Source organism: Lasioglossum baleicum, chromosome 7, assembly GCF_051020765.1.
Source record: "Lasioglossum baleicum chromosome 7, iyLasBale1, whole genome shotgun sequence".
Taxonomy (NCBI): Eukaryota; Metazoa; Arthropoda; class Insecta; order Hymenoptera; family Halictidae; genus Lasioglossum; species Lasioglossum baleicum.
In genome coordinates, this window is record NC_134935.1 from 17,876,588 (window position 1) to 18,012,651 (window position 136,064).

Consider the following 136,064-nt stretch of genomic DNA (forward strand, 5'->3'; position numbering starts at 1 on the left):
GCTCGCTCGCTCGTTCTCGCATTTTGACATTCTTCGGCGACAATGCGAAACCCTGGATGGCTGCGAGGGACGACGGAAATTGCCTAGATGCGAGTTTCGCGACGCACGTCGACGCCTCCATTCGCGGGCCTCTCCTCACTGTTTCACAATGGTGACGCGTCCGCGGTTAGTCGAAAATTGCATTGTCCACTTTCTTCCCGTTGCCTCGCGTTTCCAACGCGATTTTTCTCCGGTCTCCCTTTCCCGCCTCTTTTTTTCTTGCCTCCGCGCTCCTCGCGTTCCTCGACGTCTCCCGGCTGGGGTGTCGCGAGGAAAACAACGACGTCGTTGTTGCACTTCGTTTACTCACTGGCGGTGTTTACCTCGTTGCTCGAGGGGAATATTGGGAGAGATTCGCAAACACGGAAGGAACGCGTATTATCATTCGGCGAGCGGGAGGGTATTTTTTTTCTAAAAAAAAGAAGAAAAAAAAGGACGTCGAGGAAACGTCTATGAGCCTCGCTTCTTGCCGAGTGCTGGATTCACTCGAGGCCGTCATTTCCGTCACGGAATATATTGTATCTGGCTGCTGCCAGGGAACTATCGTACTCGAGAATACTCTAAACGAGAGTTTAATTGCAAAGAGAAAACCCGTATCCATGCGCGCCGCGATGCATTTGGCATTTAGGCTTCCTCGACAAATGTCTAGCCACCTTTTAGGCCTGTTGACGCTGTTATTTCCTGCTAGACATATTTTCTAATGCAGCTTTAAGTGGCTTGATAAATTCTGTAATTAATACAGGATCAAATTGCAAAGTTCTTCAGGGATCTGAATAAAACATCTTTCATGTCAATTAAACAGAATAAAATATTTTTCACAAAGGTGAATTTAAAATTGGAAATATTACATCGTAGGGAAAATGCACAACGAAGAAATCCACAGGTTTCCAAATACTTCGTCCAATTAATTAGACAAAATTGCTAATATAAGTTAATTTAATCCGACAACTTATATATTCAATATCGGACAGAATTCAACTACATTCTTTCATTGTCTCTTTGTTGTTGGAAGATTGAATTTGTATTAATAGATCAATGATACTTTGATAATAGTTGACGACGTTTCATAATTTCGTAGGCTCCAGTGTCTCGCCGGCGAAAATTTTTAATTCTTTTCCCTCCCGCTAGGAAATATGGGTTTCTTCGATTTCATTTTTCCCGGCGTGCGTTGCATCCGCGCTTTAACTTGACCGACGACGAGACGACGCTTTGATGTTTGAACTGGGAAATGCAACGCGGAAAGTTCTGTCACTTACGTATCGTCTACACGCCCGCGGACTTTCAGCCGACTCCCTTTGATATGCGCCGACGAGGCTGCAGAAAATTGCATTTGATTAGAAGAACGTTGTACGGGTGAAATATTGTTGATACGCGCGGACTCAGCCCTCTCCGAGTCGAGACAAAAAATCTCTCAATTTTATTTTCTTTGGTTGTTGATCTAGTTTTTAATATCACGAATAATAGTCGAGAAGTCATTGTTGCATTGTGGATTTTATGCATTTATGAGAAAAAATGAGTAGGTGTAATTTAAAGCAGTAGACAGGTTAAAAGAATTTAAGAATGTCAATGTACTGTTTTGTAATTTGAAAACTGGAATTAAAAGAGGCAGTAAGTGCCATTTTTCAAAAATTGTTTTCTCCACAAAAAAGAATGTAAGTTCCAACGCCAATGCAATCAAATAAGTCTGAAAGTTCCCTGACGATTGGTTACAAGTTTTGAGTTGGTTACAAGATTGGTTACAAGGCGATCTTACAAGTTTTACATGGACTTTCCTCGGAATATTCATTTTGGCACTTACAGCCTTTTTAAATTCCAGTCTTCACTTATGCAGAACATTTTTATTTTGTATAAAGATCCTCAGTCTAGTTATTATTAGATATGCGATATATCAGATTGCGATTTAATCCATTTAATTCATTTCCATGTTTAGACATGCATCAGATTGTGTACTGTTAGTTTTGGAGGCAGTTGCGCAGAGTAAAACTAGAGTCACGATAGATTCTGTTTCCATCATAGTCATGATATACTACATTGCCGATACAAGGAGCAATCGTAAGCTATGTGTGACTAGTTCGTACACAATAACTAGCGATTGGGGAACAATCTGCGTAAGACGAAGTGGCTCAGGCTTTGAAACCAATGGAAACTACGTTTCTACTTGCGTCAACATTCCACGGTTCGCTTCTACGTACTCCGAAACTAATCTACAAACTCGTGTAGAAGTTTGCGCACAGGATCTAGCGAATACGATGGGAATAAAAGTCAAAGCTGGAGTAACGTGAAGTTACAGCCAGTTACAACAAGCGAGTTTGACTAGTGTACTCGCCACGCGACAATCAATATCACTGCGAACGAATTAGGTGTCGAGAACGGACCAGAGTGATTTCGCCACTATCCCGCAATAGGATGCTCTTACGGTTTGTTTCCCCTAAACCGTGCTAAAGACCACCTATCCCTAACCATCGTCTATCCGTCTATCCGGAGGCAGGCCCACCCCCCACGCGATCCTTCTTGGCTGGCATCCTGTGCTGTTGTAGTGTCACGGCTATCAACAATCAACACCCTGGAGAGTAAACGGTGTGGCCGTGCGAGGAGTGAGAAAGGAGAACAGAGACAGAGGGAAAGAGGGCGAGAAGAAAGAAAGAAGAGAGTGTGAGGGAGGGTAAGAGAGGGAGGGAGAGGGAAAGAGTGAGGTTGGGAAAAGGGAGAAAGAAAATCAGAGGAAGGGAGAGATGAAGGGGGTGGTTTGGTCGTCGTCCACCCCCGCGGAGGAAGGAGCGATGGTGATGGTAACGGTGACGGTGGATACGGCGCGGAAAAATGTGTGTGCCGGGGCTATTCCGGCAGCTCGTGGGAGAGCTCGTTCGATTCTCAGTGTCTGGAAATAATTAGAGGCCGAGGTGGCCCGGGTGTTGCCACGGCAACCGCCAATCAGAGGGCAAAGAAAAATTTTTCCCTTTATATCGCGCATTTTTCTGTGCTCGCCCCGCGAAAAAGGGGCTCGCGGCGGTGCGGAGCGGGCGCGAGCGGGCGCGAGCTGCTACGACCGGGTGGAACAAGGATGAACGGAGGGTGCGGGGGTGGCAAACCCCGCTCGCTCTGCGGATCGCTGCCGAGGGGGGTTGCCGAGCTGTTCCGTCACCCCCGCAGAAGATAATGTATGCAGAGACACGTTGAAACATGTGGATATATACACCGTCGACGGCAGATGTGCGGCTGTGCTGGTGTACACACCCGCGAACACACGAAACACCCTGGAATCTCGATTGCACGTTACCACTCCGTGCGCACTCTTGTCTTCACGGTTCGCTGTGAACGTCGCAGCCTCGACTACGTCCTAAGAGCTCCTGCGAATTTTCTTCGCCGACGGACACGGGGCCGAGAGTCGAGCTCTTCCTCCTCCTCCTCCTCCTCCTCCTCCTCCTACTTCTCCTTGCTTTCGCGATGATTGTTGTTGTCGTCTAACGTGGCTGCTTACTGGACTGATACGCGCGATAGGGACTACACCCGGTTTTAGGAACGACTACGATTTCATACTCCCGGGTGCAGAACTCGTGGGAACCTTATACGAGGTTCGTTTAATACTCGCTGGAAACTTATTTGTCTATTCTAGGTGCAAGGCGTTTCTTCGTTATTTGTCGTAGCGTCGTTATCGAGGGAGACTTGTTAGTTCACAATGAAAATTGCTGTTGCTATTTAAGGTTCCATTAAAAAGTGTTTAGCCACGTGCCATAGATTTTTCAAAATTATGCAATAATCACCGGTCGGTAATTTGTTAACTGTCGTAGCATTCGAACAGATTAATAAGCCAATAAGTTCCACGTATCGATGACTAGGGTTATAGGATGCTGCCTTTTCTCGAGACTCTGCCTCAATTTTTCGTGCTTAAGGGTTGAGATCTTGTGGAGGCCTGGCGAGGTTCGCTTGATGATCACAGGAAATTTATTTGTCATTTCTAGCTGCCCGTCTACTCGTCATTTGGTTGTCGCAACAGTCAGATAGATTTGGAAAATCTTAATGAAAGATGATTATGTTAAAAGGATAGTCCCTGCGATAAATCATCATTCGTTAATTTATTTTCCATTTAGCACGTTCGCTGTCAGCGTTTGTTTTGATTATAGCATTCATAGTTATAACTAGAATATGGGTCTTAAACATTTTCGTTTTTAAAATTATTTTAGCAAGGTGAATACATACAATAATGTATCTAAATTCTTTTAATCTTTCGATGATTTTCGATTTTACCTACTCAATTCTGTCAGAATTGTACAAGATCTTCAATCCAGCTATAACACTCTATTAAATGCAACATAATCTGCAAATGTTGTGCGTGTCGTGTTACATGTTGCAATTCTAAATAACCAGGAAAATTAACGTGATTTTTAAACATGAGCGTCACAGTTGCATGACACTGGCACATTCATTTCCTGGAGGTTTGTTTGTTGTTCCAGATTCACAGTCTCAATACAATATGGACTTGTGAGTAGTTCAGTATAAAATTTGTACACATGTGCATTTTTTGAATAGGTTCTACCATCTATTGCTTCACAATATGTACGTAATTATGCGTGTATTAAACACAAAATTACATCAACAAAATAGTCAATATTTCTCGATCGCACAATAATGAAATAATTGACAATAATTAAATCAAACCTAGTAGAAAATCTTCGTCACAGCAAACGTTGATGAACTTCGACCTTCACAGTGAAATACTTGCTTGTACCTCTAACAAAAGTTCTCCAAGTCAATCTAATTCAAACCTTTTAAGAAGATACTTTCAGAAATACAAGAACAATGTATCAATTGCTTAACGAAAGAAACACGAACCTTCTTAACACTCTCAAGAACATCGAACAAACCTCCGCGGAATGGTGGGTTCGAGGTAAAATTAATTTCGAGTAGCAGAATATTAATTCCGTCTGAAAGAACACAGAGTACAATAGATGGAGGTGATATTGTAATTTTTCGTGGTGGATTAGAAACGAATTGGCCCGTCTTTGGAGGTGCAATCACATGTTTGATCTTCGAGTGGACCGCGCCATTGTTCTGCAGTAGCTTTTACAATTACTTGCATTGCAACTGCAAATCCCGTTGCGTATAGCCATAAAAGGAGTTTCTAGCGGCGAAGAATCTTTGACGACGTGGCAACCAGCCATCCCATTAGAAACGGGAACGAGATGTTGTTTATTATTTCGTTTGCGCGATGCCACGGTGCGACGAAAACATTCTCTTTGATGTGCCACCGCGTCTCGTGGCATCGGCTTTTTCAATTAATGCCAAAAGGAGTGTCTTAGCACGACACCCCATGGAACACTTCACGTCGCTTTCAAAAATGGCGTGCGTGTGCCAGAAGAGACATGTGTCCTATTGAAGGCACGCCGAGAATCCCGCTCGCGCTCTGATCACGATGATGACTCGGGAAACGCGGGAATCACTAGTTTCGTTCGGGCAATTGCTATTTCAGCGTCTCCGCACCTTCTCGCCTTTCGCAAACTATCGGTTGTTCGGCTAATTTATGGAAATACCATCATTAGCGACTGGACTCTTCGTTTTTTCTTCAGTGAATCTTCTTCTCTGAAGCGAATCCTCTTTTTATCTGGCGAATTACTTAGTGGACCGAGTGATTCGAAAAATATCATTTTAAGGAGGGTATAGATCCATCAACTATTAACCCCTAGCCGTACCATTTTCTTTACAGTAACAAAAATGTCGTAGCAGGGAAAAGAAAATTGATATTTTTTGTATGGCTACGTTTATTTTAATGCTTAAAATATTGATTACAAACGAATCAAATTTTATTTCATCTAAAAAGAACCGTGTAACATGAATGTATTTGTTAGACTTTGTTTTAGACTTTGTTTAGACTATTTTTTATTTTGCATAAAGATCCTCAGTCTAGTTATAGGAAATAGATACTGTATTGAAATAAAATAATAGCTTGGCTGTACATTATGATTTTTTCAAAACGTAATGTAATATTATTAGTTTTACAGAATCATCTTTATAATATACAATATCGCACAATATCTCACAATAACGATTTAAAAAAAATTATAAAATTTCCATCGGAATGGTACAGACATCTTGAATTTTTCAGAAAATTATTTTTAGAAGCAAATTCGATTAGACCCTATAAAATGATATTATGGAGGTTTCAATAATTTCTTGTTGCTATTGTAACTATTCTTGCCACTACAAATATGAACTAGCTCAAAAAGAAAACTGACATAACTGCCCTCTAGCGGTCCAATTAGGAGTTTTTCTAGCACCTAGAGGGCGATCACTATTCTAACTTTAAAATCGTTATTTTTGAATTGTGTCATTGTTCTTGCCGGAGTGCGTATGTGTATCATTGTAGTCGTTACAGAAACAAGAAATAAATAATGTTATTATCAAATTAATCAACGTACCCTAATTGCTATCGAGCTATCAAAAATGGGGGATAAAGATGAAGAAAATGTAATTTTCTACCACATCGTGGAAATGAAATTCTCCGAGACAAATCTAAAAGAAGACGAAGGAAGGCGTCGTGGAGAATTTGTAATCTGTGGTACACGGTGGATTTTTATTGCAAAACCGAGCTCGTCCCACGAGAGCGCGTCGAACTCTGTAAGCCCGGCAACACGATTTTTCTTCCCATTATTAGAAACCACCGATACCCCGAACAATGGTGTCCCCGAAAAATCGTCGAAAGAACGTCCTTGCGCGTGTCAAGTTCGATGATTGTGCTCGAAGAGAAATAATAAATGTCGACACGGACTGGCAAAAAGAGGCTCCTTCCGTCGAAACGAAGTGTGGGTGTTACGAACCAAGCACGGCCGGCTGAATGGTTCTTATTTTGGTTCGGTTTGACAGCAGCGGCTTTGTTTTCGGGCAAACTGAAAGCCGTACCTGTCTTAATTAACTTATTCAAACGATACCTGGCCGGATATGTAATGTCACCGGCGTGGAACATGCGAGGGACGTTTAAATGGACCGGTTCAGATACATGGCAGGTCGCACGACCATCGTGAGCCGTATCGGGACACACCAAGTGTCACTATCGCGTTTTATTGGCTCCGCTGCTGGACACCATTGTGATGTCGGTTCGAAGGTGAACACGTATCCCGTGACAACGGCCGAGGAAACCCGCTGCAATAACCTCCGAACCTTCCGAACTCTTCCAAATTCTCTCGACGAACAAATCATCGATCAACAAATAACATTTTCCGAATTTTCTATGGACTCCCGGTACTCGGAGTTCTTCCGGAGTCTGCAGAGTGTCCTCTCTTTCGAACAGCCATCGACGAGTCACCGGTGGTTGATCGACGCGTTTTGATCGGCGATGACACCGATCCCAAGATCGGGGATCAAAGATCCATCGAAGTCTCGGGTTTCCGCCGGTCAAAATTTCTTCCGGTGGCCGGGGTTCGCGCAACAGAATGCCGGGGTAACACGACACGTATATCCCTTCTTGGGCAAGCACGTGGGAAGAAACCTTCTCCTAAATACGCTCATAGAAACCGTGAAAGGGGTGTGTTTCAAAACATGTCACCTTCAATATCGGCGCTGGCCATCGATCCGATACTGGACCGAGGAGCTGGCCCGGTGTTCCGTTTCTCGGATCCGATCTCGCCACGAATCCTCAGCTTTTCTCCTCGATTCGTTCCTCTGTCTTGGTAAATCAGAGAATTCAGGCACGGATTCATCTCGATCGATTCCGGTCGCTTCGTTCAATCGATCCGTCCGGACAGCTTAACATTGTTGGGCCTGATCTCCTTCGTCCTTCCGGTTTCGATGTTGAACCGCTGCCACGCAGGAAATGGCTCTCGCGATGCCAACGGGATCGATTTATTGGCTCCCATCGGCCGGGAATTAATACTTGGTTCCTGACGGTGATCCGATTTCGTCAGCCTCGCGTGCTCTTCCGGTATCTGGACGTTTCAATTTTCGGAATCTCCGCCCATCGAATCAATGTTTGTTCGGTTCGTCGCGAGACCTGATTCTCATTCTTTGTTTTAACATTGACGTACTACCGCTGGCGTAACGATGCTTTATCAACGCTTTATCAACTCGAGCGTATGTCACAATACAGGTGTACCGTTCACTTTTAATGTTCGAATGAAATGTAATACAACTGCAAACAATTTGAGATATTGAGACTCATTTATACATTTAGTTGATTTATACTGTTAAGAGTTGGTAAAGAGCAGTGTGAAATACATAATACATATTTTGTGATGATTCGCATTGTATTTGTTGTATTTCTTGTTAAAAAAACCGATGGGTATTGTGATCCGCGTCAGTTGTACGACAGTGTTTTTTAACGTTTTACTTTCCTTAAAGTGTGCTTGCTATTCTAACAACCCAGGTATGTTAAAAAATATAGTTTGACAACTTCCGTCGAAATTGTTGTTTAAATAAAAATTGTTAAATATCTTTTAGAATTAGCATAGCGATTAGAAAGGTTATTAGAGGCTTCGTCCAGTGCACAGTATGCACTTTTATGTAAACAACATATTAAAATACGATTTTCCATCACTTCTACCAGTAAGTAGAACACCTGCTGAATGTGTCAAACATGTTGAACACTAATTTTAATATACGTTATATTTCTTACAATAATATTAGCTGTACTGTACCCAAAGAACATTGAGAACGAAACGTATTTTTCTTCAAGAAATGCAATCTTTTGAACAAAAATATTAATTTTCTCCCGGTTCCTATAATTACAAATCTCTTCGCGAATGCAAGGATTGCTAAAATTTTTAACAATTTGCCATTTTATTCGATAGTTAACAGCCTCCTCTTTCTCTTTCTAATATCAACAACGGTTAATGTAACCAGCAGTCAGATACGTGTTGAACAATTAATCTTCCTAATTTGCCACCGATGGACGTTAATGGAATACCATTTGAGCGAGGAATGCAAGCACACCCGCATCAGAATGGTGAACATAGTGTCCAGTATGAAGAAAAAAAGTTAGGACTTCGGTGCTATTGCCAATGGTTCAGTTTCCCGCTATCGAATTAGCATTTGACCGGCCATGTCGTGTTAATAGATTACTGTGATTCGATTTAGTCTTTGCTGTTCCGATTCCGTGACGCGCGGACACTATAATCCACTATCAATTGCGGCCGGACCAATTCCCGCTTCGATTGATGTTCCACGCGATTAACGAGACGTTACAAGCCCGATACACGTGCGTCCATGCGTTTCCGCAGCTATGGACATATGTTGATCTTGTGATCGCAGTGCAAATCCTGCGAACGCGTGGACAAGTCCCTGCGCATACACAGATTAGGCGCGCTCCCGCGGAAAATGTCAGCCTCGACGACCCTAGAAAATTCACCGAAATCGAAGTAATTTAGTTTGATCGAATCAAAACTGCAGAGATAAAATTTATTATAGCTGTCATTCCTATAATCCTCCCCTCTCCTAATGAAAATTAATTTTCTCTGACACTCGACAGAAAAATCAAAGGATTTTTGGCCGAATTTCGGGTGTTAACACTAAAATGACCGTTTCCAGATTCTTTATTTCACAATTATTGAAATAATAAAAATTATTTCATAAGAAATGAGTGTACAGATAACTCTAGTAGAACACGTATTACAATAGGAGCCGTACAAAGTCTAAATAAAATCAAGCTTGTCATTTATATAAGAGAACCAGTTACTTTTAAGGATTAGTGTTAAACTTTGCATATTTTCGGTGTCACGCACATGCCCTGAGATTTAGAATACTACAGCTATGGGATGCTTAATGTTAAAAATTAGCATATGGTATCATAAAGTAGAGACTTCAAGCTTTAATTTAAAAAAAGAATCAAGATTTTAAGACAGCTTTTAACGATATTACAGCTGTTCAAAGATTCAAGTTCAAGTCAGTTCATAACACATCATGAGAACAACTTCCGAAGTTAGTGATCGAGAAGCTGAAATGATCTGAAAGAATGAAACTGAAGACTCGTAATCTTAAAAAATCCACAAAGCAAACAAATTCGTTATTTATAACACGCACATCATCTGTGCGGTTGATACGATATCACGAAAGGAGGAAAAAGTAATCCAAAGCAACGCGTCTCCGAGGAGGTTCGTATTCCCAGTTCACTTTGCATCGTATCGGATTAATGATGACCGTGTGCGCACAACTTCCATTACTTTCAACCAGGCACGTACACGTCCACACTCTCGCGCGTTTAACTTCCACGAGACTTCCGAAATTGATTCTGCCAGCAATTGGATGAAATCACGGAATTAAGCTGGGAAGTTGCAGACAGTGTATCTTGGAGCACATGCTCAAAAATTCTAGTTTTTCATTTTCAAAACGTCGCATTCTCTTTAAGCACAAGCGTTGTAAAGTACACGTGTAAAATGATTTGTTTGGATTAGTCTTCAGGACACATCCTGCACCATTATGCGAACAAAAATTATAAAAATCTGTTAACTTTTTCTCATTTTGTTCTCGTGCTAAAGGCCGAAAAATATTTAAAAGATCTTAATTCAAGATCTCAAAGTTATCAATCGAGATTTTCCATTTCATTTAGCGTGGACCATAACTACATTCATGCTGATTTCATTTTTACATGTCTATTTTCTTTTGTTTCCGATCAGTAGAAAGACTCTATAAAAACATCACACATGTACTGACAATACCAATAACTATATGTGCAAAATTCGAATGCAAAAGGTTTAATAGATTTTCCGAAACAATTCACAAAACAATTTTCCAGTTTGTCGTAATTTCTGTAAAAGCAAGTCACCCATTGGTTCGCGTCGCTTATTCATTCCCACGACAGATCCTGCTTATTAGTATATTAATATATATTATGCAATTAATACAGTGAAACAACTAATAAACAATACTACCAAGAGTCTCGCCACTTGCAGCTCGAATTCATAATTTCTCTAAAAGAAAGTTTGGATTGTTTATCCATACCCGCGGTATATCCTGCGATCGAATTCCGCGCGCGATCAGTATAAATAAATAAATTCAATCAACCAATAAGCGCACATAAATCAAGCCAAAATCCCCGGAAAAAGTAACCACTCTTTCCGTGCATCTTAAATTTGTCGCGTGGAAGAAAACCGTTCGCATTGTTTGCGATCGTTTATCGATTCCAGCGATCGAATCCTACGATCGATGAAATTAATAAATCCCCGTTCCAGCGGACGCGGTGCTCGCACGGTGCACACACGCGTGCACCCATCACCGGAGGCAGTAGGACTGCAACACGCGACTGCACACATAATGCGTTTCTGTGTTCCGCGCGGCAGGCTCGAGTGTGCGTGGGGGTGGGCTATGGGCTAGGGGTGGGACCCCCTCGGTCTCTGCCGCTTTTAAACAGTAAATACATTTTAGCTGTGTAGCGGGTAATGTGTAATATTTTTAATTGGATCTCTCCGTCTCTGTCGCGCCAGCGCGTTTCCTCGCCGCAGCGTCGGCCGCGTTCCCTTCGGCTGCTTCTTCCTGGCAGCAAGAAAACCGCTCGAAACCGTCGGTCTCTTTCCCTCCGAGGAGGACCCCCACTCCCCCTGGCCCCCTCCGTTTGCCACCCTCACGGTCGTCACTGACGGAACTTGCAATTATTTTCTCGTACCTTGTGGATTGTCGCGCTGTAAAAATTCTTCCCGCTGCCCCCTCGCTCGCGTTCCTCCTACTTCCTTCACCGCGGAGAGCTGCTGTCGGAGAGCTCGCACACGTTCGGCGATTCGCGGCCCTTGACGTATGCGTGCGCGTGTGTGTTGCGAATCCTATGCGTAGCTGTGTGCACGTCCGCGTCTATCTGCGAGTGGGTGTTCGCGAATGGGTGAGCCGCGATGTATTTTTTCGCGAACGCGTCCACGTTTCGCCTTCGTTCCACCCTCCGCCCCCTATATTTTTCTTCCTCCCCCTGCTCGCGCATTATGCATCCTGGCTTTGACAGCCGCGCGTAGCCTCCAGGTGTGGCATTAGACCCCGCAGAAAAGAACACTGAGCGGAATTAGTGACAGTGTGGCGGACGGCCACGATTCTCCACGAGGGGGTGGAAAGGGGTTGGCTGCTGGCGCGCATTGCGGCCTGAAAATTGAAAAGCAAAATGGCGCTTAAAGGCTAGACCGACTCTCCGTTCTCGTCCGATGATACGCTGCTAATGGGTTTCCTGCCTGCTCGTCCTGTCAGCTCCCCGCCAGGACTCTTCTCTGTTCTCCGGCTCGATCTTCTTCTTCTTCTTCTTCTTCTTCCTCCTCTTCTTTTGTGTCCATTGCCGCACTCTTATATCGTCGGCGCCGCTCGCACCTGACGCAATTGCCGCCGCGGTCGCCTATCTCGGTCTTCTCGCGTTAAAATGGGCTCCTTCGACAGAATTATTAACGATAGAGCTCGGGAAACTGTGAAGTCGCCTGGCAAAAAGTTGCGAGGGATCGCTGGGGGACCATTTAAATGAGAACGGGATTATTCGAAGTTGAGACGTTTAGCCCTCCGTCGAGTTAGTATTCGAGCCTGGAAATTATAACCGGCGAAGTAAATTTAGCGACGCTCTTCCCAGCCGCTTTTCAACCTACAGGCACTTGCAACTTTCTCCCGCAACCAGTCGAGCACTTTTGCAACATGGGCGTGCTCGCGCACTGTTTCTGCAGCTTCCTTGTTCATCTCAACCAGCACTATCAACGTATTTCCCTTTCTTAGCTCTTCGTTGCTCGATCGGGCTGTGCCCACTAGTTTTGCTAGCTTCCAGGAAATGTGTAATTCAAGATAGATCTTACATTACTAACAGCTTCAGTATCCGTGTAATATTTTTAGTTTTATCTTTAATTTGAAATTAGACATTTCTTCCTAGCTAGAATAATTCCATTTTATGGATTCAGTATCCGTGTAATATTTTTCTTTTTACTTTTAATTTGAAATTAAACATTTCTTCCTAGCTAGAATAATTCCATACTGTATGATTTTTGTCATTTTATGCATATGAAATTTTTGTAATATCTTATACAATACTTGAATGTTTAATAATTGGTGAGATCCCAACATATTTAATAATGTAAACAATATTTTGAATAATGGTACAGCAATTTTTTTTTAAGACTAACAAGTCACCAGTTAATCAACCCTCGAACAGCGGACTATTCTTATAACTGCGGATTTTTATGCAAAATAAAAACTGTAACCCGTTGTAATAAGCAGGACATGAGTTGACATGAATTTCCTTTCTTAATACATATAATGGGCTGATATAGTTGTGAAATTAAAAATCTGGAATCACTCTTGTTATTTGATCTTGTGTTTCTAGTACCGAAGATCTCAATTTAGAAAATTTACTGTGTTAAATTTACCATAGTGACGTTCAGTTTCTAATTTAAAAATAGTGAAAACGATTACAAAATTTCTACCCGAGTTGCAACAACCTGGAATAATCAAAAAATTTATTTTTCCTCTTAATATGTTTAATAGGTTGAAAATAATATGACAGTGTATTTAAATTCTTCTAACTTGTTTACTATCTTAAATCACACCTATTCATTTGTGTCACACATGCATAAAATCTGCAGTCTACTCATGAACTCCAAAAATTTATTTAAATTGATTTCCTGTATCGACTTGCTGTATCCCAACATAACAAATGCTGTTATTGCTAGCGAACAACAAATTATGACCGTCGCCATAGAGGCGCCAAAACGAAAAAGAGGTGCGACGGGTTAATATTGTCTTTCACAAATACACAAAAATAATTACCACAATGATTCGACAAACTTTTCGCGCAACCATGCAAACTTCCTAACGAAGAACAACTAAAGTTTGACTGCACGCAACATTACGATTCAAACATTGCGATGCATCATTAAGTGACAACAATTTCGAGTTATCTGATGACAATCGGATGGCGAGTCAAACACAACAGGCGGATAGTGATCTCGATTATGGTCCGAATGTGAGAAACGGACATCTGTTACCAGCTGCTCGGTGGATCTCGGATAAACATCTCGACCGGATGACGAAGAATTGCGTTATTATTCCGAACCGTGAAAACTGTCGTCGCCCGATAACCATCAGCGTGTCCGATCAATGGATTTGCAAATACAGCATTTTTTCCGTCGCTTTTCACACGGGCCAGAAAGCTCGACGACGACGATGCGATGGAGCGAACGGCGAAACGATAACTTGCCAAAGAATATTCTTGCGCTCGCCGCACCTCGAAATGAAATTCAGCGTAAACCAGCCGACACTTGATTTCATTTAACGCCGGGATTTTGCCCCGGCTGCGACTCGGAAACGGCGGATTATTAGAATAATCTAATATATTCTGAAGAGTTACTCGGAAACGAAGCTAAAAACGAGATTCCGGAAAACGGGGGAATTATTAGAGCCATTCAAGTTACGCTTTAATTTTCTATGAAACGCGTTCTTGATAACGCCGGGAACGTTAATCAATTTTCTTCTCGTGCTAACTGGTTCTTATGTTCTCCCGGTGATAACTACACAGCGGATTTTATGCATTTATATTTCGAATAGGTGTAATTCGAAACAGTGAAAACGTTAGAAAAATTTCAAAATACATTATTTTTCAACCCGATAAACATATTAACAAAGAAAACAAATTTTTATTTCGTTCCAGTTTCTTGTAAGTCAAGTAGAAAGTTTTGATACTAGTTTTGGACTGGGGATAACGAATTACGTGGCAAGATACAATATTATGAACAGACTGCGAATTGTTATGCGAAATAAAAATTGTTTGGATCGACTATAAGCAGGATCTTGATGCAATTTCCTATTTTTGTAGTTCATTTTCGAAAACTTGAATTGAGAGAAACATTCCTGTTGTTGGTTGAAAGATTCACTGCAGGAGGACTAAACTGAAAATGTTATTATATTTTAATGATATATAAATGTTTTCTTGCATTTCATAAAGTTACACGTGCCATAAATGCAGAAATATCCGCAGTGTAATTATAGGAAACAGAAACAAAATGGATATGCGAATCTTCCTTTAAACATTTTCATAAGCTGAAACTAATTGTATGAATATTCTTAAATTTCTTTAAGTCATGCATGTGTAGATTTACTATTTGAGTTTTTCTTTTTGTGAGTACTAAGAATATTTTTACAATAGCACTTATTTTATATCGAATCTACAGAAAAATCTACATTATTTAAAATTTACAACTTGCAACTAAGCGTGTAACGTCACGACATTCTGAGAATGTGATCTCACATTTGTTTGGAGGAAATAACTTACGATTTCTTGTAAGTTGTTGATTTTATTTCCTTGTTTTCCTTCGTCATTACTGTTTTATTAATAGAAAGAAAAAGGGGAACGAATTATAAAAATATGTTTCAAGGTATCTGCAGAATTTATTACAGCTTCGTTTCGCTCGACGCCATGTACCTACAATTTTTATTTGCGTCGCGTGAAAAAGAAATTAATATGTAACTAGGACAATGTACATCATTATGCAGCCATGAAGTGTCTTTCGCGAGGAAATAGTGACGGAAAACGCTTGCCGTCGCAATGGCGTACATTGTCGATACTTTTAGGCCTTCCGTTAATCGCCCACGCACGAGTTTTCATTGGATTTCCCGATATTTTTGACAGTAAAAATTGCTGAAATTGTAATGAAAAATTTCACCGCGTAATAACCAAATGGGGGGAAAAAATGTGCCCGAAGTAGTCGCGGCTTTTGCGATTCCATCGTGTAATCGAAAAACGTTCGCTTTTTATTTCGCGTCGAAATGATGAAACTTCTCGAAAAGAAACGAAAGTAGTAAATAAATTTTAACAGCAGAAAATTTATTAGTGCGTATACACGATATTCAAAGTTTGTGAGAACTGCGACTAACATTCTCCATCTTCCATCGTTGCACGAACTGTATGAAACAGATTCAGAAGAAAAACAAACTTCAGATAGAACATTTCAGCATCTATGACGCGTTGGATCAAATAAAATTCTCGAGACAACGATAAGACTATCGGGCGACTAGAAACTTTGTCTGCTTTTACACTTTTTTTATACTAATCAAATGAGACCGGTTTCACACTTTTCATTTGATGATTATTGAAGCTGTTCTATTCGAAATCATGAAATGAACCGGAAGCACACATTGTTATGGAAACTAATAGATTCGGTGCTGTCATTTTTATAAAACAACGTGAACCAGTGACGTTTTGTGCTCGGTACGGTTAATGTTAAAAATTGGACCATCCGATCGGAAGATGATGAAGGTTGTTGCAGCAGGGATTACAGAGTTCATCGACTCCGAATTATCTCGGCTTTCGACAAATGAGTCAGCGGGGTTAGGCTGCAATCGGCCATTGCCGAGGAAGATTGCAGTCGGCTAAACGTCACTCCTTTTGTGCTTTTCTTCGATCTGAATCCGCGCGTCGGTCCACCATTTTGAGGGACGCGGACGTTGGCCCAATTTTTAGGGGTTGGTCTTTTGTAGATCGGCTGCCCAGCCCCGAGCGACCCTCCTGCTGTGACATTTATTTAACAAGGTAACGACATTATGCTGTTAGGTCAGATTAGGGGATCCCCCGGCGCGAGTTCGAGGGTCTAACGACCAATAGAATTTATTGTTCCGGGCTGGGTACGTGATTTTTCGGTTGTTACGTTCTCCCATGATGGCTACGTAACGGATTTTTGGTGCCTTCGACAAGCTTCTGGTTTCATTGTGCATCACTTTTTTTTTGGCTACACACACGAAGAGCTGATTCACTGCTAAACGATCATTCTGTTATACTGTTTGCTCTCGGCGGCGAGAAGAACCGAGACAATATCCCGTGAAAAGAATATTTGAATGACATCGTATTGAAATGTTCGTTTGAATTATATATTGTCGATTTTATGGATACCGATTAGGGGAGTACGCTTGCATGCATAAATTAATGTAGTTTCGATATTAAGAATTGCACAGAATTTTTGTAATTATCTTTTGGGATAGTCAGTTATGATTAGACTGCGGACCTTCATGCATTTATAGCAAAATTGAGTGTATGAAATTGAAAATTGTTGAAAAATTTTTAAAATTCAACATACCCTTTAGACATAGCCAAACATAGTCAATGTAGACTTTAATCTAAGGTATTTTTATTAGACTTTATTGTAAGGTGTAATATAAGGTATTTACCCAAGCGAATTTGTAATTCTTTTTTTCAGAAACGTGCCTGGCATACTGAAGTAATAGCAAAATTCGAATAGAAGGGATGTAAAAATTGTAGGGTAAATGTGTCTCATTTCAACCCCTACCCAATATTCAGGCTTCCTGAAAACAAATTACTTAAAAATAAATATCTACTAACATCAATCTATTCCTCACTTCCAATGTGTACCCTGTTCCCTCCATGTTGCAAGACATTTATCGTAGAAAATAGTATATTCACCCTTTCCACATCAAGCCAGACTCGTGACAAAAATTTCGAACAGGACGTACTAAATATGCACATATGTTATTAATTTCCTACAATCCGAAATAAAATTCTATTTTGTTGTTGTCGGTGTATAGCCATTACGGAATACATAGGGCATTCAATACATATGAGTTTTATTTTTCTTCTAAGCAACTATTCTTCTTCTTCTAATCACTGTGACTGTAGAACAAGTTGGAGAGCAAGAAGTTAATAATAACAACGGTTAAGATGGCTGACTGTTGCCATTAAATGGCTGACTACTGGATCAATTACCCTGTATCTGATGCTGATGAATCTCTCTGAATATTTTGTTTGAAAAGTTGAAAATTAAACTTCTATTACCCTCTTAAATATTTGTTTTTTCCTTATTTCGTCATCATTTCGAAATATTTGAAGATTTTAGTATTCGCAAAAAATTTTCTTTGATCCAAACGACTAGTTTGGTCCAGACGACTTTGCCATTACAAGTTCTATATAACACCGATTTGTATTAATTATCATTTCTTCATAACGAGTATATTCGTCGTTTACAGCTAAGAAGTTATTTCATCCTTTGAGGACGAATGTATTAGATGCATTTAGTATATCTCTTAACAAAAGATCGCTATACATTGTTCATTTTTCTCATCATGGAAGACTTCCATACCTAATTTAGTTCTCCGAGAAAAATATTCCGAGTACTTTAAAAAATCCTCGTGGGCGAAGGATTAAAAATTCACTATGAAAATTTCGACAACCTAGAACGGAGTTTGCATGCTTAGGGTCACGAATAACCCCGGTACACGAGCCAAGAGTTCAGGCATAAAAAGACAGGACTGTGAGATGTTCCTTCAAAGCGTGGTCTGGCTTTTCGCGATTAACTAATTTTCCTATACTATTCGTGATACTCGGGGGAATATGTATAATCATCAGATCTAGATGAGTTTATAGCTGAAAACACTTGATTCCGACGAGTGCCAGAGGTTTCCCCGGGGCACAGCGGTGGTCTAGAATCGAAGAAAGCTGGAAAACTGCATGCCCCCGTTGTTTATGCGTTATTAATTACAAACAACGGTTTTAGGGACTTTTAGGGTTATAGAATTTAATTCTGGTATTACTTATTTGCTTGAAGGAGAAATTCTTTTTATAAAACTACCCTTACAGAAGTACTGTTCCAGTCTGAAAAATAGAAAGTTTACTAGTTGATTTCGGATGTGATTTTATGCAATTAATGTCTTATGGACATACCTTTGGACGTAAATAGTCAAAGAGTTAATGTAAACGAGAGGTACGATTTTTACCGATCGTGAATTTGACACGCCTAAACGAATTTTATACGAATAGAGACTGAGAATGACCCAAAAATACGTAATTTGAACAAAAGTTAGCATCGAAATTGCTGTTATTAACTATTGTATGTATATGTTATAATTGATTCTTCTCTCAACTCGTTGAACAACTCTCTTCTACTGGTTACGAAACTTCCTGAAATACAAAATTGTTCCACGGTACAGTTAACCGTTGCAATTGCAAGTTGCTGCAGAGCTAAATTTTGAAATAATCTCAAGAGTAGCGTTTGGACACGAAACGTAACGGACAAATGTTTACATACCTAATCATACCAAGAAGGTTACAACATTTCTATCCTAGTACAGTATAAAGAATAGCGAATATTATAATATTTCATAGTGCAATAGTGAATTATATTTTTTATAGATTAGATTTCAGTAGTTTTTAGTAGAACCAGATAAATGCCTGTACTGTAGACTCGTTTTTCCAGGATTGTAAGCGCACCTTCACATTTCTCGAAAATGCAAAAATCGGGGATTTCAGTACTCAAAAGCGCTAGATAAAAGATAACTGTAGGCCGCGATCACTCTCGAAAGTTCTACTTTTACGTTTACAAGGCGTAATTTGCATCATTCGGCAACTTGCATTATTCTAGCTACTATCTTCATAAAGCTGCGACAGCTACATGCTGCCGAATAATGCAAGTTACGCCGCGTAAATGTAAAAATAGTACTTTTGAGGGCGATCGCGGCCTAGATTGACCTTTCATCTAGCGCTTTTGACTACTGAAATACACCATCTTTGCATCCCGCACCCTTGCAATCCTAGAAACGAATCTACCCCCTTGAGAACATCCATAAAGCTTCAGAAATGGAAGTTCCTAGGACGACCGAAATTTAAATCTGACGAACGTCCAAAATGAACGTAGGACGTTCGACCATACACTGAACACGAACATAAACGTCATAAAATGTGCATCCACAAAGACGTATGGTGCTAACATTATAAGTAGTAAGATGCGAAGAAAACTAGCCGATACATTACTCCAAGAGACTTATTTAGCAAATAAGATCAGATATAAGTCTATGTCGTGTTCAGTGTATCTCATTGAAGTATTAGCTTCTGAAACGACTTACTTTCAACCAAGTTCATGACATGAAAACATATGATTTAATTCCATCGATTAGATAGAAACGATCAACTGTGCGGCGCTCGCCGGATGTTTCAGCCATTTTGTCCGTGGCCGGGTGTAATCCGCGTCGGCGGGCGCCGCGCCGTTCGTTCGCTTCGGCCTGTATCACGGAAGCCCGTCAATTAAGGTGTCATCGGCGATAGTTCCCGCGTGTTCGAGGGTTGATTGAGCTTGCGATTCGCCGGGAACAACGAGGAAGAATAATAAGTGGAGCGCCATTAGCCCGCGCTCGGTCACCGAGCCACCTCTAACGATTTATTTAGCTGCCGGGGAAAAAGAGTGGAAAGCCGGCGCGGCGCCCGGCACGGCTCCGTATAATACGCGGGGAATCGTGATTCGAGTTAACGAGGATTTTTACAGAACAAAAAACGCACGGTTCCCTCGAAACGGAACGATGACGGGGGAACAGAAAGAGAGAGAGGGAAACGGTTCGAGAAAGACGGAAGAGCACGGCGAAAAATCCCGAGAGATCGAGACGGAGAAGGAAATAAATGTTCCGGGCTCGAAGGCCGCAAGTATTTCGCGGGGGCGTCGGCGTAGGATATCATTATCATTTAATTTTCGCGTTCGACGAAACGGCTCCCGGGATCCTGGCGTCGTTAACGTTAACACCGTTATTCAGCGGCCCCCCCATCGTTGTTTTCTATAGAACGGGAAAATTTAAATGTCCCAATCGATGCCCGATCATTATTCCAGACGTGTATCGGTGGGATCGCGACCGGTAACTAGTACCGCGCCCCACAGTCGAGATCTTGTAAATACGAATCCTCCGGCGAGCTGTTTTCCCCGGCGTCTTTCGAACCAACCGCGTCGATAGCACTCGTAAGGATCTGCGGAAACGATCCGCGCCTTGCAAAAATTCACGATTGTGTTGCTCCCATTTTACTCCGCTGCGGAGCAACCGAACCGATCCCGATATATTTTGCTAACGATACGAGCCCGAGAACGCGTTTCCTATTGGACAATAAATCATTGAATCAATCTTTTTCGGAAAAAAGGTATATACATTGGTTTTTCGAACACCTACACTTTGTTAGAGAGATCTTTTTGTTATTTAATTCCTGGAGAATTTCTGAGCTAGGTGAGAACTGATTGTATATTATTCTCTAATCAGTGTACAGTAGTACCTTAGCTCTATGAATGCATACATCCTCCCTTGGTTTACAGTTTACAGAAGAGTTAGAACGTGTTCATGGAACGAACAATAAAATATATTGTACAAGGAATTCTTTTTAATGATTAACATTATATGTTAATATAATTTAAACAACCCTGTTTATCATGCGCGACACCTTTTAGATTATAGCGCGCTCGATCACATCGATCGATAAATCGATTCCCTCACTATGCAGACCACAGAGTTCATTTATAACAAAAAACAAAATTTTTAAGCGCAGCTTATCCTCCATCCTTCATAGTAATTACACGTTAAACTACTATTAAAGAACGTAATACCGCGTAAACAGGTCATTGAATAATATTTAGAGGGGATTTAGTAAATTTGAATGACTGAAACATAAATGAAATAATCATCTATATTTACGTTGAACGTTCAGAGTTATACATATGTATAACGCTCTCCTCTGCATATATTATTGTGCCAGAATATTAACATTTATTTTCGTTATTATATCGCCAGTGGGAAAGCATCTGCATTCATAGAAACTAATTTACTTAGCGCATTGCAAAATACTTTAGCAATTTCCGTGATGCACAAAATAAACGCGAGTAATTGAACGCTTTAAAATTTATTGAATGAAGGTGATTACTGGGCACAGTAATCTATGTCGTTTCTACATTTAGCAATAAAATCATTTCACCGGGGTGCCAGTAGTTTATTGCAAACGAGATTAACCTCGTAAATGATTATGCACATGTTGGCGCCATCTCTGCTGGGGATGGGCAAATGTATGGACAACATTTTCAGAGTTCTTGTACTGTGATGTGCGTGACGTGTGAACGTTCGTGTAGAATATTTATTGCAAAATAACTTTGGTACAGTTTTCTTGTTGAATTAGATCATTTTTCTAGCATGTTCTGCAAAAAGTAGTTCTTTTTCATCCTCCGATAGGAAGTTTCCCTAGAACCGTCGATAATATAGGAAGCTGCAGTCTCTTCCCTAGAATGTCACTGTATCACCGACGAGATTTAAATTCTCAGAAAGATTAAGGAATAATAAAAAAGCATAAGAAGAAATCTAGAATAATAAAAAATGTTCGACATTCTTTATTTCGATTTTCTTTAAAGAATAGATCCCTTCCTTGACGGCAGATGGTAACGTGTACATAAAAACTGCAAAAAGTTACGAATTTTCAATATGCGAATATGAAATGTATATAAAAATATGTAGGTATCCATAATTTTCATCTTAGTGATAGATAGTTTTTACGTTACGATAAAAACATTACTGTGACCGTTAGTCAATACGCCATCGTTAAAAACTGTCGTGTTATAACGATCGATTGAATTCGCAGGGTTACAATGGTGCACTATTCATTTGTTATAAATATGCATTACTGTTACATTTTACATAGAAGATGCAAATACACCCGGTACTACGACAAATACAACGTGACAAGACAACAGCACCGCCAAAAGAGAAAGTCGCAGACCGGTCGTAATAATAGAATAACAATTACATTACATTTAAAGATAATAACAGGAGAAAGAAAACATTACACGTGGCTTTTTATCGAACTTACATAGAATATTAATTAATTCCAAACTGACGTAGAATATTAAATAATTGAACCCTACGGAATCCGGCTACGCGTCTTTTATCTTTCGTATTTAACATTCCATCACGTACACATCCCCTACATAATATTATAAATCAAAATCAGTGAAACACGATAACATTACCTGAAACCATTCAAATAAAGCATAATTCAAAAATACTCGAGATGTCGCTTTAGCGACTACATCGTACACCCTTTCAATCTTGATCGTCCCAATGAAACTTAGAAGCGATGTGAAGCAATTCGTAGTGATTAGGAGTATTAATTGCTTTTAATCTGTAAAACAACATACTCTTCTTCGTTGACATTTTCTTCTGATAACTCGCATTTTAGAACTACACCTAGTGAGACAAGGGTTCATTGAGGAATTACAAGATAATTTCAAGAAACGTTGAAACAGTAGAAATTCAATTCCTGGATCTTACAGACCCAACCGTGCACAGGAGGGGTTAAACGCAGGACTGGACGTAGTTTGGGGGATTGTGTGTCTAGCGTTCCTAAAGCCCAGTCCTTTCTAGCAAAAAAACCACCCCCGTGGTGTCCCGCAGCCGTGATCAATGGAAACACGGAAGCAAAGTTCCCGGGAAAATGTGTAGCGATCCGGGGTGTAGTTATTTTGCTTGAGCAAGGCGGTGTGTAGCGCTTGCCAGTCTCTCGATTAATCGATAAGACAGTTGCCGGCGGCAGTGCCGCTCGTTTTCCTTATCATTGGCCTAGTTCGGGGTCAGGCTACCGGGGGCGCTGCTCGTCTCCCTCGCTCCGTCTCTTTCTGTCTTTTCTCTTTCCGCCGCCTACGTTCAAGTCGAATTCAACATTGACCGTCGTCGGACGGGCCTCGTCGCTGGGGCGAAACTCTCTCGCGTGCACGCGCCGCCGTGACGGACTATGACGGGCAACGGCCCATGCGACGCTATCATGTGTTGGCACATTATGGTGAAGCGCGTTATGTGAACGTCCTGCGACCGGGACCCGGCTGTTCCTCGTACGAGCTAGTATGAGCATTTCCCAGGACAGCGCCGCCACGATCGTCTGCAGGGAGGTCTTTGACGAGACGTCGCATCCGTCGAACGAAGGTACGTCCCCTGAAAACCGCGAGTCCTTTAGGCCCAAGGACCCCTAGAGTCCTTTTGGCGGTGTGAGGGAGGGAGAGGGGGCGAGACACACCATCCTGTCCCCGCTCCTCCCACACGATCGATGTAGCACAGGGTGGTTTTCTTGGCTCCTACCGAGCTTCCGGCTTCCTTCCTCTCTTAATTCTTTTACACCAACGCCCGGGGTCGCGGCCTTGACCATCTCCTCTTTACGCCTCTGATCCTTTCCGCGATGGGTAACCCTTCTTCCGGCTGAAGCGCGTCGTCCGCTACCTCCACGCTCCTCTTAATTGGAAACTAATTGCATCGCGTGGCAAGGATAGCCGGGTTTCCGGCGGGCTTGACACAGTTCGCAGAAGGAAAAGGCGTCATATTGCGAAACACACTCGGTTGCGCAATGAAAACTGACGCAAACGTGCAACCAGCCGGACTGGCGCTTTATGGCGGGGGTGGTTTCACCAGTTGTCTCGCGATCCCATCGACCATGGGAATATTTATGTTACTCGAACGCGAGCGGTTCCGTTTATTTTGTTTGTCTGGAGCGTGTTCGAATATGGTCCACGAACGTAGAATTTAAGGCAGTAATCGTTTCCTGAATTTTGGAGCAGTGTCAGAAATAAGAGCACGAGGCTCTACCGAATAGAAATAAAATCTAACAAGCAGCTCCTGAAACTAGTCGCCTCATCTACGCCCCGTAAAACTCGGCGTAACGGCAACATGCTCCGTTCAGAATGTTAATTAAAGATCGAGGAAGGGGCGGTTCGGTGCGGCAATTAAACGGCGCAGGGTAAGACGCGAAAGGTCGCAAATAAAACGCCAGAGGGTTGAACGGTTTCGGTAGTCAGTTTCCTTGTTTATTTACACCACGGCCGGACGGGAGCAGTGAGCTCGTAGCCGAGCGTTCCGTGAAAAATCAATAGGATCCGCAGTGCGGCGAAAGTTTTGTCATAAGCCTCGGGAACCCACCCCCCTGGGCGGTCGTGCCAGTGACTGACTTCCGCAGGATACGCGTTTGTCCGAACGAAAATCTCGATTCGCTAATAAATCCCCTTCGGGAATTCCTGGCAGAAATTCGATTCGATTCCGAGCAATTCGAAATCGTAGCTGTCCGAACGGCTACAAAAATTTCACCACCGCCCGTTGCCGCGCTGCCGGGAAGACAGATGTTGTGGCGGGTTACCCCCATGCACACCGGGGTAGCCACCTGTCAAAGACTTCCATGATGGAATTTTTAACCGGGCCGTGTTTGCAGCGCTGTCGTCGCGGCTGTCGTATCGCCTCCTCCCGCAAAAGGCAACGTTAACTATTCAGAGAACCTAGCCGCAGCCGCCGCCGCGCCGCGAAGCGATGAATGAGGATCCGCTGCGCGGTGATCTTCGCGGCTAATTATATGTTTAAACGTGAACGTTGCCAACGCATCCGGCGACGCGTTATCGCCTGGGGATTTTCGAACACGATTCTGGAATTAATTTCCCTGTGAAATCGTGGCCCGGCCCGGATTGTTATGATAATCATCGACAGAGGAGTTCCCAGGAAGCCAGGCAGCCCGTTCCTTTTCCTCTCTCTGTCTTTCTCTCTCTCTCTCTCTTCTTTTTTCGAATGGATAGCCGGGTAAACAGAAGCAACGCTCCACGGACAAAGTACACGGTTGAACCCGAGCCCGATGAATTATTTATAACGAGCGCGCGAAACGTCAACCGGAGCGACACCGCGTAACAAGTTCTCGGGCTCTCGTTAATCATGTTCGACGGTATTTAGCCGAATAGAGCGGGAAGATTAACGGCTCGTGATAGATTGACAGTTTATCTACCATCGGCGCGCGCGCGCGCTTGCCTTCCGTGACTCTTAAAGCCGGTTCATTTTCAGATATTTGTCTCGAAAGCACGCCCAAGTGGCAGGCTACTGAAGAATTAATTAAGCGCGAAAGGAGGTCGATGAACGTTGTATCGAATTAAACCGGCCGAATATAATGGACGGCCGTTACCGGCCGTGAATTTCGCAGCTTTCACGAGCTGGAGAATCAGGGGTTGGGTCTTTCATAGTAGCAATTCTCCGTCCAGCAGGTTGTTCCAAATGTTCGTTACGTTATTGATTAGTACGCTCAATGCAAATTCAGAGTAGCATTTCAACACTAAATCTAACGTCCATCAAAAGTCACTAATGTGTATGGTATTATATAAAAATTACAATTTTTACTACTATAATATATACTGGAGTCAAAAAATGTATTTAGTCAATTCCCATGAAAACACCTTTGCAATCTCAACAATTGTCAAATAGAAAATCGGAAATGGGTCAATAATTTATTTCTTCCTTTAATGATTTTCTTCAGTCGTAATAAATGTATTGATATTCCTAAATGTTTTCCATCTTTTCACTCTTTGGAATTATACTCTTTTAAACTAATTCTTCTAGCCTTACAGAGAAATTGAAGTCGTTTGGTCCATTCATAAAAAAGAAATTCTGTATAATCCTTACTGTATGGTCACCGTAACTTTTCCACAGTTTCTATCTATTCGATAAATATTCTAAATAAAACCATCGAAGCAATTACAGCAAGTTATTAAATTTTCGCACCGTAATGTAATAAATTTTCGTTTCCCGTTTTCCCGCAAGTTTCGCGCTAGTTCTTCGGCAAGTAACGATGTGCGTAAACCCACGAAGATATCTTGACGTCCCCTTTCTTCCGGAAGAACAGTTCCGCATTGCCACGTGGTACGCTTCACCTGGACTATAATCGATAGGCGTCGTTATAACACACGGTCGACCCGGGAACCTTGAAATCACTTGTTCGAAGGTTTATTAATACTTTCTCACGTTACTTATTGACACTGGTATTTATAGCAGCCGGGCAATTTAAGATTCCCACCCTTATCCGAGTCACGGTGAACTCTCCATCTCGTTCGTTTTTCATGGAAGGAAGATTCCAGGGATTCCGAACAATGCTGCCGTGACACGTCGAGAATTTCTTTATTCCACGGACATCCTTGACCTCTTTCGAAGCTTTATAAAGCTCACAGGGCGCACGCATATCCAGCGAAAGCTGTCTGTTTCCAGGCAAATGAATTTTCGCGACGATGATTCGCGTGCAGAATCTGTCCCCACGGAATTGCGAAAAAAGATAATTGTTTGCGCTTTCACGTTCTGGGTCGTTATCGTACCCGTATTGTCAATCTAATGAGCTGTCAGTTTAACGTTCCTTTGGACCCACTTTACGGCGATGTAATTTTTATGTTAGTCGCTGTAATTACTTCTGCGCGTTATCTTAACACTTAACACCAATGCAATCCACCTTATTGATCCGTTCAGAGTACATCGGAGAGTTATCTAAAAATTATTGCATCGCTGTTGATACTCTTTCAAAGGAATGCTAAAAGAAGTGGATTGAATTGCAAATTTATTTAGATTTGATAACATTCGAAGAAACAATACCGAAGGCGCATTTCAAGATTCCGTTAAATCTATTGTGAAGTTGCAACAGCGATAAGGAAAATCTTTTTGTTAATGCTTGACGAATAGACGGCGGACTTTTATGCAAAATAAACATTGTCTGCATCAATTCCAAGAGACGGGAGCCAAATAGATGTTTCGTACTTCGTTTAGCGATTTTAGTAAGTTGCAAATAATACGTTGATATTCTAAAAATTCTCTGAACTTTTTAACTGTTGTTACAATTTTACAATTTCTCAGTTTTGTCGGAAATGCATAAAATCCGCTGTCTATTGATGAAGATTCGTTTTAATTAAGGAAGAACCGAGACGGAAGGATTTGTTTTGTACGCATGCAATTACGTGTCCTATATACTTTATTTCTTGGAGAAATCGGACGCTCCTAGTAAAATAAGAATTCTAAAATAATTTTAAAAGAAATGGAAACAATACAAATTTAATTGGCGTATTTCACATCGCCAACTGGTGGGTCATGGTGGGTTAAACGCAAAGAAAACATTTTTTGACTGAAGCCTTACAGTCGGGGCCTGGGGGTGGGAAGTCTACAAAATCTCATTTGGTCGCTTAGAGCTGTTTAAATTTCGTCGATGATACGCCTCTCTACCAGGTCTCCTTGATGCCGGGTAGAGTAGCTAGGTGGTAATTAACTAATGGAGCGTGCGATTGCTTTTTCAGAGGTGCTCGACTATGCGAGGCGCTTGGGAATTGACCCCGATGCTGAGCCGCACCTCATGGACTTGGCCCGGGAGGGCCTCATGGCGGCCCTTCCGAAAGGCTGGCAGCCATGCTACCAGGAGTCGACGGGCGCTTGGTATTACTACCAAGCTTCCACCGGAACAACCACCTGGGAGCACCCTTTGGATGCCGTGTACAGAGAGCTGGTCGAGCAGGCCAGGGCTGGCAACACCAGGCAAATGAGCGTCGGTACGGATTGCCTCGTCATTTCGGCTGAATGGAAAATATAGGATTAACCCTTTGCACTTGGGCCGAATCCTCGATACACCCCCGCGCCCGGTAGAGAACGTGACAGAGACAGAAACTAGGCGCACGGCTTTCCGCGTTGCTTCTCGCGTTGATCCGTAGTGGACGAACCAAAACGGTGACACTAATTCTCGCTTGGACCCCCGCGAACGTGATACAAACTGATACGAACATGTAACCATATAGATCGAATATTTTCTTATTGCTGATGTAGCGGTTTGTCGAATCACAGAGTCGCATCCCAGCATGTAACATATTGTACATGAATAAAGTGTCAAGTGAATCCTTGGCTCGTGATGGCAAAATTTTTGTTTCAACTTTTTCTTTTCTCTTTATATTCTCTTTCTCGGTACGCGACCACTTCGTGCAAAGGGTTAAATGTGTTGGTCAAATGTCTGTGACACGTCTTTGCACTCCAGTCCAGTTTGCACGTTCGCTTGTTTCCGTGACAAAATTGTTTTTCATCTCTGCCATCTTTTATCAGGTCGTTAATAAGATTCTATATTTAGGAACTCTGACGAGGTAGATAAGCGTACCGTAACGGTTTCAATTATACAGTTGCGTCATTCCTTAGTAAATTCTCCCCTGGCATGAATGACATTGTCCGAAGCTCAGTTTTGGAAACAGCTGACTGTCTACCAGGTTACGTTCTTTTCAACGAATCATGAGCAAGTCGAATGTTAGTCATATATGGGTGATATTAGTCCTTGACCTAGACTAATGAATCAATCTTCATTGTGATACATTCGAGTAAATCAAATTACTGGAGGATATAGATGAATTCAAGGGCTAACCCCGTCGATACATTTTTTCAGTTTCGGCTTCATTGATTAAATTATCAGATTGTGAACTGTATTACTACTTTTTTAAATGAATTGGGAAAAAGTTGAATGATATGTTAGTCACAGTGACGCTATTTTTTGATATGGTCTAATAAATTCATTTTTATTGTGTTACATTCGGGTCGAAGGATTAACGAGTTTAGGTTTCAATAATGGAATTATTTAGATTTGTTGGAGGTGTTTTACAACCCGTTGCGCCAACGCTATTTGCTTCCTATTGTGATACATTCGGTTAAATGAAATTGGAATTTGAAGGACGTAAAAGGATTCAAGGGGTAACCAGTACGATATTTCCAGTTGCGGTGTGATTGATTAAATTATTCCAAACTCGTAGAAGGCTTTCGTTTCGTGATGCTATCGAAAAGAAAAAAAAAAGCAATCGACACGTTCACCGATCGTCGCAGCTACATTTTCCCGCAAGCCAATACTCCAACGCCATTTGCTTGCTTACACAAATCCAATATCATTGCACGCGCGCGACACTAATCCACGAGAATCGGATCCGATGAACGTTAGCTGGCGTGTCGACAAGAAAACTCGTTTCCTCGATTCCCACAGTCATCTCGCGTATCGACCAGTCACGCGGGACACGGTCTCATCTCGTTTCTATCGAACTTTCTCCCGATACCCGTCCTTTCATATTAAACTCGTGACTGTTGGTAAACAAGATAAGATAATCCCCGCGAGTAATCAGTAATCATCGTTTCCTGCGCGCGTCTTATCTGTTCCCCCACTGATACAGCGTTCATTAGGCAAACAATCATGCTCGGAATTCCCATCGGCCGTCTAAAAACACCTGTTACACGCGGATCCCGGCTGTCAAAACCGTTCGCCGCGTTCCCCTTCCCCTCGTTAACGCGTTGTTGCCGCGTTCTCGCGATTCCCGCGCCAAGGACTCGGTTTGGCAGTCGATTGCCCGGGAGCTGGCCGGTCGTCAAACGAGGAATTGATATTTTTAGTCGTTCCGCGGACTTTTTGGCCGTCGCGGCCGCCGATTTCTCGTGTCCTCTTCCTCCGTCTCGTTCGATCTCGAGCCCGGTATCGTCGGACGATAACCGTTGCGTAACGCGGAAACATTCTCCCTCTCTGGCGCGCTTGACCTTGCTGCAGCGGGTTCGCACAATTGCACGCGCGTTTCGTTTTCTTTCCCGGCGACCGCAGATCACCGGCTACGGGACGGACGCTACTTACTCACAAGGTTTCTTTCTCTCGCTCTCTCTCTCTCGCGAGCTGGTTTTTTTGTTCTTTTCGCTCTTTTTACGTAACGCGCGACGTTACCAGAGACGTTTCGGTTTTATGTAACCTTCCGATTCGCCGATGGAACCCGCAATCGAAACCTCCGCTCTCAATTATTTACCGGGACCGCGAGACGATTACGATAACGAGCACCTTATCGCCGGGTACGTTCGATTGCGCGCAACCAGCTGCGATTGTTTGTCGCTAAACGTTTCGGGAAACGATCCCCGCTCGCCGCAGAGTTGGGCAGGAATTAATTACATGAGTAATTCATTACATCTTCAATTGCATGTGCAATAGTGGACTATAATTACAATAAGAAAATGATAGTCCCTTTCGTTACGAATTCGGAGACTATAATTACTCGAGCTCATTCAAGGTCACGAACAGGAAAAAACGTATAAAATTAAATTATGGAAGCAGAATACGTTTATCTTATCACCCTGTATAGAAGTTTATAGACGTTTAAATACTGTTCAACTTTTGTTCGAAACATTTCTTCGTCGGACTATCGGCAACCCGTAAGGCAAAGGGTTAATGCGACAGAGGGAATCAATCTTTATCTGATTTTGACTGTTGTCCAGAAAGTCGACAAGCATAGAAATCCTCCGCGCAATTGTAACGTGAAATGGCAGAGCGTGGTGGCAGCAGCGAGGTTCGCCATTCTTTATGCGAAACACGAGATCGCGGTCGTCACACGTGTGTGACTTCGGTGTCGAGCGTATTGAGAATCATGGAGAGACACTCTTGCAGCCGGAGATACTTGAAATCGAGCACAATAACAAGGAAAACCGTGGTAGGTCGCACAAGTTTTCCTGTTTGCTGGGTCCGGAGGCAAACATATGTAGACGCCGGTCGAAAAATGCGGCAAGCGAGCCGAATGAAGGGACCAGACCATGTGTTCATTCCGCGCGGTTCGAGTGGAATAAGGTTACAGACGAGCGGATTTGTTGCGCGATCCTCCTCGATCGGATAGGCCGACTCGAGCGGACGACGTCGTCGCTCGTCGGAGAGCCCTTGAAACTCTTTTCGAGCGGCTGGCGGCCGTGCGACACATTCGTTAAGGCACTCACGTGCCGGCGCACTCGCTCGTGAAAGTACGTAATAGCCGCTTGAAACGTAGATCCGTCCAATTATCGCGCCGCCGCGTATCGGACGCGAATTGTTGCCGGGATGACGCTTTTTTCACCGGCGCAGCGACCCACCCGAGGCTGATGCGACGCGAGCTGCATTCAAAGGGGCACACGTACACGTACTGGCTGTCCCGCGCAACTGGGACAACCTCTACTAGATAGTCTCGAACCCTTCGGCGCCACGTTCTAATTTTTGTTACACTCGCACGGGTCAATCTGCCTCGACAACGAAATCGCGTATTGCACCGTCCGACGGTAGTTGCAAATGTTGCAGTGCTGTGATATGTTTTTTGTTATTTGGCTTTCTTTTCCATCGAGACATAAGAGTCGTCTTCAGTTTCTCAAATGGAATGCCGAATATTTTTTTCGCGAACTCGGACGAAGCACCATATTGTAGGCTTAAAATTAAACTGCAAGCATGACTTGCCGTCGTAAACGAAGTCGTATTAATAATCGCGGTGACTAAGCATATGAAACATTTCTTGATAGAAGATTATTAATTTGAGAATATCTCAGCAATTATTCATTTTCAGCCCTATTTGGGGTAATACCTTTTGTACAGAATTTGCCGTTTTATCCGAATTCGTGGAAAAATTCCATTCCATTTCAAAAACTGAAGGTGAGCTTTATATATAGAGAAAGAAGCAAAACAATAAAAAACACTCTACAGCACTCTGTATGTTCTCCTGGAAACCGTGCAGCATTTGTTTGAAAAACTTTTTCGTACAGTAAATAACTTCTTAGTTACGAGACTCACTCTATACATATACAGGGTGTCATCTAGCGTTTGCACCTCAAATGTCGTTGTTGTTTTCAAAGTTACATTAAACGTCTTGAGGACTAAATTGAATGGTAATTCAACTACAAATGTATAACGTTCCACAGAGTCTAGTTATAAATCTCTATAAGGCATGAAACGACGCCCGAAATGTCAGCTGTCAAAATAAACAATGATATTATGATTTAGAATAATGCTTAGTAGCAACGAGCACCTCATATTTTTCCACCTGCCTTTCTAAATCTGTAATTTGGCTTCGATGCGCGTGACACTCTACAACACGTGTAGTCGTCAACGGAATCGTGACCAGGTTAAATTCTTGGTAAGAGCAGACAGAAAATATTCGACCGCTCATACTGCTGCGCATCAAATCTACAACGCCAAAAAACGCTTCGATATATGTATATCTAAAATTCTTGCTGGTGAATGTCAGTATGTTATGTACATTCAAATCTATATTTCCGAGTTAATGTTTAGTTTCCACAGTTTCAAATCATCTGTTCGCATCTCACAGTCAAGAAAATTGGAAGTAATCAAAGACAAATATAGATTTGCTGTATTAGCATCATCTGTTTCATCGGCTAGAAAGGTGCTGAGAGTTAAACAAAGTTACAGCTTTGTTGCGAAGTGTGCTTACGATAAATATTGGAATTGGCAAGGAAAACGACGCGTCATTTTGCAGTAATGATTAACACGGATTAGGAACTGTCGCGTGGTCGACGGTTTTCTTTAAAACCCCGGATGCGGTTGACTCAGCTAAAACAAAATTGCACGACCACGAGGAGTCAATATTTGTTGGCATTTCTCACCCTCGAGGTCTTTCGGTTTTGCTGGGTGAATAGCAGAAGATTGAAGGCTCGTTCTTTGGATTGAAAGTTCGCCAGCGTCGATGATTTTGTGAATCTGTATCTTCAATATGTCCTCGTTCATTTCCAAATGGTTTAACGCCAGAACAACATTTGAAGTTGCAAGTTTGTACTACCTTTCAAACACGATAAAACTCGTTTTACAAAACACGGAGTGTCCGAAAAATATTGTATCCCCTTCAGTGAGTGATTTGTCACTTGAAATAATTTTTCCTTTACGAAAATGTTCTCCGCAGCATGGTTAAGGAGTTATTGACGAAAAACGGGGATCAATCAGAGCGCGGCTAGAGTTTTCCGTTAATAAGTCGAAGAACATTTTCGCAAAGGGAAAAGTTACTTCCAATTAAAATAGAAATCGCCCCTTTCGAGGAATTACATTTTTGAGACACCCTGTATAGTAAGGAGAGATGGAAAATATGGTTGATGAAAATAATCAATGTTCATTCAAAAGAGAAGCTTCGAGTCACCCCTCGACTGCTAAGGGTTAACAATTTTTCGAGAATCGGAAATTTTAAATGTTTCTCGATCATTGCTCCCTATTTAGTTGCGAACGCGGGTTAAAAAGAGCGAAAGAGAGGCGAGTGCGCTGGGCGGCAGTAAAAAGCGTTTGAAAACCCGGGAAAAAGTGAGCACGCGGTTCTAGACGTGTCGAGAGCACTCCTCGTTGATATATAATAATCGCTTCCGCGCTGTTCCAGGCTTTTAGGCGTATTTTCTTATCCATTTCATTGCTGTCCCTGTTATCTCTACGGTGAAAAAAAAGAGAAATAGAGACACAAAACACAGTCGTTGACATGCACTCGAGGGAACGTTGACACTGTCGCCTCTTTCCCTCGAGAGGGCCATCGTGATCGAGGAAAGGTTGCGTTTCTCTGATCCATGAAGTATCGGTTCCCATCTCTTTCGAGTTTTCTCCCCTCTGCGGTATCGAAACAGCTCCAGGGGGAGTATTTTTAGCGCAAAATATTTTAATATTCACCCACAAAGAGACAATTCGAATACAGAAAATCCTTTTACAGTCTCTATCCTCTATTTTTGGTGCGTCTGACGGAACCATTTCACGACAGTCCTCTTTCTCGTTCAGCGAATAGAATCATCCGTTCAAGCTGAAACCGGTCAGGTTATAAATATTGATTTTTTAATCAGCAGAGGAGGATTCGAAGACGACAGCCAAGGACTTGGAGTCGCACGAAGAGGCGACATTACCCAAGGAACCATCCTCCTCGAAGGATCTAGTCAAATCCTCCAGCAAGACCAGTTTACCACCGACAAGGATCCCCACGAAGTTGACACCGCTGAAGAAACCAGACAAATTGGATGGAACAAGAAGAAAGGAAAGTCCGAGCCAGGAGATACCGACCAAGTATCAAAATGAAAAGCCGGAAACCCCGCTGGCGACAGACAGAGCTGCCAGGGACTACACCAACCTGAAGTTCCAAGATCCTAAGTTCTACGAGTGCCCGAAACTTCTGGAAAACGTTGTATCCCCGTCGACGTCGATGGCGACATCGACCATGGTTGTTCCCGCGAAAGAGCTCGACTTGAAGGAAGTATTGAAGAGGTCCGAGTCCCTTAGTCCCAGGAATGAAAAGTGGGGACAGCTGTCCTGCAAGTTCAGCTCCGAGGAGAGTATCATCGACATTGATAAACTCAGCGCTTCCACGTTGTTCAAGTCGGAGAAGACTGATAAATTCGACAAAGAGAAACACCCTAGCCAGTTCGGCCAGCCGAAGGAGCTAACTTTAAGTGGCGGGGGGACTATGTTTCTGAAGAGTAACAGAAGCCGGGATAATACGCCTAGTCAAGAGGCTGCTAAGCTCGATGACTTCCGGACCATTGCGATTACCGACGAGATCGCCACCGTTGGCGGAGACAGGCTCAAGTCCATTCTCAGGGAGAAGCAGTCCGAAGATGGTAATAGCACTATTTTAACTGTTTTTCGCCTCCTAGAAGTTAGCCCCCCACTTGATGAATTAAATAATTTCAATAGTGCCAAGTTTTTCCAGCACAACGACATTCAGGGCTCTTTACTCTTGTTCGAGGCCCTTTGCGCTTGCATAACATACATAACTGGACTTTCTGATCATCCGACAAAGACAGTATTGCATATCTATAGGTTGTGCTAGCCTGGCAGAAGTTAGATATGTATAATTATATGCTGTTTGGATAACTGTTAATAACTTAAACGTTAATTGAATATCCAAAACTATTATCACTTTTTTAAAGCAATATTTACACAGATTTTTTGAAAGTAATACACAATCTTAGCACAACCTAGCACAACAGAAAAAATTTTTTAAAAATGAAAAGTTGAGGGCTACTCAAAAAATCGTTTTTCTCAATTTTTCGTCTTATTTTTTGTATCATAGTTTTAATGTTCGAGCACAATGTAGCACAAACTTAGCGCAACCCACCACAACTGTTGAAATTATTTAATTCAGCGATTGAAGGGCTAACTTTTAGGATGCCGTTTTTCCATTTATTAATTTCTAACGATGTATTTTGAACTTTGCCAGATGACAGACCAGTGGACGAAGAGCGCAAGAGCGTCCGCTTCGACATCGAGAGGGAGGTGGACATCAAGTTCACGTATTCGGAGGACGACTGGGACTCGGAATCGGAAGAGCAGAACGTCCGGATATCCGCGGTGGTCATGAACAAAGTCACCGGCTCGATACTGTCCTCTCAACGATCCAGTAGTCAGAGCTTCGATGACAAAGAGGAGCCCGAGAACAAAGAAGACTCTGAGAGCAAGCTCGACGAGGACACCAGGAAGAGTTCGTCGTCGGACAAGGCGGAGTCCTCAACGAAGAATGCGAAAATCGTCGGCAGGAGGTTCGTCGTTCAGAACGTCTCCGAGAACGAGCACCGCAATCAAATGGCCAAAGAAAGTCTTTCCAGAGAGAGTATGTCCAGAGAAAGCAGCCTGGACTATGTGCCGAGCAAGTTCGATAAGGTGAAGAACATCGATCTGGTCTCGAAGAGCGAAACCGACTGCAGCGTGGCGAGGAGCACCGACTCTGACGAGTTCAGGAAGAGCAAACTGAAGTCGGAGAAGCCGAAGAAGTCAGCGATTAAATTCTCGAAGCAGACCGACGACGACGATACGTCCGACTTGTCCAGAGTGAATCAAGAGGTGGACCTTCCGCGGCAAGACAGTGGCGAGCTGAAGAGCTTCGAAGAGACGAAGGCGCAGCTGAGGATGGATCACCAGAATGAGATCGAATCGCTGAAGAAGGAGTACGAGGAGAAACTGGAGAAGACAAGGTGGGACCTGGAGCAGAGTTTCGTAGCGGAGAAGACGCTCTTGGAGAAGAATATGGACGACAAGCTGGAGGAGCTGAGACGCGTGATGTCTGAGAGGGTAGGTCGTTGCTAGTATTATTGGGGGCTGAAAAGAAGTCTTCTTTTCAAGAGGAACTCTTGGTACTGTGGCCGCTTAGCCAATACAGTTTTATTTCGATATAACACGGTGGCTTGGGACGACTTCTTCGTATTTATGCGTAACATTGTTCTTGAGCGGGCCGTGAGTTTATGGGTCCCATAAAGTTGTCCGGCAGACCATAAAGTCACAGACGGAGATGTGTCGTCTCATATCGAAAGATCCTTCCAAGAGACTTCTTTACAGCTCTGAATAATACTGTTATCGATTTACGTTGTCGTTGCTACTTGATTGATTTTACAGGAGGAACGAGAGATTCAGCAACTGATCGCTGAAATGGACGAGGCGAGGCTGGAGAACCTGAAGAAAGTGAAGGCCGAGCTGGAAGTCTGCTACGAGAAAGAGAGACAAGAGATTCTGACGAACTTGAAGATCGAATTGGACGAGAGGAAGCGGGAGCTGTTGGAATTGAGAAATCAGGAGATGGGGAAGCTGGAGGATGAGCACGAGCGTGATCTCGGCGAGGAGAAGCTCGCCAAGCTCAGCGAGATGGAACTGACGAAACAGCACAACGAAAAGATCGAAGCGCTGAAGAAGGAACTGGAGAAAGAGTTCGACGAGCTGCGTGCCGAGCTCTGGACACGACAGAGGGAGAAAATAACGAAAATTACGGAGGATCACGAGAAGTGCCTAGAGGACATTCTGCGTAATTTCCGGATCGACGTGAGTACCTGACGATGCCTATTATTCTAAGTACCTGAGAACCGTGTGCACGCGACCCTGTTGCGCAAACCTTGTCCGATTCTCCCATTGCGCCGCGCGATGCGACTCCGGTTGAAATGCTACCTCGAACCCATCCTTCTTTAAGGAAATTAGGTTATTTATGGGCGATAGAAACGATTGCCGTTATGCAACCAGGCTAGTTGACTCTCGGAGCTCGAGGCGTTCGTACGGCGAGACCTCGTTAGCCGACTAGTTCTTTCTGCGAACGCAATGAAATCGCTCGCGCCGAGCTCCTTCGGTGCTAATAGATTCGTCATTCGGTCACCACGGTTTCGCCCATGATTGTGTAACCACGTCCCCGGAATGCCTTGGTTTAGCCTTAAGACAGTTTCTCCACGAATTATGTATTCGGAAGGACTCGAGTTTAAGGGGGTATTCTGCTCTAGAGGCCTCGTCTCGAAATTTTTCCAAGGAAATCGGACGATTCAATTAAAAAATTTGGGCAACTTTTCAGCCACCCTGTATAGAAATTTTCTCAAGTGGATATACTTGAAATTGTAGGAGTTGCAGTTCCTTGAACAGAGGCGTATAAAGAAGTGCCTTAATTGACTGACACGATTCCAGCCGTTCTAATGGTCTGAAATGAAAAAGTGAAGCATTTTAATTGGTACGAATTTTAGGTCTTTCCTTCACATCTTGCATGGTAAAAAGAATAGAAATATATCAATATTTATATCAACAAACAACATTTATATCAATATTGTTGAGATTTTTGATTCACGCGATAGCGGCAGGTTTTTCTGTCAATTCTCTCAAAGTTCTCTCTTTGAAGTTGATCGCACAACTATACATATACAAGATCGTGAGATACCCTGTCAGTCGTGTCAGAAAATAAGGAAACAAGAAATAAGAAAACTAATGTTTTCAGTATCAGTGCTATATAGTGAGAGCTATGTTCTTCGAACATCCATAACATCATTGTACTTACGAATTTAAACAAATCCTTTTAAAGATACGCGCTTGATGACACAATGCATCTAGATCAGAAGATCCCCTTAAGAAACAACGAAGTATATCGCGTGCCTGAAAACGCACCGGCAGATTCAACATATCTAGTAAATATTGAACACTATTTTACTAGAGCAGCATATTAGATGAATTTAATTATTTTTTTAATATTATCAGATTTTTATGATGGTGAGGCTTGAGGAGTTATGCTCGGTTAGGAATTTTTTTCAAGAACTTTATAGAAAATCTTTCTATATCTGAGAGACTGTATGCTCGAACAAGTTGTATTATTATGTAATTAGAAACTGCTGACAATTGTCAAAAATTTGAGCGTGAACAACAGTTCTCAATAATAAAATCGTTAGATTAATTAATAATTTTTATGATTTACTATTTGGTTAGATAATCTTTCAAAACTTCGAACCGAGCATAACCCCTTAGGAAAATAGAAATACTATCTGGCCAGTTTTATACACTATGAGTAGCTACGAAAGGCGTGCCAAATCTCTTAGAAACACTATATCAAGTTTTCCAAGAATCAATGTATTTATGTATATCAAGGTTCAAGTAAGCTTAACAACGTTTGTCATATCATTAACTGCATGAATAAATATGTAACTTAAATCCGGAACAACTACTTCAGGCAATTTTCGTAAAAATAGCAGAGAACGACAACACACTATTGTGAACTTCTCTAGTATTAAGTATCGAGTGAATCGAAATACATCGACTACTGATTATGGCTTAACAATTGACGCTGGCTCCGATATAAGATAATAAAAGTAATACGAAATATGCAGTCTCTGTGTCCTCACACTAACATTCCCGCTCATAAATCTTAGGATATCTGTTGTGCCAAACGAAATAGAAAATGTTCTAAACATAATAACGAAACGAACATAGTCGACCACAGCAGTTGGACCTGTTGCCAAATCTGCTGCACATCAATACCTAGTATTTACGAACGGGTGTGTACCTATAATATACATATACGTGAAATCTATGTGACCCGATAGGCAAGCGATGAGTCTCAGCAGGATTGCGACATCCCACGTTCGAATCCTAGCAAGTAATTGCTCCTGCCTCCGTGGATCACGATGGATGATGCTGGAGGAGGATTAACGGGCCGACCGGTGTTTGTCGTTCGGTGTTTGTCAACGTTTTCACGAATGGGAGTCCCGTTTCTGGCTCGGAGCTGAGTCTGAAGGGAGTTTGTCTGCTGCCGTTTCAGGAGACCGTAGCCCAGCAGCAAATCTACAAGCAGCGTTTAGGGGATATGTGGCCAGGCAGATCCGTGGAGATCAAGGCGAGGAAGCTGGCGGAGCAACGGTCCTACCAACAGGAGAGCGTCGACATCGAGAAGATGAGGTCCGAGAACCGTCTGATGCAGGACAAGTATACCGCGCTCAGGGAAAAGTACAAGAAGCTGAAGAACGACGTTCGTCTGGCTGTCGAAAGGAGAAGCTGGAGGAAGGCGGAGTACAACACGGCCTCCGAAACGGAAAGGTCGACGTCCACCAGGACGAGGACCGATATTACCGAGTCGTCGGAACAAAAGTGAGTCGAACTTTACGCTTGCTAATCATAGCGAATCCGCTCAGTCAGCCACTTGCTGTTCCCGGAACGACCAGATCGCAATGATCAAATCCGAGGTCGAACGGGACCTAATGCGAGGATATGCTCCTTTTCTAACTGGTTGTCGCTCACAGTTTGGGGTGGCTGAACTATTCTTGTATCTGAACAATTCCTTAATCTTGAAAATGAATGGACTCGAGGGGTTAGACTACTGTAACCACCTGAGAAGTTATACCGGAATGTAGCGGTTTCCAACCTTTTTTCTTTTTTTTAATTTTCGTGGCGGTGGGGAAATGCTTTTACGCACACCCTCTCAACCGGACAGAGAGGGTAGTGTGGGACTCGGCTCCCCCTAAGTTGACATTTGGGGAAAACGGGACTAACTCCCTGCCCCTATCCACTAAAACCCCACCACCAAAGGGACTTCAAACCCTTTCAACGCCTTACTCCCGGCAATAATAGATGTAGGGGCCTACTATACGCATTTCTACCTATATCTATTCCGACTAGTCGTACCAGGTCAATTCTGTCATTATAGACTTATCCAATTCCGAAGTAGCGGTTTCCAACGAACGTTTTTTAACGTTAAGAAAATTCATTAAACATCTAGAATTTCAAGAAAATGTGGTTTTGTGCAGTACCACGCGCGGAAAACATTTTTTTTTAACATGCTATATATCATTTCCCGTAGATTTTTTCACGTTGATTTCAAATCTGGTGTCAAAATTTGTCTACGACCGCAGGATTTTGCAAGAAATCGATTTTTGTGAACAAAACTAATGCAATAATTTTTTCGTTGAACAGCCTTACAGTAATCTAACTCCCTAAGTAGTCAGATCAAGATGATGGAAACAGAAAATATAAATGATTTTATTCTGACCAAACGTTTAACGGCAAATGGTTGACACGTTGTACAGTATCGTAGAGCATTGGTAGATGTAATAGCTGTTTGTAACAAGCATGCTTCCCGTCTACACTCGAGTACACAGGGTACTTTCGTCGCTCGTAAAAGTGTCCCAGATCTCATAAAGCGCAAAGCTTTCGGAATGGACACTCTTCGAGTTTGTACCTTGTGTATTCCCTCAAGTGTCTCGATCGTGTTAAATGTACTAACGCTAAGTTCTTGCACATACATTTATCTCTCATCACTGCCTCAGTACCTTCACAGTCAGTGTCACTTACCGTACCCCAATTAACTATACGGACTCTGTAACATACATATGTCTAGCGTGTCCCAAAGTGCCTTCGACAAGGTGCACCACTAAATATCGAGTACGCCTAAACGAGATTCTTTGTAACCCTTGCAGCTAAATGTGAATCAGAGATTAGCACTGTCAATGAATATTCAAATGTACATATCGACTAACAAGCTTGAAACTGCGCCTGTGGTGGACCCATTTGATTAACAAATTCGCCGCTATCTCAGTCAGTGATAACTAGACTGCGGATTTCATGCATTTACGACAAAAAATGGACAAGTACCATTTAAAGCAGTGGACACGTGAAAAATATTCAAGGACATCAATGTATTAGTTTCACTTTAATAGGATAATTAAAAGAAGAATACCATTTTTATCTGGCTCCTGTGTTCTGCAATCAATGCGAACATTTTTTATTTTCCATAAAGATCCGCTGTCTAGTGATAACCTAACGTGCATTTCCATAACGAGGGCAAAACTGAAGGGACTAACAGTACTGAATGGGTTGCGGATTTTATGCATTTATAATATAAAAGTTATTCAGCGAAAAAACAGCAGGGAGATTAAGAAGATTTATGTATATCGAGATATTATTCTCAACTAATTGAAGAAAGAAAGAAACATGTGGTTCTCGTTACTTGCAATTAAAGCTGGCAATTTTTATTTCGCATAAAAATCCGCGGTCTATTACTTAACGATAATTAATAAATGCTAGATTGAATAATGGGTCCGTTCGCGTTTCTTCAACGGGAATGTTGCTTTGTGCCATTGTTTGCCAATGAAATGTTCGTGTTTTGGTTTTATTAAGAAACACGTGTTTTACGCGAGACACGACCGAATTGATTACTCTGCCTTAATAGTTGTTACGAATAGCCGAACGTGTTTTGTGATTAGGGACGATAGCGAGGACGTGTTTGCATCTTGACGCTGCTGAGGTAGCCGTGAAAAGTCGCTGCGACGGCGAACGTGTTAGCCACTCGCAGCCGTGATTGAGGCCTGCACTTGTACGATTATTGTCACATCACGTCACGTCACACACACACACACACAGACCCTACGATCTCGCCGGGAGAATAAACTGTGAAGGTACTCTCTCACGTTCATGCGAATCGTCCTAATGTCTGGCTATAGGCCTTAAATCGTGCTCGCAGTACCCCGGTGAGGAACACGCGGTCTAGCTCTGCGGCGAGAAACGGAAAGCCGCAGGAGGCTCAGTCCGCGGCCGATCGGTCCGATCAGCAGGATCAGCAGGATCAGCAGGAAGCGGACGCCTCGTGCTCGCAGAAGACAGCTTCAGGTTGCCAGAAGATGGCCGCCGCGGGCAACTCGAAAACCGCCGCGAAATTCGAGTCCGACGACACGACCACCGCCAGCGAGACGAACGCGAACATGATGATGATGAAGAAGAAGAAGAACTTCAGCAAGAGAACGTCCAGCGCAGTACGGGCCAGCTCGAACACCGCTGCCAACAACAGCAACAACAATAACAACAACAACAACAACCCCGATAATCCGGTCGAGAATATCAGGAAGCAGCTAGAGAAGCTGGAAGACCTCGGTGACCAGCTTCCTAGCACCGAAACGGCCTACACCTTGCGATATCCTTTCCAAGACAAAGGTGAATGTTGAAGAATGCCGTCGAGCACTCCTCTTCGTCCTGTTCAGTTCTCTCCGCTAGTGTTAATACTGTGTATGACGCATGAATTACTTTTGTAGTCGTTAACATCGTAGTACTTTAGCTTTACATACCAATCTACTATTTTACGGCTTTCAAGTGCTTGAATCTTTCAACTCGAAAGCTTTTTTTTTCGTGCTTGTCCGTTTCTTATCGATCAAGTTCTTTTCTTGTTACAGCCCAGTGAGATTGCTCGTTGATTTTTTACGTTTATCAATATGGTACTTCTTTATTCCCCCAGGCGTCTATAGACTTTACTTTGGCTAACAGCTTACATTCCTTCGACTCGCTCGTAAGTGCACCTTTACAAATTCTTTTTCTTTTTTCACCATAGAGCACCGTGTTCGCTTCTCTCTCTCTCTCTCTTCTTCCTTTCTGTTATCTCGTTCTTTTTTCTCGCACGCCGCGCCGTTTTCGCGAGCTGTTCGAATAGGAGCTCGTCTAGACGACATCGAAAAGGGTTCTGCTCGATTTTCTAGCACCGGCGAACGCCTCTTCGGAGCTGGAATTCTTCCGGCACCGTATCCACGTCGAGAGGGACTCCGTGAGGAGGGCACAGGAGGCGCTCCGAGACCAGGAGACCGCTTTTCAGGGACGGCAGAGGGCTTGGAAGCAAAGCAGCGCACGGGCGACCCTAGAACAATTAGTTCAGGTACATCTTCACAGAGAACATGTCGACATTTTCGGATATTCCCCTGCGAGCGAGATCCGGTGACCCCCGGTGACTTCGTTCTTCATTCGGAGGGGATAAGGACCTAGAGTCTCTGCCCACCGACCGAAGAAAGGGGTCGCTACATACGGTAAGAGGGGGTCATCGCAGATCCCCTGCGGTCACCCAACAAATAAAATTATAAAAAATGAACGAAACAAAAAGAAATGGGTGATCAGGTGTGGCTGCATCCGGGGCAGGGCATTGCCAAGCCCTGCCTATACAGCCAGCCCGCCGCATTATGGGCCAAATCGACGAAATCTGTGTCAAAATCAAAGAACTTTCGATAGAAATGAGATAGAGCGATGAAATTTTTTTTAAATGGAAGCTGAAACTTTGCAGAATATGGGATAATTATGGAGATTGTGGTACGAACGTTTTTTAACCTTGAAAGAATTCGTTAAACTTGCACAATTTCAAGAAAATGTGGTTTCTCCGTTACCACGCGCGGAAAATTTTTTTTTTGACATGCTATATATCATTTCCCGTAGACATTTTGACGCTGATTTCAAGTAAACGTTCAAATACTTCATTATGATTATTTTTAATGTGTTTTATGTATGAGAATACAATATTCCTTCAAACTAGTGGGTTACCAAATCATTTAAACGAAAAAATGATTTCATGGCGGAATATGGATCCACATTCCATCGAAATTCTAATTTTTAGGTAGTTAATTTGTATCATTAGTTATTAGTATTATGTCCAACAAGAAGATCAATATTGATTTTAGAAAAATAAGTTAAGAAGTATTATCGGCCAGGATTTAAATGGGTCTAGCTGTGCCTGCCACGAAATTTAAAATTGGGTCACACGATTTGACTTCTTTTGAAGTTAGGAGAGTCAGTTTGCCAGATAACGTGGGAAAGACACTGATGTAATGAAGAAGGTCGTGTGTAACAAATATATTCTAGATCCGACGAAAAATCTCGAAATTCTGAAGTCAAAATAGTTTCGAGTGCAAATGGTTAATTTACTGTTAGACAAGCCGGTGTTCGTCGACAGATGATTCGCGAATGCACGAATGATTTTCCGAGGACAACGTATTTAACGAATTTATTGGTGAATTGCAGGAAGAACGCGAGCTTTCAGATGTGGAAGTGAGTTTGCACCGTACGAAAAGTCTCCTCGGGGAGAAGGTGATACATTTGAGACACTTAGAGCAAACGCTGGAGAGAGTTGCCAGCGCAAGACGGAACGAGAACGACGCGACTTCTACAAGAAACGACGAATTAACTTTGAGCGATATGTCTAGCGCAAGCAGCGGTTTCAGCTCCACTGATCTGGGAACGGACACGTTTATAGGTGAGCGAACGACCGCGAGAACCTAAATCATGAAAATCCGCTCTGTCACTGCGTCCTTTTTTTCTTTTCTCGTCATCGTTGAAACGTCTTTTGGTTCGATTCTGTTCTTTAAATCATCGTCGAAAGGCTTTCACTCGTCTGGCTTCAACGGCAGACAAGACCGTTCCGGTTAACGTTCCATCCGCACACAAATTTATTTTTCGGTTTTGTGTCATGATCCCCCGTATTCAGACAAACCGGATCACTACCAGGAGTCGACGGAAATCATCGCAAGCCTGGAAAATCTAAACTCGGAAATACGTGAGATCTGGGGCGTCCTGAATAAACGACACGACAGTAACGTGCCGCCGCCCCCAACTTTGATGTATTCTTATTTACGATGGCTACGATTTCATCATCTCGCTGCGCAGCCGAACAATGTACAAGGTTAGTGATCATACTCATCTACCTTTGTCCCTCTCTGTTCATACACCATTCTCTCTCTATTCGTATACTATTCTGCATGTCCTTATTGTATGTGTGTATGACATAAGCAGCGTTGCCGCGAAAACTACCTCCAAGAGGTCACGCGACGTCACATCACGTCGCATTCTGAGAATTGCCCCAGCAACGTATCGATAGGAGCGGCGGGGGTAGCTAGTAGCAACGTCACAATTTGGGATAGGCTACGGCTACACTAAACTTATTAGTTATTAGTATATAATTAGGTATAGAGATTTAATAGAAAATCTCAAAGGTACCTTTTGGTACTTTCTTTAATACTAAATTGAAAGATTGTATATGTTTACACAATCTTAATACAAAATATACATATATAATTTATAAGAATAATATTGAACACACACACACACACACACACACATAAGTACTTATGAAATGGCATGTTAAACAAAGATTATATGGTACAAACGTGGATTTACAACAAGTGTTTGTTATTTTGCTGTTTATTAATACGTAGGTCTCTTTTTTCTTCACGCATCTCTGCCCACTTGTCCATTAATCTCCTTCCACACCCACACCTCTCGTTCTATGTATACTAATAATATACTCTTCTCCATCGGATAACCATCATTGATTTCTTCCTTTTAACTACTCAACATTAATTATTAAACTCTTTATTAAAGGTTCAATGCCAAATGGAACCATTCAAGTAATATGTTTCTAAACACAGTGAGGTATGCTAGAACGAAATATATTTATATATTTAGCATTTCTGTTCTAGCATGTATCAAAGTATAATATGTAGTTATAGTTAATCAGTTTCAAAGCTACACTTTAGAGCAAACTTGCCACCCAGTACAACAACTTAAACGAGACAAATTTAAAGTAAGTCGTTAAACACAAAGGCATGACGAACGTAACTGTAAAAACTATCCCCTTAATAGAAATCCTAAACAATCGTACAAAAATGGAGGAAGAGATATTACAGTTGTCTCCGAAGGACAGAAACATTGTTATATTATATTTATTCGAGTGTAGAATTCTAATTTTATTGGCAAGAAATTAAGTAACTATATGTTAACCCTTTGAGGACAAGTGTAAAAATAATATGAACATAAGTCTATGTACACGATTACTGAAACAAACAATTTCAAAGATCAGTACATATTTGTTCTTGTTTTCCAGGTGTTTAATACCTTCTTTATAAGATTCAGATTTCTAAGAGAAATATGTATTTTCACAGCGTTTTAAGAAATTCTTGTCTGCGAAGGGTTAAGTCGATCGACGAACCCTTTGTTCGAGAGTGCAGTATTAACGTAGTTTCTATTTTTGCAGGAACGTTTGGTACTCCGAATATACAGTCAAACATCCTGTCCCAATTGACAGCTGCGCAACCACCGACCACCGCCACGCAAAACATAATCGCCCAATACGGTCCTAACAGTGGTTTCACGACCAGTGTCGGCACCGTTGAGAAAACCACCTCGAACCTAATGGAACGAACGTGGAATTTGAGGGACTGGTTACGACAAGCCCGTGTCGAGAATACTGACCTGATCACTCCAGGGCAGGCGACCCTCTGAAGAAGAGCCACTCGTATACTATAGAGCAAAAATTCGTTTCCAAATGTCGACCGCTGACAGAACGATGTCCTACACATCGGTGATGCGAACTAAAAACCCCATCGAGCTGTTTCGTGTATACCAGATAGTCTGTGTGAGTTCGTCGCAAAATTTAGATCACTTTGGAGGTTCTTTAACACGATGTTATTCAATATAGAATTTGAATACATTAGGCCAGGCTTGGCCAACTGATTGTTCGCGAGCCGCCGACGCTCGAGCCTCTACCCCCCACTACCGCGCTCCGACTCGAAAGGAATACGAATTCACTTAGTAATGTTATTATTACGTTGTTGCATGTGAAATGTCCGATTTTAAAATCAAATCTTATGAAGCGTTTTGATCAAGAAATACTATTACAACTTGTAGGTTTATAATAATTCAATTAACCCATTGTATGACTTAGTCGACTTTCTTATTAGACTTAACAGCTAATAATTTGGATGGACTACTAGCAAAATTGGAATTTAGATGACTCTGGCTGAAAGGGTTAGTAGAGGTACAATGTTGATCTCTAAGCTTCAATTTGTGTATTTAGATATTCAGTTTTTCTTTTATGTTAAGTCGTGTATGATTTTATATGAGTGTGAAAGTGAACATATTGACGATTATATTATTGTTATTCTATGTTTGATCAAAAGATGGTGATAAATGACGCACTATTCTTAAATGATAGAACACTCAAACACTCAAAAAAACGAAGCTGACAATTTCCTCAATGAAGGACACGTACGAACGAAAAATTTCATTGTGAGTTATTGACAGAATATGTTGACTACAGTCGTGCTTACTTTGATCAGCAAGTTTGATTCGGAAAAAGTTATATTTGTTTAACGTTACTGTTAAAAATCGGACATTTCGTACCCCACAACCTAATACTTTTGTTAGTATTAATAACAACGACGCTCCCGCGTCGGTAACCCGTGAGCAATCAGTTGCCCAGGCCTGCATTAGACTTTAAGAGAGACGGAACGCCTATCGTTACAGCAGGTCGGGATTCGTGCAAGGATTTCGTTCCTGATGACTGTCAATCGCGACATTCCCATCGCTGTTCCGAATTAGTTTTAACCAAGTATAATCGTTTCGTTGAAAACTGCGAGGAGATTTAGGTACCCGTTGTGTTACTGTAGATTTCTGTGCACGTTCTCGAAACTAGATGCACACCCTCTTAAAGTGAACTGTTAAATTGAATTGTGTAGAGCATTTAATGAGCAGTAAGGTGTTTCTATAAGGTATTTGTCGTTTTGAGTCGATCAATTTTATCTACGAATTATAGAATTTAGCGACTTCCCGAAAGGATGCAGTGAAATTTCTATAAATACGAGTCGTTGTTATATATGAGTTTTCGAATCATCTGCCACCCATGACCATCTTTTCAATCAGTAAATTAGAAGACTTTCTTTCACACTTCGTTTGACTCGTAAACGTAAGTGTAAAATTTTATAAGAATTGTACGTGGATTTACAAGAAAACTCTCGCTGCTTATTAAACTCCGGCAGCGTGTTTTGTATATTCCTACCGATAAGTTAGTTATTTATTTCTCGGGCGAATTACTGACCAAAAGTCCGCATCAAGTCATTTGGAAGCGAGTTTCCTGTCGATCGTCGTTAGAATAAGTCTCGGAATCGTGCTCGTTCCGGCCTAGGCCGGTCAGAAAAAAGCCTCATCTCCGCTTGTTCCTAACGAGTTCTGTTCATCTCTTCGCTGAACCAGCAATCAAGACTGCAACACGTGCATATATATGCATAAATATCGTCATTGAGAAAGGTAGCCTTCGTGTTACACGACATTCAGAGTTCCGTGTGTCCACGTTGACACTTCTAAACCTCGGTTAACGTAGCGTACCTTGAAACAATCTCTGTACGAGCGTCCTGCTCGACGCACGCCGCGAAAATTGCGTTTCGTTGCGTTCGTTTCGCCCAGAATAACAAAAGTGTCTCAATGGAGAATGATGAATGAAACTTCACTGGATTCGCCAAGTTTGAATGTGGATAAGGGAACAGGACGTGTGTGCGAATGATTTCCGCGTGAAATGTATAGTCTGATCGACCGAGTCGAGAGCCTCGATGCGCCTGCGCTGTCACGTGACGCAGAGAGGAGGAGCCTGAGCCGCGTGCTCCTCCTCCTTGCCACGTCGCGCTGCGCTATTGGCTGCAGTTATGCTTTCTAGCAGTGGTTTATATGTAGTTCCTTCTCAAATTCTATTTAAATTTTATCGTAAATGAACCACTTATGTTCGGATTCTTCTGAATCAATTTTTAACGAATTTTTAACCAATTTGTTCCGAACCGAATCAATTTCTCGTGAACGAGAACTGAAAGTAAATCATTGTCGAGTTTCAAAATGTGTTTTGCGTTGATCTAACTTCAACAATAATTACACCCTTCATTTAATATCAGGAGGGAAAAAGAACAAAATTATTTAGAAACTAGAAGTGATTGTCTATTACATCGTCTAGGCTTTTTTTATTAAAATCCTGCTTCTCCATTTGTTTATTAAGCACAATAAGGAATAAGTGGATTTACAAATAAAATTCCCGTAGAAGTATCTACTTTTCGGGTTGTTACAGAGTTTCCTGCGTAAATCGTGGAGCTTCTTGTCGACAATCACAGTTTCATAGAGTGTTTAATGACATCTTGACTCGGTCGGCTAGACTACAGGAACTTTCGGGCGCGTTCTCTTGTAAATAAGAATTCCTCGGTGCCCGTACACGTCTTGGTACGGTTCGCTGCCGTTCCTCCTCCCGACAGTCTGTTGATCCTTTATATATATTTTCGAGAACGATTTTTCCGCGAGCGAGCAAGAGGAGACTGTAATTGTACGTATCTCTATATTCTATACACTTACTACGATACACGTGCATATATCCGACACTTCGAATTCGTTTCGCGTAAAACATTGACCGCGTTCGTCGCGGTAAAAGAAACGCGGGATCTTCGTAGTTCGAGAAGCGTCGCCGAGGCTCGTCCCTCTCGCCTCCTATGTTTCCCAAACGCAGAATGTGATGCAGCTAATCAAAATTATTTGTAAAGAGACTTATAAGACTTTTTGGGATCGACACGATCCTCTTGGGCAGCTTCTCGAGCTTCGAAGCTCGGCCGCGTGATGAGATATTGCTCCGTTTCGCCACGACACGTCTCTCGATTGCCAAAGTTTCGTCATTATCGACACTCTTAATCATAATCTCACGATGCGCGTACTACGAGTATATTTACAGGGATAGTAGAGGCCGGTGTAATGCCAAAACGTTTCTGGACCGACCCGACGACCCAGATACGCGATTCAATTACTCCATCGTGTACCGATCGCGGATGTTTTTAGTGGTTTCTAGCAATCTTCGGACCCTGAAGCATGTATCTTGCAATAATCCTGATCTCGTTAGATGTATAGTGTAGCGCGACCGATCATTCTCTATGCTGGAACGTGGGAGAGTATTCGTTGGATTCACGGCCGCGACCCTTGAGAATCACCGATGATCTCCTCGCGTGACATCTCGTTTTTCACGTAGTTGTTATTTGAAACAAATGTTCTTTGTTGTTACGGTCGTTGATATATTCCGTTCGATCTTGTTCCGTTTGAGGATCGCCCGCGACCGTCGATCGACGGCCACGATTCTGGCTATGTCGATCGAGGCAGCAGGCCGCGATTTTGTTTCGGTAAAGGGTAATAAGCATAGACAATTTTTTCGGAATGATCGATATTCCAGATTGTAGAGATTTTCTATTAGCACCGTCCTTGCGAATCGTACAAGTATCTTCCTCGTAAACGAATGATATTACGTCCGACTGTTTTGCGTTTGTTCGATCGTCCACTCGGAACGCTATAGTGCGAAGCTCCCTCTCTTGTATAGCAACGCCGTTCGCGACCGGCGATGAATACAGAGCAGATCTCGGCAAACTGATCGCTCACGAGCTGCCGACGCTCGAGCGCTGCCCCCACTACCCAAGTAAAGGGAAGCTCATATTGTCCTCTCGCGCTCGTGGGGACTGGTAGTGGGGATAGCGGCTCGAGTGCCGGCAGCTCGCGAGCAATAAGTTGGCGAAGCCTGTTTATGGAGGATCATGAACGCGATTTTGTTCCGGTCGTAATGCGACGGGGAGTAAAAAGGGGACGAAGAGGGAGTACCATACTTTACAGATAATATATTTTATAACTTAGTTACGTTTTCATGTTACGTCACTGCATGTTAAGCTCCTCGCACAACAAATCTCGCGGAAGCGAACGCGCTTTTGTCATCGATAAAACGATTTTTCACCGATGACGGTTCACGCTGATAGACAATGCGATGTTTGTAAGGATCGAGCGAGTCGATGTAATTGTTGTTTTAGCTGCGAGGGACTTGTCCATCCTGGTGATGGCTGGATCTGTGATTAGTGTCGCCAATAATTCATTATTCGGTCACCGGAGAATTTTGTTTAAATAATAAACGACGAGCGTACTCGGAGAGGAGTTGACTGAAATTCGATCGTTTCTTTTCGCGTTTCGTTCGACGACAAGTGCATGTGTATGATACGGGAGGCATTACGACGTACAAGATTCGGTAAATTAATTTTTGGACTACCTTGTATATTCTGTAATATAGTATATATTTGTATGGACGCAAATATATATGGTCTATAAATGATTACTTTACTCGCAGACGACTTATTATCTAACCCATTATCGTTCTGTACAGAGTACTGCGCCTGCCAAAGAATCGTGCGAAAGATTGATTTGATATTTTAAAAAAGTATTTGAAACATGATCAATACTGTTGTACTTTTACCAAAAATAAAATAATACAATGCAGAACGGTGCGCGGAAATTACGAAAGACTTTAATTAACTTTGATGAAGACAGAGGGATTGAACCATTTCAGAAAATTTTTTCTTCGAACTGAAATTTTTCGAATATCATTTTTCCACCAGGTTTCACAATTTAGGGGTATACGACCTATGAAATTCTTTTTTAAATTCTGACCACCCTAGTGGACACGGCTTAACACGACACGAATAAGTTACACTTTTGGTTTCAGCTTCGTGTAAGTCGAAAATGATCGAGATGAAAAGCGGTTCAGCTTCGGATAAGAAATTCTTCTGAAATTCCACGAGACTTATTGACCCCTTTCTTCGCCGACTTTTCAGCAGATAAAGTTAAATAAACTGTAGTGCGCCTCGATAACCGCTGCTAAGAAAATAAACTGCAGTCTGCGTGCGTGTTTTCGCACTGGTCGCTGTTTTCCTCGAATTTATCCTTGCTGGGCAGCCACGCAGTCATCCGACGAGACTCGTCTTGAACATTGTTCTTCAGATAATACTGAGCAGCCCTTATCACCGGCGAGGTTTTGCACAGTAATAATCTCACGCACGCGGCATCCACGCCATCTATTCTTTCCATCAACTGGTTCGGCAGATCTTCATTGTGTGCTTGCTCGATCAGTTTCTGAATCTTAAAAGTAGACCGTATAAAATTGACCTCTAATAAAACAATATTGCAAGTTGAGAGGATATTATTCACTCACTCTTTCGTTTTTGCTTTCCATGATCATGTTGGCCGGATTCCAGTTTGAAGTATCGTCCTCGTCGTTCAAATCCCTTCCAATATTTTCCTTTGGCGGTTTCAATTCGAACAGCGAACTAATCTGGAAGAGTAGATGCGGCGTACCTTGACACTCAAATATTTGTTATTTGGCACCTTTTGATATTTACCATTTGCGCAAGAAATATGACGCTGTTCACCACGATCGCTGTGACTTTCTGCGAGTCCAGACCGATCATCCGAAAAAACGCTGACATCACATTCGAGGGCACGAAACCTCCCTTCTCGTTTTGCTCATCCTCCCCTCGTCTTTCTTTTTGCTTTTTACCCAAACTTCTGGCCACCAAATCGGCAATATCTTTTGCTGTTTCTAGGTAATTCGTTGCGTACTCCAGACCTGCTTTAATTTTGTCCAGCACTCCTAAAATGCATGGGGAACACGTATATGTTTTCTCGTTATTGGAAAAATAATAAGACATCGCACGAAACGGGACCGAAAATGCGATTAAATAAAATATTTTGATTTTGTGGAATCTTTGAAGTTGCTGAATTGGCAGCTAATCAACTAGTTTAAACTTGCCATTCTTCTGTTGCAAGGAGTCCGCGACAAAGATTCCCAGCACACAGATCAAGACACAGAGAAACTTGTGCATGATGTCTCGGCGGGGCTTCCAACTGAACTGAAAATCATTCTTGAGGTGTTCCTAACGGGTGTTAATTACTCATTTCCACCCGTTGAGCACTAACGTTACCCTTCACGCCACGGTGACCGACGATTGGCACTCTTCTCGCTTTGTCGGCCAACCACGGGAACCTAGATCTCGCGATTCAGAGGACAGTTGTGTCCCGAAGTAGTACGAAAACTGTCCTGGCCAAGATAGGAAGGATTCAAGAGCAACACTAACAGCGTTGATACTCGGAATAGACTTTAATATGGCAACGGGGTAAGAATTTGCATAGCATAATTTCGGCGCGCGTGTTGATTGTTTATGAGACGCTCTCGATCCCGTCGGTTTCAGAAGCAGCAGCAGCCGATCACTTATTTCTGCGGCATTCATTTTATTCGTGTTTTCTTGTTTGAAAGTCGCGTCTGCGAATCGGACGACTTTATACGTGGACGAGGTTCGCGGCCTGAGCGAGTTGCCGATGAGCGAGCTGATTCACATCAGATCTTCGCTCGTGGATGAGGAAGGTAAGTCGAAATGTCCCAGTAATTAGTCAAATCTAGCGTCAGACTTTCGAACTGCCCTCCCCTCACAGCTATGGCACGTAAGGGACTGTCGTTGGGACACGTTTCATGTTTTAGCTATAAAATTTCATAGGATGAGAATTACGCAGAAAAATTTATACCGTTGCAAAGCTATAGCTGCCAGCTACATTTTCGCTGTAGAAATTGTAGAACCCCGCCTTCCATCTACGCCTACGCATTAATTTATTGGTTTGGCAAGAAAGTAATTTCGGTATTTTAAGGTGAAATAAAACCGCATTTCTTTATTCAAACGATGAACTTTAATTAATAAAATATCTTATTTATTCCTTTTTGCAAAGCATCATCGAGCAAAAGGGAAAATATCTTGTTCATTAAAGTTTATTGCATGAATTAAAAAATTGGACTCTGTTTCACCTTAAAATACCGAAATTAATAAAATAAATTTCTATGTACTTCGTCGTTTACTCCCGCATTTGCAGACATCTTCGAGGACGACGATGACGGCGAAGCATCGAGCAGAACGTTATCCGTCTCGCTGCCAATGGCGCTTCCCTTGAAGAGGTACGCAAAGAAGCACAATGAAAGGCCCCTGAGACGATACGGCGAGCACTACGAAGAGAAAGGAAAAGGAGACACGAAAATCTCGAAAATATTCCAGCTGGCCGTCACCGCGCTCTCGTTCCTCGCTTTCGGCGGCTATTTGCTCACGCTCATAATAATGGCAATTCGCCGAAACTCCGGGGGCGGGAACAACGGGAACGTGATCGTTCTATCGGTAAGATCTGTATATTATTTCTCGAAGCGTTCGTGGTACTCATTTTCTCACTTTCAATCCATAATTTACCGTATAATCGACATTTCCTAAAACTGGATTCAAAATTCCCCACGCACTAAATGAAATCTATCGAAACGAAACATCGGAAACCTCCTGAAATTAATCAAATCTACAGACGCATGGGACGAAGAGTAAATACTGATATACAGGGTGTCCCAAAAATGTTGCACTTCCCTGAAAGGGGTGATTCCAGAGGTGATTTGTTCAATTTACATTATGACTAAACGTCTCGCCTTGATTGTTTCGTACGCTCGTATAATTTCGAATTCTAATCCGCAGTAATTGGTACATGGCACTTTTTAGTCCGCAATAATACGTACAAAATGTTGTCGATTTTATTTTCTATAATACTTTTCCTTATAACTTATTAGATTTCGAGGGCCACCAATTTTTTGTGTATTCAGAACACATCATCCTTCCATAAAATGCTTACAAATATTATTGTTTCATGATAAATTAGGAATAAAATTAACACATTACCGACCGGTGATTATTGCATAATTTTGAAAAATCTATGTTACATGGCTAAACACTTTTTAATGGAACCTTCGATAGAAACAGCAATTTTTATTGTGAACTAACAAGTCGCCCTCAATAACGTCATCTAATAGTTTCTTTTGGTGCAGCACAATTATTGAAAATCCTATTAATAGGCTTACGAATTAGTCACGTGACATTGTGCCGCAAGCACGACAGAGATCGCGTCACGTGATCTGGCCGTAGCGGAAGGGTGGGGGGAGTAGCGTCGTAGAATAGAATGGTAGAGTGGGGAGACAGTGATCCAAGTTTCTTGTTGTATTCTAAACAAAGTCATCACAATTTATTTGTCGACAATTTTGCGAGAACGGGAAATTCAAATACTTTTCGTTACGTTAAATCCGCAGTCCATTTCTAGGAATATTGACATTCTTCGTGGTGCAACTGAAAGCTCAGATTTTTCTTTATAAGAGTTTAATGGAGGTTCATAACAGCTTTTCGTCGAAATCGAACGATCCCGGTCTTTCTTGATACGGTCTCGGAAAACATGCACCGCTGTTGGAAAACAAACTTCGCGGCGCCGCCGCTGAGGATTGCGTGAAAAATTACGTCATTTTCCTGAAACGCGGAAAACGTTCGAATTCGAAGTAACAGCGGCGCGGCTTGATTCGAGCGACTTCTGCGTTTCAGAATCTGCAGGGACTGCAGAGCTACATACGGCCGAAGCGGAGCATCTTCGATCCTGCGGAAAATAACTTCGAGATCGAGAAACTTTATCAGGGAATGATCATGTTGTCGCGATCTTATGCGATGTATGAAACCAAAAAATGAATATTTACTGTAAAATTGTCGCATACAAATATTTAAAAGAATAATGTATACGGTTGAAGGGGATCCATGAAATTGCGGTAGTCTTCGTTTACAGAGAAAACAGCGAGTGAAGTAATCGATTTCTTAATATTTTCATCTCGAGACTGCATGGTAAAATAATTTTAACACGCGTACTCGACGTAACATAAAAAGAACGCAATAACTTTTACGATATAATATTTACTACAGATTATAAAAGCACAGATTGTACGAATGACAATATACTTTTTCATTTAATTATGTGTCGATAAATGCGCTCCTACATATTGTCCTAAGCGTGTCCACAAAAATTCGAATGCGCTGCGTCGAGATGCATTGAGACGTAAAATTGGCTTAGCATAGGATAATCTATTAGCTAGAATATACTTTAATCTTTTCAATTGTTTTCGTCTGTTAGATGTATCGATGCGAAATGCCATCGTGATCGGGACCAAGACTCCGCGATCTCGATCGACTCAATTAAAGGTTCGATTATCACGATTCGGCGGACTCTCGAAAATCCTAAAACCTAATAAAATCGAATAGAGGATCGCGGTGTGTACATATCCCGAAGAATATTCTTGGCGTGTGGGTAGAGAGGCTGCTTCAAACATGGCTCTTCAAATAAACACCTAAGTGACTGTATACTCCCGAAAGTCTGCATGCAAAGATAACCATATGGCTTCCAGAGATATCATCAGCCATACGTCTCTATGCTATTATTCCACGGATATGTATAGCCCGAGTAGCATTTTTCAAAACTTCATCGTTACCATACTTTTTGCCACGCTCGATTTCCGATCTTCGATCGTCGTGGCATGACACCATAATCCACGAGAAACACGTACTCGGATCAAGAAAATATACTCTTGTACCTACCGCAAGGATTCATGAAATTAGGGAAAAAAGAGAGCGTATATTTTTTTTTTTTAATTTATATTTACTTTTCCTTCAAAAATATTTAGCAAATTTGATTGTGCAATAAGCAAAGTATTGTAATACGAAGTTCCAGACCCAATAAATCAATTTTTTAGTGAGATTGGTGTTCCTTAGAACCAGACATTTTTATCGATATCACGCGTATACAAAGAATTAGAAAGGAGCATGCCTCCGCTTTTAGAACATCGATTTAGAATGCTTCCAATATTACAGTTTCCAATTGATTGAAATGAGACGTCCCAGCTCCTTTCGATCGGCAACGAGACTTTTCAAATCGTTTGACATCTTAGTTTGACATCTCCGTTTGATAGCTAGACAGATTTTATGCATTTCTGATAAAAAAGAGTAGGTGTAATTCAAAATACTAAAACCTTTAGGATTAAAGAGTATTGTTATATTATTTCAATCAATATGAATTGATATATTATCAAACAGAAATTCGATGGGATAAGTAGTTTAGAAGATATTCGAGCAAAATGAGTTTAAAATCAACGTTTTCTTAATTTTCATGAAAACCGTTGGTTATACGAGGAAAAGTAATATGACAAGTACGCATTTTTTAATGTCGATAATGCAAACAGACGTCGATAATGTAAATTATATATTGATTAAATAAATATTAATTAGCGGTTGTAGCGGTTGTAGGAAATATTTATTAAAAGCTAGGACGTTCGTTTTTTGTTGTATTGAAATATGATTCTAAAAGCACTTTTAGTTTTTCCCGAATTTTCCATTTTTCCGTGATACTTCTCCAATTTTTATTATCCTATAACTCAGTTCGGACTAATACGAACATTTTAAAAAAAGAATTAGCCAAATCGGTCAAGCCGTTCTCAAATGATGCGCTTACCAACGAACAGCATTTGATTTTTATTTATATACATAGATAATTTCCTAAGAAATGATTGTTGTAGATATCTTTGGCGGAGCACATATTATAATAGGAGCTGTACAAAGTCTAAATGAAATCAATCTTGTCATTTTTATAAGGGAACACGTACCAGTTACTTTTAAGGCTCGGTAGGTTTAGTGTCAAACACATTAAGAAAGAAAATAAATTTCTATTTCACTCCAGTTTGTCGCAATCCAGGTAGAAAATATTCTTTTGCACGAAGATCAGCTGTCTACTTGTAGCACATACAACCGTACATTAATAAAGAATTCAAGAATTCAATTATTAATTATTTTAGTTATTTGAATACATCATGACACTGCTTATAGTAACTTTAACATTTTTCATTAGTAAGATAAAGTCACCGTTTACGTCGCCTACGTCTTTATCAAAGTATGATCTTAACAATAAATGGTGCAGGAACGGAGTCACAGCGTTTACATTTGTGGTTTCGGTAACATCTGTCCGCATTCCGTCCAAAGTTTTACTTTTCAAGGGTTATTTATTATTTTGTATAATGATTCCCGAAAGGAGTTAGTTTAGGTTGATATTTACCCACGGTTTTTGTAACATTTACTCGGTAATCATCTCGAGGAGCGGAATTGTTGCCAGCGACGCACCATGGAGTCTCGCAACCCTGGCCTCGGACTCATCATTCTTCAGGGACCAATCTTCTGTGAGACACGCCTACAGCATCCGCGTGGACCAATCCCCACAGCCGAAATTACGGCGAGCTCCGATCATTTCTTTTTTTTTCGTAGACGAAAATCTCCTCTGAACATGGCAGGAATACGCGCGCGCTCATTCATTCTTATGCACTTCCGTGATAGTCGTTCTATCGTCTCGAGTCCCTTCTAATTATCTCCGACCTCCTAACGACGATCAGCTATTAAAATCGCGGCAGTCGGACGCTATTAGAAATCACATGCTCGGGTACGAGAATAAAGCGTTGCTTCCGGTCACGGGAAAATGTGTGAAAACTGACGCGCTTCAATTTCGAACGATTATCGTAGCGTAAATGTTCGAAGTGTGTGAAGTGAGATCGTTCTTGGACAACGGATTTTATGACAAAAGTGAAAGAGATCGTATTATCGTCAACTGATTAAAACTGTTGAAATGGGAAACAAATATTTATACGGTTACAGTGTTTCGTAATTGATCCAGAAACTTTCTAGGGATAATTAACGCAAGGCTTTGAGAACTTGAAGATGAACGAAGTAAAAACCCGCGTCGTGGATGCAACGAACTGTTCGAGGCAGTTGAAGTTCGGTGTGGAACGCATACTATCGGACGACATATCGGCGAAGAAGACAGGTGAGAACAGTGCTCGATTCCGCGGCCGATGTTAATTGTAGTTTAAGTATTGTTGTCATTGTTATCGGTGCGAACGTCTTCTGAGTAAGCTTGCGCAATTTTGAAAGATGTACTCAGGCCACTTCCGGTGCAATTCTCGACGGTGCGGTGCCCTTGCCCTGGAAGCTGTGTCAGGTGCGAGGCGCTTCGAATCTGCCCTCCATTTTCCTACGGGCAAACCACGATCCCCGGAACCTATGGCAACTCGAACCACGCAATCATCGAAAATTATGGGAATATTTATCGACCGGCTCCGCTTCGACCTGTTCCTCGACGTAAGTTCCTCTTTTCATTTATTTGACGATTGCAAAGTTTGTGTTCAATTTGAAAATAAAATGCATACAAGCGGCTGCATCTTAAAAATAAAAATTGTAAGGAAATATAGCTATTTCAAGAAACAGAAGCCGCATTGAAGTTTCTTTCTTACTTTAATGGTATTAGTCAGTTCAGAACTTTTAAATTGCATCAACCTATTTTTACCACAAATTAATCAAATCTCCAGTCTACTGATAATAGAATGGTTCCAATAAGAATTAATATTAAATCAAATCGAAACGATACATTCGTATTCTAAGGTGTGGTGACAACATCTTTGGCTAGAACGTGTTTAAAATTAAAGAAAACCTTCATCGACGTCTGTCAAAGTATTTAATTGGTGTACGAATTAATTCGTGACCCTTGCAATCACTCAGTATTGTGTAGTAATCTTATTTTAGATTCAAATTGAAAGAATCTTCGAATTGGAGATTCAGTAATTATTTAAAAGACAAAGTAACTACACAGAAAGTAATAAAGATTATTTTCGATAATGGTTCTTGATTGTTTGTAGATAATCGATAAATTCAAGAAGGGAGAGTTTCGAATCAAATCAGTCTGTAGTAACTGTATTTTAGATCCACATCTTTTATACATCATATTGGAGATCCAGTAATTATTTACAAGACGAAGTAAATCTACAGAAACTGGTGGAGCTTATTGTCGATATAGTAGAAGTTGTTAGATGGCAATTAATCGTCGGACGGACAGATTGTTTCATCGAGGAGACTAATCGATAATTCGAAGACCCCCCAGTTCGCAGCCGTGTAGATCATCTTAGCGGAAATGATGCCCTAAACGCTCGTGAAACGAATGTTGCGTCATTAACAAATGCGACCATATGGGCTGCTGGTCTTGTCTCTTGAATACGCGGCAGCAAGTAGGGCAAAATATTTACGCGCCAGTGTATTCTCGTGTTTCCTGTCCGTGTTTAAACGACATCTTAAGTGCCACCGTTGGTTTACACGCCGTATAAACAGCGGTTTCGTCGTGACCCTTCCACGGTTAGTTAAAACTCGGAAACCACTGTACTTAATCAGAGACACTCGAATATATCCAAGGCTTGAATAATTTTACACGTTTCGATCGGATATGAACTCATTCCGCCCATGCTTTCGACGTTATTCAATCGATCTAGTATTCGGAAAATGATTATTATCATTTTGTACAACTAAATTGCATTTTAAAATAATTATACGTTAGTTTGTTCGCGTATAAAAAATGATTTCTTGTTTGATTGTTTCATTCTATGACTAAACAATTCTTTATCATATTGTTTACCTCGGGTGCGAATTTATTGAAATAATTTTTTAAATACTTCGTTAAAGAGAGAGAGGGAGAGATAAGAATGAATATTTATTTAAAATGGTTCATGTTCTCGATGAAAACAATTTGTTGCGTCTGTAAATTCTCCACCTAATGCCAAATATTCTTTGTTAAACAATCAGAAAATGCCCCCATCGTGCGCTTCTCGTTCTCTTTTCAAAGTAACTAGGTTACGAAGAATTTTTATGAACATGCTGTTCGATATACAGTGTTCTGCATACTGTACGGATATACGTATGGGGAGATCGCAAAACACGAGCTCTGAGCAGTCGAAAGTGGGGGAAACCGCAGTTTTTCACAACTTCTGCTTAAAATCCACAGACTCTTACATGTTTCCTTGTGTTACGTTTTGTTTTTCTTTCTTTTTGCTGTGAACCGATGTCGATAAAGTTCTCGGCACGTCTATAACTAACATAGATCCGCAAAATACGTATTTTAAATTTTCATTACGGGCTCAAATAAAATGTCTTTAGTATGTTTAGTATATTCTCATGTAATTCCTACTACAATTGGAGTTTTTCAAAATCTTTTTTGCACATTATTTACAACTACATCTAATATTAACCCTTAGCACCCGAACGGCCACTCTGAGGCGCTACTAAAAGGTGCTACAGCATTATTAAAAACATTCTTCCCATTATACAATATTTTCGTATTGAATAAACTATTAAACATTTGAATACTGTAGGAATAAATCGTATCAGTGCTTTCATCTACACAACAAAAAAGATCATGGAAATATTCTAGGTCGGAAGAAATGGTAGTAGTTAACCCTTTGCACTCGAATGGCGACTCTGAGGCGCCAGTAAAAATTGTCACGCCATTATACAAAACAGTTTTAATATTATTAAATTCGTCTGTTTTCTATAAATTGTGAAAAGCTCAATTGTTACATGAGAAAACTGGTTAAATTTGTAAAAAAGATGACATAGAATAAAAATAATCTGGTTTGAAAGGAATTATTTTGATTTTCGAATTAAAGTTGCTTCGAGTGCAAGGGTTAATTACGAATACAGTGTTTTATAGCAATTTTTTCTTAGCGTCTCTATCTTAACCTTCCCCATTCATTGTTTATCAATATCCACACGATTCCACGGTACCGGTGTCGAATGGATCCGATTAATGGAGCGGCAGGGATTCGTCAATCGCAGTTGCACCTACGGAAAGCGCAGGCTAAGCGGCTCCCGAAATAACTATGATCTCGCCCATCCAATTCATTGGGAGGACCGTACCAACCGGAGAGGGAACCGCACTGTTTAAATTCGTACACATGTTGTATACATTCTGTAGGGCTGTAAATCAGCCAGAAGTACCCAATCGCGGGGGCCTCTTGTTCGGGGCTAAGATCTGTTGAAACAGACACCCGTCCAGCTTAGGCTACCGTTTACATCGCGTCACATCTCCGTCTAATTTGTGATCTTCGGTCTGTGCATCGCACAGTGGAGTATTTCAGCCGCATCAGTAAAACCCGCCATAGTTTTAAATAATTAACAGAGCGACATATTCAAATGTAGTTCAATCGGAAAGTGTTACTTTTCGAGTGTTGCACAGTGGTCTGGATCAAATTAATAGCAACGTAATTAATATGAAGGGTATTAGTCTCCGAAAATATTGAGGAAGGTGTAAACAATCACGGCATGATAATTGTTGCAATGTACATATGTATGTGTACGCTGATATTTGTACGTTAAACATTACGCAGATCGGAAAATTGACGATTCTTTAAACGAGTTTAGCTTTCTAACAAATTAGAATAAGTTTTTCAATATAAAACATCAAGAAATAAATAAAATAGGAATCCGGTTCCGTCAGTTCTACACTAGTTAATGTTTATGGTAACCAATTTATACAGTCTCTTACCTTTAAGAGATGTACGATGACAGAAATTACTTTCATTCACAGCTCCAATAACTTCCACTACGACGCCGAACAATCAACCAGAGGCTAGTACCAGAAGAAAAAGATCGTGGTCCAGAGCAGTGTTCAGCTCCTTACAGCGGAAAGGATTAGAAAGAAGATTCACCTTACAAAAGTACATAACAAAACCTGACAGGAGGCAACTCGCAGCGACATTGGGGCTCACAGATGCTCAGGTAAAATGATTAACCCCTTATTTTTTAATTTTCTAAAATTTTCTACGATAAAAATCACTAATACAAAGTAGATTATTATACTTTTTCGTTACAAATAACAAATAGTGTCCAAAACATTGGATCCTGCTCGATAACTGTTATCGATGAAGAAAAACTGATTCGATTCGAAACACTTGCGGTTCGAATATTGGAATTCAGAAAATAATCACGCGTTTTTAGGTGAAAGTCTGGTTCCAAAATCGACGAATGAAATGGCGACACACGAAGGAAAGCGAGAACGCTTGTCTGTCGAATCCTGACTCGCAAAAGGACACGACTAGGAAATTAACGAAGGATCCCACAAAAAGTTCAACGCAAAAGACTGTTTCCGAGGACGAGGAGGACGTCGAGATCGAAGTCGACGTGTGAAAATCGAAATGTACATTAAATAGAGTATGGTAGATTGTAATTTGTAACGATAAATTTGTAATAGGAATAAAGTTCGTATAAAATCGACGACTTGTTCTTCGTTGCAACACGGTTTAGTGTGAAATTGTACCGAATAGACAGAGAAATAGAGCTTGTATAAAATCGTCGACTGCTTGTTCATCGTTTTCACTTGAAAAAGGAGTTATCTTCACAAAGCTGTACTCGCTGCCGAGGCAACTGATTCGTTGTTTCTCGCAACGTCAGCTGTCACACAACTGAAACACAAAAAGTTTCCAAGAAGAGATATTTGTTCTATTAATTACGGGACACTGGTGAGCAATATTTGTCATTTTATTTATGTATTTAGACTTCGAAATGTTACTATTATTATTAGATTGCAGATTTTGTGCATTTTATAACAGAAATTAATGGCTGAATTATTTCCAGTTTCGTAAAATTATTATAAATTTTTCTGCAATGGCTATTCTTGCAATTATTGCAGGAAATATTCATTTTGCATACAATTTTTAAATATCCATCCTTAAAACAAGTTATAACTCAAGACAATTGTCATATAGAACAGACGAAATTTAAGAATTTGTCAGTATGGGAAAGTTGTATAATAAAATTGATAACGAATAAGCGTCGATCCCTCTTGCTGTTACTGATTTTATATTTATATATTATTATAATCAAATAGAAATGTCTGTCTATCTTCAATAATTTCAGTCAGCTGAAAATACGATATAAATGATCATAAATTCTTCTAGTGTCTTCTCTGTCTAACAGTTCACCTACTAATTTTTATCATAAAGCCATAAAATCTGCAATCTACTGATCACTCTTATTGTTTATTACAGAATCAGTAAACTACCGCCACGATGCAACGGATTTTCCCAACAATCGCGACCTTGTCGCGAAAGTGTTCAGTAATGAAGATGGCGAAGCCGTTGACAGCGAACGATAACCAGAAATGCCTGAATCTGAATACCTCTGACATAATCTGTGAGTGAACATCAAACTCTAAAATATATACAATTGGGTTGTTGCATATGAAATGTCCGATATTTAGTATGTTAATATTTATATAATTATACAGGAAAGGATACACTTTACCGATTGTGATAATGTTGAAAGATATTGTCAAGTTTGAGACCGCTCGGCCTCAGATTTTTAGATATTCGCAAAAAACTCATAGGATGACTATACCCAACTTCGCCTTTTTCCAATTCGTCTTTTAGGGCGGGGTAGGGGCTCTACCCCTCTCCCTGCACCTCGCCCAGAAGAAATCGCATTTCTTCGTGCGAAATTCATTTAAAAGCTGTACAAACTTAACTCTCCGTGGGATAACAATCTGGAAACGGAGTTCCCTACCGATTTTGATGAGCTCCGAATATATTATCTGGGCTTTTACCTTATAATTGTCGAGATAATTGTAAAAAAAATTGTTAGATCCTCTACAGCCAACTCCGACATTTTAAACGAATCTTGATTAGGTCTGGGTTAAGTTTTTTGGGGTAGGGGTTCAGGGGACAACATATTTCAAGATCATCAAAATCGGTGTGGTGTACCCTTTTCTATTGTATAATTGCTCATTTCTTTATCAAAACACGTTATACTAGCATTTACATTCTAAAGTCGGACATTTCATATGCGACAACCTAATAAACAATTCGATCCGGACAGCTTCTTTCATTTGGAGTGACTAATAAAGATGTTTCAGCTGCATCGATGGCACAAAGTCAAGCAGCAGTCGTCACAGACACCTTGAATCGCACAGACGCGATTCCATTATTGGATCCGATCGACGATTCATCATCCTCCTTCGAGGTATCTACTCAAAGAATTGATCCACCGTTTGTCGTGGATAAATCCCCGTTGCCATTCGAGGAAATTCCTGGCCCGGCGATCCTGAAGCTTTGGGAGAAGTATTGGAAATACGTGCCGCTCCTTGGTACGCAACTGTTTTCCAGTCTGCTAATCAACAGATTCACCCAGGGTACGATCTGTTGAAGTACCGATAGGTCGAAACCCGAAGATCGCAATGTCACATGCAAAAATCATATGCCACGGAAAATCTGCGATTACTGCGAAATTCATCATTCGTGATATACAGTCGATCTGAAGAGGTATTTAAACACTAAATACCCGATTCTCGAAAAAATTGCGATTGCATTCAAGCCATTTGCTTTGTTCTATACTGCATTTTTTTATAATACCTCATTCCTCAATTGGTGGGAATATATTCGACAGTCTTAAACTTGTTATAAAATATAGTTTTTGAGCGCATTAAATCAATATGTCAGTATGTACTACCAGTGGTTTACGCGGTCCGAGGTTGTCTGTGGTTGTACAACAATAAATTCCGACTAATTTTGAAGCAAGAAGCCTCTTGTTTCATAATCCATCATTCATTTTATTCTAAGATTTCTTTTCACAAACATCCGTGAAAATTTTTAAAAACTGTTGCGACTGAAACTACCACAGATTTAGTTACAGGCTTATAGTTCTACTGTTTGTTTCTACGGAATTATCATAATTTGAATATCGACAATTTTTTTGGGAATCTGAAATGCAGTGTTTAAATACTGTTTGGATTCACTGTAGATAGAGGATTGAAATAGATTGGTTCATCGGGTTTCTTTGCAGGCTTAATTTCGAATTGATATCTACTGAAAATCATGTACGAAATACAATGATTGTCCAATGAAAGCTGTTGAATTTATTGGTTCGAATTCTAGTTCGAATTCTTAAAAGGAAAAACGAATTTATATTTGTTCTATACCTTCGCTTGCTTTAATGTTTAAATATTGTTTAGAAAAGAATTAGGTAAAGAATTTCTTCTAGAACAAAATGAAACTCATATTCAGTAGATTCTGCGAAGTTTCAGATTCATTGAAATTTTTATTTATACATAATTAATGGGAGGATACTTGTCTACTTTTGAATAATTATCTGTCTGATAATTCGCTACCACTTGTTTCGACCAAAGCAAACGTTCTAATAGGCTTCAAATGTACGATTTTCAGGACGCCTATCGTGGAATCGCAACGTCACGCCAATGAAGTACCTTTTCAACGAATATGGATGCATCGTGAGAATCAATGGACCTCTTTCAGGAGATATTGTCATGATCCACAGGTAATATTCAAGGACTCATTTTTTTAACCCTTAGCACCCGAATGGTGACTCCGAGGCGCCACTAAAAATTGCTGTACCATTATTCAAAATATTGTCTACATTATTAAATACATGATACGTTTATTTTGAAAGTGGCCCAAGTCCATTTAAGTTTTACAATTACATGTAATTGTAATTGTATCTCTGCAATTTCAAATTACAGTAATTGGTAAGTAATTCTAATTGTAATTGAAATTACATTTTGCCCAACTCTGCTGCACGTTATAATTTGATAATTTCAGACCGGAACACATAGCCGAAGTATTCAGACAGGAAGGAGACACCCCGATCCGCAGCGGCATCGATATATTACAGCACTATCATTTACATCATCGGAAGTATCGTTTAGCTGGACCGTTTTCGCTGTTAGTGCACGTTATGGCATAGTAAACCAAGTACTTGGTGGTTAATCTTGCCTTTCGAAAAACAGATTATACTATACTTATTTAGGCAGTCGTCAGAGTGGCTGGATATAAGAGAGAAAGTCGAAAGGGATTTCAAGACTATAGCGTCTAGCTTCTTTGGCAGGATCGATTTGGTCTGCGACGAATTCATTTCCAGGATATACAAGACGCGCAACAAACAAGACGAAGTGTGTAATCAATTATTAACTGGCTTGTGCAAGAAACCGAAATCTCGGGCATACGAAGTTTGATAACCGATTACACTAAAAATACAAAAATCATTCTGGACCTGTCGGTGAAAAAGAATGTACTGAAAAATCATAAAACAGCATTATACTTATATAAATACAACTTCAATTTCGAGTATCCGAATACTGCAAACTTTCGGGGCCCGAAATTTCGGAAATCTACATGAATATAGAAAGGAAAATGAATAATTTCTGATTTCCTTAGTTCAATCCAACCCAGACAGTTAAATTTTTGATCTTGAATTGGCAGGTGCCCCGCAATTTCCACGAAGACACGATGCGTTGGGCCATGGAATGCTTCTCAACCATCGTCTTCAACAAACACATAGGTTTCTTGGACACGGCCGGTTACAACACCACGTCCGAGCCCTCGCAGATCATCAACGCTGTAATGACCGCTCACAAATACATGAATCGCTGCGAGACAGGCTTCCAGGTCTGGCGGTTCTTTTTGACGCCGTTCGCCAAGAATCTCTTCGGAGCTTGCGACGTTATCGACGGGTATGCAACTATCTAGAAAAAGTTCCACTAAGAATTCGAATTCTAACAAAATTTCGAACTCTTTATTGTCAGGATGGTCGGGAAGTACGTTCGCCAGGCGCAAAGCAAACTTCGAAGTCGATCTCTCACAGGAGATAAATCGAAAGGGGCGGAAGAAGACTTGGCGGTTCTTGAGAAACTTCTTGTAACCGATGGCGTAAACTCGGACGATATCTGCACAATACTGCTGGATATGATCATTCTAGGAGTGCAAGCGGTAATGGTTGCCCCGCGGATCTTTATGCATTTACAAGGTTCACCAGTAAAATCCTTGCTCGAGTCGCACGAGGATTTTGTTGCGACTTTTTACTATGAAATCTGAAATGGGATAATTACATTGCCGTGTAGTCTCTGTTATTTGAAATTACTCTGCAGCTGGACAGATTCCGGTTCGAACGACAGGTCCCGCTGAGCGTAGCACTGGCATTGGCCGAGCCGGAATCCGTCCCCTGCAGCCGCCCTCTGATTGGTCCGTTGATAACTTCGTAACAAAGCCGCGCAGAACATTTTCGCAAAGGAATAAATTACTTCGAATGTCCTCGGGAATTACCTTTCAAGGAAGTACAACGTTTTTAGGACATCCTGTATGTACATGTATATTAGGGTGGGTCTTATTTACTCTTGTCGAAATTTTCTTTCCAAATTTCTTTTACGGTATCCCTCAAAATATTGTTCCACATAATTGAAAAAAAATCTAGGTTAAGAGGTGGATTTTCCTTGCGCGCTCACATCTGCGTGCCGTTCCGGCAGCCGGCATCTTCCGACCACGTTGGTCGGTGCCGAAACAATGTGTATTTTTGTAAAACTTGCAGAACTTACTTTTTTTTATTGTAGATTATTTTGCAGGAAATTTTCGTTCCACTTTATCATGGGTAAATCGGCCGGACAACGTCCGAATCCAGAAGATATTCGAGAAAACCGACTTGATGAGAGCATTTAATTAATTATCTTAATGTTTAAGGGTCTTGGACACGTTTCCCCATTGTCCGCTCGAGCTCAAACTTTGCACAGATTTTTTTTTAATAATTTGGAGGAATCCTGGGAGGTGCCGTAAAAGAAATTCAAAAGTCGAAAATAAGAGACACCCTAATGAGTGTGTATATGTACTCTCGTTTTAGATGGCGAACTGCGAGGCATTCCTTTTGTATCATTTGGCGAGAAATCCAAGGACCCAGAGGAAATTGTACGATGAGATTATGAACGTTTTACCAACCAATGATTCCCCGTTGACCGAAAGCGCGTTAAGGGAAATGCCATATTTAAAAGCGTGTCTTCAGGAGAGTCTCAGGTAGCATTTGCATTAAGAGCTTCTTTGCGATTGTACTATTTACTGTCATGAATAAAAACGTAAATATTAGCAATCTTATAAACATTTCAAAAGATTGATAATTTCATTTCGCTTATAGGTTGCGTCCAGCATTTCCATATTTCACCAGACTATTACCGAGGACCATATCTCTTCATGGATACACGATACCAAAAGGAGTAAGCAACGTTACAGTGAAATGAATTAATATTCGTACGCTCTAAAAAGGACGATAACTTCTTTAATATTGTACTATACGATTTGAACTTTTTTTCGGAAGCTAGAGCAATTAGTTTATTACAGAATGTGAAAGAAATTTTTTATTTGAATTGTAAAAAAAGTCCTAAAAGTTGCATTTTACAACTTTTTTATGTGGGTCTATATTGAATATTTAAAAAATACGTTTTGTAGATCTGTGTTTAGACTTAACCATTGAATTTTATTTTCATTTCGGGCTCTAACTTATGCAATCGTCTAATATAATGGTCAATTATTTTAGCTATTGAATTATTATGTCTATAAGCTAGAGAGAGAGAGTTCCCTTCAGCTAATTATCTTTGATAAAGTATTCGAGAGATTTCTAAACGTTTCGTAGACGTTCGTAATAATGGCGAATCAAATATCATCGCAACGAGAAGAAAACTACGAAGATCCTGAAAAGTTCCGACCGGAAAGATGGATAAACAGCTCCTCTGAACAGAACCCGGATTTCAGCTGTCTACCTTTCGGTTATGGCACGCGGGCGTGTTTAGGAAAGAATATGGCTGAGACGACCATGATGTTGCAAACTGCAAAGGTATCGAAATCAATATGGAGTCACGTAATTCTTTCAACTAACGATCATCTGGCCTTCTTAGATTGTGCGACAGTTCAGAATCGAGTACGATTACGCTGACATCAAGAGCAGATTTATGATGATGAATGTACCGAACAAACCACTTCGTTTCCGTTTCGTCGATAGGATTTGAGCTACAATGAAAATGATCGATAACTCTGAAACATTTTGCTATTGTGGTCTACAATAGCCAGCAGTGTTGTGTTCGTTGTTAAGTTTTTGTATAGAAAAGGGTAAAACACCCCATCAGAAACAGGAAGACTGTGTGGGTAATCGATAATCGTAATTTAATATAGGAGTGTATTCTCTGTTACACATTTATTACTATATGTCTGTAGGAGAACAATAAAATTTGTTCAAAATATATTTATGCGACGTCGTACATTATAAATAGATTCATTCAATAAGTAGATTCAACCGTGCAGTATCGCTCTAATCGTCCAAAACGTGGAGAAAATTGTGTAATAGACCTGTAGGATAAGAACTGTTAGTATGTATTTGATATTCTTTTGATGTTCCAACTCACTTGACCGCAGAAATGCAACGACCAAGCAGTTAGAAATCTGCCTGCATTTATCGTGACGGGTCTCTGGCACATTTGAATAATAATTATCCTCTCCTTGCGCGATACTGGAGCCAAGTGTGTCCAAGGAGTAGCATAAACCGTCCAACCAATATCCTGTGCCTGTTCAATGAGTTCAAAAATTAATTTCCGGCGATTTTCTTTTTTGTTTCCATAGTATCTTTGAGTTCCAGAATATATAAAAATATCCGATTTTTCCAGATTCGAAAATATTCAATTCGGGTTTTCAATGTGTTCCCGATGGAATTTCCAATCGTTTTTTATGGCTATGGTTGACTATACATATACTCATACGACATGCCTTCGTGAACTGTACTTGAAGCTTTGGCGAAACATTAGCCAGTTGGCGGATTTGAACAACCTCTCTGTTATGATTTACATGAAAAACGGAAATATTAACCCTTTGCACACGGTGCTATTTTAATTTGACAATTAAACATTTCTTTCGATCTAGAATAATTCCACTCCATATTAATCTTTTTCTTCGTATGAATATGAAATTGACATAATACCTCATAGAATACTTAAATGTTGAGTAATTGATTAGCTACCAACGTGTTCAATAATGTACATAATATTTTAAATAATGGTACAGCAAAATAGGCTGGAGAAGCAGAGTCGCCAGATTAAGACTTGTGTGTGTGTGTCCACTCCTACCTTCCCCTTCCACGACGCTATTCCCCATGCTTACGTCACGTGACGTGTTTAGTCTCTATCGTGCATGTGTCCGGTACTGGCGAAGAGACTTTTCCCCCACAATTCGTGCTCCCTTCCCTCATATGGCGACTCTGAAGTGGTAATTTCGGACAAGGAAGAGGAATTCTTACGTTTTTGGTCATCGTGTCGGCCGCCCAGCTACAAGCCAGAAATCTGAGCATCGAGAACGCGGTCACTATAAAGAATTTCGACAGTTCAAGCAGAAGTAGGTCCTGGAAAGATTAGATAATGAATAGATGGGTATATAAAATAGAGGATCTTATAAATTTATGATCAAAGTGAGTAGATAAAATACAGGACAGTGAAGGTATTCAAAGAATTTAGGAACATTGTCGTATTATTCCCAATCTATTAAAATCGTTACAGAAAGAACTAAATATCTGTGCAGCTCCTGTATCTTGTAATGCAGAATATTAATTGTTGAGAAATTTGCGAAATTAATACGAAAATACTCACGTGCGTGAGCAGAAGGCAGGATACGATCACATACAACGCTACAGCAATTGTTGATTTAATTGCGAGCGGTGCTATAACATGGTTGACATCATTCGCATAACTATCACAGAAATGAAAGCGTTTTACATTAAACGATTATTTATATATGCGACGCTGTGAAATTAGAAAACAATGATTAGAATATAAAATATAAATGATTATATTAAATAGTTTGAATTAATGCGAAATTTAAGTAAAAATTTTAAAGTGTCCAGAAGTCCACATCATTTATTGAGGTGTATTCGTTGAAGTCTATTTATGCATTGATCGGCGTTTACCTGATTGCATCCTGGTGCTCTCTAATCCATTTCTTCATTTCCACACGTCTCTTTTGATTGATGTTTCCGAATGCCTCGCCCAGTAATACGAATTTGCAAGCAGCGTGCCATATTAAACAAATGATTAAGAGATCGAGGAAGAGCACCGAAGCCGCGTTCACAATGTGGAGTATATTGAGCGCATAGGTAACGCAAAATCCCCAAAACTCCTCTCTTGGTATCGCGAAGTATGCCGTGTTCACTGGGGTTACATTGCTCTCTGCGACAAGCGGTGAAAAAATGAAAAGCAGTCCACCGATTGCGAACGTACCGATCAGGCTGTAGTGTGCAACTTTTGTACGGTTTAAATACTTTTGTCTAATTATTCTGTCTCGTGGATCAGACGGCCGGAAAAACTCTTCCATTTTGATAATCAAACGCTGAAATCATCGTGAGAATTTTTATCAAATCACCAACCTCGTAACTGATACGCGACACTCATCACAGGACGACTGCTAGATTAATATCTACAAAGACTCATTGAAGCTTCAAACATTGGTCTCTTAATTTTATGAATTTATAGTAGAACTATTTTTATTCCAATCAGAAAAATTGTTGGTAAAATACGAAGCCAACTAAATCGGTCATTCATTTTTCACAATAAGTAGCAGTCGTAATAACTTTCACTGTTTTCAATTTCACCAACTCATTTTTCCCATCGACTAAAATCTGAGATAACAATGTAATAACATAAACAATGTATAGGCTACATGTACAATATAACAACCTCAAATTGCGAAGATCGCCTTCGACAATAAATTAAATTAAACATTGTTTCTAACATGAACACGATTTCCACGAACGATTTTACGATTCCTCCGACACTCGCGAAGCAACAATGAAGACCATTCACAATGGCTAATGCTCCGAAAAGTTCATTTAGAAAGTGTATCCAATAAGTCACTTCCGGAACAATCACCCGCCATTTTGGAGAGTTCGGACTCGAAGGCCAATTGCCGAATAATCGACAGCATATTCTCAAAAAACCGAGTAAACCATTATTTACAGAATTACGCATACTGCAACTTTGTTATTCACTTTAAGACAATCGTGTTTACTGATTAGCCAAATCCACAGTCCTCTCACGTGCCATGTTGTCTCGAGGATATCTTGAAACTGACTTCCCAGACGTTTTCGGCAACGACAAAAGCAGGGACGGAAGAATCGATTGATATAATTAAATGAGCCATCGTTAGTGAAGGTAGTTACGAGCACAAATGGGAAACGTTGTAAGCCATTTGGTAATACTGGATAAATAATTAAGTTATGATGCTAATGTAGACGTATGTCTCGATTGTTGGTACTTTATAAAACGAACAGAAGAGCATTCAACACCGCAGCATTTTTATTCCAGAATATAAACTTTCTAATTTTAATTAATCAACGCAACATGTACTATTAGTTGATTTGGATGACAGAAAATCGGCATCATCGCCTAACACCATTCGCAGAGCAGTAAATGAGGAGACAGCGTGTGAAAGGTACTGCAACAGCATAACCGATTTTCAAATATTATCAAGACAATATATATACAGTGGCCCGAGAAAGTATCCGAACGCCATTTAATACAGTATAACATTTTTCAAATCCTACCAAACGATCTGACTTTTTTTAACAATTAGAATCATTGGTTTACTAAATGATGTGCAAAAACGAGTGAGTTACATATGAGAAATAATAAAGGAAATTTAGGAAGGATAGGAAATCTAAAATATTATTCAAGAGATGATATGAGAAATAAGAAAATTAATGTAACGTAAGAAATAAGAAAATTAATGTAAGATAAGAAATAAGAAAATATAATACTAAGAAAATTTAATTTACCAATTGCAATTATTTCAAAATCTTTTTTGCACGTCCTTTAGAAAACCAATGCCTCTATCACCGACGAGGTACTATTAAAGACTGCCAGCCTTATGGGAGTTCGTGTCACCCGAATATTTCGGTGTTCTCTTACGCTCTCTAGGATATATTCTGACTGGAGTGAGAAACAGATGGCCATCGACATGATCTCGTCGGTGCAGAAGGCTACTGAGGAGATTCTCGTCGGTGAGAAGGCAAATCGTCACGGAACCATCGAACAGCCTTCTGCTGTGTCGGACCTTGCTTGTATGTACCAGACCGGTTGGAGCTGGTATTCGGCGTCGATACATTGAGAGGGGTGGTTCATTGAGACCTGTTCACTCGTATTGCCATTCTCTCCGTTCGTAATCCTACCCACGTTACCTCAATGCATTGCGTTGCCTGGTGGTAGGTAGTTGGCAGAGAAATTCTCTGTTCGTCATCCTACCCACGTCATCTCAACGCATTGCGTTGCCTGGTGGCAGGTAGTTGGCAGAGAGATGGTATTATGTTTGAACACTTCTCACTGTCCATTTCTATTGGTGAGGACACGTCTGGTATTGGCTCTGACCGGAGCTGCACTGCAAGCATTGTACGCGCCGCGTCACCTTCGAACTAGAGCCTTCTGCTCTGGTTCGCTCTTGTTTCTCACTTTGAAAGAATCAGAGCCTTCTGCCTGATTTGCCTTTAATCCCCCGTGGATCGGAGACTTCTTCTCCGATTCACACCTTTTGGTCCGCGATAATTACTCGACATACTTGCGTAATTTAGTATAAGTTCTTCGTTGTGTAAGAAAGGGAGCCAGAAGGAATATCGCATTCGTTCTGACTCCCTTTCGGGTCTCTTGTGCACCAACCTCCTCGTGGTGAGACCTGGGCAATCGGTATTATCCTCCATTTGTAAGAACTTTTAGTGTCTTATGAATAAAGGATAATATCGAGCTAATAGCTGCACATTTAATAAATATGTTGATTTTTCAATAAATTCTATTTCTATACCTATTGTCTTCCATAACATTTTGCAATTTCACCTTCCTTCAAATCAAAATATATGTTTTATTCAAGCTGATTTGCCCCGGGCGTAAACAATGTCATATATCGTCTGGTTCTATTTAGGTAAAGCGACGAGATAGTATTTCGTCGGTGATAGTATTATAAGGCAATTACAGACTACTTGACGAGTATCTCGTCGGTGGTAGAACTTTTAGCGATGTGGAATTTCAGATCACTGGGCTGGCAGTCTTTATTAGTATCTCGTCGGTGCCTCTATTTGCTAAAAAAGATCGTTTGGCCCAATTTTAACAGTATTTACAGTTTTCAATGGGATCTGAAAACCTTCATGGGCCATTGTAGATAAAATGAGTTTGCATATAAATTAGATAGATACCGAGCAGTAATATTCCAAAGACAGTGCAGGGATAAAGATCTTAACGCTGATGGCCATAGGCTCCTGAGGTACTAAAATGTGAAGTACAGTTTTTTGCACGCTCAGTACTTGATCGTACCATGTCGATTCATATACACTTCGAACAGCGTTTGTACTCTAATGGCGACGCGTAGATGAGACCGATCCAGAAACGAATAAAGGTAAATTAATCTTGAGAAATGAAGAGCTCTTAAATCTAACCGTTACGTGAACAATCTCGTTTGAAAATCATAACTCACCACACTTATTAAAGCGTCGGCTGGCAAAGCACACATGAGAACCTCCATCAAGGCAGTCCAAGATAAGAAAATAAATTGCAGTTTTACGACGATGGATGTCCGCTGTTTATAAAAATACTGAGTAAATATGTGGAATAAGGACGACCTCACTGGTTTCAATGACCTTAAAATATTTGTCGTCAAGGTGATCATTCTGAATAACTTTTATACATATATTAATAATATTATAATTTCGGAGATATAAAATATTTAACTTATATTTTCTTACTAAATTGAGGTCTACCCTAGTGGAGTCCTCCCCTTGTAACCCCTTCCCAAAAAATCTAAACCAGACCTAATCCAAAATTCGTTTAAAATGGCCGAGTTTCTTGTAGTGGACCTAACAGTTTTTGGAAAAATGTTAGGAGAAAGGTGTTTAGTCCGAATAATCACCAAACACTCTGCCATACATAGTTGCTTCAAGTAGGTACTCACTCCTATAATATTCAGACCACAAAGTACAATCTTCATGCTGCTAAGTAGTACCGTAACGACAGCTATGTACTGAGCGCCGTTGATAACATCTTTAGCGAATCTAAGTAAAACCGACACAATTTCACACAGTAACATGATTATTATTATATATTAGCAATTATTTATAATATATATACAGTAGCGGACAAAAGTTTAAGACCGCCACTGTATATATATAGCGATTTCTTGAAAATTATCTAAATTAAGATCGAACCGTTGAAATGTGGTAATTTACAAAATTGCTTTTAAATATCGAAAAATTAACTCGAAAATGAAACGTTTCTTCCGACCTAGAATATTTGTATTCCCTATGATTTTTGAAATTTTATGTATATGAACTTCGTACAATACCTAAATGTTTAATACGTTAGCACCGTTTGGCTGTATGCGTCGACATCCACGATAAAACTGTGGCCTTACCTGGTCACTGCGTGATACTTTTTCACGCACGCGATCAACGCGTCGACGCTGTTAGCCTCTCTCAGATCTATCATCAACATCTCGTATCTCGCTGCAGCGGCCAGAAGCAACAATGCTGCGAACATGTTCAGGCTGACCGCTGCTGAGCACTGGAAGCCAACAATGGCTTGGTGCATAAAGATCACAATCCTCACGGGTTCGTAATCAACATCGAACGGGTATTCGGAGATTGTTGGGAACGGCTGTGGCAGAAAAATACTTCCAACGATGACGACCGTTGCGCTCATGTAATACCACATCACAGTCAGCCCATAAAACTTGTAGTACGTGTCGACGTATCGTTGATAGACGTTTCTCTCGTAGGACTTCGCGTCTTTTATGGAGACTGTTATGTTCTCGACTAAACGCTGTAATACGCACTTTGTTTATTAAAAAGTTATAGACACAAAAGAAGTTCTGAAAATATAGCAGTTACTTTAAGTAATGAAGGCTAGAACGATATACTGTATTGACCTATGTTATCAAGGTCACTTTTCTAGGTAACCTCCAAGAGGTTTTAGCCGTGCCCGTTTATTTATTAAAAAGTTATCAACAAAAGAAGTTTTGGCAATTATTCAGAGAGAGGCACTCCTCTCCGATTTTGATCAAATTGAAATATGTCATAGATTTCGACATTTGAACAACCTTTTTCCTTTTACAATAAAGAGGAGGACTGCCCCCACCCCTCCGCCACCTAATTCAAACTCATTCTCTCTGATCGCATGACTTTTCCATTACTAGTTCAAATTCTGTATGACGGCTACAGTCGGTGTACAAAGTATTTCGTAAATCAATGCTTCTAATTGATTATAAAAAATCAGGTCGTTTGGTACAATTATAAAGAAGTTATTAGTACTTAAAGGGTGTCCGAATAGGGGACGGCAGACGCCCCCTTTTTTCGCGAATATCTCGGAAACCAAGGTCGACGGATAATGTATAAAGCGAAGTTGTCCAGAATAGTGTCCTTGACAACATACGTCAAGGTCATCGGGGATGCCTCTCCTAAAGTAAACATTTACCTGGAATATTCCTATTTTGCACAAAGATCCGCAGCCTAGCGATAAACGATGATGAATAAAAATGTTGACAGCCGCCAAAGCAAACTGTAAAATGAACGTCACATACCTTACCTGAAAGCGATCATGTTGAATGGCGGTGAGGAGTGAGTATATAAAAGCCTGTCCCGTAGCAATCGCCATGAAGGCAGCTTTTGAGAAGACGTTTGCATCGCCGGAGTGAAGTATCGTTGCACTTAATACTGGAAGGAATAATGCAAGCGAGCTAATAACAGCCAACACTTTCGAAATTCTGAAAAACAAAACCTGAGCTTTCGTGGACACAGATGGCTGCGGCCAGCCGCAGATCAAAGCTATGCTAAGTCGAACGAAGGTGATCGCGTTCTCTGGCGTCACGGTTCCGAACATAGTACCGCGAGAAGAAAAGTCGAATTGAATATCTTGAGTAACAAAGATCCCCTGCGATTCGATTTCTTCGGGAGGTTACGTTAATAGTAAAGTAATAGATGATACATTCCACGTTATCAAGCTGGAAAAGGAAACCGCGCTCGGTGGTGGAAACATTTGTGTTTGATTCAAGGCATAGCAAATAGACTCTAAGATAGAAGTTTTATTTAAAATCGGTTGGCAAAGAAAAGAATTAATAATGAACGCACCGCTTTCAAGAAAGTATACACGACAGCTTGCGGAAGTAACTCATCCAGACGTGGTGAACGCAATATGGGCGGGTCAATACATATTATATATGATATGGCGACTGTAATGATAGCTTATATGTCTTCGTTTTTACTAGAAGGGAACGGTTTTCTTTTTCACTGTGATTTAGTACCACTGTATCGATCAGTGCTGCTACATCCGATTACGTTGTTCTACGCACACTTGTACTGCCACCTTCCGAGACCCTTTCTTCTACGTTCCGGCGAGTTGTGAGAATTGTGAAGAAAAACGTAATGTGCACTGTAATAGCTACGCACTCTTATGTGTGATTTATACAGCACAGGACCCTTTGGTCATGTGGTCACCCTTAACAGTAAGTAGGAAAAAATACTTCAAATGCTTTAATTTCTGTGGATGATTTTCCGCACATTTTAAAAATTGTTGGAAAAATTCTTTATCTATTTTGAATAATAAATTTATTACCAAGAAATAATATAATGAAATATAATATAAAGATTTATTTTTATAATGGAGCTTTTGAAAATATCTTCTTAATACTTAAATAATTAATATTTAAATAATGTTCAAGGACTAGAGGAACTTCATCCGGTTTTTGCAGATACTTATTTATTGCTATTTCCACATAGCATTTTCCATCACAGATATGTCTGGATTTTCTTCTTCGTCACTTTTTTTAACATCGCGGTCATCTTCTACAGAATAATCTTTATACAATCTTGATAAAATCTGTCTGCATAACTTAATAATGTCAGTTTTTATAGCTGATGAAATAAATTTACTATAGATAACAATGTTGCCAGACCTTTCTCCGATATATACAACTTGCTGTGTACTTTGTGCTTACATTAAAAACATTGTAGCGGATTAATATACAATAGGTGTTATGTATAAAATTAAAACCGCGTTTTTTCAGTAAAAAACGAATTGCATAATTTTCTTTTAAAAACCGACACACCCTAGCTGTATTCCTTAATTCTTGATGAATAATTAAATCATTATGCTAATTTTGACGTATCTCCATTACGTACTTCATTCGAGGAATAAATAAACTCGCATAGACATCAAAATTTATACAAAATGACCCATTTCACATTCACTACTTCGTAAATGCTAAATAAATTGTGACTTTGATGCTCGGTACGGTTAGTATGAATAAACCAAAAGAATTTATAAATTTCTGTAAAACGTGGGATAAAAGGAAATTATAAGTTATCGCTTGCGGAAACAGGTGTTGAAACAGTACAGGAGGTGAGGCTTTTCCATTCAACTGAATAATAAAAAAAGGGAATAGCGGCGAGAGAGAAAAGGCAATGTTGCGTGTAGAAACCACCCCTCGACAACTGTGTATACCGAGTACAATCGAAATGAAACAACGGAACGTCAAAACACTGTCCAACAGTCAATGATTTAATGTTTCCCCTAGACGCACAGTTTTTGAGAAATTTGAATTTGAAATAAAGACATTGAAAGATTTTGAATCGTTAAAGAACAATTTACAGCAAACAATTCTGTAGACTTTCCCGGATACAGTGGTATCCAATATTAGTACATTATGAATCTTTAAACATGTTTAAACAATAATGAAAGATGGAGAGATACCACTTCTACACCAATATTTGAGAATGTTTTTCAGTTTATCTTAAAAAATAAGGGTTCAGCGTAAAATCGAACTATATCACGCGACATTGCAGACTTTAATCTTGAGAAACCCTTTATTCAAGTTTGCAACGTCCACGTTCTTCTCGAGCCAGAATGCAAAATATCTTCGGTCCGACATGAGTTGCCGCTAGTGGCGCTCACCACTTGCGCGGTCGTTCGCTGCGCCGCAGCTCCGTTTCCCGTCGAACAACCGCGCTAGTAGGTTTCTCAAGAATAAAGTGTGCTCTATCGCGTGATATAGTTCGATTCAACGCCTTATTTTTTAAGATAAACTGAAAAATATCCTCAAAAATTGGTGCAAAAGTGGTGTCTCTCCAACGTATTCGGGAAAGTCTTACAGAATCTTTTCCTGTAAGAACAATTCAAAATCTTTTATCACAATATTTGTTTAAACTTGTAAAAAATGTCTTTTTTCAAAATCAAACTCAAAAACTGTGCGTCTAGGAGAAAGATTACCGGCAGATTCGAAATTAGCGCAAAAAACTATATAAGAATCACGTAGTAAAAATCGAAACGTCAAAAAAGTTGAAATTTATTGGACAGTGTTATCATTCGCGGGTGAGAGAGAAATTTCGATAGATCTCTCCTAATACCATAAGTGAATTTTATATTTAATAGGTAATTTTTCCGTAAACAATTTTATGGTCAAAAAATTAACATAGAGGGGTAAATTGTTCCGTACATTTTTTCCAAAAAAAGGAGAAGAATGCGCGATTCGTTTTCAGTTATTTTTGTTACAAAAGTGAGTAAAGAGACTCTGTCGCCCACTTTTGTGGCGTCAGCGGTAGTGTAGCGTGTGTTTCTAACGAAGGCTTAGTTACGTACCAGGTAAGTAAATATTATTCGATCCTTACTTTTTGGTCTATTTCGATTATTTAATATCGATGTCACTGATTCGTTTATCCTTATCGATCAAATGCCATTTAAAAACATGTTGTAATAGGTTTTATTAGTTATCTCATACCTAGAACTAAAATGTTGTAGATTTCCACATGTATCAATGCGGCAAGTTGTTACTGTGACTTGGGGCACATTATTTTCGTACTGAAAAAAGACTAAATTTATTTAAAGCTACAAGAAGTTTAAATTCCGGACAATTGTGTTTCAAATAAGTAAAACAAAAAGAAGAATCTGTAACGCAACAATATCTTTAGTCCAAAATACAAGCTCTCAAGTATGTTTCTATGACGGTGTATTTTCAACTGAGTGCAATCAACCAATGGAACGTGTACTATTAGTTGATTTTGATGAAGGTAGATCCTCGTCTTCGTCGAGCAACACAACACGCAAAGCAGTAAACAACGACACTGTGTTTGAAATGTACTGAAATAGCATAGGTAACATTCAACTATTACGATGACAATAGATACATGGAAAATAAGTTTGCGTATAACTTAGATAGATACCGAGCAGTAATATTCCAAGCAAACTACAGGGATGAAGCACTTGATGCTGATGGCCATAGGCTCCTGAGGAACTAAAATACGAAGTACAGTTTTTTGCACATCCAGCACTTGATCGTACCATGTCGATTCGTATACACTTCGAACAGCGTTTGCACTCTAATTGCGACGAGTAGATCAGACCGATATAGAAACAAAGGAAAGAAGTACATTAACCTCTCGAGTCGGTAATATTACTCCGATTAAGAGGGTAAACTCTCGTTTCCAGGATTACAAGGGTGCGGGATGCGCCTTCTCATTTCTTGAGAATGCAGGAAGGTGGGGTTTTTTCGGAAATCAAAAGCACTAGATAAAAGATCAATCAAGGCCGCAATCGCCCTCCAAAGTTATTCTTGAAAAATAATAATCTCTTAAAATAATCTTTGAATCAATGAACTCATTAAATTCATAACTCACCACATTTATTAATCTGTCAGCCGGCAGCGCACACATAAAAACCTCCGTCAATCCAGTCCAACACAAGACCACGAACTGCAGTTTTACTATGAACGGTTGCCGCTGTTTATGAAGATACCGTTTACGCTAGTATTCATTTCACTACTAGAACGTGTCATAGTTTTTTTTCAAATACTCACTCCTATAATATTGAAACCACAAAGTATAATGTTCGTACTGCAACAGATTATCGTCATGCAAACGATATACTGAGTGATTGTGATGACATCCTTTGCAAATCTAAATAAACACAATTTTCTAATAATTATACGCTTATGAATACAATGAAACTTGAAGTAACAAGGTTATTATTATTGTAGCAATTATGTTAACAACAATGTCGAAGAGCTGCTGACAACGAATTATGCTGTCAGGGACATAGTAATGCTCAGGCAGGAGGTCAACAAATATAATTTTTCGGATCTCTTACCCTTAAAACTGTAAAACATTATGAACCTTTTCGATATGTAGTACGTACACCAGTGCTGAATATATCTAATCGTAATTTTTTGTGCAAATCTCATTTTATGAAATTAATATAGCTGAAGAACAAAACGTGTCCCAACCGTTACGCCACCCCTATACATATAATAAAATGCAATCTAAATAATACGGAAGATACGTATTTTCTGTTATATATTGTTTCATTTTAATAAGCAGCAAAACTGTTAAAGAAATTTATAAAATTATTTCACAGATTTTGGGGGAAAAACTTCTAAAAAAACATTTTTTTTCTGCCTCCTGACTAAGGATAAATCCCGAAGATGTTAGCTTCCTTTATCCCTATACAATGTACAACGACATCCTGGACAGAGTCGCCAGATGAGGAAAAAATGGCCCGCTTTCTCTGCCAGCATCTGATTAGTCACGTCACACTGTGACACATAAATAACAGAGACGAATCGCATCACGTGACCGAGTCGCGGCGGAAACGTGGGGAACGAGAAGGGGAAGGTAGTGTGTAGACACAAGTTTTAATCTAGCGACTCTGATCCAGGATAACTGTGGCCGTACTAACCTGTTCACTGCGTCATACTTTTTCACGCACGCGATCAACGCATCGACGCTGGTAGCCCTCCTCATATCTATCATCAGTATCTCGTACTTCGCTGCGGTGTACAGAAGCAACAATGCTGCGAACATGTTCAGGCTGACCGCTGCTGAGCACTGGAAGCCGGCAATGGCTTGGTGCACAAAGATCACAATCCTCACGGGTTTGTATTCGACGTCGAACGGATATTCGGAGATTGTTGGGAACGGCTGAGGTAGAAAAATACTTCCGACGACGATGACCATTGGGCTCGCGTAATACCACATCACAGTTAGCCCATAAAACTTGTAGTACGTGTCCACGTATCGTTGATAGACGTTTCGTTCGTAGGATTTCACGTTTTTTAAGGAAGCTTTTATCTCTTCGATCAAACGCTGTAATACGTCGCCAAGATTATATTGCATCTCCGATAACGAGTCCTTCTTTCCCAAAGAAGGAACCACTACCAATTATTGTTATCGAGCTATATCCCAAATTATTCACCAATATTTTTAAAACATTGTGTTGTAAATTTCGGTTTTGTTCGATATGTCTTTTCACTAACCAGTCGTCTATTCGTCTAAGGCGACTTTTCATTATCGAAACGATGTACGCCGCTTTCTGATTTGTTAATTGTTATTAGTTTCACTTGCCCGAAGTCATAAACAATCTTTCGAAATTATTAGACGTGTAACACGTACAATTTACAGTTTAAATGAGATTACTTACGTGTTCGTCTTGAGAACAAATCGTAAAATGAACGGCACATACCCTACCTGAAAGTCATCATGCTTTATGGTGCAAAGCAAGGTGAAATAGAAAACCTGAACGGCAGCAACCACCATGACGACTGCCTTTGAAAATGCAGGAAAATCGTCGACGTAAAGAATCGCCGCGTTTAATACTGGAAAGAATAATGCAAGCGCGCTAAGAGCACTAAACACTTTCAAAATTCTGTAACACAAAACCTGAGTTTTGGTGGCCACCGATGGCAAAGGCCAGCCGCAGATCATAGTTATGCTAACTCGCACAAAGGCCATTGCCTTGTCCGGCGTGACCCTTTCGAACATAGCAGCGCGAGAAGGAAGGATAAATTAGATATCTTGATTCACGGAAACACGGGTTAGATTTCTATGAGAAATTACGTTAGTAGTACGGCAAACGAAACATTCCACACTATCAGCTGCACAGAGAAAACGCGCCCCGTGACGAAAACATTTGCTTGACTCAGCGCACAGTAAATATTGAGACTATGAGGAGGAGCTTTCTTAGAAATCTCTTGGGCGAAGAAAAGGATTAATAATAAATGCAACGCTTAAATGAACTATACACTATCGCTCGCGGAACTTGCTTATCCGCACGTGGTGAACGTAGACAGGCGGATTAATATATGATATGGCTGTAATGATAACGTACAAGTCTTCGCTTTTGCTAGACCGTGCGGAGGAAACGTTTTGTAACTCCGATTTACTACCGCAACAGAATGAAAATTGTACATACAGCAATTGGTATCGATCAGTGCCGGAACTTTCAATTACATTGGTTAACACATGCATGTACTGGATAATTTTAGAGAACGTTTCTTACATGGCAAGTTGTGAACGTCAATTTGTAAAGTAACTCTTTTTTGAAGGACAGTGTTCTTAACGGTCTTGTTGAAGGAAAATATTGAAACGATTGTCTCAGTCTGACATAATATGCTGCTCACGCACAATCTTATTCAAGTAAGTCCGAATAAATTTAGAAAGACAGGTGATCTGAATTCTCAACGACTGTATTTCGGAAAACGAAAAAAATGAATATGAAACGCAACTGTACCTTTATTCCTAAAAATTAACTCTCAAATACATTGGCACGACTTCTAAACTACGTGCATTTACTCAATGCAACATGAACTATTAGTTGATTTGGATGACAGAAATTCTGCGTCTTCGCCAACCACCATTCGCAAAGCAGTGAATAACGAGACTGAGTTCGAAATGTACTGAAATAACATAATTGATATTTAAATAGTACAGTGACTGTGGATACGTACAAAATGAGTTTGAATATAAAGTGAACTCATACGGAGCAGTAGTATTCCAGGGAAAGTCTAGGCATGAAGCACTTTAAACTGATGATGACAGGTGCCTGAGGTACCAAAATTCGAAGTATAGTTTTCTGCACTCCCAGTACTTGATCGTACCATGTCGATTCGTATACACTTCCAACGGCGTTTGTACTCTAATTGCGACGAGTAATTGAAACATATATGCGGCAACGAATATACAATGTAACTTTGACAAACGAAGAGCTTTTAAATTAACTTCTATGTCAACAAATTCGTTTAAAATTCAGAACTTACCATGTTTATCAAAACGTCAGCTGGCAAAGCGCACATAAAAACCTCCATCATTGCGGTCCAAGACAAGGTCATAAACTGCAGTTTTACCACGAAGGGTTGCCGCTATTTATGAAAATACCATTTATGCTGGCATTCATTGCACTACTGGAACGTGTCATAGTTGTTTCAAGTACTCACTCCTATAATATTCAGACCACAAAGTACAAGATCTACACTGCTAATCAGTATCGTGTACCAAACTATGTACTGAGTAGCATCGGTAACATCCTTTGCGAATCTAAATAAAACCGACAGAATTTCGTGAAAGTCATCTGATCTTGGAAAAAAAGAAACTTATTAACAAGAATAATTATGCTGAAAGTGATCAGCCAGTTCGAGTGCGATTCATTTGGAAAGACAGTGAATGTAAAATGTATTCGTACGCCCTTTTAAACAGAATAACTTTTTTATTATTGTACCAAACCCCCCGATTTTTTATAATCAATTAGAAGCATTGGTTTACGAAATGATATGCAAAATAACATTTCCATAAATTATAATTTACGAGGTTACATGCATTAATAAAAAAGGCATTTTTTAAATCTCTTTCATTTGGACCCTTAATGACAATTTAAAATATATGTTTTGTAGGTCCATGATAGTTATACACATACTGAAAATTTCATCGAAATCGGTTGACACAGTAAAAAAACGACATGCATGGAAAGATTCTGTGGATTTTAAGCAGAAACTGATCAAAAGTCGTGTAAAAATATGATTTTCACTATTTTTAACCGCTTGTAGCTCGTGTGTATGTTAATCGAACGGGGGAATACGTTTTTATTTCATTTACAAATTAGGAAATTTGTATTTTGCATAAATATCCACAATGTGGTCACAATTCATGAATGCACGATTGACATTATTTTTGATCTTGCTGCGTTGGTCAGATTTCTTTAATACTATTATGCTTCAGTGTCGCCAAATCAGGGGAATGGACTCGAATTGAGGGGAACACAGTTGTCCTCTCTCTGCCAGTACCGAAATAGTCACGTGGAATTGTGACACATGTGCGACATAGACGACCGGGTGGAAGGGAAGTCTTGATCTGGCGACACAGTTTTGATTGTGCCAAAGTCTTTGAGACAGCCTTACCTGGTCACTGAGTAATACTTCTTCACGCACATGGTCAAAGCATCGATGCTGGTAGACTCTCTCAGATCTATCATCACTATCTCGTACCTCGCTGCGGCGAACAGAAGTAACAATGCTGCGAACATATTCACGCTGACCGTTGCCGAGCATTGGAAACCAACAAAAGCTTGATGCAGAAAGATTATAGTCCTCACGGGTTCGTTATCGACATCGAACGGATATTTGGAGATTGTTGGGAACGGCTGTGGCAGAAAAACACTTCCCACGATGACAACCATTGCGCTCATGTAATACCACATCACGGTCAACCCGTAAAATCTGCAGTACGTGTTGACGTATCGTTGATAGACGTTTTTCTCGTAGGACTTTGCGTTCTTTAAGGATGCTGTTATGTGTTCAATCAGACGCTGTAATACATCCATCGAAGTTATATTAAATCTGAAATACTATGTGCCTCTTCTTTCACAAAGAAAGAAATTCTACATTTTAAATTATGGAACAATATCTCACAACATTGTTGTGTAAAACAAAAATAATTTTGGCTGTGTTCAATATATCTTTTTACTAACTACTTATTCGTTTCTTTATACAGGGTGACTCAAAAATGTTGTTTGTAACCGCGAGTCCTTTGGTAGCCTACTGGAAGACTAGTGATGTATGTATTGTTATTTCTATTAATCTGTGTGTGTAAACATGGTGCTGATCTAGAAAGAAAATTAACCTTCCGTCGGGTGCAATATCTGGACCGCCGAGTTCGGGCACAATGTGCTTGATGGGCCCACATTCAAGAAACATGATAAATACCTAATTAAGTTCATTTATACAACTGCTGTTAGGAAAATAGTGCACTTGGTGAGATCTATACTCGTAGGGCCGGCCTTTTGGACCCTCCCCAAGGATAGGGAGTGACTGTTTTTGAGGTACCTAAGATATACCCCTAAATGATCGCGCTGTGCCCCTCAGATCGGTTGCGCCCGACGGAAGGTTAAGTAGATATTATGCTTCTTGAATTTGTCTTGAAGTCACCGACAATCTCGTAAAAAAAGAATATACAGTCCTAATTACATTCATCAATGCGACCTTGGTTTCACCATGTAAACAAACAATATACCATTCAAAGTATGATTCAAAACATTTTCTATCATATGTCTGCAAATTGCCGAAAAATATTGAATCTTCTAAGTCCATGCAGATAGTTTTTGACACAGCAACGTGAATTTATTGGGTGAATTTTAAGATGAAAATGTGTGTAAAATGTTAGCATATAAATGGAATCTTGCAATTTATAGTTTAAATATTTAAAAATAGGTAGACTGCGAAAGTTCACACAGAACTCGTATGCAAAGTAATACTGGTTACGGCATAACCAAACTCTTTACGTGTAAGAAATACGTTTTTAATTTGCTTCAATCAACTTCTGTCAATATACTTCTGTCAAAATCTGGTTCATTTAAACTATTCCTACAAAAAGCTGTATTTGCATAAACTTCCGCAGTCTACTTATGCAATTACCTAATACGTCTGTCTTCAACGCACACCGTAACACGAACGTCATATCCCTTACCTGCCAGCGATCATGTTGGATACTGCTAATTAGTATTTGTATTAAACCGTGGACACACGCCATTGCAATGATGATCGCCTTCGAGAAATTGGCTGCGTCGCCAAAGTGAAAAATCGCTGCGTTTAGTACTGGCAACAATAGTGCAAGCACGCTAGAAGCACTCAACACTTTCAGAATTCTGTAACACAAGACCTGTGCTTTCGTAGTCGTCGACAGTAGTGGCCAGCCGCAGATCAAAACTATGCTAAGTCGAACGAAGGCCATTGCCTTCTCTGGCATCACGTTTTCGAACATAGTTGTACGTTCGAAACGCTCAATTTGAAATCTTGAATTGCGGAAACGCCGTGTAATAGAATTTCTCCGAGAAACTACGTTAATACTATAGTAACGGTAACGTTTGCTTGATACAGTGCACAGTGAACATACACTGAGGAAGAAGCTTTCTTTCGAGTCTCTTGCCGAAGGAAAGGATTAATCATTTACTCACCACTTCAGGATGGTATACACGACCGTTCGCGGAAGTAATTCAGACTCACATGGTGAACGCAGATGGGCGGATTAATACATGGCGGCTATAATGATAGGTTACGAGTCTTGCTTTTGCATTAGACAGCGAGGGGTCTTGTACCATGCAATTAATAGTGTTTTGTAATTCTGAGTTTCTACCACACCAGAATGTACGTAAGTGATCTTACCGCGTTTGTATTTTGTTATACTTTCTCACTTACAACTTTTCCAAGTCGTGCTCGATGGCAGTCGTTTGCAAGTGCAGCATCAATCTATCGAATCTTGCTACAGCGAGCAGAAGTAGCAGCGCTGTTAGCATTTTCAAGTTACGTTCCAAATGTGTTTCAAGTACATACATGATCGATATACATACTCTTATTCAAGTAAGTCCGAATACATTTTAAACGACAAGTGATCTAAATTCTCAACGATTGTAGTTCAGAAAACGAAAAAAATGGATATGTAATGCAACTATATATTTATTTCTGAAAATTAACTCTCGACTACATTGGCATGACTTCATGCCTTTTAAACTATGTGCACATTTAATCAGTGCACCATTGAACTATTAGTTGATTCGGATGCCTGAAAATCTGCGTTTTCGCCAACTATCAGTCGCATAACAGCGAATAACGAGACTGAGTTTGAAATGTACTGAAATAACATAAGTAATATTTAAATATTATAATGACAGTGTGGATACGTAGAAAATGAGTTTGAATATAAAGTGAACACATACGGAGCAGTAGTATTCCAAGGAAAGACTAGACATGAAGCACGGTATACTGATGATAATAGGCGCCTGTGGTACCAAAATGCGAAGTACGGTCTTCTGCACTCCCAGTACTTGATCGTACCATGTCGATTCGTATACACCTCGAACGGCGTTTGTACTCTAATTGCGAAGAGTAATTGAAACACATGCGGCAACGAATAAACGAAGCAACTTTGACAAACAAAGAGCTCTTAAATTAACTCTTTTGTCAACGAATACGTTTGAAATTCAGAACTTACCGTATTTAATAAAACGTCAGCTGACAAAGCGCAAATGAAAACCTGCAGCAGTATGGTCCCAGCCAAGAACATAAACTGCAGTTTTATCGTGAAGGGTCTCCGCTATGTATGAAAATACCATTTATGCTGGCATTCATTGCACTACTGGAACGTGTCATAGTTGTTTCAAGTACTCACTCCTATAATATTCAGACCACAAAGTACAAGATCTAGACTGCTATACAGTATCGTGAAGCAAACTATGTACTGCGTAGCATCGATGACATCCTTTGCTAATCTAAATAAAACCGACACAATCTCGTGATAGTCATCTGATCTCTGAAGGAGAAAAACTTATTGCTAACGAAATTAACATGATTATTAATACATATCCGCAATCTAGTCACAAGTCATGAATGCACGATTGACATGGTTTTTGATCTTGCTGCGTTGGTCAGATCTTTCTTCTTCCATTCACATTTTTTTTTTCTTTAACACTATTATGATTCAGTGTCGCCAAATCTGGGGAATGGGCTCGAATTAAGGGGAATACAGTTGTCCTCTCTCTGCCAGTGCCAAATTATTCATGTGGCATTGTGACGCATGCGCGACGGAGACGACACACGTCACGTGGTTGGGCCATTGTAGAAGCGTGGGGGAATATTGTTATAGAAGGGGAATGGTAGGGTGGAAGGGAAGTCCTGATCTGGTGACACTGTTTTTAACCGACTTCGAAAAAGGACGAGGTTAGTCAATTCGATCTGTATGTGCCTTGTTTTTTTCGCTTTTTTTTCTATGTATGTTCACCGATTACGCCGAGATGGATTTACCAATCGGAACGAAACCTTTTGCATCTTGTCGAGTATGTTCCCGGGATGGTCCCGTGCAAAAAAATTTTACATTTTATTATTAATTACGATTTTATTTGCGAAAATGTAGGGTGGTGATTAGGAACGGTAACGACGCGACGTCTTTGCTGACAGAGATAAAAAAAAAATTGTATAAAAAATAATTAAACCCACTTCGAAGAAACGCACTAAAAAGTATAAAATAATTTCCATTTAAAATTGATGTGAATACACACGAACTTAAATACAATACAATCTTTTCGGAGGCGGCGCAAAAATTAAAAATTTTCCAAATGCTAGATGTTGCTGATTATGATTTCATTGGAATATGGTCGGCTTGGAAATCAGTAGGTGGGAAGAGAAGATACATTAATATGTGAAAGCATGTAGAAGAATTTAAGGATTTTCGTAATTTCCAGTGTCGAAAATGTTCAATTTTGCGCCGCCTCCGAAAAGATTGTATTGTATTTAAGTTCGTGTGTATTCACATCAATTAAATGGAAATTATTTTATACTTTTTAGTGCGTTTCTTCGAAGTCGGTTTTGGTTGTGTGTCAAATTCTTTGGCCCAGCCTTACCTGGTCACTGAGTGATACTTCTTCACGCACATGGTCAAAGTATCGATGCTGGTAGATTCTCTCAAATCTATCATCACTATCTCGTACCTCGCTGCGGTGTACATAAGTAACAATCCTGCGAACATGTTCAGGCTGACCGATGCCGCGCATTGGTAATGGATACAGGAGTGATGCAGGAAGATTATAGTCCTCACGGGTTCGTAATCGAGAGTGAACGGTAATTCGGAGAATATTGTGGACGGCTGCTGTAGAAAAATACTTGTCACGGTGTTGACCGTTGCGCACACGTAATTCCACGTTATATTCAATCCGTAAAATCTGCAGTACTTGTTGACGTATCGTTGATAGACGTCTCTTTCGTAGGACTTCGCGTTCTTTAAGGATGCTGTGATGTGTTCAATCAGACGCTGTAATACATCATCGAAGTTTATATTACATCTCAAATACTATGTGCCTCTTCTTTCACAAAGAAAGATATTCTACAGTTATCAAACTATACCCCACATTATGGACCAAAATCTCACAACATTGTGGTGTAAAACAAAAATAATTTTGGTTGTGTAACAATATATCTTTTTACCAACTACTTATTCGTTTCTTCATACTGGGTGTCTCGAAAATGTTGTTTGTGACCGCGAGTCCTTTGGAAACCTACTGGAAGTCTAGTGATATACAAGGTGGTCCACGCAACTTGCACACCTATACAGGGTGAGGCGCCAGAAACAGGCCACCTGAATTTACACAGAAGTTACACGGTCTGAAGGGGTACATTATGTAGTGTATTTATTTTTTTTACAGGTGAAAGTGACTTTGTTTGTTAAATGAAATACTATGTTTTTTATACCAAAATATGGAAGAATGTCGAATGTTGAGTAAAAAAGTATTGACCTTCATTAGCCCTGAACCTAATAATTAACGAGTACAATTTTCGGGAAATAAAGTGAAATTACTCGTCAATTATTAGGTTTAGGGCTAATGAGGGTCAATACTTTTTTACTCGCCATTCGACATCCTTCCATATTTTGGTGTAAAAAATATAATATTCCATTTAAAAAAACAAAGGCGACCTTCAAATCTCCGAAACGCTTCCACCTGTAAAAATAATAAATATACTACATAATGTACCCCTTCAGTCCATGCAACTTCTGTATACAAAACTTTTTCGTGCAACGCATACTTTGGAAGTTATATAGGTGTGTGCAAGTTGCGTGGACCACCCTGTACTATTATTTCAACTAATCGTTATTTTCATGGATTATTACTATTAATCAGCAATACTTCTGTCAAAATCTCGATCATTTAAACTTCCTCAGTCTGGAACAGACTGTGACAGTCGAACGTCATATCCCTTACCTGCCAGCAATCATGTTGAAAACTGCCAATCAGTATTTGTGTTACAAGGTGGGCAGAAGCAAATGTCATGATAGACGCCAACGAGAAGTGGGTTGGCTCGCCATAGTAATGAATGGCTGCATTTAGTACTGGCAATAGTACTACAATCGCGCTTATACCACACAACACTTTCAGAATTCTGTAAGACAAGACCTGTGCTTTCGTAGCCGTCGACGGCAGTGGCCAGCAGCAGATCAAAGCTATGCTAAGTCGAACGACGGCCATTGCCTTCTCTGGCATCACGTTTTCGAACATAGTTGCACGTTCGAAACGCTCAATTTGAATATCTTGAATTGCGGAAACACCGTGTAATAGAATTTTCCCGAGGAACTACGTTAATACTATGGTAACGGTAACGTTTGCTTGATTCAGTGCACAGTGAACATACACTGTGGAAGAAGCATTCTTTCGATTCTCTTGGCGAAGAGAAAAGAATTAATAATTTACTCACCACTTCAAGAAAGTATACACGGCCGTTTGCGGAAGTAATTCAGACACACGTGGTGAACGCAGATGGGCGTTGTAATGCAAGGTGGCTATAATGACAGGTTACAAGCCTTGCTGTTGCACTAGAGAGTGAAGGGTCTCGTACTATGCAATTAATAGTGTTGTTTTGTAATTCTGAGTTTCTACCATACAAGAACATACACGTGTAATTATTCGGGTCGATCGGCCTTGATTTTGCCTTAGTCTTCTCCAAGTCGGGCACGATGGCAGTCGTTTGCAAGTGCAGCATCAATCTATCGAATCTTGCTACAGCGAACAGAAGCAGCAACGCTGTTAGCATTTTCACTTTTCAAATGTGTGCATTTTCACGTTTCAAATGTGTTTCAAGTACATACATGATCGAGATGGAATCTAACCTCGTGTATCTGAGACTTCATACTTCATACTCTCAGGTTTGTAGAAATCGTTTGATTTACTATCTCATGATTAATCTTCTGCAAACAGAAACATATTCGACGATCCTAAAATAAGATGTTAAAATCGACTTTCCAACTAAGATATCGGAGTAAGCAATGTTATTTGTACCCTTTTCAGTAGTATTTTGCAATTATAATAATTCAAGACACAATAATTAGCTGGTGTAATTTGAAACTGTAGAAACATTTCAAAATAGTATTTAAAATGTACACTGGGCCATTTAAAAAATACTGTTATATTAGTTTGAATCTATTAAACTTATTCAGAAAGAAAAGAAAATTTCACCCCAGTTTATTGCATATCAGGTAGAAGATTTTTATTTTGCATAAAGATCCGCTGTCTACTTATGAGTTTACGAATAACATAGCTAACTCTATTGAAATATTTATTCTAAAATGTTTATACAGGGTGTGGCCGGACGAGTGGTACACCCTAGCAGGTGGTGATACTACATGTAAAAATAAGTCGACAAAAAAGGAATGACATTTTTTCGTTTGACGTTTCGTTTTCGAGAAGATCGAGTTTAAAGGTTGGCGCACACTAAGTAGAATTGATCGATCATGGTCAGACAATAGCACGTGTATTCGCTGCGTTTTCAAACTCGATCATCTTGAAAACGAAGCGCCTGCCCCGCGGCAAATGTATGCGTTATGTATATAGAGAGAGGGTAACTTTTTCCCCTCAATTAGCGTCATCAATTCGCCCCTGATCCGGCGACTCTGCGTATCAACGCATATTCGTACTGAAAAAAGACTAAATTCATTTAAAGCTGCACGAAGTCTAAACTCTGGAGGATTGTGTTTCGAATAAATAAAACAAAAACAAGAATTTGTAACGCAACAATATCTTTATTCCAAAATATAAGCTCTCAAGTATGTTTCTATGACGGTGTATTTTCAACTGTGTGCAATCAACCAATGGAACGTGTACTATTAGTTGATTTTGATGACGGTAGATCGTCGTCTTCTTCGATCAACACGACACGCAAAGCAGTAAACAACGAGACTGCGTTTGAAATGTACTGAAATAGCATAGCTAACATTCAAATATTACGATGACAATAGATACATGGAAAATAAGTGTGCATGTAACTTAGATAGATACCGAGCAGTAATATTCCAAGCAAACAACAGGGATGAAGCACTTGATGCTGATGGCCATAGCCTTCTGACGAACTAAAATACGGAGCACAGTTTTTTGCACATCCAGCACTTGATCGTACCATGTCGATTCGTATACACTTCGAACAGCGTTTGTACTCTAATTGCGACGAGTAGATCAGACCGATACAGAAACAAAGGAAAGAAGTACATTAACCTCTCGAGTCGGTAATATTATTCCGATTAAGAGGGTAGATTCTCGTTTCCAGGATTACAAGGGTGCGGGATGCGCCTTCTCATTTCTTGAGAATGCAGAAAGGTGGGGTTTTTTCGGAAATGAAAAGCACTAGATAAAAGATCAATCTAGGCCGCAATCGCCCTCAAAAGTCCTATTTTTACATGCGAGGCGTAATTTGCATTATTCGGAAGCATACAGCTGCGCATGTAGCTATATTCATAAAGCTGCGGGCAGCTACATATCGCCGAATAATGCAAATTACGCCTCGAAAAGTAAAAATAGGACATTTGAGGGTGATCGCAGCGTAGGGTGATCTTTTATCTAGCGCTTTTGACTACTGAAAAATCCCATCTTTGCATTATCGAGAAATGAGAAGGCGTATCCCGCACTCTAGCAATCTTAGAAACGAGTCTACCCCCATAACCACTGGTTCAGGCGATACTTAATTTGGGGGAATTCAGTGCTTTCTGTTGAGATGTCTTTAAAATTATATAAAACGAAAACTACATAGCCGATTAACTTCAAATTTTGAAAGTCTATTAATGAAAACAGAAATATCGATTTAACCATTTGACAGACAATAAGTCGAACCAGTTTCTTTGAAAAGTTATTCTTGAAAAATAATAATCTCTTAAATTAACCTTTGAATCAATGAACTCACTAAATTCATATAACTCACCATATTTATTAATCTGTCAGCCGGCAACGCACACATAAAAACCTCCATCAATCCAGCCCAAGACAAGACCACGAACTGCAGTTTTACTATAAACGGTTGCCGCTGTTTATGAAGATACCGTTTACGCTAGTATTCATTTCACTACTAGAACGTGTCATAGTTTTTTTCAAATACTCACTCCTATAATATTGAAACCACAAAGTATAATGTTCGTACTGCTACAGGTTATCGTCGTGCAAACGATATACCGAGTGACTTTGATGACATCCTTTGCAAATCTAAATAAACACAATTTTCTAATAATTATTCGGCTTTGAATACAGTGAAACTTGAAGTGACAAGATTATTATTGCACCAATTATGTTAACAACAATGTCGAAGAGGTGCTGACAACGAATTATGCTGTCAGGGACATTGTAATGCTCAGGCAGGAGGTCAACAAATATAATTTTTGGGATCTTTTACCCTTAAAACTGTAAAACATTATGAACCCTTTCGATATGTAGTACGTACACCAGTGCTGAATATATTCAATCGTAATTTTTTGTGCAATTCTCATTCTATGAAATTAATATAGCTGCAAAACAAAACGTGTCCCAACCGTTCCGACACCCCTATACCTATAATAAAATGCAAACTAAATAATATGAAAGATACGTGTTTTCTGTTATATATTGTTTCATTTTTATAAGCAGCAAAACGGTTTAAGAAATTGATAAAATTATTCCACAAATTTTGGGGGAAAAAGTTCTAAGAAAACATTTTTTTCTGCCTCCTGACTAAGGATAAATCCCGAAGATGTTAGCTTCATTTATCCCTATACAATGTACAACGACATCCTGGACAGAGTCGCCAGATGAGGAAAAAATGGTCCGCTTTCTCTGCCACCATCGGATTAGTCACGTGACACTGTGACACATAAATAACAGAGACGAATCGCGTCACGTGACCGGGTCGCGGCGGAAACATGGGAAATAACGTCGTAGAAGGGGAAGGTAGTGTGCAGACACAAGTTTTAATTTAGCAACTCTGATCCAGGATAACTGTGGCCGTACTAACCTGTTCACTGCGTGATACTTTTTCACGCACGCGATCAACGCATCGACACTGGTAGCCTTTCTCATATCTATCATCAGTATCTCGTACTTCGCTGCGGTGTACAGAAGCAACAATGCTGCGAACATGTTCAGGCTGACCGCTGCCGAGCACTGGAAGCCGGCTATGGCTTGGTGTACAAAAATTATCATTCTCACGGGTTCGTAGTCGACGCGGAACGGATATTCCGAAACTGTTGGAAACGGTTGCGGTAGAAAAATACTTCCGACGACGACGACCACTGGGCTCACATAACACCACACCACAGTCAGCCCGTAAAACTTATAGTACGCATCCACGTATCGTTGATAGACGTTTCTTTCGTAGGATTGCGCGTTTTTTAAGGAAGCTTTTATGTCTTCGATCAAACGCTGTAATACGTCGCCAAAATTATATTGCATCTCAGATAACCTTTCACAAAGAATGAACCACTACGTTTTGTTGTTATCGAGTTATAGGTACCCCAAATAGGTACCCCAATATTTTCAAAAATTGTGTCGTATCATAATTTTTTGCATTTGCTCGAAGTCATAGATAAGCTTTCGAAATTATTAGACGTGTAAGACGTACAATTTATAATTTAAATGAGATTACTTACGTGTTCGTCTTGAGAACAAATCGTAAAATGAACGGCACATACCTTACCTGAAAGTCATCATGCTTTATAGTGCAAAGCAAGGTGAAAAGGAAAACCTGAAGCGCAGAAACCGCCATGACGACTGCCTTTGAAAATGCGGGAAAGTCGTCGACGTAAAGAATCGCCGCGTTTAATACTGGAAAGAATAATGCAAGCGCGCTAAGAGCACTCAACACTTTCAAAATTCTGTAACACAAAACCTGAGCTTTGGTGGCCACCGATGACAAAGGCCAGCCGCAGATCAAAGCTGTGCTAACTCGCACAAAGGCCATTGCCTTGTCCGGCGTGACCCTTTCGAACATAGCAGCGCGAGAAGGAAGGATAAATTAGATATCTTGATTCACGGAGACACGGGTTAGATTTCTATGAGAAATTAGGTTAGTAGAACGGCAAACGAAACATTCCACACTATCAGCTGCACAGAGAAAACGCGCCCCGCGACGAAAACATTTGCTTGACTCAGCGCACAGTAAATATTGAGACTATGAGGAGTAAGCTTTCTTAGAAATCTCTTGGGCGAAGAAAAGGATTAATAATAAATGCAACGCTTAAATGAACTATACACTATCGCTCGCGGAACTTGCTTATCCGCACGTGGTGAACGTAGACAGGCGGATTAATATATGATATGGTGGCTGTAATGATAACGTACAAGTCTTCGCTTTTGCTAGACCGTGCGGAGGAAACGTTTTGTAACTCCGATTTACTACCGCAACAGAATGAAAATTGTACATACAGCAATTGGTATCGATCAGTGACGGAACTTTCAATTACATTGGTTAACGCATGCATGTACAGGATAATTTTAGAGAACGTTTCTTTCATGGCAAGTTGTGAATGTCAATTTTAAAGAAACTCTTTTTTGAACGACTGTGTTCATAACGGTCTTGTTGAACGAAAATATTGAAACGACTGTTTCAGTCTGACATAATATCCTGCTCACGCACAATCTTATTCAAGTAAGTCCGAATACATTTTAAACGACAAGTGATCTAAATTCTCAACGATTGTATTTCAGAAAACAAACAAAATGGATATCTAACGCAGCTGTACCTTTATTTCTGAAAATTAAGCCTCAACTACATTGGCATGACTTCTAAACTACGTGCATTTAATCAATGCAGCATGAACTATTAGTTGCTTTGGATGACACAAAATCTGAGTCTTCGGCAACTATCATTCGCGTAGCAGTGAAGAAGGAGACTGTGCTTGAAATGTACTGAAATAACATAATTAATATTTAAATGTCTGTGGATACGTACAAAATGAGTTTGAATATAAAGTGAACACATACGGAGCAGTAGTATTCCAAGGAAAGACTTTAAACTTTAAAGATTTTACTTTACACTTTACTGCATGGTGTTTAACATAACGATGGCGTTAAATAATATTTAACGTAACAAACGGTGTCAATTGTAGCAACAGGTGGTGTTAAAATTATTGGATGACGCTGCGTCGTCTGTTTCACTCAGTACAAGACGAAGAGCAGTGAATAGGGAGAAAGCGTTTGAAATGTACTAAAAGATCGAAGAGCATGTAGAGAATAGTACAAAGACAAGTTGCAGATGAAAAAGTATGTATAAATTTATACCGAACAATAATAGTTCAAAGATAGTTCTGGAACGACGAATAAGAAGCTGATGATTACCGGCTTCTGCGGCACCAACATCTGATACACAGTTTTCTGCACACTTAAATCTCGTTCGTACCACTTCACATCGTAGACACTCCGAATTGTGCCTGTACTCTGATGAGTAAATCATACTTGAGCAATTAATGTTTGTTAAATTTTCTTATTCAGAAGACTTTCCATTCTTTTTCTGAGCAACACTGGTGCGGTAAATAATTACAGTGTATAATATCTTTTTTCTACGGCGTAACATATTCAAACACAATAAAACGTACCGTGACAAACAATTTTCTTCGCGATAAATATACAAAAAGAACCGTAGGTTCGAGGAGTCTCTAGGACCTATAGATTTTCGCGTGGTGGTTAATAGCTCGGTACTCCTATAGGGTTAATAAGTAGTATAATAACATCTGAATAAGAAAATCATGTTGATTCATATATCATACTTTGACCACAGACGAGATATCTCGTCCATTGTAAAGATGGAATCTCCTAAGCGCGTCTGGACGCAGCGTTTTCCGATCCTTGTGCCTCTTATACTCCATTCGTCAGGAATGGTAACTTGTGCTTCTGGACCCACAGCAGGAACGATAAATGGATTATGAATCGCAAAACGCCACGTCCAGACGCGGCTAGGACACCTAAGCTAGGAGATCCCACCTTTAGGACAATAAACAACTACTAAATACATATAAGTAAATATTTAGAATATATAATAATTAAATTATCTTTGGCAGCTACTATGTGCGCAATCAGTAAAGTACACGAGAACCGGGTAAACTTCACCTGTGTGAGGAAACAAGAAATTTTTCACTTTTTTTATATGTATTATAATCTTGTAGATTTTTACAGGTAAGGGCGCATGTGTTAGCGTCGCGCGTCGTCTAAGAGCGCAGCCGATTGGAGACACCACAAGCACGCGCTGTTGTCGATAACGTAGATTTCCCAGCGTAATCGTCAGGCTAACCACCAACCAACTTATATATGAATCTGTACATTTCAATTATTGTTCGTTGACAACTTCTCCCAAAACAAAGTGCACATCTCAAAGATAGCCGCTTTACATTATCAACATCACCGCGAGCTTGCTCTGCCATCTAACGTAGCACAGCATGGCGGCGCCTATACCTATCAAAAACTATATGAAAATCACTGAACTTTAAAGAAACATAAATTTTGTACCTGTGGATTCCGAAGATAAAAACTTGGATTTTCGTCATTTTCTCGTCAAAATCTACAGGATAATATTCTAGAAAGTTAAACATTTCTTGTTTCCTTACTGTGAAGTTCAGCCAAATCGATTAAGCCGATACCCTAAAAGTACTCACTGATGTTCGAAAGTAGTACAGTCGTTGGGTTTACACTTAGCCCTTTAATGAATTGTTTCCAGTAATTTGTCGTCAATTAACAACTCACCGCTTGTATTAGACGATCGGCTGGCAACACGCACGAAAAGACTTCCAGCAATGCCGTCGAAGCCACAAATACAAATTGACATTTTATTACAAAGTCTCGACGCTGTTAAGAAATGTTCCATTTTAATAACATCGCCGTCTATTTCCGATGAACCTATGTTACTTAAGTACTTACACCAATAAGATTAAGACCGGCATTTACAAGAATCACGCTACTGGCAAGTAGGGAGACCAAAGTCACGTATTGGACACCGCCAATGGTATCCAGTGCACACCTAAATTGGGGTGTCATAAATGAAGATCTTTATAGCTGAACTTTATAACTCAATGCAAAGGGTCGCAATACGTCGTAAAGAGAACGAACAAGAATTATCTTAAAATAGAGAACGACGATTTTTGCGACACTTTACCTTTTCACTTCGCGATACTTTTTTATGCATTCCTTTAAATCGGCGAGAGTGACAGCCGACTGCAACTCTAGCATCACTATGTCGTATCTTGCAGCAGCGAATAGAACCAGCAACGCTGTCAGCGTGTTCAAACTCACGCTGGCAACATTTTCAAAAGCAACGAAAGCACCAATTATGAAAATAGTTGACCTGACGGGTTCATAATCGACGCGGAATGGATATTTGCTGAGTATAGGGAATGGCTGGTCTGTGAAGAAGGTTGAAATTACAATGACCGTCGCGGCAACGTAAAAACTTATTGTGGTGATCCCGAGAAATGAGGAATACGTGTCCAGGTATCGTTGGAAGATATCCATTTCGTACAGTTTTGCTTTCTCCAAATAGTCCGTCATTTCCTCGATTAATCGCTGAAACGTTTATGGTACATGTAGATAATGTATAATACAAGCTTGACCAACAACTATGACCACCTTGAATATTTTTGTCATTTGTAATATTACGAACAAACTGATATGCAAAACATGCATTCTATTGAGAAGGTAGTATTGTCGTATAAACATTTTTTAGATGGGCGAAGGTGTTTCATCAATAGAGTATGAAATTCTGCGTAGCAATGTGTTCGCCTTCATATGTCCTAAACGTAATAGTTAACAAGATATTATGGTCCCCATCCCCAGTTAAAAAGTTAATCGAGTCTGTGTTTATGCTGTGAATGGAAAGTAGAAATGTCTCACCTGATAATGATCATGTTGAAAACTACAGACGATTATATTCGAGATGGTCTGACACAGGGCAGTTAGAAGACCGAATGTCTTGCCGGTACGGATTGGATCATGGATGTAAAATAAAAGCGACCAAAACGCAGGCAAGAGCACTGAGATGGTACTGAAAGCAACCAGCACTTTCGCGATCACATATAAGTAAAAGTGACTTTTAGGAGCTGTCGAAGGCAGCGGCCAACCGCAGCACAAAATCACGCTGTATTTGGTGAAGGTGATAGCCTTCTTCGGTGTCACGTTCGCAAACATCTTACAGAGAAAACTGGAGAACAACCGACTGTTCCCGAGCAGAAGAGATAATCCCTGTTCGGATTGCTTCTATAATGACGTTAACACTACAATGCACGAAACATTTTACTGCCGGTCGGTTATTGAAGTCCCGACTTTTCCCTGATACGTGCATTTGATAGTCTGAGGAGGGATCACGTTTCCAACGGAGGAAGTATAAGGCAAATGAATTGATAAACGGTGCTGCAATATTTACAGTTATGCCGAGGTAAGGGCCACGTAGGGTAGGTGGGAAATGTTGCAATTTTTGTAACAGCGTAGGGCGGAGGTAATGATAGTGCAAGAGAGATATTTCCTACCTTCATTGATTTTTCTTGGATTTCTCACCCACGCGAGCCTGGGACTTCATAGTGATTCATCGAGTTACGCCAATCACTTATTCTTTACCCCGTGATTAACAGAAGAATATTTGATGATCTCGAAGCATGTTGCCAGTGTTGATAGTCTGAACATTTCTCATGTGTTCAGTCTCACAATTCGTGTGGAAATGAATATGATTGTGTGGAATAATAATGGCTTAGGATGCAGATAGGTAATTGTGAGTTATCATATACGGAAACAGGTTTTGAAACAGCACAGGAAATGTGGCTTTCCCATACAACTGAATAATCAAATTAACTGCACAATCGTTGCGTGTAGAAACCACCCTTCGAATTTATTGGAAGAATTTTAAGAAGAAATTAAATATTCATTTATTTATAAATATTTTGTGACGTCACAATTTATAATTAAATATTTAAAAATACCTAGACTGCGAAAGTTTACTCAGGTGTCGTGTGCTTCGAATTCGCAAATTATATGTAAATATTATGCAAAGCAATACTGCTGCTTACGGTATAACCAAACTCTTTATGCGCAAGAAATATGCAGATTAAGAGCTAAATGTAGAGAATATATACGAAATATATGGAAAATATGTACAAGGATCAACGTATTTTCAATTTGCTGTAATCACCAATATTCCCGTCGAAAACCCGTTCATTTAAACTATTCTTATAAAATGAATAATTTCAAATTGCAGTTGCATAAACTTCCGTAATCTACTGATGTGATTAAGTAATATGCTCGTCATCAACGCACACCGTCAAATGAACGTCGTATTCTTTACATGCATAGGACAATGTTAGGATCATGTTTAATGCCGGTAATCAATATTTTGTCACTTTACTGCATGGTGTGTAACATAACGTTGGTGTTTAATAATATTTAACGTAACAAACGGTGTCAATTGTAGCAACAGGTGGTGTTAAAATTATTGGATGACGCTGCGTCGTCTGTTTCACTCAGTACAAGACGAAGAGCAGTGAATAGGGAGAAAGCGTTTGAAATGTACTAAAAGATCGAAGAGCTTGTAGAGAATGGTACAAAGACAAGTTACAGATGAAAAAGTATGTATAAATTTATACCGAACAATAATAGTTCAAAGATAGTTCTGGAACGACGAATAAGAAGCTGATGATTACCGGCTTCTGCGGCACCAACATCTGATACACAGTTTTCTGCACACTTAAATCTCGTTCGTACCACTTCACATCGTAGACACTCCGAATTGTGCCTGTACTCTGATGAGTAAATCATACTTGAGCAATTAACGTTAGTAAAATTTTCTTATTCAGAAGACTTTCCATTCTTTTTCTAAGCGACACTGGTGCGGTAAATAATTACAGTGTATAATATCTTTTTTCTACAGCGTAACATATTCAAACACAATAAAACGTACCGTGACAAACAATTTTCTTCGCGGTAAATATACAAAAAGAACCGTAGGTTCGAGGAGTCTCTAGGACCTTTAGATTTTCACGTGGGGGTTAATAGCTCAGTACTCCTATAGAGTTAATTAAGTAGTATAATAACATCTGAATAAGAAAATCATGTTGATTCATATTTCATACTATGACCACAGACGAGATTTCTCGTCTGTACTACTACCATTGTAAAGGTGGAATCTCCTAAGCGCGTCAGGACGCAACGTTTTCCGATCCTTGTGCCTCTTATACTCCATTCGTCAGGAACGGTAACTTGTGCTTCTGGACACACAGCAGGAACGATAAGTGGATTATGAATCGCAAAACGCCATGTCCAGACGCGGTTAGGACACCTAAGCTAGGCGATCCCACCTTTAGGAAAATGAACAACTACTAAATACATATAAGTAAATATTTAGAATAGATAATAATTAAATTATCTTTGGCAGCTACTATGTGCGCAATCAGTAAAGTACACGAGAACCGGGTAAACTTCACCTGTGTGAGGAAACAAGAAATTTTTCACTTTTTTATATGTATTATAATCATGTAGATTTTTACAGGTAAGGGCGCATGTTGTTAGCCTTGCGCGTCGTCTAAGAGCGCAGCCGATTGGAGGCACCACAAGCACGCGCTGCTGTCGATAACGTAGATTTCCAAGCGTAATCGTCAAGGTAACCACCAACCAACTTATATATGATTTTGTACATTTTAATTATTGTTCGTTGACAACTTCTCCCAAAACAAAGTGCACATCTCAAAGATAGCCGCTCTACATTATTGACATCACCGCGAGCTTGCTCTGCCATCTAACGGTTGCGCTCGCAGCACAGCATGGCGGCGCATATACCTATCAAAGACGATGAAAATCACTGAACTTTAAACAAACATAAATTTTGAACCTGTGGATTCCGAAGATAAAAACTTGGATTTTCGTCATTTTCTCGTCAAAATGTACAGGATAATATACTAAAAAGTTAAACATTTCTTGTTTCCCTACTGTGAAGTGCAGCCAAATCGTTTAAACCGAAACCCTAAAAGTACTCACTGATGTTCCAAAGAAGTACAGTTGATGGGGTTATACTTAGCCCTTTAATGAATTGTTTCCAGTAATTTGTCGCCAATTAACAACTCACCGCTTCTATTAGACGATCGGCTGGCAACACACACGAAAAGACTTCCAGCAATGCCGTCGAAGCCACAAATACATTTTGACATTTTATTAAAAATTCTCGACGCTGTTAAGAAATGTTTCATTTTAATAACATCGCCGTCTATTTCCGATGAACCTATGTTACTTAAGTACTTACACCAATGAGATTAAGACCGGCATTTACAAGAATCACGCTACTGAAAAGTAGTGTGACCAATGTCACGTATTGGACACCGTCAATGGTATCTAGTGCACACCTAAATTGGGGTGTTATAAATGAAGAACTTTATAACTGAGCTTTATAACTCAATGCAAAGGGTCGCAATACGTCGTAAAGAGAACGAACAAGAATTATCTTAAAAGAGAGAACGACGATTTTTGCGACACTTTACCTTTTAACTTCGCGATACTTTCTCATGCATTCCTTTAAATCGGCGACAGTGACAGCCGATTGCAACTCTAGCATCACTATGTCGTATCTTGCCGCAGCGAATAGAACCAGCAACGCTGTCAGCGTGTTCAAGCTCACGCTGGCAACATTTTGCAAAGCAACGAAAGCAATATTTAGGAAAATAGTTGACCTGACGGGTTCGTAATCGACGCGGAATGGGAATTCGGCGATTACAGGGAATGGCTGGTCTGTGAACAAGGTTGAAATCACAATGACCGTCGCGGCAACGTAAAAACTTATTGTGGTGATCCCGAGAAATGAGGAATACGTGTCCAGGTATCGTTGGAAGATAACCATTTCGTACAGTTTTGCTTTCTCCACATAGTCGGTCATTTCCTCGATTAATCGCTGAAACGTTTATGGTACATGTAAATAATGTTTAATACAAGCTTGACCAACAACTATGACCACCTTGAATATTTTTGTTGTTTGTAATATTACGAACAAACTGATATACAAAACATGCATTCTATTGAGAAGGAAGTATTGTCGTGGAAACATTTTTTAGATGGGCGAAGGTGTTTCATCTATAGAGTATGAAATTCTGCGTGAAAATGTGTTCGCCTTCATATGTCCTAAACGTAATAGTTAACAAGATATTATGGTCCCCATCCCCAGTTAAAAAGTTAATCGTGTCTGTCTTTATGCTGTGAATGGAAAGTAGAAATGTCTCACCTGATAATGGTCATGTTGAAAACTACAGACGATTATATACACGACGGTCTGACACATGGCAGTTAGAAGACCGAATGTCTTGCCGGTACGGACTGGATCATGGATGTAAAGTAAAAGCGACCAAAACACAGGCAAGATCACTGAGATGGTACTTAAAGAAATCAGCACTTTCGCGATCACATAAAAGTAAAAGTGACTTTTAGGAGCTCTCGAAGGGAGTGGCCAACCGCAGCACAAAATCACGCTGTATTTGGTGAAGGTGATAGCCTTCTTCGGTGTCACGTTCGCAAACATCTTACAGCGAAAACTGGAGAACAACCGACTGTTCCCGAGCAGAAGAGATAATCCCTGTTCGGATTGCTTCGATAATGACGTTAACACTACAATGCACGAAACATTTTACTCCCGGTCGATTATTGAAGTCCCGACTTTTCCCTGATACGTGCATTTGATAGTCTGAGGTGGGAACACGTTTCCAACGGAGGAAGTATAAGGCAAATGAATTGATAAACGGTGCTGCAATATTTACAGTTATTCCGAGATAAGGACAACGTAGGGTTATTGTAACAGCATTGGTAATGATAGTGCAGGAGCTTTATTTCCTACCTCCATTGATTTTTCTTGGATTTCTCATCCACGCGAGCCTGGGACTTCATAGTCATTCTTCGGTCTACGCCAATCACTCGTTCTCTACCCCGTGATTAACAGAAGCATATTTGATGATCTTGAAGCATGTTGCCAGTGTTGGTAGTCTGAGCATTTCTCTTGTGTTCAGTCTCACAATTCGTGGGGAACGCAATCACAATTTGTGGGGAAATGAATATGTTTGTGTCTCATTACGTGTGAATTATATGCACTGTGAAAGTTTCATCGAAATCAGTTGGTTCGGGGAAAAAAGACAGACATTGATAGATGTAAGAATCCTTAGATGTATTGCTCATTGCAGCTAGATTGTAGCTCATTGCAACGTCGACCGATTTTTACTCAGAATATGTTTAATTCACACAGGTCTGCAAAACGTATTTTTTAAATTTTCAATGTAGGCACACATAAAAAAATTGTAAAATGTAACTTTTAGTATCTTTTCTACAATACCGTTCAATTGCAATTTATGAAAACATTTTCTTATCACATCCTGTAGAAAACTAGTTGCTGTAGCTTCCCAAAAGAGTTCAAATCGTATAGTACAATATTTACAAAGTTGCTGTCTTTTTTGGAGAGTCCGAATATTAATACATGGAAAACGGTAATTCCAAGGGCTACTATTCTTATACCTGATCATTGTTCCCACATGCGCAGCTCCATTGTATTGCCACCGAGCGGTCTTCCGAAGTTCTAGGACCGAGAATGGGTACGCTGCAGACAATCCGCAGGCCAAGACGGCCCATAAATCGAACCCGAGCTCGGAAACAAATAGATTCCTTGGAAACCCCCAATACTGGAAAATAAACTCGAGGTGGAAAGCGTCCATCTAATTCAGTTTTGCACCAGACTCTCTGCCAGAATGAAGTCCGTCGTCCTGTTGCTGCTTCTAGCAATCGCAGTTACTTTCGTCGTATCTCGTCCCTCAGGAAACGAACTAGCACCGTTAACAAGTAAGGTCACATGAAATATAAAACATTTATCAATCTAGAACTCGGCTAAATATAATCTTAACCAGTGAACAGTCTATTTTATAAAATCGTGTGTGTACTTTCGGAAATAGGGGAAGCTAGAATAATTAGTTTGCTACAGGATGTGAAATAAAATATTTTTCTAAAATCGCAATTGATCGGAATTGTAGAGAAGACACTAACAGTTGCATTTTACAACTTTTTTATGTGGGCCTGTATTGAAAATTTAAGAAATACGCTTCGTGGATCTGTGTCGATTAAACATATTCTGAAAATTTCGTGAAAATCAGCCGACATTGCAATGAGTTACAAACGTTTAAAGATGGTAAAAATGGCAGATTTTCACGATTTTCGTCGTGAATTCGAAGTGAAAATTTCACTTCTTGTTCAAAATACCGTTTTATTGAAACTTTAGAACCGCAATTGCGAAAAACAGTATTTTAAATTTCTTTCCTATCGAATTTGATCGTGAGTGTCGCAATAATCACAGTAAATAATAATATAATTGCATTTTTCCATAGGTATAAAGCTCAAGGAAAACACAACGGTTAAGGGCGATGTCGCAAGAGGCAAAAGACACGTGTCCCCTTGTAAGACTAAGGCGCACAGCACCAGGTAAGTCGCGAAAATTCATAAATAGTAATCTATAATCTATAAACTAAAATAGTAGTCACGTATATAAGCATTTATTTCTTCTGTTAAAGTTAAAACACCCACTCCATTTAGTGTAGTAGTACAAGGCGACAGCATTGTATAAAACTCTAGAAGTATTTATTCCTTTTTGCTACTCATGTTAAATGTCGACATGAAAATATATGAACAATGAATATTTTTTGATCATTCACCTTGCAGTTTCAGCTTGCAAACGCGTTTGGGGAACATAGCCTTCGCTCATTCTTCGGCCTCCACGCATCGTCACCACCCACACAATCTCCATCCTGGTCTGGGTTGTTAACCAATGGAAATGATAAATTTTATAATCGATTTAAATGTCAATAAATTAATCATTTGAGATGGACTTCTCTGTCTGCTATCGTAACGTGGTGGAGAGATACGACAAGACTGAAATTTTTTGGAAAATCCATTATTTCTATGCAGAATCGATAGATAAGGATGGTTCTGTTAACGAAATCTTCGAGACTTTAAGAAAACAGCGTATTATATTGTTCTTACGAAATGTACGTATAATCTCCATATTTGTATAATATTTTACTGGCACAATTTTGTTGCGTATGTTACTAGTAAAATGCGTAAGATAAGTAAGGTGTTCTTCATTTATACGAAACATTTTCAACAAATTGTGAAATACAACATTCCAGAATATTTTTCATAACTTGTGCGTTTCTATTTTGTAGCCCAACTATAATATTAAAATTATCACGTCACATGTATATTATCGTTCTCTCACTGATAACCTCATAGGAAAGTAAAAAAAGTAATTTTTTAACCCTTAGTACCATTATTCAAAATAGTGTTTACATTATTACATTATTAATTATTTTTAAAAATTTACTTTTGATGATATCTCGTGTAGACACATTAGTTTCCGATATGCTCAATGGAACAGCTATTCAGTTAAGTAGTTTCATTGCCACAAATTGACTTAAATGACAATTTGGATGTTCCCAGTTAAAAATTACTCCGGCACAGTACTAGAAAGGTTAAATATATTCGAATCTAATCAATTACTAAACAGTTAAGTATTGTATGAGGTATTATATCAATTTCATATCTATCAAAAGAAAAGAATCGTATAGAATGAAGTTATACTGGGGCGGAAGAAGTGTTTAATTTTCGAGTTAAAATAGCTCCGAGTGCAAAGGGTTAAATTCTGTTTAGCTAAATCAATAGTTGCATATGTACATATAGATTACATCCGTAGGGTACCAGGCAGAAATTGAATGCAACTTTGTACACAGAGCTCATAACGACGTCGAGTGAGCACATTTCGAAGAGAACTTTTGAAACAACTTGATGCTTCTTGGTATACACCGTAAATATAATATATGTATATTCCGTCAAGCGATAGCAGAGAAAAATAGTCGCGCAATAACCAATAAACTCGGATTGTAACGCCGGAAATCCCGGAATAAAATGAATAAAACATAAGCGACGTCGCAACTTTCGCGAGGAGGCCTTTCGAGAGTATGTTTGAATTCCCTGGTCCCCTTGACCAAGCGATTCCCCGAATCGGGCACACGTTCGACAACACAAAATCGACGTATCGATTAGCGTCCTTAGACTAAGCCGCACGCTTTCTTGGACCACTTTCGATCGTCCCTGGACTGTAAGGACGTCCACTCGTTAGGTGTCCATGACAAATGATCGTCGGACGTCTTCCGAACCCGCCGCCGGGTGTCTTCCAACGATTTCGACGGTGAAGGGACCTCGTCGTATAAAAACGCTGTGTACCGTCGACTTTCTTCGATTCGTGTTTTGCGTCTCTTTGGTAGAACGTTTAGACTAAGTAATCACGTCGACATGACGTCGCGGTTCCTCCCGGTAGCTTTGCTGTGCGCGTTCTTCGTCGTATGTCCCGCAAAACCGACGGAAGTGCTCACCGCTGATGGATCCTCTGCGCTGAACCCGCTGCAACAGCAGCTGATCACAGCTGTGGAAACTGGTCGGTCTTCATCCTGTTATCGGTCGAACTAGTCGGCTAACTTCTAACTCACATGGACCACTTTTAAAATCGGAGAACAGTGTTTACACGCGGCACACAGTGGGCCAGAACCGTAAAATAGGTGGACGAAACCCCCAAAATTGCATATCATGAAATTAGTAGTCAGGGAACCCGTTTCTTGTGGCCAAAAGTAAATTTTTCCCGGCCGAAGTCTTCTGCTAGCCCTTCTCGAGCAGCTGGCGGTGATTTTGACGGTTGTGCAGGGATTCGACCGTAAAAATTTTCTCATCCGTGAAAAGAACCTTCTTCAGGCAATCACCATCAACGAGATTTTTCGTCGGGAATTTTAGAAAGCGGGTCCGTAAATGTATCGAATTAAAAGGAGGCAATTTCGAAACATTTCTTGTAAATGTTTTCGGTTCATTTCATTGTTAATGAATGAATAAAACTTATTATTCGGTCAAGTGTGTGGATTCATTCGTTTGCGCGGTATTTTTATGCTGCTGAAATGCTTTAAAAAATTCCGGGAACTTTTCAGCCACCATGTAGTTTCGGAAAGTGTGCCCGCGCCACTCGCTCGGAAAATTTGATATTTGTTAGAATGTCAAAGGGTTTTAGGGTTTTTCTACATTCGTGTGAATAGTGTCGCGTGGAACCGGAGAGGTCCGTGTGAGTTCGGCATAACGATTATGCGTTGTCAGTAGACTGCGGATCTTTATGCAAAATAAAAATATTCTACTTCAATTGCAACAAACTGCAATGAAATAAAAATGTATTTTCTTCCTTAATATATTTAATAGGCCGAAAATAATGTAATAGTATTTTGAAATTCTTTTAATGTTTTCACTGTTTGAAATTACACCTCTCCATCTTTGTCATAAATGCATAAAATCCGCAGTCTAGTTATCAGTATCTTTCGGTTCGCAGATGTAAAGAGAGCACAACGATCCCCTCAATTTGGATTCGCTGGCGAGGGTGGTTTCGCCCCTTTTCCAGAATTTGACGACGATCGCCGTTTTGAGAACCATCATAGACATCACCATAGACATCAGAGGCCAGAGGGTTGCGGCGAATTTGGATGCGGCGGAGAAGGGTAAGCGCCCACATCTACGTTCTACTTTTCGACGAAATGTCTCTCGATTTTCCAATCCGGACCACTGTGCGACAGGCCGACTCGCATTGGTCGGCCAGGTGGGAATAGCCAATTCTACGACATCGACTCTCGGAGCACCAATTGCCCAGGCGTGATCTATGACAAACAAGATTTTGTTTGGTCCATTAATGATCCTTTAATAACCGAAATAATTGAGGTGGTCACGCTAGCTGGTCCATACATATAACAGTTTTTATATTGATTGTATAGATTCGGACCACAGCCAGGATTTTACCCATCTGGTGGCTCGTCTGAGTCCACAGCTCAGGCTTCTGCTGGATCTAATGGATTCGGAGGATCGGTAGCTTCGGCAAACGCAGAATCTAGTGGATTTAATGGACCGTCTGGAGGCGGAGGAGGCAGCCAAGCAAATGCACAAAGCGCCAGCTTTAACTTTGGTCCATACTCCGCATCGTTTAGTATCGCTGAATCATCATCGGGTGCCCAACAGCCGCCGATTTTCTAAGGCCTTTTCGGTGAGTTCCACTTCATTCGTAATCACAGAGATCAGCAATTAAGTACATTTGTATATATTATTTATTTGAAAAACACCACCGACATTCTTTTACTACCCTTGAAACTTTCATCCCCCAACTCTTTAAGGGTGTTTTAAGGTTAAGATCATAACTCGACCGAAGGAAGCCGTCTTTCCAGCGGCTATAGCGTAAGAAAAAAAATTGAGCCGATCGCCATCTTGATGAAATACATGTAAACATGTACATGCGCCACATTTGCTTATAATCTTTGCAAAAAAATTGATTGATTGCAAATAAACACATCATCTTGTGGTCACATTTATTTTTAACGGGCCATGATTTTAGACTTTTTTCCGAGGAGTTTATTAGTAGACAGTATGTGCCGTGAAACTTAACGAGGATCGCGTGCAACCGGGACGAATCGGTTCTTCCTGCAATTCCCCCGAGCGCAAAATACCTGAGCGTACGCGGATTTCGCTGTTAACGTGTCGAGTACGCTCGCCAGTTAGCGTCGATTAATCGACGCGTTTTTCCGTTTCATTGGCAAGCGACGCTTCGGCGCGCATTCCAGGAACCAATCGGTCGAGCGGAACGCGAGCCGATTTGATTATGCTCGTGTGACATTCGAAAATTAAAGCGATTTTCGCGGAAATTATGCGGTCGAACAGACAGAGAAGCGGCCAATAGTTTAATTAGATACCCTCACTATACATCATCATCAAAATTCGAGAGGGAGTAACGTTTATACAAGTATACCTTAACACATTACCTACCGGTGATTATTCCATAATTGCTGAAAGTCTATCGTTCGTGGCTGAGGATTTTTTCAAAGAATCCTTCAATAGCAACAGCAATTTTAATCATGAACCAACAACTCACCCTCAATAACAAAATCCAATAATTTCCTTCGGGATTATTGTGTAAAAGAAGATTTTCAAGTTTCCATTTGGTGCAGCACAATTATTGAAAAGCCTATTAATAGGCTACTGGTAGATAAAGTGTTAACGGAGGTCATCGAAGCTAACCAGAACACCTAACAGTTTGAAGAGCCGTGTAGCGCGATCAGTGAACCTTGCGGTGGGCTCGGCGAAGAAAGTTTGGGAGGTTAACGAACCCGGCGAATTAGAGGTGAAAAAGGAAGGAACCTGAACGAGAACGCCTGTTGGATCGCGAGGCCTCTCGCGCCGACACATACTTAGCAGGGTAGATCGCAAAAAACCAGCGCATCGGAACATCTGTCCCGAGCACCGGCTCGTTTGCAGCTCGAAGATGCAACAATCTTTGCTTATATGTCACTTTTGTCGAGTGGCTTTGACGTCTCTTTCCCTCCTTTCTTCGTTTCTCCCCTAGTCTCGTACGATCTCGGTGGACGCACGACAGAGCCAAACAACGACACGGACGCAGACAAGCGCAGCGCGGTGCAGCACAGCGCAGCCCAGCGTAGCACAGCCTAGCGCAGTGTGTACGCGCGTCGATTATTCAAATGCGCGCAAACCGTCCGAGTGTACGTATTTGTGCACGCACGCAATACGCGCGCGTGCGTGCGAAGCGCGCTGAACCTGTGCAAAAGGGACGTCGTAAACGCGCGCGCTGCCCGCTATTGTCCTATTGAGCCGTGCTCCTTTTGGTACGGTGTGAAAAAGAATGGACAAAGGGAAAATGAATCTTCTTGGTTCTCAGGCGATCGGCAGACGGCCAGACGGGACGGATTAACTCGTTTTAAAGGGATCGGGACGCCATATTGTCGGTCGGGCCCAGTAACTCCGGTACCTTAGCAATCGAGCAACAAGGTCCCTCGGACCCCTCCGCTCCCTGCCCACGAACCGGTCTGTTTTGATTTCGAAACGCGCCTACGCGCGGTCCACGAACTCGATCCTCGAATCCGTTTCGCAGACATGATGCTCGATTCGATCGAGGGCCTTCAGAAAATTGTAAAAACAAGTCTTCGCTTCGTCCGATAGCTAGTTTTCTTTTATTAGGAAATCAGACTTATTACAACATAATGTACATTATAGAGTGTTACAGAGTATAGCGAATAACGAGAACGTTAGTAACATTGTGAGATAAAAAAAAAGAAGACCCTTAAACACTTAAGTTACAAGTATTTAAAAAGGCTATCATATACATATACAGTCACTCCCATTAATATTCGAACACTCTTAAAAACGCCATAATTTTTTTAATATTGGAATATGCAATTTGAACTTTTTTGGGAAGCTAGAGCAATTAGTTTACTACAGGATGTGAAAAGAAATTTTTCAAAAATTGCATTAGGTCAGGATGTAGAGAAAATACTAAAAGTTGCGTTTTACAATTTTTTTATGCGGACCTAAATAGAAATTTTAATAAATACGTTTTGTAGAGAGATCAGAGATATGTAAACATTGCTTTAAACAAGTTTATTCTAAATTAAAATGGAGCCTTTGGAAAATACATTTTGTCATGGGTAGTGTTTTTAATATTCTTGTAAACATTGAAGATGAAAAAAAATGGATCCAGCCCACAGTGCGCCGGTCCTGGCAAAACCCGATATGCAAATCGGTGTCCAAGTCTCCCTGTTGGCGGTCATCCGGGAAGGGTTAAAGGTCACAAGTGGTTCCACGTCGTACATTTATTTATGTTCGGGACTATGGCCGGGAGAATGTAGATTTTTGGCTACCCTAACCGTGAAAGAGCCAACTCCAGTTATTATTGCGTGCGACAAACAAACTCTGACTACATTTAAAGCGCGCGCGCGCACGCGGCCACGTTAAACTGCGCATTATATCTCGTGGTAAGAGTGTCAACAAAGGATAAATATTAAAGTCGAATTTCGGGGATCGATTTCAATGCAGACGATACAATTAACCCCCCCAGAGAAACGTGGAGTCTAGCCAATGGGTTTCTCGTGATCAATAAACTTTTCATATTTCTCCCAATGCTAATTGAAGAGTTATGTTAAAATGTAGGACTGAACAACGTGTCATTTTTGTGAATTTAAAGAAGAGGGAACAAGAAGGGAAATTATGAGGGAATTATGAAGATTTAAGGACATCTGTGTGCTAATTTCAGCTTAATAAGAGACGATTAAAAGAAGAAAGAAATTTCTATTTGGCTCCTGTATCTTGCAATCAATGCAAACATTTCTCACTTTGCATAAAGATCCGCAGTCTACTTATCACTAACATCAGTATCACACAAGTTTCAACAAAATTCTCTGAAAATTTAAAGATAACGGTTTATTTTGATGCTGACTAAAAATGGTTCTCTTCAACAGGTCTCGTCGCCCCGAGCATCTGCTGACCCTAATTTATTCGAGCAACGATTCGCCGGGATCGCCGATTCACGGCAGTGGTTGGTCATTGTTTACAAACATTCTACGTCACTAGTTCTAAGTAAACGAAGCAGCCGATGAAGAAGAAGGAGTAAAACAGAACGAATCAACCGCAGCAGCAGCAACAGCCTGACGTGAGAGGGGATACGAAGGAAGAGGTCCTGGGCGGACGCACGTACCACCCTCCATCTTTGAAGATTTCCTGGGAGCGAGTTCCCTTTGTCCGCGCGGGCAAACCACCAGATGTTCTCGCAAATAAAACCGACAAAATATCGCGACGCTGCATCCCAGATATGGGAGGAACGAGGACTGGTGCGCAAGGGCGGAGAAGGACCGAAAGGAGCCGAGCGAAGGGCCCCGAGGATGAACAGCACAAAGGGAGACCAAAGAGCCGGAGAGAGAACTCGCCAAAACAAAACAAAACGAAAAACCGAACACCGAAAATTCGTATCCGAACCGAGAGAGCCGTGCAATGACCGGGCCCTGATCTGCACACGCGATCATCCGCAAGGCCCTGTATCATCCTGCTCGCGTCCCGATTCCGCCACGAACTTTCTCTTGCCGAACAGCCTGTTACCTGTTCTCGCAAATAAACGTTTACCGTCGATACGCCGCGCCGCCTTGATTTCCAACCGTGCTCGACATGCCTCGTTCCCACAGGTCAAATCGATTTTCTAGTTTTTCGATACTTCACCGCCGAAACACTCCAGATGATCCATGATAACTATGCTTAACCCTTAGCACTCGAGTGCTGACTCAGAGTCACCATTCAAAATTGCTGTACCATTATTCAAAATATTGTTTACAGTATTAAATATGTTGGTGTCTAATCAATTACTAAACATACAAAGAAAAATTATATTCATACAAAGAAAAAGATTAATATAGAATGGAATTATTCTTTCCGACCTAACAGGTTTAATTCTCGAGTTAAAGTAGCTCCGAGTGCAAAGGGTTAACGCTCTAATTTCTTTTTACAATTCTTTTAATATTTCTGTTGACAAATAGCAAAATTATTGTAGACTTTTATGTTCTTGGATGATCGCAGATTAATTTACATATGAAGTATAGTTTGTATGGAAACTATAAAGTGTAACGTCATTGAGTATCGTAGAAAATATTGGTTATTGACATAAGCGTTAAGATATCTTACGCGTTACAATTATAATACTGTGGAAGTTATCATTGTGAAGGAAAGGCATGACGAAACAGAGAAAACATTTTAATTTCAACCAATTGTCGTCTTAACACGCCTCTCACGGTTTGACGCATTGTGGGCGGGAAACGCCGCGCAGACCGACCTCTTCCGTTTCCCAAACGCTGACGACGGAAGACGCTGATTCGCGTCATTTGTTCATTCGTAATCGTCGTCTCTACACTTTGCAATCATCCATTGCCGCCGTGGCTGAATCACGCGCTTATTTGCTCAGATTCATAAACATTCCTAAATGACACATGGATGGACGAAAGAGTAATCACCAGACTGCAGATGTTTATGCAAATTCGTATTCCCGAAGGTCTGTCTATATGAAAGATGATTATACGAAACACTCTTTACATAGAGATGAATTTCAGTGACATTTTTATTATCTTGAATTTTACGCATTTTCTTATGCTTTAAGATCTGTAGCGTGATAGTTAGTAGTCTGCAGATTTGATGCATTTGTGACGATATCGAGTAGATTGAATTTAATGCAGTAGGAAAATCAAAAGAATTGTATAATGTCAATGTATTATTCTGATCTATTAAAAATATTCAGAAAAACAAACAAGATAAGTTATTTTCTGTTTACGTTTCGTTAACCCTTAACTGGATTATTTGGATCATTCTAGTCTCTTCTACAACTTCTGCGTAATGATCAGAGGGCTCTGGAACCAATCAGTCTAAATCCCTGAGCATGTAAACCAGAGTTCGGCAAAAGTTTTAAAACATCCGTGTTATTTTTACGATTATTAAAAAACACCTACAAGGAGTTATGCAACTTTAGTTCTTTGGAAATATATTATTTAAAGAACGGCTAAAAATGTGCATTCTTGTTACGTTTATAAAGAAATGTAAAACAGTCACTTTTAATTCTCCGCAAGCTCAGTGTTAAGAACCCGCGAGTGACCATAATTAAATTGCGGCACTTTCAGCACCGGTCCACCGGATTTATTAAACTGATATGGATAATCGACTCAAGGGTTAATGAAGCGGTTTGATTTTGGGACATTTTTATATATGGTGACTGGTTCGGCGATAAACGTGTCACGACGGGACGAACGCTGGAAGTACGCATAAAATTCGCATCGCAAATTAACCTGTATTTATGGCAGGCAGCCGGTATCTTTTAAAGCTCGCACGGAAATTGCCTCGTAACCTGCATCGTAATTGCGCAGCATCCTCGGTCCCGCGATTTCTCGATTCTTCTCGAGGAGTTCCTTTATGCACGCTCTTCTCCTATCGCGTTTCAACTTTCAACGCAATGGCTGTACGCATGTTCTGTACCACCATTTGTATGCACGTGGACGTGTACACTTGGTGGAGCCTAATCAAGCGCTTTTTATTACGTATTATTTCTAGACTGCGGACTTTTATATATCCCGCTATTCCTGGAATAATTTATAAATATTGCGAATCTCTCTCTCTCTCTCTCTCTCAAACAAATTTTATTACTTTGCTACAGGTTCTGCCATATTGTAAAGAAGACAGAAATCTTTCTAAAACTTTAGAACAGTTTACAATGCAATTGTGAAATGCTGTGAACTTCACAACATAAAATATTTGTTAAAAGAGTGTATTCGGTTATTACTGTGATATAGATGTTTTTTTCAGTTAAACCGTAATGATCTACATCAGTAATGGGTACGCAGTAGTAATTGGTGCATGTGGCTCTTTCTCATCCGCAGTGATACGTACAAAATGTTATCAATTTCATTCTTTAATATTTTCTTATGTTGTATTAAGTAGGGCGAGGGTGACCAATTTTCTGTTTATGTTCAGATCACATCGTTCCGCCACACAATGCTTACACATATTATTAATTCATGCTAGATGAGGAATAATATCAAAATAAAGTACGATCGAAGCATGATATCACAGAAATGGGTACAGTTACTCTATCTGCGATTATGGCCAGCTGTGCACCACTCGGCAATTTTCGATCGGATTTTTGCAAAGACGTGTTTCGCGAGCAAAGCCGCGAGAAACATGCACGGTAGCCGAAAGAAGTGACGTTCGTGACACCGGAGATGCGTTAAAGGGGCTCGTTAAAGGTCCGTCTCCTGGTCGTTAAGCATTGTTTAGCCGCTCCTGGACGCGCACGGCTCTGCCGACCGGGTAAACCAGTCCAGGTCCGCCTGGTCGGTATTGGTGCACCCGTGAGGAACGAACGAGCGAGCGAGACGAACGTTCGAAAACGGGGGGGAAAAAATGAAATAGAAAGTGGTCTGTCCGGTGCAACGTTCTACAGTTTGTTGAACGGTCCGAGGCGCCTTACCCCCGACGTGTTCCTGTTCACCACGCACTATAGCAAATCCGCGATGCTCTCTTGAAGGCTTCCGCGGCATTGTGCTCGCATTTCTCGTGCGGTTGTCGACTCGGAAAGTATCTTCTGGTCAAGTCGTCGGTAAGTCGTAGCCCGGGCTCCAAGTGCATCTTCCACGATCATTCGTTCTCTCGTCGAACCTCTTACCTCGTTGTCCTCTCGTCTCCAGTTCTTACGATTATACTCCGCTTCCCATCCGCTTCGAACGTTTTCGCGGTTTCTATCGTTGCATCTTGGTCACCGGTTCGAACTCGCGATCGTAGACTCGAACCACCTCCCACAATTGGTATTCCCGGTTCGAACCGTTGCGAAAGAAGCTGTGTGTCGAACGGTGGACTGGGAAGGGGACGGGACCTCCGGTGACGTTTTCCGCGTCGCGAGAGACACACGCATCCGATCGCACTCTAATTTCCCCTTGTTCTCTCGCCCCGCAGGTTTAACTACATTTCGGACCCTGTCAAAAAGTGAAGAAAAACATCTGTACTATCGCAACATGGCGAACCTTTTGGCCCTTTTGGTGATCACTGCAGCCTGCGTCGTCGTCCACGCCCAGCAACAACCTAATCAAAAACGTAAGTAACGAACATTACCGATTTCTCTTTAGTTATAGTAATAATCGTCTCGTTTAACGGTACTTGACGCACGAAGACGACTAACTAGATCGTTCGCTCGCGTGAAAATGAATAAGGAAACTTCGAAATTGCATCACGATAGAGCATGTAGGAGATAGAGAAGAACGAATTAAATTTCTGAAGACCCCAAAATCACACTTCAATTCAGATATAGATAAACATTTTTTTGAAGAACGGGGAATTCTCATCTGCTGACTCATTTGCCGAGTATCTCTGTTACACGTATTTTAATAATCACCGCTGACTAACAACGAATGCATTTTCTTTCCGTCGAGCGTCACGGTCGGAGACTGCGAAGACCATGAATCCATTCACCGAGCGAAACGAGGAATACTCGCGTTTCTCGTTCGTGCTCTTACCTATTTTATTGTCGAAACGCGATACTCGCGCGCAGCTACACACCTTGATTCCATTTTGACAGTGGAGTGCATTCATGTTCTTTACGTTTCAGCCGTTTTCGGTCAAACATTCGACGAGATCGTAGTCTCGTCGGACCTGAACGTTCGGAGAAAGTCTAAAGAAAATCGTCAGGGGAAAAGATTGACAAACATACCTTCGGGCACCACCGGCCCGCCAGAGAAGTCTACCATAGTCGCATCCAGATTCGTCGCCGACGATGGAACTCGCATCGTGTCGGAAAAAAAGCAGCAGAAACGCGAAACCTCGACTCTCCGGAAAAGGTAGACCGGTGAAAGTGTACATATCTTGTACGAGCAGCGTATATGTTGCATCGCTGTTTCACTCGTTCGATGCGACTGTCGTTGCATCATTAATTATTTGCACTCCTTTGTGACTCGACATCAGAGAAAGGAAAAGTATTAATAAAACGGGTACTTCCTTTATTTATTTTCTCTTATTGTTTAGTTAAAACACATATAAATTACAACAAAGTTTGAGAACTATATTTCATATATTATAATTAGCAAACAAAATTGTTTAAAATAAGTAGCAGACGAGGAACTGTCCTTTGAAGTAAATTTCAGACAAAACACTTCAAATAGTAGGGGGTTGTTGGCAACAAAATTGAAAAATAATTCTATTTTGACTGGAAAATTGAACACATTTCTTCCTAGCTAGAATATTTCAATTCCCTACGATTTTTTTAATTTTATAGATATGATATCGGTATAATAGCTCATACAATACCTAAATGTTTAGTAATTGATTAGATACCGACATATTTCATAATGTAAACAATATATTGAATCATGGTACAGCAATTTTTGGTGACTCCTCTGAGAGTCACCAATCGAGTGCTAAGGGTTTGAACCAGGCATGCACAACTCGTAGCTTCAAGGGCGGCTCCTGTTGCAGTTCTCCCCACCCTACGTGTGCCAGCCAGCTCGCGGCCGGCTCACGAGCCGAGTAGAGAGCTCGCGCACCCAAATCGTCCAGTTGTGCATGCCTGGGTTAAGCTATCACGCGTGCAGCACGCGCGACACGGTTTTTATTTGAGACTATGGATCGATTGCAGGTATCTGGACATGGGCGTCGCGGGATACTTACTGAAATCTCGAAAACGATGAAAATTCCACTCCGAGGACAACCGCACGATCCTCACACAGCCATCCCGACCATACCCTTTCGGCTCACTTTCGGACCCAAGCCTTGTAACAAAAAGTATAATAAAAATTTTCTGTGTCACAGCAACGCCGACTCGGCTACCTTATTTAAACCTACTATATAAAATTTAGTATTGTTTTAAAATATCATTAAATTAATATGAGATTTTATATATTTAAGGGAGTAATACTTGATAAAAATTTTATATAAAATTTCGTACTGTTTTGAAATATCATTGAATTAATATTAAAATTGATATGTCTAATATTATTTGAGGGGGTAATATTATTTATGAAAATTTTATATAGAATTTCGTATTGTTTTACAATATCATTGAATTAATATGAAAATTTATATGTCTAATATTACTTGAGGAGGCAATATTATTTATAAAATATCACAATCATTCCAATATTGATTATTATTACTATTAATATTAATATTATTGTTACTGTGCTTGTTCTCATTCTGTTTCGATGATTTAGATGGGTGGTTGATTGATGATGGGGGATGATTGATGATATCTCGTCAAGAGAAGATCAACTTCTTTCAAATTGAGTACTTAAATGACAATTTGGATGTGCCCGGTCAAAAATGACTCCGGCACAGCACTCGGAGGTTTAAGGAAGCATTTCCTTTTAGATACCGCGGAACAATGATTTACTAACATTGTTTGCTACAGACGGATAAAAATCCGTATTTTAATGATTGTAAAACAGCGTTTTATTCAGTTTCTAGTTGTTTACGTTAGATTTTACCCGTAATTAACGTAACCCGTTGTAAAACGATGATTATAATACTTACAGAAAAAATTGCACGAAAGTGGACAGAATTAGTTCAACAGATCGTCTAGTAGATCAACTGGAATGGAGTTCACAGAAGGTTAAAAGATCGACTGGACAGCTCAGCGATAGAAGACACGGCATCGGAAGATGACGCGAGACAGCCGTTTAAAATATTTAAAATCATTCGGCACTCGTTTCGAATGCACCCTTATAGACAGCGCGTCACGATTCCACGATAAGTTCGTGGCGACGCTGGCGAATTGTCAGGCATTCCGTGTCCGGCAGCGAGTTGAAAAAATCGGTTGGGCTGAAATATGGCGGGCCGTGCTCAAAAGGCAGCCGCCATTGCGATTCCCGCCCGACGATGCGCTGCGAGACGACGCACCGCGCGCTGATCTACCGCGCCGCAATGCTCACGTGACACTCCCCCACGTGACGCGCACGTGACGCGCACCTACAAATCCTTTCGTCACTTTTTCTCACAAGGAAACACCCCCAACTCGCGAATTGCAAAAAATTATGACAGAGATAGGATTTACCCTATCCATAATTTATTATGATAGGACGTAGATGTGCGTTATGCATTTTTCTCTCGCAGCTAGAATTTGCTTTAACCCTGTTCTGTTTATAACCGCGTACCTGAATGCTCGTTTGGGGCTTTACACCGCACGACAAAACCATAAGTCTACAAGAAAATGAACAGGAAGTGTATTCTATAATAATAAGAATTTCCTTCTTTCTTCATTTGTAATGTTATCGTTTACATCATAGGTATAGTAACACTCTTTTACAGTGCTTTGCCTTACTTCACGCTAGGGTTCCAAGAATTTCAATAAGAAATGGAAATACGCACTTTTGTTGTCTAAAGTCTAAACGTATTTTAATTGGTGGCCTTACACCAATGTAAAAATAAAGGAAGAAAACCATGCTTACACTTTTCATTCATTTCCTTATGCATACGTACATACATCTTATATGTAAATTTGTCGCGGGATGTATGAATAGGACTGATGGACAGACGATGCGCGTCAGCGACATTAGAATCGTTAGAGGGAAGTTTCTCGAAGTAGGAATCGCAATAGGCAGAAACAGGCTGGCGCTCGTTAACTCGCACAACAATCGGACCCCCGTCGTCGCACGGGAAATTTTATTCATGCGAGGGAAGGATTTCGTATTCCGCGCGTCGTCCTCGGCTAGTACTATATATTTTATGGTGAATTCGTGGTCAGACTGATAGAGGCACGCCGACGTGACAAAGTGTTCGTCATACTTTTGATTTGACACGCGCGTCGTCGCTGTTATCAACGTCCCCGGGGACGTTGATTTAAGGCGACGAGTTCAAAGGATCGTCTGATCGGTGCGGCGCCTCCAGGAAACTCGTAAACAATCCCAACGTCCGAGAAGTTTGATCCAGCTTCGTCCTCAGCCTGCTCCTGGACTGAACTATCGAGACTGAAATAACCATATCAATTTTGGAACTCGATTTCAGAGCTTGTTAGCCCTTATCAATCCACGAGCAAGACACACTAATGAATTCAAAAACAATTGCACAAAACTCGAAATTAATTGCACATACGATTCTCGGTTATCCATCCTGTTTCGTTTGACATTTTAATTCGACCGATTATGTTTTGTTCGTAATCTTATAATTTAAATGAATGCATTAATAACGGGATGAACTTAATGGCATATTACCTATTGATTCTACAAGATCTGGATCATATTTTCGTTATCGTAAACTAAGAGAACATTGGCTGCACACAACACATTGGTTACATTAACAGAATTCGGCCCATCCACTTCTAAAGGGGTCTTCTTGTCTCCCTTTTTCAAAACATCGAGTTTTTGTTCTTTGCATTCTCTTTAAATATAAGTGTTACAAGTGTTGCAACACTTGCTAGAAACTAATGAATCAATTATTTAAGTGTGTGTGATCAGTTTTGCTCCTCACTGTATGTACATATGGTCTAAGTGCCCGGAGCAGTCCATGGGACGCTGTCGCACCATAGATTACGGCGACCAGGCCATGGTCCCGATGAAGGGGATGCGTCGAACGATCTCCAAACGGAACCAGCAGGTGCTCGCCGGACAGATCTCGTTTTTGCATCGGGATGCAGAATCCGTACTCGACGTTGCAAATGCTCGTGGGCGTTTATGTCGGCCGACGATACACCTGCGACTATTTTATGTCTTCCCTGAAAAGACTGGACGGTAAATTCCAGCCGGCTACCCGGCGTCGATCCTCTGACTGCTGATCAGAGGGATCAGTGGCGTAGAACGATCGTGGGAGGACCTAGGGTGGCCCGACTTTCCTTGTCATTCTCGTCCCACGAAGACTCTCGAAGATTCTTGAAATTTCTTCCCGGTGAACAATTTCTAGAGCTCCGTTCCTTCGATGACCACATAGTTCAAACCACACTTTAGCTTCCGTTGTAGTCCGAACACCACGAGACAATGGTCCCATTGCCTAAAGTAGACTAACCCTCCAAATTCTGCCTGGAAACATCTGTTTTCAAGTTGAAATTTCCAAATCCGTAGAAGCAGAAGGTACAACCAAGATGATCCTCATTTGGTGACGTCAGAGGTGACATTCAACGCACACGGACAAAGGGACTTTGTATTGGGTTTGCAAGAAAGTAATTTCGGTATTTTAAGGTGAAATAGAAAACTCAATCTTTTTATTCAAGCAATAAATTTTAATGAATAAGATATTCTTCGTCCAGGTACACTTTAATTTCGTGGTACTGCGACTTCTCAACAGACTATACCACTTTTCCCACATCCGTCGTCCGGTAAATGAAGTAATCTTGGAACACGACATGTTATCTGAAGCTCGGTCTATAACAGGCCTGGCCAACGCGCGGCCCGCGGCCCGCATGTGGCCCGCCATGTTAAATTGTGCGGCCCGCCAGGCGATTTCAGATTTCTATTGAAACTTTTGTTTCTTGTTGCATCTATACAAAAAATATTAAATAAATGAAGTGTCATTGTTATAATGCGCAAGTGCGACTATGAATCCAGTTCTATATTTTATATCTTTGATATAATTGAGTTACAGTGCAACAATGAAATGAAACAAAAATTTTTGCGTCCACATCAAAATTTAATTTTTACAATACTTATATCACATCCGAGAGATATTCCAACTTAAGATATTTTACACGAGTTGCAAGTGAAACATTTTTTTCGAAGATGAAATTTACAGAGTTCATCACGTGCTTCATTAACTGATGCCAGTTTAGAGAACCAGCTAACAAAAGATGTGCAACGTCGAACATAAATATAGATTAACCAAAATTAAGTGAAAGAAAGGATAAACAAATATCTAATTCATTAAGACTCGAGAGTTAATTATATTAAATCAATAAAGTATAACAATAAAGTTTTATTCATTTTGTATTTGTATTACAATTTTTAAAAGCATGTTTACCTAAAGTGCGACCCGCTGTAACGTTACGCGTCATCACAAAGTGGCCCGTGAAACCATTTGGGTTGGCCAGGCCTGGTCTAAGCTTTGCATACGCGGTTTGTCTACGCCATTGCGCAGGATACGCGTCTAGCGCAGCACGCATTACGCTAGTATACGATACGAAAACACCTGTCCCCGGCGTTTTATTCTGGGGATTTGCAAAATGAACGCGATCCACGGGCGAGATGTAACGCGGTCTTTCAACCCATTTCAAGCCTGCTGAACTTGCCCGGCTGTTCTCCGTGATTCGTGTTCAAATAGGAGTCGTGTAGACGGTATAACCGCGCGGGAGAGTCATCGTCCTTGTCGAGGAAAGTTTCCTCCGGCGCGCGAAAAAACGTCGGTCGGGAGAGGAAAGCGCACCGGAAAACGTGCAGCGCGCGAATCAAATCGGCGAGGGAGTATTTCCGTCGCGTTCCGCTTCTTTCTTTTTCATTTCGATCGCGCATTTTTACGGAGAGACCCGCATCCGTCGCCGAGAGGCCGTGAGCTGTAAAATTATTTACGGTGTCGGAATTATTCCGAGAAACGATCTTGAATTAAACATCCCTGTCCACGCGCCCCCCTTCGGATTTCTATTGAATCGTAGATCACCCGGGCCGGATCCGAGGATCAGAAAATCAGAAAGAAACCAACGGAAACGCGAAATATGCGACGCGCGTGCTTCTCCTGGCAAACGATCCTCTAATTTCTTCCCGGAAATTGGCACCGCCACCCGACAACGGTGCTCCACGCAGTTACACTTGATTCCATCTCTAATCTAGTAGATACGACTTATTCGACGTTGAAGAAAGATGCTGTTACGTGCAAATCATGCGAAAAATAGATCTGATGATTTCGACTTCGACATTTATAGAATTCACCGCACGCATGTATGAGTTTATCGGCTATGCTGATGGTTGACGTTCAACGCATATATTAGCAAGAGAATATAAGTAGAAAAATACGTACTTTTATACATATATGTAGAATCGTGCTGCTATAAATTACGTTCCTCTATGCTCGCGATGTACTATTCGAGAGAACATTACTCACTGCGGATTTATGAATATTACATACTATTTATAAACAGTCCTTATAAATAGTACTATTCATTCTCCACAAAATTGCGTTTAGCCATCTGTTTTGAAAATTTGTTAATTTAAGAGATATGTATAGTAACTAATTTCTATTAATTCGTAACGATCGACAAAACGGAATATTTATAGAATATTTATAGAAGTAATGATTGCGATCGTTTCTTTCTATTTTGCGGGGGTTAAGATTGTCCTGGGATTCCCGAACGGAAGCGGACGATGCCGTTTCTGTTCTCGATTTTAGTCAGAATTGTTAACGAGTGCAGCGGGAAGGTGCGGCACGTGAATCCTCGGCATGAATTATGCGATTATCGGTATCGAGGATGACGAAGCGGAAAACCGGCAATGGCAGGAAGCCGACAAATATTGAAATCGCTAGGAATAACGGTTATTATTAGAATGGCCGCGTGCGTCAGTTGGCCATAGCGAATGACCGGTATTACGCGGGGGATGGTAAGGGACTGTCGTAAAGGATGCGTTTTGTTTTTCAGCTATAAAATCACATAGGTATAGTCGCCAGCTACATTTTTTATAAAGAAAGTATAATGATAGTGTTAACGGATAAAATGTTATAGCCAATGTTCTGAAGACAATGCTTCCGGCAAAAAGAAATTTTGCTGTATAAGTTGGATCACCCCAATAACTCTGAAAATTAAATGTTGAATGTACATGTGGCCCGTCCAGTGAATCATTTTTCTCCTAAATATAGAATACTGGCGTATTCCCGAAAAGGAATAATTCATAAAGGGAGGCCCGGTGCGACGCTCGACGCGACGTATGCATGAAGCTCTGGGGAAGATGATGAAAACTGAATGTATAAAACTGCGTTGGCGCGAGTCGGTCGAACGAAAACAGGAGAGATTCTTTTATTGGACGATGTTCGAGGCACTCGTCGGACTCCGCTATCCTGCCCGGGTGTCATTTGCTTATTTGTCGCGAAAAATACCGAAAGAAAAGGAGGAGCGACGCGGTTCTCAGGAGGCGGACTCCGTACGTGGCTCCTGTTTTCGTGAACAGCTGCACGCACTGAATCAGGAATCAACCGATGTCGGTCTCTTGCACGTGCTTCGGAGCGGCATACTGAATCGGACACGTTCGTCTGCTCACGCGCGACAACTGTCGAAACGCATCGTAATCGTATCGTTTCTGCGGTGGGTTCGCTTGTTCCCTAAACGTAATCGCGATCGTACGCGCGCTTGCGATCGCGCCGCGCCGCTTTTCTTTTACGATCTCAGGTCCATTTATAGTGCAAAAGCTTTTATTACCAATGAAAATAGGATTTTATTTGGTACCACTTTCTTAAAATTTCCCTACAATAATTGAAAATTGCATAAACATCCGCAGTCTGTTGATTACCTTCAGCGTTGCATAACCTCAATTTTTGCAATGGACCAGGTTTCACTGTGTGACAAAATTCCTACATTGGTCCAATAAATGATTGACATTTCCGAACAATTCTGACACATGTCCTTTGTGAGAGTTAGCTTCTCGGTTTGGTTCTTGCTTGGCTGTTGTCCTTGATAGCGAGATCGTAGTTGGGGGCGCGTTTCTACGTGCAGCGGACGGATATCGCGGAAAAGCGACGGAAAACAATGGAAAACGGACAAACAAAGGGACCCTCGAAGACGTATGGTTTGCAGATTGACGTAGAAACGGACGACCACTGAATAATCATTATTATGGGACTTGCATCATCGGTTTACGTGCGCTCGGCTCGCGGTGATCCTCTGTTGGATGACGAATGGCCCATTCGCCAACTGTTTACGAGCTCTCCCCGCAAAAAGGAAGACATCCAGAGATATCCTGATAACACGCCATCAACTTCCGAGAACGATAAAATACAAAAGCAATTTCTTTTTTAGTCATTCTGCGATCGTTTGCATTATTTTAAGTTGGCAACTATATTCGCGATCTTAAAATTGTACCATTCACAATTTCTAATGGAAAATGCCCTATTTAATTCAACGATTTTCTTCCATTCTACCACTCTGTTTACCACCCTGCATACAGTTTGTATATCCGTGTGATGCAGTTGCGTTTAACATAAGCTTGGGGATGTTAACAATTAATAATATGAAATTGTGCAAAGCCAAACGTACAATAAGGTTCTTTACGATGAAATAAAAATCGTACTATGTAATTTGACTGTGTCTGAAGGTAATAATTATATCAATTTTACACCTCGTTAATTTGCGCACGCCATAAGTTCTTAAACGTCCGCTGTCTAGTCATCATTACATACAATTATATTGTAAGTTATCTTTTCTGTGATCGGCTGTACATACATCTAGGCAACGATAGGTCTGGCAGACGAGTGCGCGCGTGCCTTGAATTTGAACAAGGAGCAATCGTCCGATTTCTGAGCTCGCTTCGTGGAAGACGACTCGCAAAATAGGACCGTGCACATGCGGGTTCATCGAACCGGGCCCCGAATATTCGAAGTAATCGAAATCAGAGCTCTGCGTGCTCGATTGAAAGCTAGATGACCGCTGTTGTCTGCTGCCACGCGAGAAGACCGAGTATGGTTTCTCGTTAGGCCGATATTTTGAGGATTTGGCATCATTTTTACCACGCTTATATTAACTTGCCGTGTTGTTGTTGTATGTATGCGTCAAATCTTGTAATTGAATTTTAAACCTCTTCCCATATTCCAATCTTGCTGAAATTCTGTATACACTTACCGCGATGTTTGTTTTCTGTAGCCCTAGCGTTAAAGCTGCTCACTGCGTACGAAAACGATTTCCCGTACCTGTTACATTGGAATACTTGAAAGAAGCGACCGCGTTCTCCGCCCGACGAGAAAGAGGGTTCAATTTTTCGCCGGGCGTTAAAGCCTCGCGTCGCTCCGCCGCCGTGAGAAACGCTCGGTCTTTGCGAAAAGAAAAAAGAAAGAACGGCGTCTCTCAGAGTTACCGGCGTAATTTACATTTTTGCGGAGCGTCGCGAATCCAGCTGCATCCGAGTGGAACGGCCGTCCGTTCTATCGGAGCCTGGACGTGCCGATTTGCGTCGGCTGGTCACGCTCGAAAATACGATGACGCGTGACTTGGAAAACGGTGCGTTTGGAAGTTGATTCATGAAATAGTGCGGAATTCATGAAGTATTCAGCGGCCGGCGCGGCGGCGGGGTACGTCGTCCGATCGGACGATCGATGGAGATGAATTCGACGGGTCGAACCGGCAACGGAAGGTCGCGGACTAGGCCGAGACGACGAATCGGTTGCCGAACCAATACGTCGCGATCTCGTCGCCACGTTCGACGGCGCGCGGCGTACCGCTTGACGTAACGACCTCTTAATATTAATATTATGTCAGTCATACGCGCCCGAACGTCCGTAGTATGACTGGTCAGAGCCGACGATAATTCTTGGGGATGATCAAAAGTCCGTAAGAGTCCAATGGCGGTGGCCGTGGCGCTCGTGCTCCGAATCCAAAACAAATTCAGACAGATCCGCCTCGACGCGTCACCGTCCTTTCCTCTCTTCTCTTCTCTCTCTGCTAGTCCCTTCTCTCCTTTCTCTGCCTTCGTACCATCTTTGCGAAAACCGATGAAATTACGATCATGCTCGTCCCGACACCGATCATCCTTCTCGCGCGCCTTCTCGGATCAAATTCGGTGGAATTCGCACTGTGTGCATTAATCGAAAACGAAAGGAACTGTTCGGAGAACCTAATACAGTGGTACCTCGGTATACGATCTTAATCCGCTCCTGATGTTTGGATTTAAAAATTATTAATCCGTTCTCATGTAAAAAAAATGTGCTATTGATATTTTACCTACTGTAAATGGTCTTTTTACTGATTTTTTTTTATATAAGCGACGCCCTAAAATTAGACAATGAGTAGAATATAAAATTTTTAATATAGTGTTCAGAATTAATTCTGCTAGTGTACTTAAAAATGCAAGAACTAGTAACTGCAATGTATGACGATCAATGTTTCACATTCGATACCGTTTTCGAGCATCGTCGTCGCAGTGCGGCGCCTGCATTCCTGGAAAAAGCGGATCGCGGGATGCGAAAAGGGTCGAAGACCGTGCAGGGAAGTATAGAAATTCTGGAGACGCGTTGTTCTGACGTCGTTTCTTGGATCGTGTGTATTTATAGTCCGGTTGAACATGTATGAACCGTCTTATTATTCGTTCTGCTGATAGATCCACTTATCAGGCATCACTCCGCGTGACCCACGAATTAGCGATTCCATCATCGAGATCGTCGCGCGATTTCCGTCCAGCACAGATCGCGAATTGTTTGCAAGCTTCACCAATCTTAAGTCTCTGCAGTTTGAATCGATTATTCAGCCTCCGCATCCGATATAGCTAACCAGATTTATATTTTTAAATAAAGTAGATATGGATTACGAAATATTATTAATTTTTCATTAGAAAATCTTAGAAAATTCATTATTCTAACTAAAACTATTTCATTTTAAGTGTTTGCATTTTAAGTATTTCATTATAAGTCTATTTATTTATTAACTTCTTTTTAATTTTTGTATATTTATATCTGTGACTAAAACTACCATTAACTCATTTCTTTCCAAAAATAGACTTATACTACTTTCAGAAACAACTTTATGGCAAAACAGTCCTAACACTTTCGAAGAATTTTCGTTAATTGCGCCTGTTAGAAATTCAGTTCATAACTTTCTTTTCTATAACTTGTTGCTATCTGTCATGATAATTACATTGCATATAAAAAATTTATATGTACTATGAGCACATTATACGTAAACCCGCTAATAAGTAATGTAGACTCACCTCAAATACAAAAAAAAGTTGATCATTAATAATTAAATAAATAAATGAAAGAAGCATATTGCTCCCCCTTGATACCTGTGAATGAAAGCGATACTTTAGCCTTCTGTACTCTTCCACTGAATAACAGTGTGGCGTAAATATATGCGTTCTTAGAAAATTCCACGCTGATGTTTATGATACGGACGACTGAAATCCGCTATTTTTGCGATGTGATACGCATAAATGGTATTTTTAGCTGTCGTCAAATTAATATGTGAGTCAGGACACCAGAGGCGAATTTATTGCTTCATGTTTTTAGTAAACACGCTTCTAGCGTCTTGGCTTCCATTTCAATGGCGATTGACATGTCATGAACCTCTAAATGCGACACGACAGTCAATGGACCCACGATGCCACTAGGCAAAGTACTATCGTGGACCACTCTGGAGGTGTTTTCGCCCTTCCGGGTGTTTCATACAAGTAGAATATACATTATAAATATTCTGCATGGAAATTCGTTATACATTTTTCTAATGAATACATAAAATCCGAAACTCAATGATCATAAACGACACTTCCTAGTCTGTCTACATGTCTTCTAGTGATTTGTTCAAAATTTCAGAAAAATTGAACATACCTTAGAAAAAGGTTCTTTCCCATTTTCAGGGGTTCATGGGACCAGGTCGATCATTTTTTAAGTAAACGACACACTAAATACCGCCTAAACTATTTTTCTAGAAAATCATTATTCACGTGTTTATCAAAACAGAATCACAAGAAACTCAAGGGGCACATGATTTTACATATTTGAACTTAAGAAACAATAAATATAATACTTCAGAGTTCGGTTACATTGAATTTGATTAAAAAGTGAAATACTGTAACTAGTAAACTACAAGTAGTAAACTACGAGTGTAAAAAAGAAAAAATAATTGTAGAAACGAATGTATAAAGCTGTATTCTTTAAAATTTGACCAGTGAATTTTATTTTCAAATCGGACAGGAACTTATGCAATCATCTGATACAAAGATAATTTTTGAAAAACTGTTTGGTTCAATTTTGCTCCTCACTGTGCACCATGTAACATGTAACACGATCGATCGGGTTCGATCGAGACTCTAGAAGGGCCGACGGGTATCGCAATTAATGCGTTCGATTCGACGGCTGTCCGATTAGTTAGGGATGACGATCACGTCTGGTTGATCGATGCGCGCGTTCGCGTCAACGACGATCCTGTTGGGTACGAGGCAACCACCTGACGATCTATGGTGGGGGATCCAGAAGATCCCGTATCCCCGTTCCGCTCGTGGATCCAACCGATCCCGGCCCCATGCCTTCTGCGTCCTCGATCGCCCATCCCATCCCCCGCGAGCTCACCTAGCTTCTGGTATAAAAGCAATTGCGGGTTCGAGGATAGCATCATCTAGCAAAAAGTTCGCGAGCCAGGTAGACCTTCGCGGTAGTGCTTGGATATCGGCAGGGCTCTTCGGCTTCCGGGACGAACGACTGTTCAAGAAAAAGTGTCTCGAGGGATCCCTACGAACGGACATTTGGTTATTCAACGTTCCATATCGTTCCAACCAGAGTTCCAATCATTAAGGATGGCGCAGTGGATCAGCTTCGTCCTCCTCGTCGTCGCGGCGACGATCGCGGTCACGGAGTCCAGAGTTATTCCTGCTGAACCTGGTAAATATGGCAACTCAGTACGACTATCATAGGAGAAGCTACCAATATGACAGATACCTATTCTATCTCTTGGCGTGGGGAGCCTTAGAATAGCCATGCATAGAAATAAAATCTTTTCGCTTTTCGAGAAAGTCGATCCTATACTATACATTTTGCTCAACAAATTATTCGCCCTCACAGAGCTGTTACGTTAAAAAACGTTATTAGGATCGGCGTGATCAAAGTCCCATACCTATTCGTATGAAAGTTGTCGTAAGGCTAATCATTGAATTTGACAATTTTTTTAAAATATTAATACGACACTTATTTATTTAATTTATCAATACTCAATTTAAAAGTTGATCATACAAAAGCAAACTGACAATCCATCCAGACTCTCTGCACTGACTATACCCTGTAGTTTAACGAGAATGTAGCCTGTAGGAAGGTTGACATGGACGGTCTCTAAAGTTTCAGTGATGTTGGATCCCTACGGCAATCCCATAGTCTTCCTGCGAGAGAAGAGGGCACCCGTACAACCTTATCCTCACAGGACGATGATGATCGCCGGTTACTACAGACCTGTACGACGGTCGAATCCCGGTAGCCAAGCGACGGGAGTGTTCGCGCAGGGCAATGCTGTCAGTGGCGAAGCCTTTTTTGGCGGAATGCAGGCGCCACACTTGAACAATGGCCCGGAACCGATTGAAGAATCGGAAGTGTCGAGCGCCGAGGCCCAGGCGGCGCCAGAGCCTGAAGAGTCGTACAACGAGGATGAGCAGACTCCTGTGCAACAGGAAGAGGAACACCAGCCTGAAGAACATCACCGTCAGGATGGACACCAACCTGAAGGACATCATCATCAGGATGGACACCAACCCGAAGGACATCACCGCCAGGACGAACACCATCAGCAGCCGGAGCAACATGATCCTCAAGAGGAGTACCCTGTGGAAGAAGAACAGCATCACCACAAGCAAGCTACACCTCCTCCTCAGGTACCGATCGTAACTAGAACTGCTGCCGTTCTGTTGCGAAATATTACTCTTTTTAACCACTTATGGGATTAACACTGAACCTACCGGCTATCAAAAGTGACTGATGTGTATAGTATTATAAAAATAACAAGATTAAAACTTACAGTCGGTGTACAAAGTATTCGTACACCATTTAAATACGAATAAATTTTTCAAAATTGGACTCAGCAGCTTGTGTTTTTTTGAGACGTTGAAAGGACTAGTTTACTAGCTAATATGTAAATAATGTTTTCTGTAATTGTTATTGGTCACAATTACGAAGGGAACAGTAATAACCACGATGTTTAAATTTTTTATCTGTGCCAGTAATGAAAATGTTTAACTTAGGTGTACTATCTTAATCCTTCTCTGTCACTTAGGAAGAACCACAGCCTGAACCAGTTCCAGTGTTCACAACCGAAGCAGCTCCAGTGACCCCAGCTAACGAACCCGTTCACCCTACTTCCGAGGCTCCTGCGAATCGACCCAAGGTCCACCATGGCAAAAAGGCCAAAAGACCACCAGTGATAGTCGAAGAGGACGACGAGGAAGACGATGAGTACGACGAAGAGGAAGTGTCTGTTCCCTTTGTTCCCTTCAAGGGTAACCGTCGTCGACAGCACTATCCAAATCTGAACAACTACTTCCCAATGGTGTTCAGCTTCCCTGGAATGTCCACGCGATCTGGATCCTCCGGATCTCCACCTGGAGCGGTCACTGCGATCGCTAACAGTTACTCCACTGGTAAAGGAGGAGTTGCTAGTTCGGTGGCAACCGCATATGGAGGATCTCCCAACGGGTAAGTCGCTACAGACGTTTTCAACTAGCGCCATAACACGATCTAACTCATTTTGATTGGTTCAACAAAAAACTCGAGGGGTATATGATTGTCAATTGATAATGATCTGTTAATTCTGTTACGTTCAATTTACTAATCACGGTATTTTATCCCTGATTCAATTTTGGTATTTTATTTATTTTGAGAATATTGAAGATATTTTGGACTTTTGGTGTAGTAAGCAAGCAGCTCGAATATTTAGAACATTTTTATGGAACAGTAAAAAAGAGAACATATCCAATGTGAAAGTTTATTAACACAAATATTAGTTAGTAAATCGATAGTAGAGGAAAGTACCCTTTTATGTGGAGGGTTGCGAATATGGGGCGAAAAAAGTGATGCCCGCTGTCCGCCAATGTTTTAATTAGTTACAGTGTTGTTTTTATATTTTTATATGCAAAAATAAATTCGCATTAAGCCCCGTTCAGACTGACAGACAATTGCCTGCGGACTGTCCGCAACGTTCGCTTCGCTTGAAACAGAATTTTCTTGGTTTACTCAAATGACTCGAAAGTGGAGGTGCCTTTATATTTCAAGAGCTTCCCCATTTCAGCCTCATAATTTTTTCGGTTTTGTTTCTGTGTGTTCAGAAAAAAGAAGCGCCCAGCAACCGCAGAAGAATAAACCCATTAAGCCTTGGGATTTAGATCGATCCTACGATTGGATCGACGAACCGTGTCCGCCATTCGATATTCTTAACCCTTTGTGGTCCTTGATCTGCACTTAACAGTCAATTGTAACCTGTTTTTCAGAAGAAGATACGTCATAATAACTGTCGACTCTATATTGTAAGTCTGAAGTAATAGGAGTGGAGCAAACACTTATTATGACAGGTATCTTCGTTCGGAAAATAGATAATAATTTGGTTGGAAGAACAAGATGTTTTACTGGTCTATGAAACATCTGTTGCTGATGTTACATTATAAATATTGTAAATAAATATTCTTGCTAAATTACGATATTGTACGATTTTCGTGCTGATTTTTTATCGGGACATTGAGAATGCTTCGGACTGCAAAGGATTAAGAATAATAATCCACGCGGCATTTCAACCGGATGGATTTCCAGCTACCGTCTTCCATTCGTCGTCTCGGAATGCCGCTCTCGAGGAAATAGTGGCGTACTTAAATCAATTCGTGTTCCTGCCGACCAATCGAATTGCGCTGGCCCTTTACGATCAAACGAGCCTCGACGAAGGTTCTCGAGTCGATCGACTTTGACGGAGGCACGTGAACGACCTGTACTGATCGTCCATCGGGAGATGGCAGTGAGAAACTGGTAGGGACACGTGATAACTCTACTCCGTGGTACACGTCTGCGACCACGAAGACAACAACTGCGCGTATTAGTGTAACTAGAACACAGCAATGTGGTGACACTAAGCCAGTGGTGGTTCTCTCGCATGCGCAGCGATTTTAGCCTTAGTAAAGTTAAATTCTCGATAAAATGGGTACCTTGAACACCCCGTAAAATATCAGTACTTCCTCGCCAATATAACTGCCCCAGGGCTTTGTCATAATATAGATACGTTACTGTTTTGGACGTGCATGCACGAGAAATCTTGCACAATATCTCACCACACCTGATGGACGATCAGTACAAACGATTTGACCCCTTGCTGTATCATTTTCTTGACAGTTACACCGATTAAAACCTCTTTATCCTCAAAAATGTCGTGGAAGAGAAAAGAAAATTTATCTTTCTTGTATGGCTACATTTATTTGAATGCTTAAATATTGATTATGAACGAATCAAATTTTATTTCATTTAAATAGAAAGGCGTAACATTCATATTTATTAGGCTTTGTTTAAAATCTTCATGAGGAGCGTGACTCGTTAAAATACGGCAAGGGGTTAATAGACCAAAAGTACGAGCTAGACATTGTCTGAGGATTATTCTTTCGAGAACGATCCAGGATCCGATTCGAGAAATTGTAAAGGGCTCGCGCGATCGTTCGTTACTGCCAGGCGAGAAGAAAAAAGAAAACGAAACTGATTATAGCTTGTTGTATCTGTAGTATAGCGTGTAGAGTAGATAAGTAATTCCGCATTTACGAACAGCTGATGAATTCGATGAGTCAGCGTCGAGAAAAGATGATTAGAGCTACGCGTGACAGCGTCGATATTTTTTGAAAATCGATATTCGAATATCGCGTGAGAACAGTACTTTTAGGCAATTCTAGAATAAAACTGTTTGAATAATAGACACAGCTCTCGTGTATTTCATTGTTTACTTACCTGCCGGGTCCCATTCTCGTTACCTCTAGTAGCATTTACAGTCTGTCGCGCAAAACAGGGTACGCGTTTTCTCTGAAAATAAAAACGCAATTTAAATCTTCCTTTATTGGCATAAAAGTACTTATTGTATACTACCAACACGTTTATCTAATCAAGTGTCCAGTCTCCATCGTTGGCCAGAATGGCCTGACATATTCTTGACATGCTCTCGACCAAGCTTTCCGCGTAATTAACAGGTAAGGATCACCATATCTTTCTAATATGTCGAGAAAGCTGCTTTCCTGCAAGTCTTCTCTTCATGTAACCACAAACATTTCCAATCGGATTCGCATCCGGGGTATGTGCAGGTCAGTCCATCGTATCGATGTCATTTTCCTTTTTCCACAGTTCGGCAATGATCAACTAATATTTAAAAATGACTAACAGTCTTTTTGAATGTTAGTCATAGCAAAATAGTAATTAGTCGAAACTTCTTGATTAGTTAGTGATCATTTTTACCGTGGAAATACGTTGTTTATATGTATGTCGGGACATAACGCGTAAC

At 40.7% G+C, this 136,064-nt stretch overlaps 16 protein-coding genes and 1 long non-coding RNA gene across 23 annotated transcripts in view; 8 read left to right on the top strand and 9 right to left on the bottom strand.

Moving 5' to 3' along the window:
- The first annotated feature begins 23,368 nt into the window (after window positions 1-23,368).
- Cep164 (centrosomal protein 164) lies at window positions 23,369-47,998 on the top strand. Of its 4 annotated transcripts, none has more exons than XM_076428477.1 (11): window positions 23,369-23,679; window positions 27,822-28,070; window positions 34,129-34,896; window positions 35,499-36,346; window positions 36,668-37,087; window positions 39,327-39,652; window positions 42,021-42,487; window positions 43,024-43,196; window positions 44,327-44,558; window positions 44,790-44,984; window positions 46,335-47,998. In XM_076428477.1, exons 1-11 carry the CDS (start codon window positions 23,601-23,603, stop codon window positions 46,580-46,582), a joined length of 4,005 nt encoding a protein of 1,334 aa, XP_076284592.1. In that variant the 5' UTR covers window positions 23,369-23,600; the 3' UTR covers window positions 46,583-47,998. The 4 variants fall into 4 exon arrangements, 3 of the variants coding, with proteins under 3 accessions (XP_076284592.1, XP_076284594.1, XP_076284593.1); XR_013009377.1 differs by having other exon boundaries at window positions 23,370-23,679; window positions 44,810-44,984; window positions 46,335-46,474; XM_076428478.1 differs by having other exon boundaries at window positions 23,370-23,679; window positions 34,132-34,896.
- A 3,250-nt stretch (window positions 47,999-51,248) lies between these two features.
- LOC143211057 (uncharacterized) lies at window positions 51,249-52,614 on the bottom strand. The gene is made up of 3 exons (XM_076428481.1): window positions 52,306-52,614; window positions 52,119-52,238; window positions 51,249-52,045 (listed from the first exon to the last, which is right to left on the bottom strand). The coding sequence occupies exons 1-3, from the start codon at window positions 52,612-52,614 to the stop codon at window positions 51,785-51,787; spliced, it is 690 nt and encodes a 229-aa protein (XP_076284596.1). The 3' UTR covers window positions 51,249-51,784.
- A 273-nt stretch (window positions 52,615-52,887) lies between these two features.
- LOC143211058 (uncharacterized) lies at window positions 52,888-57,036 on the top strand. 2 transcript variants are annotated; one of them, XM_076428483.1, is made up of 4 exons: window positions 52,888-53,079; window positions 53,158-53,327; window positions 53,825-54,120; window positions 55,348-57,036. In XM_076428483.1, the coding sequence occupies exons 1-4, from the start codon at window positions 53,069-53,071 to the stop codon at window positions 55,486-55,488; spliced, it is 618 nt and encodes a 205-aa protein (XP_076284598.1). In that variant the 5' UTR covers window positions 52,888-53,068; the 3' UTR covers window positions 55,489-57,036. The 2 variants fall into 2 exon arrangements, with proteins under 2 accessions (XP_076284598.1, XP_076284597.1); XM_076428482.1 differs by having other exon boundaries at window positions 53,155-53,327; window positions 55,348-57,034.
- A 153-nt stretch (window positions 57,037-57,189) lies between these two features.
- Window positions 57,190-62,838, top strand: LOC143211060 (H2.0-like homeobox protein). Its single transcript, XM_076428485.1, has 4 exons — window positions 57,190-58,651; window positions 58,759-58,965; window positions 62,234-62,424; window positions 62,644-62,838. The coding sequence occupies exons 1-4, from the start codon at window positions 58,546-58,548 to the stop codon at window positions 62,830-62,832; spliced, it is 693 nt and encodes a 230-aa protein (XP_076284600.1). The 5' UTR covers window positions 57,190-58,545; the 3' UTR covers window positions 62,833-62,838.
- An 875-nt stretch (window positions 62,839-63,713) lies between these two features.
- Window positions 63,714-73,758, top strand: LOC143211059 (putative cytochrome P450 12a5, mitochondrial). Its single transcript, XM_076428484.1, is given in 11 exon segments — window positions 63,714-63,903; window positions 64,535-64,831; window positions 65,862-65,973; window positions 66,255-66,377; window positions 66,463-66,604; window positions 66,915-67,165; window positions 67,238-67,421; window positions 68,323-68,492; window positions 68,611-68,689; window positions 69,106-69,306; window positions 69,368-73,758. Coding segments are annotated over 11 exon segments (1,860 nt in total). The 3' UTR covers window positions 69,479-73,758.
- LOC143211056 (uncharacterized) lies at window positions 69,619-72,257 on the bottom strand. The gene is made up of 5 exons (XM_076428480.1): window positions 71,419-72,257; window positions 71,102-71,201; window positions 70,756-70,857; window positions 69,872-70,030; window positions 69,619-69,815 (listed from the first exon to the last, which is right to left on the bottom strand). Exons 1-5 carry the CDS (start codon window positions 71,820-71,822, stop codon window positions 69,759-69,761), a joined length of 822 nt encoding a protein of 273 aa, XP_076284595.1. The 5' UTR covers window positions 71,823-72,257; the 3' UTR covers window positions 69,619-69,758.
- An 810-nt stretch (window positions 73,759-74,568) lies between the features above and the next one.
- Window positions 74,569-77,359, bottom strand: LOC143210806 (uncharacterized). The gene is made up of 5 exons (XM_076427998.1): window positions 77,066-77,359; window positions 75,897-76,303; window positions 75,396-75,537; window positions 74,964-75,065; window positions 74,569-74,841 (listed from the first exon to the last, which is right to left on the bottom strand). Exons 1-5 carry the CDS (start codon window positions 77,357-77,359, stop codon window positions 74,674-74,676), a joined length of 1,113 nt encoding a protein of 370 aa, XP_076284113.1. The 3' UTR covers window positions 74,569-74,673.
- A 3,141-nt stretch (window positions 77,360-80,500) lies between these two features.
- LOC143210807 (uncharacterized) lies at window positions 80,501-83,286 on the bottom strand. Its single transcript, XM_076427999.1, has 9 exons — window positions 82,993-83,286; window positions 82,156-82,611; window positions 81,983-82,061; window positions 81,617-81,624; window positions 81,470-81,537; window positions 81,327-81,363; window positions 81,148-81,249; window positions 80,695-80,850; window positions 80,501-80,611 (listed from the first exon to the last, which is right to left on the bottom strand). Exons 1-9 carry the CDS (start codon window positions 83,284-83,286, stop codon window positions 80,501-80,503), a joined length of 1,311 nt encoding a protein of 436 aa, XP_076284114.1.
- A 575-nt stretch (window positions 83,287-83,861) lies between these two features.
- Window positions 83,862-88,084, bottom strand: LOC143210808 (odorant receptor 13a-like). The gene is made up of 8 exons (XM_076428000.1): window positions 87,987-88,084; window positions 87,795-87,920; window positions 87,259-87,583; window positions 85,695-86,101; window positions 84,738-84,837; window positions 84,561-84,662; window positions 84,284-84,439; window positions 83,862-84,200 (listed from the first exon to the last, which is right to left on the bottom strand). The coding sequence occupies exons 1-8, from the start codon at window positions 88,082-88,084 to the stop codon at window positions 84,093-84,095; spliced, it is 1,422 nt and encodes a 473-aa protein (XP_076284115.1). The 3' UTR covers window positions 83,862-84,092.
- Window positions 88,085-88,269: 185 nt separating this feature from the next.
- LOC143210809 (uncharacterized) lies at window positions 88,270-91,954 on the bottom strand. The gene is made up of 6 exons (XM_076428001.1): window positions 91,538-91,954; window positions 90,193-90,591; window positions 88,953-89,097; window positions 88,805-88,881; window positions 88,505-88,660; window positions 88,270-88,419 (listed from the first exon to the last, which is right to left on the bottom strand). The coding sequence occupies exons 1-6, from the start codon at window positions 91,829-91,831 to the stop codon at window positions 88,315-88,317; spliced, it is 1,176 nt and encodes a 391-aa protein (XP_076284116.1). The 5' UTR covers window positions 91,832-91,954; the 3' UTR covers window positions 88,270-88,314.
- Window positions 91,955-93,410: 1,456 nt separating this feature from the next.
- Window positions 93,411-94,259, bottom strand: LOC143210810 (uncharacterized). Its single transcript, XM_076428002.1, has 3 exons — window positions 94,254-94,259; window positions 93,605-93,760; window positions 93,411-93,521 (listed from the first exon to the last, which is right to left on the bottom strand). Exons 1-3 carry the CDS (start codon window positions 94,257-94,259, stop codon window positions 93,411-93,413), a joined length of 273 nt encoding a protein of 90 aa, XP_076284117.1.
- Window positions 94,260-94,269: 10 nt separating this feature from the next.
- LOC143210811 (uncharacterized) lies at window positions 94,270-96,551 on the bottom strand. The gene is made up of 5 exons (XM_076428003.1): window positions 96,258-96,551; window positions 95,595-95,983; window positions 94,696-94,813; window positions 94,518-94,619; window positions 94,270-94,317 (listed from the first exon to the last, which is right to left on the bottom strand). Exons 1-5 carry the CDS (start codon window positions 96,549-96,551, stop codon window positions 94,270-94,272), a joined length of 951 nt encoding a protein of 316 aa, XP_076284118.1.
- A 5,444-nt stretch (window positions 96,552-101,995) lies between these two features.
- On the bottom strand, window positions 101,996-105,457 carry LOC143210812 (uncharacterized). The gene is made up of 9 exons (XM_076428004.1): window positions 105,402-105,457; window positions 105,238-105,311; window positions 104,796-105,175; window positions 104,062-104,468; window positions 103,827-103,926; window positions 103,653-103,754; window positions 103,307-103,366; window positions 102,178-102,333; window positions 101,996-102,103 (listed from the first exon to the last, which is right to left on the bottom strand). Exons 1-9 carry the CDS (start codon window positions 105,455-105,457, stop codon window positions 101,996-101,998), a joined length of 1,443 nt encoding a protein of 480 aa, XP_076284119.1.
- A 566-nt stretch (window positions 105,458-106,023) lies between these two features.
- LOC143210668 (uncharacterized) lies at window positions 106,024-107,757 on the top strand. Its single transcript, XR_013009312.1, has 3 exons — window positions 106,024-106,390; window positions 106,930-107,023; window positions 107,261-107,757. It is a non-coding gene; the product is annotated as an uncharacterized LOC143210668 (long non-coding RNA).
- A 1,039-nt stretch (window positions 107,758-108,796) lies between these two features.
- Window positions 108,797-115,746, top strand: LOC143210619 (uncharacterized). 3 transcript variants are annotated; one of them, XM_076427636.1, is made up of 4 exons: window positions 108,797-109,031; window positions 109,959-110,124; window positions 110,395-110,660; window positions 110,799-110,969. In XM_076427636.1, exons 1-3 carry the CDS (start codon window positions 108,890-108,892, stop codon window positions 110,648-110,650), a joined length of 564 nt encoding a protein of 187 aa, XP_076283751.1. In that variant the 5' UTR covers window positions 108,797-108,889; the 3' UTR covers window positions 110,651-110,660; window positions 110,799-110,969. The 3 variants fall into 3 exon arrangements, with proteins under 3 accessions (XP_076283751.1, XP_076283750.1, XP_076283749.1); XM_076427635.1 differs by having other exon boundaries at window positions 108,798-109,031; window positions 110,788-110,969; XM_076427634.1 differs by lacking the exon at window positions 110,799-110,969 and adding an exon at window positions 113,917-115,746 and having other exon boundaries at window positions 108,801-109,031.
- A 1,677-nt stretch (window positions 115,747-117,423) lies between these two features.
- Window positions 117,424-119,782, top strand: LOC143210482 (uncharacterized). Its single transcript, XM_076427374.1, has 4 exons — window positions 117,424-117,581; window positions 117,935-118,072; window positions 118,584-118,812; window positions 119,607-119,782. Exons 2-4 carry the CDS (start codon window positions 117,994-117,996, stop codon window positions 119,656-119,658), a joined length of 360 nt encoding a protein of 119 aa, XP_076283489.1. The 5' UTR covers window positions 117,424-117,581; window positions 117,935-117,993; the 3' UTR covers window positions 119,659-119,782.
- Window positions 119,783-131,167: 11,385 nt separating this feature from the next.
- The window catches only part of LOC143210358 (uncharacterized), a 5,915-nt gene continuing 1,018 nt past the window's right edge, over window positions 131,168-136,064 (top strand). The window contains exons 1-4 of the mRNA XM_076427148.1: window positions 131,168-131,449; window positions 131,900-132,426; window positions 132,825-133,243; window positions 133,873-136,064. The exon at window positions 133,873-136,064 is cut by the window's right edge and continues 1,018 nt beyond it. Of these exons, the coding sequence (XP_076283263.1) occupies window positions 131,365-131,449; window positions 131,900-132,426; window positions 132,825-133,243; window positions 133,873-133,906 (1,065 nt within the window). The 5' untranslated portion in view covers window positions 131,168-131,364 and the 3' untranslated portion in view covers window positions 133,907-136,064. The remainder of the gene's footprint in view (window positions 131,450-131,899; window positions 132,427-132,824; window positions 133,244-133,872) is intronic.

Coding starts and splice junctions, on each gene's coding strand:
- LOC143211056 (XM_076428480.1), bottom strand. CDS start 71,822: ATGGAAGAGTTTTTCCGGCCGTCTGATCCACGAGACAGAATAATTAGA. Junction 70,031..70,755: donor CCGACACGATGACCAAAAAC/GTAAGAATTCCT, acceptor CTCATTGAACAG/GCACAGGATATTGGTTGGAC. Junction 69,816..69,871: donor CGTTGCATTTCTGCGGTCAA/GTGAGTTGGAAC, acceptor CTTATCCTACAG/GTCTATTACACAATTTTCTC.
- LOC143210812 (XM_076428004.1), bottom strand. CDS start 105,457: ATGACTATGAAGTCCCAGGCTCGCGTGGATGAGAAATCCAAGAAAAAT. Junction 103,927..104,061: donor AAGTATCGCGAAGTTAAAAG/GTAAAGTGTCGC, acceptor ACCCCAATTTAG/GTGTGCACTAGATACCATTG. Junction 103,367..103,652: donor CCGATCGTCTAATAGAAGCG/GTGAGTTGTTAA, acceptor CGTCTTTGATAG/GTATATGCGCCGCCATGCTG.
- LOC143210482 (XM_076427374.1), top strand. CDS start 117,994: ATGGCGAACCTTTTGGCCCTTTTGGTGATCACTGCAGCCTGCGTCGTC. Junction 118,073..118,583: donor GCAACAACCTAATCAAAAAC/GTAAGTAACGAA, acceptor TTTACGTTTCAG/CCGTTTTCGGTCAAACATTC. Junction 118,813..119,606: donor ACCTCGACTCTCCGGAAAAG/GTAGACCGGTGA, acceptor GATCGATTGCAG/GTATCTGGACATGGGCGTCG.
- LOC143210807 (XM_076427999.1), bottom strand. CDS start 83,286: ATGTTCGAAAGGGTCACGCCGGACAAGGCAATGGCCTTTGTGCGAGTT. Junction 82,612..82,992: donor TAAAGCATGATGACTTTCAG/GTAGGGTATGTG, acceptor GACGTATTACAG/CGTTTGATCGAAGAGATAAA. Junction 81,250..81,326: donor GTGGTTTCAATATTATAGGA/GTGAGTATTTGA, acceptor CTTCATAAACAG/CGGCAACCGTTCATAGTAAA.
- LOC143211058 (XM_076428482.1), top strand. Junction 53,328..53,824: donor TTCGCTCGTGGATGAGGAAG/GTAAGTCGAAAT, acceptor CCGCATTTGCAG/ACATCTTCGAGGACGACGAT. Junction 54,121..55,347: donor GGAACGTGATCGTTCTATCG/GTAAGATCTGTA, acceptor TCTGCGTTTCAG/AATCTGCAGGGACTGCAGAG.
- LOC143211057 (XM_076428481.1), bottom strand. CDS start 52,614: ATGTCTTATTATTTTTCCAATAACGAGAAAACATATACGTGTTCCCCA. Junction 52,239..52,305: donor TCATATTTCTTGCGCAAATG/GTAAATATCAAA, acceptor CTACTCTTCCAG/ATTAGTTCGCTGTTCGAATT. Junction 52,046..52,118: donor TGGAAAGCAAAAACGAAAGA/GTGAGTGAATAA, acceptor TCTACTTTTAAG/ATTCAGAAACTGATCGAGCA.
- LOC143211060 (XM_076428485.1), top strand. CDS start 58,546: ATGAACGAAGTAAAAACCCGCGTCGTGGATGCAACGAACTGTTCGAGG. Junction 58,966..62,233: donor GCTTCGACCTGTTCCTCGAC/GTAAGTTCCTCT, acceptor TTTCATTCACAG/CTCCAATAACTTCCACTACG. Junction 62,425..62,643: donor TGGGGCTCACAGATGCTCAG/GTAAAATGATTA, acceptor ACGCGTTTTTAG/GTGAAAGTCTGGTTCCAAAA.
- LOC143210810 (XM_076428002.1), bottom strand. Junction 93,522..93,604: donor GCTTGGAATATTACTGCTCG/GTATCTATCTAA, acceptor ATGCTATTTCAG/TACATTTCAAACGCAGTCTC.
- LOC143210806 (XM_076427998.1), bottom strand. CDS start 77,359: ATGTTCGGAACCGTGACGCCAGAGAACGCGATCACCTTCGTTCGACTT. Junction 76,304..77,065: donor TTCAACATGATCGCTTTCAG/GTAAGGTATGTG, acceptor TGCGTATTACAG/CGTTTAGTCGAGAACATAAC. Junction 75,066..75,395: donor TATGTATGGCAGAGTGTTTG/GTGATTATTCGG, acceptor TTTTATAAACAG/CGGACATCCATCGTCGTAAA.
- LOC143210619 (XM_076427636.1), top strand. CDS start 108,890: ATGACGTCGCGGTTCCTCCCGGTAGCTTTGCTGTGCGCGTTCTTCGTC. Junction 109,032..109,958: donor GATCACAGCTGTGGAAACTG/GTCGGTCTTCAT, acceptor TTCGGTTCGCAG/ATGTAAAGAGAGCACAACGA. Junction 110,125..110,394: donor TTTGGATGCGGCGGAGAAGG/GTAAGCGCCCAC, acceptor TTGATTGTATAG/ATTCGGACCACAGCCAGGAT.
- LOC143210809 (XM_076428001.1), bottom strand. CDS start 91,831: ATGTTCGAAAACGTGATGCCAGAGAAGGCAATGGCCGTCGTTCGACTT. Junction 88,882..88,952: donor TCTGAATATTATAGGAGTGA/GTACTTGAAACA, acceptor TTTCATACATAG/CGGAGACCCTTCACGATAAA. Junction 88,420..88,504: donor CCTTGGAATACTACTGCTCC/GTATGTGTTCAC, acceptor ATGTTATTTCAG/TACATTTCAAACTCAGTCTC.
- LOC143210811 (XM_076428003.1), bottom strand. CDS start 96,551: ATGTTCGAAAGGGTCACGCCGGACAAGGCAATGGCCTTTGTGCGAGTT. Junction 94,814..95,594: donor TTGATCGCGTGCGTGAAAAA/GTATCACGCAGT, acceptor AATAATTATTAG/AAAATTGTGTTTATTTAGAT. Junction 94,620..94,695: donor GTGGTTTCAATATTATAGGA/GTGAGTATTTGA, acceptor CTTCATAAACAG/CGGCAACCGTTTATAGTAAA.
- LOC143210808 (XM_076428000.1), bottom strand. CDS start 88,084: ATGCTAACAGCGCTGCTACTTCTGCTCGCTGTAGCAAGATTCGATAGA. Junction 84,663..84,737: donor GTGGTCTGAATATTATAGGA/GTGAGTACTTGA, acceptor TTTCATAAATAG/CGGCAACCCTTCGTGGTAAA. Junction 84,440..84,560: donor CTGACGTTTTGATAAACATG/GTAAGTTCTGAA, acceptor CGTCGCAATTAG/AGTACAAACGCCGTTGGAAG.
- Cep164 (XM_076428477.1), top strand. CDS start 23,601: ATGAGCATTTCCCAGGACAGCGCCGCCACGATCGTCTGCAGGGAGGTC. Junction 23,680..27,821: donor GTCGCATCCGTCGAACGAAG/GTACGTCCCCTG, acceptor TTGCTTTTTCAG/AGGTGCTCGACTATGCGAGG. Junction 42,488..43,023: donor ATATCCTTTCCAAGACAAAG/GTGAATGTTGAA, acceptor TCGATTTTCTAG/CACCGGCGAACGCCTCTTCG.